The following is a 127694-nucleotide window of genomic DNA, read 5'->3' on the forward strand; positions in this document are numbered from 1 at the left end:
TTCTTCAGTTTCCCAACTGTTGCTGAAGCAGTTTTCTCATTGCCTTTCATGGAGTCACAGTTTCCCATCCTGTATGCAGAGGAAGCCGGAGTCCCTGACACCTGTGCCAGATCGCCCCTGGCTATGTTGTTTCATGTGCAGGGTCACCAACAGAGGATGAAGCTCATTTCTACTTTTAAGATGTTATAGCTAGTGGCAGAGAGATATCAGTGAGATGCTTCTGAAAGCAGAGGTACAAACACCAGGCAGTTTTTCTCACCAGTTGAGAACCAAATTGGAAAATCACAGCCACAGGAGAGACTCTGAGCTTTCCAGCAGTACTCGTTCAGCCTCCAAGCAAATCTTACTCAAGAACAGAAGCAAAATTTATACCGCATTTACAATTTTGCCTTTCGCCATTTCTCAGCTGTTGCATTTAAAACAAGCTCAGTATCTTATAAGCTCCGGGCTCAGACCTTCAGAGCCCGCAGACGACCTGAGGCTGAGAAGCTTTCTTGCCTGCACGGCATGCGAGGCTTGGGGAGCTGCTGGCAGGCAGCCCCACCTGGCATTGTGCGCGGGATTTCAAGTAGAAGAGCCCAATGTCATGCTCTGGTTAGTCCTCCCCCGAGAATGACATAAGCTAATGTGTACAGGGATGCTTATGCCAAAGGGCTTCAAGCTACTTCCCAGGAGAAAGCACCTGTTCAGGGATGCTCAGAAAAGCCAAAGGAAAAAAAAAAAAAGTATGTATATATATATATATATATATACATTTATTTATTTTTATTTTTTTTTTTTTTTTTAAACTCCAGAGAGAAACAGCAATATAGACAAGGCAAATTATGACTCCTAAAAATGTCTCTTTAGCAAACAGGAAGGAAGGACAGTTATATCAGTACTCGCATGGGAAGTTTTCATAAGCAGTGTCAGATAACTTACGGTATATCCCAATGAAGTTTAGAGTGTTATGGAAAATCTTGCAAAGTTGCAAGAAGCTGAAGTAATGAAAATTGGAAGCCATTATCTTTCCAAAACCAGAAGATGTGTCATCTGAATTAAAGGCTGATTTCAGTGATCCATGCATTAATGCAATACATCATTAATGATATGCTAAATTACTAGCAATATTCCTGTTCCTTATTAAACACTTTGGATGATTAGAATGGGAACATTTCTCAGGCAGAAGCACTGTGAGGTACTGCAGAGGGTCACAGCAGAAGAAGATGAGCAAACACCGGAGCTCAGCAGGGCTCTTCAGCTCAGCCACAAGATCACGGTGCTTCCAGAGCCCAGAAACTTGAGCTTCCTGAGCTCTCTAGTGCCTTTTTTCTACCTGTAAGTACAGAAAATAAAAGTGAAATCTCTAACTTTATGATGGTGATGAAGACCATGACAATTGTTGCTTCTGCTAGTCATGCCTGGTAGCCACCTGCATTAGATGCTGTGAAGACGCAAAGCAAAACACGCTCCGTAAATACCCTGGGGCAAACGAACTAAGCGATTGGAAAATGCAGCTATGAAATACAGGTCTTCTTCTTCCGTGCCTCATCTGCAATAATCATACAGTGTTTGTACAAGTCAAGACATGGCCTGAAGGTGGAGGCTGGGCAGGGAGAGCTGTTGTTCCCCCCAGCAGCACATCCCTGTGCAGGGCAGGGGGCTCAGAGCTGCTTGGTGCCATGGCACAGCCAGTTCCCGCAGCCACCATTGCTATTCACACCGCATCCCGATTTATTTTCCTTTCTGTAATGGACTTAATGCAGGAAACGAATGCCACAGCTAGCCCACTTGAAGGGCTCTGCTTTATACGGATCTGAATGTCACAAGTTTACTGTGAAGAATTCATACTAGCCGGCCGCCGAGGCAGTGAATGCTACTGGCAGCATCCTAGATGTGCAGTGAGACAGAGAGAGAGACAGGCAGCCCACACAGCAACCTCCTTCCTTCAGAAAGCTGGTGGGAATAATATGTTAATCAGTGCACAGAGTGAGCTTGCTTTCCCCAGCAGCACAGGCTCAGAGCACTGCTGTCTGTGGGCAGTGGTGTGCTTAGAGCTGTGGCCCTGCCGGTTCCTGCAGGTCGAGCCGTCAGAAGGTCATGCAGGACAAGGGGATCTTTCTCGGGCTGGTGGAAGTATCCTGGTAGTGATGTGAAGGACACATCCTGCTGCCCCATGCTGAGCCACCGCCACACGGATAGGCAACAGGTGCGAGCCTGTACAAGCCCTGTGTCCTTATCTGAATAACCAACTGTAATAAATTAATCCCATTAAAGACCCTATAATGTTATACATGACAAGTAGAGTGTTGATACAATTCTCCTGGCAGAGGTCCAAGCCAGGTAATTATGCTCTGCCTCACTTAATTCGCTCTCCATCAGCAGTGGCTCAAACATTTCTTCTGTGGCAATGCTTTTAGGGTCCTCGCAAATGACCCGAATGGCAACCAAGCTGCCGTTAAGGTTTGTTCTCTTTCCCTGTTTATAAAGACGTGTTCGATTTCAAATGGCATCTTTGCTTGAAGATCAGCATTCAAGGGAGACAGGCGCCGAGGCACTCATCTGTGATTGTTTACATCGAGCCCTGACCAGCAGCTGACAAGTGCGCTTTGTGCCGCCCGCCGTGGGGGACGGCAGCTGGAAAGTGATGTCTCCATTCCTGCGTAAGCACCCTACAAAACCAGGAGAGGACTAAAATAACTGCAAAGACATCCCAAAATAAAATGTGCTTTCTTTTCTGAGGTCAATTAAGAAGGTTAAACTCAGCCTAGGTATTAAATAGATCATAAACCATGCAAAAAAGATGTCCATAAAGTTCCTATCAGTAAACCATGTTATTAAATGCTCCAAATACCAGCCAAAATTTAGTTCTTATCCTGAAAATCTCTGGTGTAAATATACTGTAAGACTAAATCACATAAGCACAAGGTAAGAGTGATAATCACAAGCAGAGTGAAAAAGACACCCCAGAGGCTGACATCACCTCTGAATTTCCCATGGTGAGCTCTTCTGTAGTCCATTAATACTGCTTTACAGATTATGCTGTAGTCTCATGCTCTGAGTGTAAAAGAGACCGGGGACAAAGCAGTACATCAACAACAGGACCCGGTACTTACAGCAACATCCTTCCAAAAATAACTTTTGGAGGGCATGCTAGCTCGGAGGTAGAAAACTCTTATCTTCCATGAATTACTATTTATTGAAATTTTAATAAATGTTCATCTCACTGGATACAAGAGAATCTCACATGGCAAGAAAGTAAAGCTTATCTTGAAGGAAAAGTCTGCTTATCTTGTGCTGTTCATCCTCAACAGATTTGTTGAAAACACAGGCTAAGAACTTCTGCATGATCGACTTTAATTTCATTTTATGAGTTTAGTTTTTGAAGTTAATGCCGTTTGTGATGAGCACTATAGCACATAAAGTCATCTGTAAATAAAATCCCACCAGGATCAGAAGCACACAAACAACAAGAATTTGACCACGTGCAGGGGATCTATGTGCTAGGCTGCAAGTGTGGCATCAGCCTTGTTTTCAGACTGAAGAACTGTGAACTGGAACCAGACTACTGAAATGAGAAACAGAATCCTCTGCTATTGTATTTTTCTTTTATTTGTTCAATTTGCTCCGTGATTTATATGGAGAACACAATTTGGAAGATTGTATTGTTATGCTAGCCATAAGACCACACAATGTTCTTTGACTCTTATACCGAGACTTATTATTTTGCAACTCTGTGCTGTTAAATCATGAACTGGGGCAGTGGGTAGAAAATGGATCTGTGATGAAACTAGATTTTCTGTTTTGTGTGGGTTTTCAAAGTTTTATTATTTTTTTTTTATTACATAATAAAATGTACTTTTGGAAAAAGCAATAATTTACTACAAAAATATAATTTTTTTGGAAAAAATCTGATTTTAGGAGGCATAAATTCTCATTTGAAGTACCTCTCTCCCTCCATTCAGAGAGACAGAGATAAGAGCCGAACTTTACTGCCTCAGTTAATTACATAAACTTTGATGAGCTGAATCCAGGCTACAGACCATGAATGATAGTATTCACCTTCTCTAAATGCCATTTGTCTTGATAAAGAACAGAAATTAATTGCATAAGGAATCTGAAAATATATTTCTACTGATGAGAATTCTCTGGATACTTTACCAGAATACAGTCATGGCCCGTTTTCTAAAATAACAATTTCTAGATTACCTACATGGTGAAGCCAAGCCATACCCAAAAACTCACACTGGAGGGATCCCAAATTTAAAGCTTTACAGTGCAGATATCCACACCTGCGCTGCTTCCCCTCATCTCCTCTGCCAGGTGTCTGTGATCTATTGTTGGAACCTGCTGTAGGACAGGATTAACCCAGATGAAATTAATCTCACCCTTAGTGTGCTCCCTTGAGGATGTCTCTTCCCCTATTTAAACCTCAGCTTTCACTCCTGCTCTTTTCTTTATGCTGTCTGGCAGTAGCTGTCCATATGAAGAATTTATGCAAAGCAGTGCAACTGTTTTAGCCTTTGCTTTGATACTCATCTTGGGTGAGATATGAAGAGTAGTAGTGGAGGAGTATCTGTAAAGGTAGTTTATGAGCAATGCTGATTACGGGGAGTGAGCAAGAACCTGAGGTGAGCCTTGTGCTGTGGAGAGTTTTAGAGGACCACCAGGCTCTTGAGTTTCTACCCAACACCTTGAGTTGGGATCAGAGCACAGTGAATGAGGCAATGTCAAATTCTGGGCTGCTGCTCTTCAAATTTATTGGTAGTAAGCTTATGGCTGTCACAAAACTCTGTTGTCCCCTGTTTCTCAGAGCACCTCTGCAAAGTGTTTTCCTGCCGCCCTAAGGGAAGGGCTTCCTCTGAGCATTTGGCTGTGCTGCAGCAGGAAGAAGTTTTTTGGTGAGTCAGGGAGGCTTTAAAATCCACCTTGTTTCTGGAGTACTCAGGGCTGCTGTCTACAGCAAAGGTGCAAATGTAACACTCCTTGATCTCTGTTGATAAGCTATTTCTTAACAAAACAACCACAGGCAGACTATTCCTTGCTTGCTGTGACTCAATCATCCTCATGTATATTCCCTAAATAAGGTGTGCTGGTGGGAAGAGGGGCTATGGCGATGGACAAGCAGACAGACAGGGTAGGAGTCAGCAGCATTCCCTTCAAGCCAGCCAGACAAGCACAAACACAAGGCTCAGGCAGATTTGACAGTTTCTGAGCCACAGCACGCTGCTGAAGCTGTGCTGAGAAAGGCGGCTGTGCTGCAGAACAGAGCACAACGCATTGCAGGAGGATTTGTATGGCAGGTAAAACAGGCGAGAGCCTGGATGGGTTGAAGTCCTCCCGATGAAAAAGGCTTGTCAGCTTGGACAGCCTGGCAAGCTGCTGACACCAAACAAAGAGTCTAATGTATGCTACAAGGGGTGAGAGGCAGCCAGTAATCCCTTTCTGACTTCAAAGATATTTTTGAACCTCTGTGCCTTTCTCTGGATTTTTATCTTGAGGCTATGATAGTGATGCAAATAACTTAGTATATGTTACCATGAGTTCCAGAGAGGAAGACATGAATTACAGGTTAAATGTGCAACATATTCCCAAGGAATAAGCATGTTATATAAGTCATGTTAAAGGTGCTATAAATGAACAATTAGAAACAATTCTGCTCCCTCTGAGTACTCTGACCTTTCCTTTGCAGCAAAAAATAGGAGCTGGCGCTTAGACCAGGCTGGGTGTGTTGCTTAGCAATGGGGAAGGGTCAGCTCCTGCTCTGTCCAGAAAAACAAGGCAAAGCTCTCCTTTAATTCCTGAGGCAATGCACAGGAGCATGAGGAAGAGGTTTGGGAACCTTTATGTTTCTATCTGGAAGACACTGATAACAGCAGAAATAGAGTGACTGTCGTGGTTTAACCCGACCGGCAGCTAAACACCACGCAGCCGTTCGCTCACCCTCCCCCCTCCCTCTCTGGGACGGGGGAGAGAAATGGAAAGTGAAGCCCGTGAGTTGAGATAAAGACAGTTTAATAAGACAGGAAAAAAAAAATAACAAAATAATAATAACAATAATAATAATGATGATACAATGGTGATAATACGAAAGTAATAATAGTATGTACAAACAAGTGATGCACAATGCAATTGCTCACCACCCGCTGACCGATGCCCAGCCTAACCCCGAGCAGTCCGGCCCCCTCCCCCCGGCTAGCCACCCCTATATATTGTTTAGCATGACGTCAGATGGTATGGAATACCCCTTTGGCTAGTTTGGGTCACCTGTCCTGGGTCTGTCCCCTCCCAGCTCTTACTGCACCCCCCAGCCTGCCCGTTGGCAGGACAGAGCAAAGGCTGAGATGTCCTTGGCTTAGTATAAGCACTGCTCTGCAACAATTAAAGCATCGGGGTGTTATCAGCACTCTTCTCATTCTAAGCCAAAACACAGCATTCCACCAGCTACTAGGAAGAAAATTAATTCTGTGCTAACTGAAACCAGGACAGTGACACAGAAGCAGGAAAGAATGAGGGTGAAGTCACCATGTCACTAACACTGATGGGATTTTTTGTAGACCAAAATGGCACACAGATATGACCCTGGGAGTAGGGTTGTGAATACCTGGCATTTACCTTGTCCGTCCCTTTAATGGGGCTATCACTCAGCCATTAGTGAATCACGGCCATGAAGTCTGCAAGGGGAGTTGGGATAAGCGACTTTGGAAAGATTCTGTGAACCTATTATTCCCGCAACATCTTGTATGTACTGTAACACCATGGGTGCAACTGCAACATTTTGAAAATCTGGTAAAATTTACCAATGGCTTTTATTTTACATAGGTCCCCAGTTACACCTAAAGAGCAACTCAGAGGACCTATGTCAAGTGGTAAGTGCCCCAGAGAATGCTGGCTTAGCTGGAATTGTGGTTGTGTGAATGTGGCCCTTTGGTGTTCCTTTTTAACAAGTGGCTGCTTTCTTAACACTTTCAGCATGCACATGTACATTGAAGTATTATCCCACTAAGGAAATACCAACCAGACCTCAAGCAGATAGTCCTTCGGCTGTCATCAGAGCTGGAAGACAGTTTTGGAGTAGGATTATTTCAGAAACCATGCTTGGTCAGAGACAGAAGCTTACAAAATTAGCCCTGTGATTTCCTTTCATGACAACTTTCATAACCATTTTAGCATCTATAAAGTAAATGCTGACAACAAACTTAAGCTCATTACAAATGGCTATATTTAATGGCCTGATTATATGGACATATCTGACTCTCAGTAATACCATGAAAGAAATGCATTGCAGATATTGATTGCTGGAGTAATTATGAGTCATTTCCTCTGATGGAGTGCTTGTGCCAATGGAGGTTAGGATGCCCAAGGGGCTGTTTTAGGTTAAAAAATGGAAACAGAAAGGGAGGGTGCCTGTAGTGTGGCAATGATTTCCATTCAGAAAACATCTTCACAAGGTATCTTGTCTTTGAATAGAAAAGGAGTCGCATCCTTTTTACTGCAGAGCTTGGAGGATAAGAAATCAAGGTTAAAAATATCTAAAGAGGGCAAGATACTACACATCTGAAGGCTTCGTAACATTATATATACTTGAAAGAACAAATCCTGGATTAGATTTAACTGTTGCAAGAAATATGACATGTAATAGCCTTTAAATATGGTTTGATCTGGGACCACCAAAATGATGTGAATGTTCTGTGCTGCTTTCCTCTCAAGAAGTGATTTTCACAGGTAAATAACACATTTGGGACCTGCTTTCTCATATGGAGTTTCACAGATCTGTTCTAATTGTTGTGTCAATTAAAGCCGAACTTTTGAATTGGTGCATGAGAAAATACAGCAGGGTGGAAAACTGCCCGGCAGATGCTGTCACAGAAATCAGCTCGATTCTGGGTCTTTCAAGGATGCTGAAAACAAGTAGCGAAGCTTCAAGTGGTGATCCAATAAGCACTTGAGAACAAAGCAGCTCCTCGATCTAGACCAGAGGACAGAGATTTTGTTGTTAACCAAGCCCTGCTGCTGAAGTTGCAGGATGAGCTCGCAGCGCAAAGCGGTGCGGTGGGTAGCAGGAGGTCAGCGATGCCACGTGCCCGTAGGAGAAGGCTAAGCTGCACGAGCCCCCAGTTGTACTGCTGTCAGCCTCTTAATTACCAACATTATGGCAACAGGGCTTTCTGCGGAGTGGGCAAGGGGGAGGGGAAGTCATCTTTTGTTGTTCCTGAAAGCAGGAGGATGGAATTAAATGCAAGGCTAGCCTTTTGGTTAATGGTTTCAACTGAGGCCCAGGAGATCGGTTTTCATTTCCTATTGGCCACGGATCTCCTAGGTGGAAGCACAAGGCACATCACTAAAGCTGATTTCTGAATTTGTTCGGCCAAGTTGCCTTTCTTTGCCTCACCTATTTAGGCAGGATGCTGCCCTGAGCAGGGGCTGCCTTTCACTGTGCTTTTATCAAGCACTCAGTTTGGTTCTCCTGAGTGCTCCACTAAAACAACAACTTTAGAAAACACAAATTTTATATTGGTAATCCTCAGCAAGAGTAAAAATAGACAGAAATATGTAATAATAGAAAGGAAGATGCTGAATCACACTGTTTGGCCAATACTGCTAATGGAGTGCAGTGACATCCCCACAAAGTAACTTGCATTTAGGTGTTAGGGGATGTTTATCCTCTTCATGAGAATTAACAAAATATCTTATCCCCAAGGGACAAACTGACTGCTAAAAAATATTATATGCAAAATCAATTTCCATTCTGGGTAGAAACGTGTTCTTTTTGTCTTTAAGCACAGCGAGTGGAATATTGCAAACACAGTAACAAGGATTTCTTGCAGACGAAAGGAACAAACAGTGTATGCCATAGATCTGAACACCTTGTTATCCAGCCCAAGACAATCATCTCTTAGCAGGATGAACTGTTTTACAGAGGCACAGACTCCTAGGTTTGATGTGAAGGAGTTAAAGGAAATAACATGGAAGTAAAGTTGTCAGTGCATGCAAAGCTTTGGCACTCTGGATTGTGCACTTGCTTTCTCTAAGTTATCAAGAAGGTAAATCATCCCAGTTAAAAGGAAGTAACCTTTTCTGTTTGGCTTTTTATTTTTTAATGAAGTTGGTGAGGACACGTCCAAAGCTCTAAATAGAAGCTCTCGGATATTTGTCAGGATTTTTGAGGGCAACACATGACTAGAGAGGTACCAGGTCTCTCTCAGGTCATGTAATATGTTGAGATGGCTTGCATGCATCTTATAACCTCTGGCTTGTATCCAATTGTCTTATGCCTTTCTATTTAGAAATCCATTTATATAGGGGAAAAAGAAGCCACCCCTGCAGAGGCTAGCATAACTCTGCTAAATGCAGGCTCTTTCTCCGTTTATCCCACCTGACTAGGATCTCCAAGTTATCGGAGAAGATCCTGACTGCTAGGAAGTATTCCTTTCTTTCCCCTCTGATAATAAGCACGGCCCTTCTCCAAGAAGAGCCAGTGCCGCTGTGCAGATGGTAGACATCTGCAGAAGAAATGCATCATCCTCCATCATCTGCTATTACTCATGTTACTACTATCGGCACAGAGCCATTTATGTGTTACCTAACAACCACCTCATTAGGGATGAAACTTCCTTCTGCGAAAAGAACTAGCACCGCACATCCAAGACATGGCTCTAATCCTATTTTGGGGCCTTGATTAGCATTTATGCTAGCCTAAGCCCTTTCACTTCGAGGTATAGAGATATCAGCTGCCGCAGCTATTAATGTGAAATGCTTCATAAAACAGACAATGCCCTCCAAAGGAATGAAGTGCCTGTCGACATCCTTCCAACCAGGTGATTATTTAATATTATGTTAACTTGGATCCAAGATTTACATTACAAGAAGAGCGGTGATAAAAACTGGCTTTGAAAAGCAAGTGAAGATTCATCAGACCAACCTTTGGAAGTCATAATCTGGGTTGAATATGCAACAGCTGCAGTGGCATCACTGGTGATTCTCTAAGTGGTTTTGGCCCCTGCACATCCCACCAGGCTGATTATAGCAAGGACTGCAATACTAATGGGGTACTGAAGGGTTTCATTGTTGGACTTCGTCATTCTGCATGGGCAATTACCTAAATGTGCCTATCAAAAACAGTCAGATGTGAATCCAGGATGTCTTGATCCTGTCTTTATTACTGAAGAGGAGGATAAATTCAGTTCAAGAACAATGATCCTGCCTTGCCAGCAAGGGTTTCTTAGGATGTTTTATTTCTCACTGCATTTCAGCACCATCTTAAGACCATTATGCAAAAATAGAAACATTGCTATTGTCATTTTTAACCTCCCTACAATATTTTTAGGGCAACGTAAGGCTGCGATAATACAGCATCAGAGACTGAGATTCTATTACCAATGCTATTCTTCTGTGCCTTAAACCTAGCTGTAACTGAAGATGTTGAGGAAACAGAAGGCATAACCCTGAAAGACAGGGGGAAGATGTTGCATGGCTGCATGTTGCCTTAAGCTGTGCTCTGGGCCAATTTCTAAATGGAATTCTTCCTTTTTCTGTTTGAGTAACTGCCGACCCGTGTGTTTTGATGCTGTCAGCACAACCCTGTTCCCTTGCCTTGCAGGTAGAGGAAAGCTTCGAGCACAGGGCTGCACGAACTGATTGAGAGGTGGGCGCAGTTTTTAGCTGCTGATGCAACTTGTACGTTGTCACATTGCTTGTATCTGAATCAAAGGACAAAGCCTCCTGAATACTGTTTAACAGCAGGGTGTAAGTAAGAGAAACTTGCAGGAACAGTGAAGACTCCCCATAGGAAGCAGAAGACCTCCTTTCGCGCAGGACAGAGGGATTATGAGAACAAAACAGCTTAGCAGTCAATTTTCAAAGTGCAAAAATCCCCAATAATTGTCAGTCTTAACAGACTACAGTGCAGATGGGTCTTCTCCAAAAGGTTTAAGTATGTACCGTGTGCCAGTTATGCAAACTGTTTGCAGGGCTGGTACTGCTTCTTTAGTTTTTTCATTACAGAATCACATTTTGAAATTCCTTTTCTGTTCTTTTACTTTCTCCATCTCACAAAGGTTAATGTTTGTATTTTATTTATGACTTGCATCCCCTACCGACCATTGCATAATTTTCTTTCCTACTACATCTCCTTGCACAACTTATTCTACAGAAGTGGAAAGACTTGCATTTTTCAGTGCAGTATGGGGAAGACAAGCAACCCTTCTTTCTTGGACATAGCAGCAATTAGGGAGAGAACTTAATTGGTGGACCTCATGACCTGTGATTGTTCAGACCATCATAAATTCCAATGCTTTCTTTAAGGGTTTTATTTACTCACAGAACAACCCAGTCACCAATCCTCATTTTAACAGTAAGTCCAAGTGTAATTTCTTTGCCTTCTGTCACCGCACAAAATTATTTGCTCTCATAAAAGTCTGAGCCTTATGTCCAAGCAACACATGACCATCCAGTAATATCGCAACAGAAGGATCTGAAGGCACATGAAGGAAAAATAAAAGCTGCCTGTGATATACCAGCAACATTGCCTAAGAACAAATAAATTAATTTCCTTAGCCATAAGGTCATCTGGAGCCCTCTCTGAGCAACTTAGTTTTAGGGGGATTTAGAAAAGTCTTTTGATAATTATAGTGATAAACTTTTTTGTATTACTATTTGCTTAACAATATGTGGAAAAAAACAACAACAACAACAACAACAACAAAAACAGCTATTCGCTACATAGCTGCATAAAATTTGACCTTGTTTCATGTTGTAACTACAGAAGAGAAAAATCTCTTGAATTTCCCTTGTGTGGCAAGGGACTGGTTATAACAAGGGCCAAGCTACCATTGTTAGTGTTAGAAAAAGCAAACGAAAAAGCTCTTGAGCAAATGATTGGATTTCCTTCACACTGGGATTGTGGATAAGAGCAATGGTGTTTCTTGGTGGTGTTTGTTTTGTGTGATGTTATTTTCTTTGAGTGAAAGCTGATGGCTTTAAGTAGATTGGTAGAGGAGAACAAGCTCTGACGGGCAAGCCACCATTAGCTGCCTATCCCTCCTCCATGGCTTATCGATCACAGAATGCCTTGGAGACATGAAATCTCTGTCTCGAAAGATTTTGGAACTCCTCAGGCACTGCTGGGAGGTAGCAATCAAGGAATCGAGGGTTGATGAATGGGATCTTGGACTGCTGGGTTCTCGTCCTACCTCTGCTGAGGATTCTGGAAGTAACATGAATCAGAACATGGGTTGGGTACGCTAGGATTATATGTCCCTGAGTGTCAGCACACTCAGCATCTCTGCCCTCTTCCAAGAGGAGCAGGAACCACTGTTGCAGTAGGGGAGGAGAAGGGTGAAGGGTCATAAAGGGCCCTTTATGCTGCCTCTTGCAAAACCTTTTTTTAAAAATTATTACCATACGGGGGCGGGAGTACTGTCATTAAGTTGTTAAGTAGAGCCCACCAGTCATTTATATGTTTCAGATCCACTTGTATGAAAAAAATCTGTTTATTCTGGGTCTAAATCTGAAACGGAGCTCCGTGTTGCTAGAATGTGGTTTCTCATAACTTTCATATGTCCTTGAAAATTCCTGTCAGATGTATTTATACTTTATAAATAAAAGCAGGTTGAGGGATGCATTTTTCCAATTAAGATAACCATTTCTTACTTGCTACCAAATGTTTAGCTAGGGACACCCTAATGCTTTAGTCTCTTCTGTTCTAATTTTGCACGTACTGGTTTTACACATGTATTGCTCCATATAATATGATGATGGTGAGTCTTCTAATTAAAGTTAGTATAAATAACAGCAGAACTAGGACAGCTGTTCTTCTAAAACAGGTAGGTATTGGTGCTGGTTATACCGCTATCATTTCGAAGCACTGGGTGATGCCCTGTTAATTGCAATGCTCCAATTAAAACAGATTCTAGTGAAGGCATGGGAGGAGTGTGAAAAAACAGGCAGCTCATCCTGATGCACTCTTCACAGCCCCGTTATCTTCTGTGATTCTGATCAGCTGGGAGTCTTTCTCTTTTCTGAACTGAAACATCTGAGTGACTGTACAGATTAAAACAAATTAGGAATAATAAGATGAGAAATGTACTGCATGCTATAAGTATAATAGTTTTCTGCACAGAATTGTGCACATTACATTTCAAATTTTAACTCCAAGAGTGAAAGTTTTGGAAATAAGAAATGTGGCAGATAACTACCAGATATTTTCTAAGAATGCTGTTAGTTTCACAATGACATTTCCATTGTGAGTCAGACTGACAGGTTATTTTCATGAGGTTTCTTTCCCATGATATTTTCATGAGTAGGTTAACAGCAGGCATGCACATATTTCTTCGTTCTGTGCATGGAACGATTACCTGCTCATACAGCTGTGGCAAGCAAAATCCCAGAGCAGGACAAATGTTGAGATCAATGTCAGAGTTTGTGCCAGGTATGTAGATAAGACACAGGTTTTTAATGCCAAGATTCTGAATTTCTGATCGTAACTTTCTCTCCCAGTTCTGATGACTTCACCTTCATTCTTGTGGTTAATGACATCACCAGAAGAGCCTTAACAGTTAGGTTTGTATGTCATATTACTTGCAGGAGGAAGGGAAGATGCTGGTTTTTTCCCTTTATTAAAACTTTCTTTAAAAAAAAAAAAAATCAGTTACAAACAGAAGTGCATTTGAAGGGACGATCTCTGCTTGCTTTGTTTATCTGTGAAGAGGAGCATTGATCTGAGGTGTGTTCTGCACAGTGTTGTGTGTCACAATAAATATGTGCACAGACGGGAATAATGCTTTGACCAGAGAGACTATTACAGCGTGTCTCCTTGGTGTGCCTACAAATAAGTAATAAGTCTTTTTTGTGGTGTATATACCTGGGTCTAACATTTCACACAGAAAAACGCAAGTAATTTTTTTGTAGATTACCTCTGCTTAATGATGCTAGCATAAGGGACGGGTTGATGAAAAGGATCAGCAACATACCCACCTGCCCATAGAGCACTGCTCATTACTGTCCTATTGCATCAGGTCTGAATCTTGGGACTTGACCTCAGCAGTGATTTTAGATGGTACACTTTCCTTCACAAAGACCGACTATGAAGTATTACTGTCTCTTCTGTTATTTTTTCAGCTTGACAGCTGAAGTCCTCTCTTCACCCCACACAATGCTTTGATGGCAGAGAGAATTTCCAGTGCATCCTGTAACAACCCTGCCTCAAACGGCAACCAGTGAGCAGTCACGTCAAGAAAAGGGGAACGCTGGCTTTTGAGTCCTTTTGCAGTCTCATGACGCTGTGAAATGCCTGCATAGGTACAACTCCGCTTCACTTCTTCTCCCACTTGCAGAGCAGAGGTAGCAGTAGTTCGACAGACACAATTGCTGCTGGTTTTAACCCAGGGAGAGAACTCAATCCAAATTTTCCATTCACTTTTGTTTATACCCAGAACCCAATGAAGTCAAAAATCGAACCCTGACTGTGTAATTTGCCCCTTTTATTTTACACATTAAGGAAAAAAATGCATGGGCATGGCCCATAGGCTCCTTTAAACTGATTTAACATTCTCTACAAGATGATACTTCAACACATGCAAGTAATACTTTTTTGCAGGTATACTCTGACTTTTGTGGAGATGACTCAAATTTCATGGAAAAGACTGACATGAACAGTTGCAGCTTCCAAAGTAGCATTATAGCCTCATCATTCAATATATAATGACCTGTGCACTCCCAAGATCTCTTATGAATGCTATAAATGTAATTTTTATGAGGTTGCTACCTACATAGATGCTCTTTGTAGTGAATGGAAAGAAACAGACACTTGTGCAAGGCCTCTGGGAACTAGAACTAACTGCAAACTGGTTCTGACAGTGCTAATAAAAGTACGACAGCTCTGTCTCTTCTCTTTAGGAAATGATCGGGCTCTCGTGCTGCTGAATGGCGAGGAGTTTACCGAACTGCTCAGGGCAGAGGCAGACATCCCCCAGTGCCAGGAATCCAGCTGGTGTCCAAAGACCACCACATCTCACAAAACCACATTTTATTGCCTTCTGGAAGGACTTCTACAGGACAAGCTCATCACAAGAGTTGATGGCAGAGTTGAGGGAGCAGCAGATGGTTTGCCACTATGTTTTCCCACATTTGTCAACCAGCAGTTGAAAGGCTGGAGAAACAAGGTGGGAGTCTTGCAAGATGTTTTGGCGTGACGGATGGCAGAGATCCTGCCTCTCTGCTCTACAACCACCAGTTCATTTAATCCACTACAGGTGTGTAATAATTGATGTATGCTCTGTATGCTCTTCATTATGAGAGAAGTACTTCGTAGGTACCAACATTGGCTTACTTAGGACAGAAGGCACTATTTCTTTGGAGGGTTTTTCAACCCAGATGCTGAGATGTTGGCTCTCTGTTACCAACATATATGACCTGAAAAATGTTCAATGGCCGCTGGGACCCATCCAAATGAGTGACCTCATGTTATGAGGGGGGACGTTGAGCCCAGGACTGTGGGGTGCGAGGGGCTGGGGGGTTTGGAGGAGCAGGGGGTGGCGAGGCACCGCACGTGGCATGGCGCAGCAAGGTTGCTCTGCAGATAATCATTGCAATATGAGGCCGTGGGCTAGGCGGGCCGAGGCAGCAGAGCAGGCATGTTTTCAATCAGATCGCAATAAGTAATTTTGTTGTTTCTTCTAGGGAAGCATTTTTATAAAAGGGGAAGGGGGAAGGGATCTGTCGAGCAGAAAAGAGTTAAACCCAGAGAGCAGGCTCTGGCCTGGATTGATCCTTCAGGCCTGGGGTAGGGATGTGCTGGAATGGATTGACGGTATTAAAATAGCGTTGAAATACTGATGATGTATAACCGTGCTTAGAGGATATTGTCTTTATGTGGGGTGTCTTCGGCCTGCATGGTTTATAGCTGTCACTTTTCTGTCAAAGCCTGTGCCGGTGGGAGTCCTTCTCTATTCAGAACTGACCATTCAGGGCGCTTCAAACTTCATTTTAAGACAGAAATTACAACCCATTAAGCCTCCCCATTTATTCTACGTGTTACCACCACAGCCCCCTTTACGGGGGGGCTGTGCTCAGCCCGGGGCCGAACGCTCCAGCTCCGGGCTCCTCGCTCCGCGCCGGGTTTTGCAGGCGGCCGGCAGCGCCCACCGGTCCCCCCGCGGCGCACTATTTGAGGCGGGCGCGCGCGGAAGGACACGGCGGCGCGGTGCCACCCGCCGCGCGGGGCCGGGCGGCGGAGGGATCCGGGCGGCGGTGCTGCGGCCGCCTGTCAGTCACGGCGGCGGCGGCGCCGGGAGGCGGCCGGGGCGCAGCCGGCAGAAGGCGGTGCGGGGACGAGGCGCGGAGCGGAGCCCGTTGAGGAGCGGCTGGGGGAAGACGCGAATTGAGAAGGGAGGGCGGAAAGGAGGAAAAAATAAAATAAAAGCCGCGCTAAAAACCCGGGGGGAGAGCGGAGAGGCGAGCCGCGTTTCTCCCGACTTGCAGGAAAAGGTGCAACGGCCGCCGTCCCTCAGCCGGCTGCGATGCTGCCAGCCACCGCGCTGCCCTGGACCTTGTTTCTCCTCAGAGCCGCAGGTACGGCGGGGCGAACAATGGGGCGGCCGGGCGGTGGTCGTGGCCGTGTGGTGATGGAGCTGCTGCTGCTGCTGGTGGTCGTGCGGTGCCGGTGCCGGTGCTGAGGCAGCCCGGGAGGGGCTCCCGGTGCCCGTGAGGTGGGGGCTTTGTGGGGGGGGGCTCAGACAATGGGGGGTGTGAGGGGCCAGGGGGTGCAGCGCCGCCGGGTCCCCCCCCCCACTCTCTTGCAGAAAGGAGAAGGGATGCGGCTGCAATTAACGAGCAGCTGCGAGGAATTAATAATTAAAAAAAAAAATAAAATAGGGCGGGGGGGAGAGGGATGGGGGCGAGGGGAGCGCGCAGCGGCCGCGGAGGGAGCGGCGCCGTGCACGAGCCCCCCCCCAGCCCCCGCCCCTCTCTCCGGGGGGGCTGCACCTGCCCCAAATCCAGGCTCTGTGCCCCCAAATCTGGGCTGTGTGTCCCCAAATCCAGGCGCTGTGCCCTTCCCAGACCCAGGCTGTGCACCCCAAAATCCAGGCTCTGTGTTCCCACCCGTGCCGCCGCCCCCCGTCCTGCACCCACCGTGTGCCGCCCCCCCAGCCCCTCGATGCCTCCTTCCAAGCATCAGCGGTCGAAGCCCCCCAGAACTGCCGTCGCCTGTGGTTCTTCCAGCCCCTTCCCAGCTTGTCACCTCTTGGAGCTGTTGCCCCGGCATTGCCAGTGCCCGGTGCAGCGCTCCCCGGCTGCTCGCTCTGGGTGCCTCCAGCCCCCAGCGCCGTGTCCCTGTTCCTGGCTCGTGCCTGTCGCTGCTCTTGCACATCCCGGCTCCTTTTCACCCATCACTTCAGTGACTCCTCGCTGCCTCATCCGTGTGCGGGTGGCTCCTGATCTCCTCAAGCAATTGCCGGTGCTGTAGCTGGCCAAGAACCATTGTACATACCGACCATCGCTATCTTGTGGCTCAATTCCAACTCCCTTCGTGCCGGACCATTGCCACCAGTGTGCCTGAGCCTGTTGCCAAGTTAACCCACCTGTTTAACATCAGCGCAACGCCCAATCTTAATGATACATGGCTCTCCCGTGACATAAGCACTATTATATACTTTATTATAGTTTTAAAAATCAGGATGACTGCTGATTAGGGAGCACGTATCACCAAACAAGGGGGATTGTCTTCCCGTTTCCAGCACGGCTCCAGCTAGCTCTGCATCTGGCTCGGCCACGCCCTCCGATCACCATCTCTGCATACATTCTTCATCTCGACCCTTCCGAGATGCCAGACTGCTGTCTGTGATTCCTTAGCTGCCACCTCTCTGACACATTCACACAGGCTTTCTCAGCTGTGGGAGGAGAGAATGAAGTAGGTTTTCAGGGAAAATAGATGGGAGTAGGCAAAGAAAAACGATCTCTAGATCATCTAGTGCCCCGCTCAAATACATGCTCATGCAATAATAATAATTACGAATGCAGAGTGCCTGCAGAGCTGCACAACTGGAGCAGGACTGTTAAAGCAGCACAAAATGGAGAATGCAAAACCCAAATAAAATATTAAAAAGCCAGAACAAAGCAGTAGCACTGCTTATGGTAAAAGCAGCGTATCAGTTATGTTCTCCATGTTAAAGGATGCTTTGGTCTCCTAAAGCTTGCACCTCCTTCCTTTCTGCTGACTTGACCACGTCTTGGGGTGGAGGGCAGAGCGGGGCTGTCGCTTTGGGCTTTGGCAGCTGGGATGTTGAAGGCAGCGAAGGGGAGGGGCGCAGCTGTGATGATGCTAATAAAGAAACCCTCACCATGGTTTTGCAGTAGCTAATATGTAGGTGGGGGCAAGAGAGAGACGTTTTAGTGAAGAATACCTTATCAGAGCGTTGTCTGAGAAGTGGCTATGTGACAGATTGAGAACAAAAGCAAACATTTACATCTTTTAGAATAATTCTGTATTTTGTATGTATTCTTCTGGCTGGGACAGCGATGATTTAATTTACTGTTAAATGAAAAGTGCATTCTCCTGTAACTTAGAACTGGATTTATAGATACAGCAGATGGCTCATCTCCTTTCATTTACATCCTGAGAACTATGCTTTCTTAAATAATACAGTGTTCGACATAAACTTCATCCTCTTGGCATATGAAATTGAGAAGTCCCAATGTGAGTGTTGTTTCTTCTTCTTCTTTTTTTTTTTTTTAAAAGGACATTTAATATAATAGTAGTTGAATGAATACCCTGTTTTTAAGCGTTAAAAGATTGTGGCTGCTCTCCAGACTGAAAGTGCCTTCCCTTTTCTCGGCTCATCTCCAGAAACGTTTTACGGATAGACCTGCTTGCACTGGGAAGAAGTGATGGGTTTCTTGTTGGAACAGAGTGGCCTGGCTGTTTGTTTTTAATGTTTTTGGTGGTGGTTGTGGAAGTGTGTTTTAGGCTTTTTGGGGGTTGTTTTTTTGGTAGCCATGGGTTTGCCTTGGCTGGCTGACAGCAGAGCAGAACCAATCGATGGGGGCAGGAGGAAGGAGCAGTGCATCTGTTGCCATCAGTCTGCAAGGAACAGAGGAAAGCATTAGCAAGAGACAAAAGTACGTTTTATTTTCTCGTTTAAAAGTCTGTGCTGCGTTTTGCTCATTATTTCGCACATCTGTTGAGATCATTTCTGTAGAGAATGCTTGATTTTGGTGTTGGTTTTTTTCTTTGTGCGTTCGTGTGTAGCTTTTGAAGTACTGGATTTGCAGGGCAATGCACTTCCGAATGAATTTGATCTGTCAATCACAATTCTGTTGTACTCACAACTCGCAGATTGTGAGGTGGATGTTACAACCCAACCACGCTGGGGAGAAGCTGTGTCCTCTGGAAGTGTGTACCACAGCTTTTACCCAGGGAGCCGTCAGGTCCATTACAGCATTTTTGAGGTGAAGTGAAAAATGGTGTGTTTGTTTTCCTCATTTTATATCTTCACAAAGATCTGAAAAGTGGGATGGATTAAGTAGCAGAACTCAATTGTAAATATGAAAGTTTGAAAACGGCTGGGACAAAATTGTGTCTTCTGTCTTTCTGCACTGGCTTTCTGTAATGGGGAGGAGATCGGGGAGGCACCTGGCTGAGGGTGTGTCCGCAGCTCCCAGGCACCTTCATTGTTCTGAGCGCTGTCCTGCGCGTGTTTCCATGGGGCTGGGTGTGTTGGTTTTCATCCGTGTTCTCCAGTTCTCAAGGGGGAAAAAAGAGCCGCTGGACAGACTTTTGTTAGACATGAAAATCACAGAAGCAAATTTGAAGGTCAGACCTACGCTGGCTCTGGCTTCTTTTGTTTAGGAAAACACATCACCGAAGTTTAAAGCCCTGGCTCATGCAAAGGGATGTAAATGAGGTGGGCTGGGGCAGTGCCATTATGCCCTTTCAGTTCATGGGGTTGAAATGCAGCTTCCCAGTGCAGCTGCTCATTTGGAGCGTGTTCTTTTGAAGTTCCCCCCAGCCACACGGTGCCGTTGGGGCCTTCCCAATACCCTGGCCTCGTGTGTCTGAGCTCCTGCTAAGTGCTGGAATGAGATGTGCTTTGTGGGGTTAAGTGTACAGTACAGGCCCCAAAAGCTAGTGGAACAGATAGAAAGCTACAGGTTAGAATACTTTTCTTCACTTACAGTTCAAATCTGATGGTTTTCGTTGTATCTGTCTAAGAGAAAGATGAGACAGCAGGTAATTGCTATCCACAGTGAGTCACACCTGTGGCTTCGGGACCTTCCAAGGAGAGATGAAAGAAAAGCATGTGTCAAAACGTGTTGGGGTGCACAGGGGAGATGATGATGTGTTTGAAAATGACCCAAACTAGCCGACAGGTTTGGTTTTGGCCTTCTCATCTGAGATTGCTTTTGTTTTATCACATGATTTATCCGTATGAAAGATTCTTCTGAGAAACTATGGTTTGGACAGAGAAATCTGGTGGCCTTAGGCCTGGTAACTTCAGATCTTCAGGCAGCTGCTGATGGAAAAGCTTATTTTTTTTTTTTGAATAGCTCTTAATGGAAGGTTTTGCCCAATTAAGTATGTGCAAATTGCTTTAGAACAGCAGAGTTGTAATTTGCCAAGTTTGGTCCACAGATAGTTCGCTTTCTGCATGGTAGGGATGTTTTTATTTGCAGTGTGGAGGCAAATCTGGGGATGAAAGTGGCTTTGGATGCAGTGATGGAGCTCCTTCCTCTGCATGGCGGTGTCGGGAGATTCTGAGCTTCATTCTTGTAGTTGGTGACCGCCAACACATGTTTTGAGGAAATGCTGAGCTCTGCCAGACTGTTTTGGAAAGTGGAGTGAGTCAAATTCTAGGTTGTAGGAGCACTTTTTGGAAGCAGATAGAGTGGAACGTCTGTAGGTTGCTTTCAAGAATGACTTATGTTACGAGGTTTGAAAATACATAGTTGTTGTAGACCCTGAGATAGGAGCAAATGAAATGAACACACAGCAGGCATTGGAATGATCATCTTTGCAGTAACACGTCATTCAGCTTCCTAGGCAGCCATCCTTCTCCAACAAGAAGAGGGGTGTCATGAAACCATGCCTCAGTAGCTACTCCAAGGAAGGAACCGTGAGGAACATTCACATAGCACTGTACTTCTGAGCTGGATGAGTTGCCCAAATTCTTAAGCCATCACACTGAAAAAGTGAATAGTTGGTATGGATACTTAGGAAGCTTGCCATTGAGATTTGTAAGTCAACTGTGACTTGCATCAGAAGGAAGACGGTCCTGCTACATTTGAAGAAACAAGGTGTTTGCTCCTGAAGATGAATGTGCCTTGACTTCCTACAGGATATTCCAAATTAGACCTCGGATTTAGAAATGGGAGAGAGAAGTGTTCCACCTAAGTCCGTGATAGTTCAGTTTTTCTGCAGGACAGGTTCTGTGTTTCTTCCCTGTCCAGATTCCTGAGGTACTGAAGGTCTGTAGAGGATACATCTGCCCCCAGAAATCTGTAGCAAATGTGCCCTCATTTGGCCTGAAGTCAGGCCCCCGAGGGACCCAAAACCAGGGGATGACAGAAGCTGACCCTACGGCTATTTCCGCCAGCGATTCGTAACAGCCCGGATGGAGTCCTGTGCCGGTAAATCTGATGCAAGAAAATTAAGTTTAGTCTAGAGACAGTAACGTGATATGTGTTGTGGTTGATCCTCCAGTTATTTCCATCCCATGTCTTATGGCAAGACAGCTGTAGAGATCCGCGGGATGTGTTGTGAAAACTGGGAGTTGCTTGATTTAGTACAAACGTGGTAGAAGGATGCGAGGGAAAAATTGGAAAAGGCACTTGAATTCTGAACAGAACATATTTGAGATTTGTTTCATAGACCAAGGAATAGATGTTTCAGAAGCTGTATCGTCTGCTCCCTGCTCTGGGAACCAGGGCTCTGGGGAATATTTTGAGAGGGCAATAGGCAAAGTGCCATGTGAGGTTTCAAAATGCAGAAGTAGTAAAGCCTTGGGAGAGAGTTACTTGCAATGAGTGAATGTAGTCCTGATTACCTCCTGATAGTCCTGTAATCCTGAGTTAAATATCCATCACCTTCTCATCTTATTGTTTGCTAGGACAGAACACACATAAGGAAACTCTTCAACGTCTTAAGTGTTCCAGAGTCATCAGTCTCATAATTTCTTGAATCTAAATTATTTTGTTCTCTTTACAGTCTACTCTTGAGACCTTTAGAACAAATGGATCGTTGTCAATGGAGAGAGATAGTTCTCAGTATTCTTCATTGCTTTTAAAAGTCTGAAGGTCTGGTGATTCCTTAAAATCTGCCTATAGAGCCTAGCACTGGTGAGGACACATTTGGAGTGCTGTGCCCAGTTTGGGCTCCCCAGCAGCAAACAGATACGGGCTTCCTGGGGAGAGTCCAGTGAGGGGGCTGGAACATTGTCTGTGCGAGGAGAGGCTGAGAAGGCTGGGAGAAGAGTCTGTGGATCTGAATGGGTGTAAATACCTGATGGGAGGGAGGGAAGAAGGAAGGCAGGCTTTTCTCAGTGATGCCCAGCAGCAGAACAGGAATCATGGAGCAGAGATTGTTCTGACATGACTTCCTGCATCGCCACAACGGGACCCAGCATGGTGTCTGCACCCTGGGTGCCTCTGTCGTAGCACCAGCACCCAGCTGCACCCAGTCCTGGGCAAGCTGCTGGGGCTCCGGCTGCCTCTGCCTGCTCGGGCCTTGGCCCAGAGCCCCCCCAGCCCGGCGGCTCTGTGATTTACATGCAGGTACTGCTGTAAAAGGGCTGCAGGAGGCACTTGTTGAAAGATTTCATCTACTTTGATTTTTTGTTGTTTGTATTACTGCTACCTATCAACGTTGAAATCTTTAAGGTAAACAGGAACATTAATTATTGGTTACTTTAATAATAGTTTACAACACTCACTAACTTGAAATGCCTTTCCAAGGAGGGGGAAGGGAGTGTTTAAAGCTGGGCAAAATGATTGGGAAGTGTGTGAAGTGACGGGCAAGAATAAGAAATAGGATACTTAATGTGTTTAGACTGCCTTTTGACCTGATTTTGTATGCTGTATTGGCACTCGAGGTGCAGGGTTCTTGCCGTAGGAGATTCCAGGCTGAATTGTACAGAGGTGATGTAGTTGAGCTGCTGCTAAGTGATGACAAATTGTGATGAAAATTTTAACCAATGGAAATAGAAAATTGGTGTCTTCAACTCTGAATGGGCTTTTCAGATGGCTCCTGGAAAAATGTTTTGAAAAGTTACTGGAATTGTAACATATTGGGACAGAAATTAGTTTTGCAAAATTTTCTTGCTTTATTTTAACAAATACATGCACATTTCTTTACAAAAAAAAGGTGCAACTATTTACACTGGATTTATAAATGAGATCTTTTTAACAAGAAGACTGAGACATAGGATGCACTCAAATTTAAATCCTACTTTTTTTGATGCCTCCCTAGCTAGTACATCCAAGGCTGCATTTAAATATGATACAAAAGATGAGCAGTCAGTTCGGTATTGTTTACATAATATTGGCAAATTGGTCTTAATGTGTGGTATTATTGCATAATCTGATGTTTAAAATAAACAGAGGAAATAATTGAAGAAACCTCGGAATTTGGAAATGCTTGTTGGTGGTTCTTCACATCCCACTAAAAAGCAGGCTGTCTTTGCATATTAATCACTCTTTCAAAGGAAGTTTGCCTTATTTGCATTGTGCATGCACTGAGGAGTCCCATAGTGTGCCTGAGAAAAAAAAAGGGAGGGGGGGGAATTGGAATTGTTGTTCTGAAAAGGGTTTTTATTCCATTCAAGTGGAAAGACTGAATGCAGGAGAATTAGTGCAGTGTTTTGTGGAAGAACAGTCCCATTTGGTCATCGCGTTTCATGTGGAGCAGTCCTGGCTTGTAAGGAGGCTGAGCGCTGGGGGTAGGGTTAAGAGGGGAGTGACTCATCGTCCTATGATGTAATCTACAGGATGCAAGATCCTCTCCTTTAAATCTGTAAGTACTCCTTCCATTTTCAGACCATTAGGATTTAAATTAAAATATTAGCAAAATATTTAGTGCCTTCCTTTTATGAATACAGTGACCTAAACACCAGGCCTCTGAGACCTTTGGAAAATAAATGGGAGATGTGAGGACGGGGGTCATCTTCAGGTTGCATGTTCTGGCGTAACAAGATTTCTTAGGGCTCGTCTACTCCGTTGGTAATGTGGTTTTACACTACCGCAGCTGTTACTGTGGAGGAAAGTGGGGTGACACATTAATGAGTCTTGTTCTCTTTGCACTTTTTGTCTTCTGGCTGCAAATTTAGGGAAGGTGAGCTTTTGTTTTGCGTTAGATGTCCTCATTTAAGCAGGGAAGATGTCTGACAGTCTCAAAAAACAAACCCAAAGTGTAAGAGCAAGCCAAAACAAAAGCACACACATGCACCATTTTTACTTTGAGATTTTGAAACTTGAACTTGGGGATGGTAGAATTGTAGAATCAGAGAACATCTGGAATTGGTAGGGACCCACAAAGATCGAATCCAACTTCTGGCTCCACAGACTACATACAAATGAAACTGTGTCTGAAGAGACGTGCTGGAGATGTTTCACTGAGTGATAGTCCTCAGACTGTTTCGCTTGGTATCCTAAATGGGAAGATGTACAGATAAAACGTGCGTGTACGTAAATATACATCTTTTCCACTGCAGTGGGAACTCGATTTTGAAAGGAGCTGCTGCACAATGAGTAAGAACATTGGTGTGCCAATTGAGTCTGTGATTGTGGTGGTTATGAGTAGTATCATCAACAGCCTCTGCTTTTGAAGTACAGGTGAATTGAAATCAATTCCTGTGTTGCTGATGTTTATGCTGATGGCAATGAGGAAATACAGACATCTGTTGAAGGGACAAATTGTAGCTGGGCTAACTAATATAATTGCTCTACTTTCCAGATCCAAAGATGTTATCATGTGCTTGTGTTTAATCAATAATATTGAGCTCTACTGTTGCTGAAGTCTTTGGTGTCTCCTTTCTTTTGCTTATCCTTGAATTATGAACTACTTGGGCATATTTTCTTACACTGAAATTAATTTTGTTTAGCTAGAAAAATACCAGGTAGTTTCCTTTTAATGGCATTGACAAGGTGCTGAATGAAGTAGTGTAAACCAGGGGAGGTTTAGAAACAGTTCTCCTCCTCTGAAGTAAAGACAGGAGAAAAATCTCGTGTTGGTATTCTGGCTGGGGTCAAGTTGCTTTATCTGTAAAAATCTTTCCAGAAATTAATTGCAAGAATGGAGTTTTGGGTGGTTTTGCTGCCTTCTGTAATACAAAATGATCTTTTTAGCTGAACAGATGGTTATTTTTTGTTGTTGTTTTGCTTCTTAATTGTTTTTGTGACCATGAGGATTTAAGCGTCAATTTGCTAATGCTATTACAGCAAGAAGACAGGAAGAACACTTCTCTGATTTGCTTTCACAGCTTTTGTATTTTAGTGAGAAGGACAGATTTACAGTGTGCATGCACAAGCACAGAGATTCCAAGATAGAGATGGAAAGATTTTTGTGACGTATGTAATCAAAAGTTTTGCTTGTATTGTGTTGCTGTTACCTCAGCTATAGTTAGAAGAAAAACAAAAAACCCCAGGTGATAGCTTTCTATTGCTTTGTTCATTTATTTTCTTTGTATGTTTACATACAGCACTTAGCACTTGCAGCGTTCACGGGTTAAGTGTAGCAGCAAATAATATATACAACTAATCTTAATGCTACTTTTATCTGTGATATCTTTTAATTAGAGTGATTTTAGAGTTACTGGATGGTTGTGCAAGGTGTGGCATTGTTATGATAAAACCGCATTTATACAGTCAACCTCTGTGTACTTTGAAAGCTTTTTAAATAATCCACTTAAAATCTTTCTCTGTTGCTGGGTGTTGAAATAGCACTTATCAATGTGCTTAAAACATTCATTTTGTGCAGTTCATGATCTAGAATGCAAAATGCATGCTGACAGTATTGGCTAATTATGATTTTTCAAGAACTTGATTTTCTGTTTTTGAATATGTTAATACTGGGAGAAACAGTCATCAGACACTTGTGTATACCATTTTAGAAAATATAATCAACAGCTGCTTGTCCAAGTAACTTATTAAATTATTATAAGCCTGCAAAATTCAAAAGAACAGACTACTGTAAACATATTTCAATTGTGGTGTTTTCAAAAGATAATCTCTTAGAAGTATAACATGCTTTTAGGGATTGTGAACAGACATAAAGAATTACTGCACAATTCCCCAAATCCTTTTGGAGTTTAATCTGTTCGTGATCTGTGGGATGTGACTTGAAGGTGTTCAGCATCTATTACGTGCTCCCTGGCGGTTTGGTGTTTGTTAGAGGAAAACAGTCATCGTGGAATACTGTTACGAATGTGTATGTGTATTTCTTACTGACACTTAGTTCACGAGATCGAGTGGATACTAAGGAAGTCATTGTAAGGGGAAAATCTATAACCTTACTGAATTTTACGGAGAGATATGAATCCTGTTCAGTTTTTCTTCCTGTTGTCACTAGCAGGATTTTTCAGCCTTGGTCTGTAAGCTGAGTTGTGCTTAAGAAAACTCATTGACCTCTAAGAAGAGGTTTGGCATATGGAGTAGAGATTTAATTTAACATGGATTCACTCCCATGCTTTGCCATTGCTTTTTGCAGATTCCCTTTTGCTGGTTAGCTCTATCATTTTTCTCTTTTTCCACCAAAATGAGTATTTAATAAAATACTTAATTACTACAAGCAAATTTAGAGCAGTTTGTGCTTTATGGAAAAAGTACTGCAAAGAATGCTACAAACTTCTCTGTTTGCTTGTATTTATAGCTAGGAAAAGGCTGCCATTCTTTGCTTCAGATTATCATGAATTGCACATTAAGGATATGTGGTGACATGTTTCTGTTTAATAGAATAAAAGTCACTTTGTCTAATCCTTGAAAATAGAATAAACCAGTTCAATTGGAAGGGACCTACAAAGATCACCAAGTCCAACGGCCCAACTACTTCAGGGCTAAGCAGAAGTTACAACACTAGTAAGGGCATGTAAACCTGCAGGCTGGCCAAGGACTGCATTTCTGCTACGTGGGCATTCCTGTGAGCTGCAGTGGGTTGAGGTGATCTTTTCTACACCTGCTGAAAAAACAGATTTTTCTTCAATGGAAAGGGAGATAAAAATAGCCTAATGAAGAAGCATTTTTTCCACACCAAACTTGCCTTAACTGCTCACACTACAATTCACTGGGCCTGCTGTGTGCAATAATGATTTGCTGTGGATTCTCAGGAAGAAGTATAGGGCATTGATTTATATAATGATCTTTTCCTACTCAGAAATATTAGATGGTAGCAGTGTAAGTAATGAAAACACTTAGGCTGCCAACATTTTATGGTATTTCACACGTTCTGTTCTGCTGTAGGAATGATAATCTTTCTCTTCACTTATGATCAGCAAATCTGAACATCATCAAGTAATTCATTAACCAAACTAACACGTGTCACATCTGTCACATCCCATATTCTTTCATTTGGTCTCTCTGCCAGAAGACAATTTGCAGCATACTGAAGTGTTTTGGTTTGGTTAACTTTTTTAAAAAATACACCTTTATTCTCTGTTTTGGTTGTTGTTATCAGTGAACTTAAGATTCTGTCTTGTGTCTTTGTAGCTACAGTCACAGCATCAGGTTAAGAGAAGAACTAGGACCTTATTCCTGAGGTTTTGTGTATTCGTGGTAGTGCTTCTCAGGAAGCTCGATCAGTGCATGCAAATAAGACTTGAGATACAAGTAGCAAATTCCACACTAAATTATTTTGCATAGTTCATGTGTTTTTGTAATGCCTTGCATGTGAGTGCAGTTGGTTTATTGTTTACTGGGACATACAGAAGTACCTGCAAACATTATTTTAAAAAAAAAAAGAAAAATAAGATATTTTCTCATCAGGTGGATGGTTTTATCTTATCTCCTCCTCCTTAAAGACTGCGGTGAATTCAGTTGAAGTGGTGAGTGAAAGCAATGCTGCTTATTCCTGTGGAATTTAGCACTTTAAATGGATTAGAACTAAAAATATCTCTGCCTGACAGTGTGTCAGATCCAGAAGCATTTTAAAGTATCTGCATTTACATATTTGATGTAAACTTAACAAGATTTCCCCATTTGAGCTAACTGATGACGTAAATGCAAGCTCTTTCGGAGTCAGTAGTCTTATTAGAACATCTGAATATTGGGAAGAATTGCGACATGAACGGATACTTGGTTCAAATGCAAGCCTATACAGCAGTATCCAAAAGAAAATGTAATATTTGTTACGTATAGGAAGTACAATTCACTCCCTAATTATGTGAGATGCTGATCAAGTAAGGGCACGTGTCAGGCTTCAATTGCTGTTTCTGCAGATTCCTGGAAGTTGTGGAAGACTTAAATGCATGTTACACTGGTACATTTGGTTAGCTGTGTGTGCTGCAGGGAAGACCTGTTGTTATTTCTGCTTTTATTTTACTGTGGTATTTATAGAGGTCATAAATTACAGACAGTGCAGTAGAAGACAGGTAGGATTTGAAAGCTGGTCCAGGTTAACATTCTGAACTCCACTAGGTGGCACTAATTTATTGTTCTGTTTATCAAGTTGCTTTCTCCAGAAAAGGAGGAAATGCACTTTGTGAATTATGGGGGGAGGTTTTTGATTCGGGAATAGCACAGTACAACTAAAACATTGATCATAATGAAGAGTTATCTGTTCACCTTGTCTATACAACTAACGTATCCTTCAAGGCCCTGTGAATTGTGCATCTCTAATTGTTGATGATTTTTGTGGGCACAGCTTGCAGATGTTTTCTAGCGTGATAGGGTCATTTCTCTGAGGTAAAATAACGCATCCTCCCCAAAGTGCAACGTGAAGTTGCACTGCAGATTGTTCACAAAATATCTTTGAAATATACTTGACTACCTGAAGAGAGAGGTGTCCAAAGGAAGTTCAGTATAATCTGGTATTGTGTGAGTGTTTGGAGAAATGTTTCTCAGAAAAAGAGGGAGGGATGGGATTTCACAGTGGGATTGAATATGCATCATCAACATTCAGGTGAGAGAGAAGGGGGTGGCTCTAACAGTGATAGCAAGAACCCAGGTAGATGGATCTTTCCTCCTGAATAGATGGATAATGCGTTTGGCTGCATGTGGTTTTGACATCTTGCCTTACAGCATACCAAAAGCATTTGATGAGCAGATAAATTTTCCATGGCTGTCTCAAAACAAGTCAGTATTCAGAAGCTCAATCTGACGAGCAGAAGGCACGAGTATTCCACTGGGTTATCATCATCCAAGTTTTTATCTTTTGGTTAGTGTCAGAATGATTTAAACATGATCCTGTTTAAGGGCATTGGGTACGACATGAGCGTATTTTATTCCGACACCAGGGGTAGAAAGGGCCACGACAGCTATTTCTGTGCACTTGATACAAAGAGGGTGCTCGGCAGAGCTCCTGCCTCACACAGAGCCAGCTCTTCAGGCGCTGTGCAAAGGCGACAGCCTGCTCAGAGGAGCCAGACTGCAGTGGTCCCGTGCCACCCATGACAATGTGGTGCTGAGAAGGACGTTTGTGGCACGTAGAAAATCAGCAAGTGTGCTCAGTAGAGCTGGGGTAGGAGGAGGACATGCAGGAACTTCATTTCTCTCTCATCTTTCTCCTGCAATGTCAGTCCTACCAAGTAGTGCCTCTAATGGCGTTGTAAATACATGACCCTCATATGGGCCTTGGTTTCAAGCCAGTAGGGGAGATTTTTAGGATGCTAGTTGAGAATAAATGTTGAATAAAGCTTTGTTCTACCAAACAGTGACTTATTTTCTTCATTTAATCTAGTTTTCAGTGAAGCTGAGGAGGAGCTATGGGCAGGGTTGTAGTTTTGCCTCTGTTGGTTTAGAATCCAGAACTGGTGGGCATTTTAATCTGCTGCTACGCAAGAGAAATGAGCTTCTCATATGATTTTTATCTGAGCTGAAGAGCTCTTGTCCTTGTGTTTGCAGAGTATGTATAGTTCCATCTCCAATCTCCTTCTCGTGCTAAATAAATACGAGGTATTCCCTTTACCTTCTTGGCAAGCAGTTTTTGCAACTAAGTGCCTCTTTCACAGAAAACACTTCTCTTTTTGCTGTTGAAAATGCCTGTCTTTTGTCCAGCCTGTATTTGAAGGCATGAAGTCTTTCAGAAGAACTTGGAGACTCAGAGAAGTATAAATGTGACAGCAAATCCCCATCCATTTATTGGTATTGGAAACGTAGAACAACTTAGGCCTAAACGCCTCTGATCCTTCAGCTGTGCCTTGGTTTCACTTCTTGGAGTTGTGCAAAGCCATTTGCACAACCAACATCTGACACCAGTTTTCAAGATTTCAAATCTAACCTGTGCCAGCCAGCTCCTTGATTGAAGTTATTCATGAAACAGGGCAAGGGCAGCTAGAAACCCAAATGACAAGGCTGTAATCCTTGAAAATCTCTATCGAGGTGTTTATGCTGATAATGGCTTCATCAGACACACCACGGTGATGCGCATGAGGGAGTTAAAATACATTTTAGTTCAGTTGGCAATCTGCCTTCTGGCATTTCTGTTGCAAGTACCATGAAACAGTTTGATTTATGTGTTGACATTCTTTGTCGCTTTTAGTTGTGTGGTTCCCCACCCTCTGGAGCTGTAGATTCATTTGTTAGTCTGGCTTCTAATATGTAATTATAGTTATCCTTCACCAGGCACAGCACACTGCGATCTGCACAGACTCCTTCCAGTCAAAATGACAGTTGTTTTTTTTTAAATTATTATTATTTTTTTTTTCCATCATGATGCTATTATTTTGTACGTAAATGTATGTCCCTTCAGAATGTAACCCTTTGTGAGGAGGCACTTGGTAATATTATTCATGGCTTTTGAATTTCATGCCAAGATTCAGCTTTTTTTAATCTTAGTGTAGTTTTGTAATAGTGCTGCAAAGATTTTCCTATTAATTAGAAATGCTTGCAGGTAAATACTGTAAAAATCTTACAGTGTATATGGAGTTTTCAGACATTATATAAAATGTGTGAGCTGGTAAAATGTTTGTTATTTGAACCTTATTCAGGCATATGCTACCAAACAAAGGTTTTATGGAGTTGGTGAAAATGGATTACCCTTCCAGGTTATAATCATTATTTCCCAATGGCTTTTTCTGCTGCCATTTTCTCTGTTTTTACCTTTTTTTCTTCTAGCTTGCAGCATACTGTTTACCAGTTTGCATTTGGGATATTACTGTTCAAGACAGGAATGAATGTGTTGGTAGTGACTTTATCATGTCAGTGCGGTGTCAAGCATTTGGGAGTAGCCTCTTGCGTGAGGCTGATGGGGATCGGATGCCTGCTGTTCTTCAGACAACCACAAATCTCATTGGAAATTAACTTAAAAAGAGGAAATTTATTGAAGCGTATCTCAGCCTGTTTGGTTTGTTCTTCTGGGATAATCGGTCAGGACTGCTGGCTGATGTGGGTGGAGACATGGTGGGGGCCGAGTACAAGGTCTGCTTTCCAGAACAGAAGGTGGAATGGTAATTTATTATCTGACATTCTTTGAAAACAGATGGAAAACACTATGCTTATAAATTTGCAAGGGAAAGAATTTTGGAAGCAGGCTTTGCACATGTCCTCCCCCCACCCCCCTTGCACCCTTTTGCATGCTTAGAAAAACAGAAGAGTTGAGTCCGTCCTTGTTACGGGAAGCAAGCTTCTGTGGCGTGAAGGTGAGTCTTGCTGGTGAGATAGCATGTTTAAAAAGTCCCCAAACGATCCAACAGGAACACGTTAAATAGATGGCAAATGCATGAATAAAATAATAAGAAGACCATGGGAGGTGTGGAATCAGATGGATGCTTAACCAGAGCGGTATCTTTGAGCACACCTGCCCTGCTCCACCTTCTGGGAGGTCTGAGGAGTCTTGCTATGTGGTTGGACGTGCTGTGACTGTAGTCTTAGCTGTGCAGCTTAGCAGAGCAGGCCCTCATAACACACAGAGCGAGGAAATAACTGCTCACCAGATCAGCTGGGTTTGGAGGAGATAGTGTTGAGAATCCCATAATACCTGGACACGTTGATGTACATTACAGATGTGTTTGACTTGGAGACTGAGATTCACAACTGTGCAGGTGACTCAAGTTAATAATTTAGTTTGATTGTTGGTTTTGGATTTTTTTTCCTTCTAACACAAAAATATAGCATGAACATCAATAATAAAGTGAAGCAGGGAAGTCGTGTCTTCACGCATCTCCAGTGAATTTTCATTTTAATGGAAGGCTTGGATATCAGCCACTTGTACTCTGTCGTTCTTGTTTACAGTGTATTTTCATAATTTGATGAAATGATTAATTGTAACCTCTGACGCTTTGACTTGCTTTTTCCATTTTCTGTCACGAGGTTATTCTTTTCCCCTTTAACTTGGAATAAATAAGAAAGGAGAAAATTATAATGCAGTTATTTCTGGTTTAAAGCTAAGCAGGTCCCACATGAGCCTTGTCTAATTTGTTATAGATTACTGCTTTAGCATTAGAAAATTGTGTTATAAATCATGATGTCATTTCCAACTAATCAAATTCATGCACAAGCTCTTGTGTTCCCTTGAGTGCTTGCCCATTATGAGCAGCTGCATCATGTGCTTTGATGTCTTGGAGAGACAGGTGGATCGCTGCTCCAACTTCGAACTGCTTTTCGTTGCTCTTTTCTTTGTTCAGTGTTGAGTTCATAATGCTGAGTAAGACGCCAGGGAGAACACTTGATACAAGTCTTTGGCTGTAAATTGCTTAGAAATTTTAACTCCAGTACTATGTCAGAATTTTGGTTGAGTTGCATTTTACAAGCAGCAGGCTTTTCATGCTAAGATGAGAAGAGAAAAAATGTCCTTCTTGAAGGGGAAGAAATCCAAGTTAATTCAGAGGGAATTGCACTTTAAAGGGGAAATATTTCTAGTACAGCTGGGGAGAGCTGAGAGAGAAGCTTCAGGAAAAAAAAGCTGTGATTGAAGTGACCTTGCTTGTGCATTGCCAAAATCTTGCTGTTTCTGTTTGGAATTTCAGAGCTTATGAACACACTTTCCTGTGGCGTTTGGTGAAGTGGACAGGCCATGTGAGAGAGCTGGGGAATTCGTTCCGATCTGTTCAAGTGATCAGGATCTCAGACTGGAAGGGGTTGGTGAGAGAAGTACCATCACAAGAGTGGCTTGGGTTAAGATTTAGAGCTGGTGTAAAACAGCAATAAAATAAGACTTCCTTCTCTAACTAAGTGGTCTCCTTCCTCATCTTAACATCTCCAAAAGTTGTGTCAGATGTTGTTTCAAGCTGGACTCAGCAGCTCCAGAGCCTAAAAGAGGAGGTATCGTGTTGGGGTGTTCAGCTAGGCAGCCTGTTGTGGTGTAACAGCAGCTCTCAACTTAAGAAATGGTGACTTGAAGCAGCATCCTGTAAATGTTTGCGAAGATTAATCCTCTATTTAAAAAACATAGTGGAATGCCTAGATACTAGGTGGGGATTGCTTCTGTATTGTGTACCAATGTACAGGGAAGTGATTGTGGTGGTGGTGTTCAGGTACTGCAGTCAGCCGGAGACTGCCTGAATCCCATAAAGAATTAAATAAAAATGGGTGTGAACATGGAATGTAAAACAAGCAAGGAGGAGCTTCACACATAGTGATCACCCTGTGGTTATCTTCTTACCTAGGGATCAGAAGTGCTGTTACTTTATAACCCACAGAACATACTTGGATTTATACTCAGAGATTTCTGTATGGGATTGAGCAGTTGATTCTGACTTTTTATCAGGTTTCAGGGAAGCTTAGTAATGTAGTCACATTGATATTTTTCAATTGCAATAATTTTTGTTTCAGAACCACAATGAGTCATGTTCTCACAGGTTTTTTGTTGTTGTTGTTTAACAAAATGACAGAACTGACTAAATTCATGCTTTATTCATATATCAGATACCACATTCTCATACCATCTGTTAACAAACTTTGAGATTTTGTTTGTTACCAGTTTGCAGCAATTTTAGGAAAAATAGGGAAAATAGAGAAGGTCATTAAGAGTAAAACTCTGGTGTGGTTTCAGTGATGGCAAAGCATGGTATGTATTGCACTGTTAGTGTAATGGTAGGAAAAGTATCTGTGTTGGGTTTTTCGTCTGATCGTTTGCCTTTCACAGAAGAATTTTCCTTTAAAATAAATAAATAAATAATCTGGCAAACTGCAGATCACTTACTGTGCATGCCCTGTTATTAACTAGTAACTGTTTTTTCTTTAAAAGTGTTTATTGTTGTAACTGCAGCTCATTATCTCTGACAAAGTAAAGGCTGTCCCAGGAGGAAATGGCTGATAACAAAATCACCTTGCCTGTTTGTTCCAATTCCAAAAGCATCCCCCTGAGTGCAGCATTTAATGAGCACCCCACCAGCATGAGACTCTACAAACAAGTCATGGTTTGGCCTGGTTTGGAGCTCCCTGGCTGGACGGTGGTTTTTGCTTGCTATGGTAGTTGTCATTTGCTTGTTGGCTTTCCTTGCAGCAGTAGCTGCAAAAGGGAGACTGAAATACACATTTTAATTATTTGTGTGTTGGTGGTGTAAAGCTTCCAGTTTACTGTTTGCTACAGATACTCTTTGAAACAGATGTTTGAGGAAATGGAATCAGCGCAAGAGTCAACGAGGCTTAGTGTTTTACCATCAAGAGAAGAAATGCTTCTCAACAAAACCCAAAGAACCCTGTCATCTACGAGTCGGTAGTGATTTTAGGAATGTTTGATATAGACATAAGTACATAGATACTGCCACAGAGTTTAAATTATCGTTGGTTACCACGGATATTTATAGCTGTGCAGCTGCATTGTGTGTTACAGTGCATGATTGCAAGCAGAAGTGTTGAAAACTCAACATTTACTATATGTCCAGTTTCTCTTGCAACTATCTATAGTTCTTACGTTTTCTGTAATCACAGAGAAACAATTTCTGGCATTGCTTTCAATGAAAGTATGCAATCCCTTGAAAAAGGAGGCCTATTTACTGAAGGAATGCGGTCAGGAGATGAGTGCCCTGTTCGTACAGATGTCAGTGCTTTGATGTTGCCTGGTGTCTCACCAAGGGGTTTCGGAGGCAGGGCTTTACTTGGAGGACAGCTGCTGGCCTGCTTGCCCTCACCTGTGCCTTGCCTTCACTGGCATAAGGAGTCTTCTGAGGAGAAACAGACCTGGAAGGTACCGTGAGTAAGGGGTGACGTAGGAGTTTGTGTCGCTGTGTCAAGCATGGTGCTGTCAGCTGAGAATTGCGCCTAAGGTTCGTACATCTGAAGAGCCAATTTTGTCTTCAGTTATAATGGAAGACTGAATTACAGGAGTTGAGAATGCCAGTATTCTTTTCCCCATTTAGAGAGCTTCCTTTTTATATATATATATATATTATTTTTTTTTCCTGTTATGATGTCCTGTGATGTTTGTCTTCAGCAGATGTGGTTCCTTACAGGAGGTTCTCTGATGCTACTGACATAGCCTGTGAATTGTTTGTAACCCTTTTTGGCAACTTAAGCACTTCTGCATTAAACAGAGAACTCATCCCTAGAAGTTAAGGTTGGGTGTTAAGTAGATTTATTTGTGCTTCCATGGTACAGGTTCGTGTTTCTGTCTGTATTGGCATTTGTCCCTGTTCTTGGATGGCTCCAGATGGAGCAGGGTGCAGGTGGTAAGCAGTAGATGGAGCTGAGCTGAGTAACGCTGCTCGTGTGGGTTGATCAGCCTCAGCTTCCCATGTGTGTTTCTCACATACTGTTGGATAAAACAATGGCATGGTAGAGCAAAACCCAATTATTTTATTTTCTTTTTGTCCTGCTTGGGTATAAAAAGGGGAGGGGAGAGGCCAAGGAGCCTTGTGTGGTGTGTGTGTTCCCCTTGCAGCCGTGCTTTAACTGCTTCCAGGTTTGTAATGCTAACGAAGGATTTATGTACGTTTTATGTGCGTTAGTTGTATTCCTTCAGTGTCTTTGATATTCTTAATGAGTTGGGTTGTTTGTCATGGTGCTGGTGCCGTGGGAGGTATTTTGTGACGAGGAGTGCCACAGATGGGCTGCAGTCTGCCGTTGGACTTAACCTCCCTCTCGTCACGTGCTGGAACCGATGTGTGCGTGGTGCCAGCCCACTGCAAGTCTTCAGGAGGTTCCAGCGGTACTCAGGAGTGGTGTCTCAGCAGCAGCCAGCAGAAAGTGTGGGTGGAAGCTGAACAGTTAGGAGGCCAGCTGGCTTTACTGCAGGAAGTGACAGCTACGCCCCGAGTAGAGGTAACGTGGAAAGCAAGGCAGAACTTCGCTTCCCTCATCGTACTGCGACAGCTTGATGCTTGTCTCAGTGTGATGACCATCGCTTCTGCTGACAAATTGCTGCTCTGTGCAAAGAGAGACAGAAACGTGGGCATCTCGGCAAGAGGTTGGCGCTTAGTCCTAGCCCACCGACTGATCTACAAACGTCCATGGCTGAGGTGCAGTTTTGCTTTGTGCCCTCACACCCATGGCTGTTGAGCTGGGGGTGTGAGCAGCGCTGACATGCACCTTGCAATACCAGGTAGTTGTGTCCCAGACCCGCTGTTGAGGTTTCTGTCAGGACTTAAGTGCCTGTTGTCCTTAGAGGTGAAGTCCTGGTCCCCACTAGTACTGCACTACTGTATCCAGCACATGAACTGAAGACTGAAAAAGCTTTTGTACGCACCCAGCTGAACACAGAGCACAGAACATTTCCAGTGCTGAATTTTCCTGCTCCTGAGATAGTGCCTTTTATCTACTTTAGTTCTTGTTTTTGCTATTTTTACAGCTACTGTTTACTCTCTTTAGCACAGTGCAAAACACATAGCTACAAATTAGCCCTGTGTGAGTGGTTATGGCTGCTGGCGAATGTGGAGGTCAGAAAGTTGGCTCAGAATCTCCTGAGGTATCTTCTTACCACTTGCGTTTGTAAGTTCTGGAAAACTTAGAAAGTTTCTACTGCAGTCTGGTGAAAATAGCCCTGGCTGGTAGCAATATGTTCAAGGCTAAGTAACTGAGCATTATTAAAGAGCAGGAGATGATGTGTAAGGCATTGGTCAAAAGAAAGTAATGAACTTTGTGTGTTGTGTTTTTTAATTAGAGTTTGTCACTAGGTGATCTCAGAACTGAATTATTATAATGTGGAATTTTATTATCTGCTGACAATGGAAAGACAAATAAAAGCTGTTGAGTTGGATCGTTCCCTTGCGGTTTCTGTAGGAGATGCCTTTGTGTACTTTGCTGATACGCTCATAAGAAAAATTCTTCATCAAACAGCTGTGAAATACTTGATTCTCTGTTAGCTTTCCTGGGTGCCTGCAGTGGCAGCGTAGTGAGGATCTGATCCTGGAAGGCGTGCGGCTTCCTGGGCTCCTGCTGGCCTCCTGGTGCGTTAGTGGTCTAAGTGTGTCACAGTGGCTGTACATGAAAGAGTTCTTCAAGGTAACCCTTTTTAAAGGTGTGAAAATACACCATTGCCTCAGCCTGTGCTGATTTATGCAGTAGGTAGTAGTAGCTTTTTTGGCACCTACGAATCACTGTGCCTAACTAGATCTGTTGACCACCTAGCCCAGCTTCCTGCCTCTGGCAGCAGCTGATTGCAGGTGTCTTGCCCTGGATGCTAAAAACATGATTGCCCAGGAGGGGCGGTTTCCACCTGTTCTTTTTCTTGATAAATTTTCTCCTCCGGAAAATAACATATGACATCTGGAAGAATCTCACGGAGGATGTCTTTAGTATCACGGTGAAGGCAGAACTCTGTTCCACAGCTACTAAGCATTCTGGGCCACCATTAGGTTTTCTGCAAAGGCTGATATTGAAACGCTAACAGTGCTTATGAGATGTCTTTCTCTGTCCTTTGAAATTTTTATTGATCATTAGACACAGCTTTAAACCTGCTTTTATAACATTTTCCTTATACTGTATGTTATTCAGTATTGTTCTGCTTATCTTCACCATAAAACAAATAATTGTAGTCTTGTCAGACAACATCTTTGTCAGCCTCTAGCCATTTCTATTTCTAAACCCTGTTATTTCTTATCTGTTTATTTGACAGAAGAAGATTTATTTAATTTGTTCTATACCTAAATGTCTAAAACCAGAAGTCTTGCTATTGCTTCAGAAAGCTATAGCAGGAACTATCATGGGTTTTATTGCATACTCATTTCACTAGAGAAAGAAGCTAGGGGAAAAGCTCAACTACTCACAGAAACAAAATAAAAGCTGTGTCAGATGATGCAAAATTTGGTGCAGGTATAGTAGAAACAAGTAACTCCCAGTACGGATAAAGGAGATAAAATATTGGCAGGATTTTAACAGCAGCCTTCTAACCAGCGGTATGCTTGTAAGAGGAGTACTGTGTTTGATTCTTATCAGTCTCCTCTATGCCGTGGAGTTTTTGCAATTTTTTAAAACTTCCTACTGAAAAGTCTTAATTTCACATTGTTTTGTATTGACTGTTCATAATTTAGCAGAAAGCTCTAGATAACTGGCATTCAGACAATTGATTGCATATCTTTGAGCTCGAGCATTTCTCTCCATATAAAATGAACATTAAAACACTGCTTAGTACAGATGCCCTTTTACAGAGCTGACACTTCTTGTACAAGCAAAACTATCATACGCAGCCAAAGAACAGAAAAACGGAAATAATTAGATGCCAGCAGCACAAGTTGTATAGCGATCCATTCAGCTGTCTACCCACAAAGCACTTCCAGAGAAAAAGTTAGAGCCAAGACTTAACTTGGCAGCAGTTGCTTGATTTTTAATTCATTTAAATGATCACCCTCCCCTAGAAAACACTCGACTAAATTTATGTTTAAAGGCCTGTCAAAATTATGCACGTAAGTTGTATTCCATTCGATAGGAACAGCTTAAAACCCCACTAAGTCTCAATTGCAGGTAGGATTTTGTCAGTGCTGTAATTTACCCAGCAGGGTGATGATGCTGGGTTTCGCCACGAGTGGGGAAGCCGGTCCTCGTGTCTCCTTATGAAGTGAAGGGACCGGGAAAATACGGCACTGTCAAAATAACTGGCAAATGCTGATGGTTTCGCTGTGATGAATACAAAGGGGAGGCAAGTGCTGGGGTGGGGATAGCCCTCCCAGCTGCCCTGGGGTGCTGGAAAGGACCACGGCAGCAGAGTGGGTTCATAGCTTGCTCCCAAGGAGCTTGCGGAGGCCTCTGTTGTGGCCATGCGGAGACTTGGATTGACAATTGGAGGAGCAGCTGATTTTATCCAGGTTGCTTTGCCGAAAGGCACGTTCCTGAGTGATTGCAGCCGTGCAAAGTAGCGTTACTGGATGCAGCATCTTCTGTGCTGGGCGCAGCCTCCCGGCAGCGAGGGGCAGCACACGGCCTCCTGGCTGCCTGCCATGGCCACGTGTGTAACGGGCGTGCAAAAGGATGGGCACAGGAACAGGAGAACGATTGACCTCTGCAAGAAGGAAGGATTCTGCGTAAGGAACATCGCGAGCCTCTTCTGAGCAGGATAATGGGTGTGTTGGGAGGTCTGTTTGATTTCTGCCTGCTCTAGCTGGTGCCCTGTATACCTGTATGAAGAACCTTAGGGATTTTATTGTATTTCAAGTAACCTTACCACGTTTTTTCGTGTCCAGTTGATTTCTTTGCTCTTATTTAAATTAGTGTCATGAAACAGAAAATTTCCTTTCTTTTATAAGGAATATAGTACCGTTAGTGCAGCATTTCATTGGGATGGGTACTGAAGGGAGTTCTTGTCATTGACAGAAGTGTCAATGAGATCTCTCGTTATCTCTGTCTCATACTTTAGGAAGCACAGACTGTTTTATTTATGTATGAAATATAATCTGCAAGGCATTCAAACTAATCTGGATGTGGTTTCTTTTTGATAATTGTTGCTGTACAGAATGTTCTTGTGAACTCTTTGCACATCTGCTCTGAAGGAAACTCCTTTGGGTTTCTTCTTTTTTTCACTGAGGAGTTAATAGACTTGCAATTAGTGGCAGTATTGTGGCTGTGACTCTAATGAAGGGGGCAGTGTGATGCAGAGAAAAACCCCGTTTCTGTGTTGTTCATCCTCAATTGAAGCTAACATAGCTCGGTGAAGGATTTGGCTAGACACTTGCGCTTCGTGGTGCCACAGGGCAAACAAGAGAGCTATTCATCATGAAAACGTCTTTGCAGAAACAAATATGGAAGGTTACAGTATCACTTCTTGTTTGAAAATGTATTTGATGGGCTTGACTTTTTCTTAATTGATAATCCAGGAAGGAGGGAAGGACTCTTTGCTGGTCACTCCCGAGATACGCATAACATAAATTTAAAGAATGTAATGTTTGTGTTTTGAAGACTTTGGGGTTGCAAAAAGCTCAGAACGGTGCTAGTGCCGTCAGCCTGCACTGACCCCAGCTCTCTACGGAAGCAGAGGGGTGAGGAGCTGGAGCTGGTTGTTTCTGGGACGTGTCACAGGTTCTCTTGCTGTGGCTCTCGGGAACCAGTCTCTGTTTTTTGGAAGGAGTGTAGCTCTCAGGACTGATCAATAAAAGGGCCGTGCCCTAGCAATGCTGTGCATGGTACCTTGTGGTGTTCTCTGTGCGCATGGAGGCAGCTGGGTGTCGGGCTGGCTTTCCTGCGTGGAAAGCAGCCTGGGAAGCATATGTTCCCGGGAGCTCGTGCAGAGCTGTGCTTGCAGCCATCAGGAGCAGTTCTGCCTGGGAGCTCCTTCAGTGATGAGTGGGAGACGCGTGCTGTTGGCCAAACAAGGCTTTGTTTTCTGCTGTTGTCATCGTTCAGCTGCGTGTGTTTAGCATGGAGTCGGTAAGGCAGGTGACACTCCTGTGGCACTCGGAGGCACCTTGTCTGCTGCCTGGGGAGGGATGGAAGTTACACAGAGATTCACAAACGCAGCCGGGGAAGATGCACTTGGCCAGTCTTCGAGCCATACGAGGAAGGAAGCCGAAAGTTTTGCAACATATGCATGGCTTTTCCAAATTAGCTGCCTTTTGCTAACCGTGTTTCTATCGAGATATTAAAAAAGAAAAGTAATTTTAGGTCCTGATTTGATTACTGAGACAGTCCTGCCGGTTAGATGCCTAAAGGTATAACCAGCTGAACTGTAATATTACTGCTTCCCTGAAAAAGCTGCTTTCTGGAATGAGTTTTTAATGGGACTCATTAGAAAACAAACAACTGCATGCTATTATTTACTCTAAAATGTAAATAAGCAAAACTAAAAGCAATTCAAAGCAAACAACAGAGCTTTTCCTGGAAAAAAAATAGGAAATGTCTTAAGATTCTCGCCCAGTGTTCAAGACTGATGGTTTTAGGTATTAACAGCCCCAAATCCAGATAGAAAACTTCCTTTTAGCATGAGCTTGAGGAATATGCATTGATTTTTACTTATTTTTTCCTACAAAGTAGCCACGAGATGTGCTTTGCCACACTGCATAGCTGCCTGGTTGGGATAGATGCCGGTGAAGATCTCTGCCATAGTTGGCTGTTGGGTGAATACACCGAGTGTGTCCTACCGAGAAGTAAGCACTGTAGATGGTCTTTTCCCGTGGAACTTGAAAGCAATTTAATGTAGTTAGTCTCTGTCTTCCTATGTTTGTTTTCCTTTTTTTCCCTTTTGCTTTTTTGCTGTGTGTGTGGGGTGGTTTATTTTATTTGTTTTGGTGTTTTTCTTTTTTGTTTGTTTTGGAAGACATAGCAAGATGCAGATGTTAGTTAGAAGTTCTGAATTGGGAACACACTTGTAGGATCTGAAAGAATCAGATTTTATCAGCAACTGAAAGCAGAAGCCCATGTGATATCCTTGCCTATGCAGAGCGTGGTTATTTCTGCTTTTCATTTTATTACAGCCCATTTTTTTCCTTAGTATTTCATTCTTTGTTATTGCTTCCTATTCAAAACAAATAAAGAATGAAGCATATGATTTACTGCAATTATTTTACCCAATAGAGGAAAAAAAATATTATTTGTCTAGTTTCTATGTTGTTTGTTGCTGAATTGATAAACAGTACCAGTTTCTAGATACAGTCATCTTTTAATTTTTTTCAAGAGCATCTGATGAGATGGTGAACAAAAGACTAATGGAATTTATCGCCGCATTTTTTCCCTCTCTTCCATTGATGACCTGTCAGAAATGCATAAAGGTGGTTTAGTTCTTGTGGTTCCATTTCCATGATCACGGCCATGTACAGAGATGCAGCTGTAAGCAGGACAATGTAGGATTCTTCATGGCACTGGGGGATCTCTCCTGTTTTTGGAATCACTACAATTAGTTGTATCGTAGTGATCGTCAATATCCTGGCCAGACTGGAGCGTTATTGAACCTGTCACAAAATTAGAGGCTATCCATCATACAACAGTTACTTGAGTGACAGACTTCTGCAGACTCCTGGTGCTTCCCTGGGTATGCAGGACGAGCAAAGGGATCACTGGAGTCTGAGACAGTAAGCGGTGGAATCGTGACGTTTGCTATTCTTACTTTTGGATTTGTGTCCTTGAGTCACTTCTTACCAGTTAGGTGAACTAGTTCAAAACTGGTTCGTGTCATACGAGAGAATTTGGGAAACTATGTCAGGGCTCGGAGGAGGTGTAGTAGAACTCTGACTTGCCTTGAAATCCGCGCTGGCGTGATGGCATGTTGGATCTGTCAGTCATCTTTTGTTTCCTTTGGAACTGTGTAGCTAACATTATTTCCTCTTGCAGTGGGAAGTGCAGGTCTCCCTTACTCGTCTTTTTCTCTTGGCAGGCAACTAGTAATGTGAGTACTACAAATTCAGTGCAAAATCACTGCCGAAGTCTGTGTGTGAATGGCTGTTTGTATGGAAATTGCCATCTCTGCTCACGTTCATTAGCTAAGCTTATTTCATGACTTGTATTTCAAACACCCTTTCTGGCTTTGTGAAATTTGCCACTTCTGAAGTGATTCCATTTAGAAGATTAGTTTATGTAACTGCATATTGCTTTTCATTAAAATTTCATGGGGCTTTTATTTAACACGCATTCTAGCCTTGTTTATGTGGGACCTGCTGAAATAAAGTGGATTAGACTGTTTAAGCCATGTATAATCCATTCCCTGTGGACTTCAGAAAGACCGTTCCCTGCAGTATGTCTAGTCTTATTTATTTTTTTCAGACTGTCTGTCCCGCTATCCGTTCATTGCTCCTCTGGGTTAGCAGGAAGAGGATCTTTGCATTTTCTTTAAAGCAAATGAGCTGTTCCCTGATAACCAACTTGCTCCAGATCTCTCTCCAGCATAGTCGATAGCTGAGTTCCAGTTTTGCTCCTTACTGAAAGCACGGTTTTATAAATGGAAGTATCACTGTTCTAGCTCTCTTGCTTCCAAGGGTTGGTTGCCATTAACACACAGATTTCTTTTTCACTGCTTTTATGTGACTGAGGTTACGTCTTAAGTTTTGAGATGCATTTAATGGTTTGCCCACTGCGTGACAGCCAGGAACGGTGGGTCTGTACAGCAGTATCTGTGTTGTGCAGGTTGGTTTCTGACTTCTCATTGATAATGCTGTTTGTTCAGTGGTTATTGTTCATGTAGTCCAGGCTTTCATTTCCCATTCTCTCCTACTTCTGCCACATTGCTGTGTTCACATTCAGGTAATGTCTGGGTTTTAGTTCTAGCTCTTCCTAAGGGTCTATAGTGCTTACTAAACGATGGTTCATAGGCCAAGACTTCACGTCACCGAATTTGCTTTTAGAGGGATTTTGACCATTTATGGGTTCCGCAAGTTTGCGAGGCCTTATTAAGAGGACAGCCAACTGTTGCTTCACGTGACAGCTAAAAATGATTCTGGATCCACTGAACTGTTTTGTAATACAGCAGTCTTCATCTGTCTGTACTAAAAACCATTAACATTCTTTGCAGCCTCAAATAGGGACTGTAGTCAGTTGCGTCATATCCCATAAACTGCGAGCTGTTTATAATACATACATTTAATGTGCATTGTTGAGACATCAGAATTAAGCTTTTCATTATGCTTGATTCTGAGTTAACATCTTCAAAGGCTAGTTTGAGCATGAAAATCAAGTTATTAGGCTATTACGAAATGCAGTTGTTGATAATTCAGCACTAATGTCACGATTCACTCTTTATTATGTCTTATGCTCTAGCTTTGATTAACTTTGACAGAGCTAATCACGAATGGGGTAAGAACGATGAGTATGGAACAGCCGCTCCTTGGGGCTGGAAGGGACACGGCACAGTGGTTTTGATTCAAGCTGGGGAAGTGTATGCAACTCTGTGCTCCACACTTGCAGATAGGAGGCCACTGCCCCGTCCTGCTTTATTGGCTAAATGGATGAATGAAGCTCATTGTGACAGCAGGAGGTCTTACATCCTCTTCCATACTAAGGGCACCACTCTGTAAGTGTTTGGATAGATGTATGCAGTTGAGGCACTCGGGCAATGACTTGCTCTTGGTCTGAAGTCTGTTCCACTAGGGTAATGTAACTGGCAGAAGGAAAAAGAAACGTAAGGCAGTTGAAGGAAGGACTACCACCAATTGATTTGATTGATGCTCTTTTTTTAATATCAGCCATACACTCGTAGACTTAGCATACAATTACCATACTGATTTACACATGCTGTCTGATAAAACGTTGGTAAGTAAACAGAAACTGTCTGAACTTTAATGGGCAACTGATGAAATGCTTACTTTAAAGCCAGTGAGTGCAATATCGATATTGCTGTTCTGTGTGCTGCGTGTAAGCGTTTCTTTTGATCAGATAAAGAAAGCATTCACTTAGAGGAGCCCTATAAAGAACGACTGATTTCTCCAGGCAAAAAGTTTTTATAAGGATTAGCTGAGTTTACATTCATTGGGACCTCGTTTTCCTGTGGTTATGGTGTTTCTGGTTTGGTGTTGTAGAAGGGGCTGGTAAGGCATGGAGAGGCCTTGGGCAGGAGATGCGAACAGCTGACTCGCAGCTGTGAGTGAAGTCTGCAAGTTCAGGTATCTTGGGCTTCTCTTTTCAGAAACTAAACTGCAAAAGAAGTGAAAGTGTTATTCTTTAGAAAATTCGTGTCAATTTTACTGTTATTTGTGGAAAATCAGGTTCTCTGCGAGACTTGGCAAGCCTGGAAAGGTTCTGACCGGACAGAGTTTTTTTCCTTAGCTTGCTGGCCAGGTGTAGCAATGTAAGTTAGGCCTCTGGAGTTGATTTCAGATTGGTTGATACCAACCCCACGTTGGCAAGAAACTCGGACTTGGGACCCTTACTGGCATCTGTCTGCTGTGAGGAGTTCACCCTGGGTTGGAGGTGGCTTTGTAGGACTGCAGTCTTTGTAGGACTGAAGCAGAAGGTGCTCCTTGATTCCTTGGAGATAACTACTGTGCTGTAGTATTTCCTATATGAAAACTTAGTAGTGGTGTTTTTGTTAAGGGGAGGTATAAGAAAAGGGCCCGTGTACATCTGAGGTTATTAAAACAAAACAGACATGAAAACCTTAGATGCCGTTTTACTCAATGCTTTTGTTTCTGGTCTTTAAGCAAATAGAGAAATGGTGGAAATTCGTGAGGCTGCCCTTTTAATGGAGCAAACATTTGTTGAATTTTACGGTACAAGTCTGAAGGCCTGACAGTGTAACTGGTTCCTGAAGCTGCAGGTGGTTACGCTGGCTGAAGGCTTCCGAGGGACAACCAGGTCACAGCTGGAAAGGGGCTGCTCTATCCGACTGCTACCGGTAGCATTGGGCAACGGATCTGCTGAAGGGTGGCTGAGCATGTCCTCAGTGCCTGACTTGTGCTCCGGTACATGTGCTGGCAAGCAAGCTATGCCTGCAGTGAGGTGATGTTGGACTGCTGGCTACCAGCTGAGCGCTCTCTATTCCTTTGAGAAGAAGCAGAGAGGACGTGCCTATGCAAACCAAGTTCAGCTACTTTATTCCTGCACAATTTAATGACCAGTCACATCATGTGCTGGTAACTGTTCCATTTATAACGCCTAACAATGCCAGATCATCTCGGGAGGGTATAATTAATGTGGGATTCGGCTTTAGAAAATGGCTGCATCCATTTTGAAGATCTTTAATTATAGACACCAGCATGTTGTGTCAGAGAATAGGCTAATTCATTGCGTGTTACAAATGTTCCCATTCCCACACAAATCCTCATTTTTAGGGAAAAAGAAAGAAAAAAAAATGGTCAGATGTGAAATCTGCTTTGGAAGAGCGCGGTGGAGATGGCGCGCGTTGCTCTGTCGGTTGTTAGTGCAAGTGGAGCACGTGCCGGTTGTGCGTGTGCATGGTCACTGCGCAGGGAATTGCTTTCCTCTCTCAACTGCGTATGTTAATCAGCTGTAAAAATACATTGCGCCCTTTAATGGTCCATCCACTAATTGCTGATGTGGCGTTTTGCTGCGGGGTTTTAAATCATGTCTTTCAGCTCCATTCTGATGCCCTTGGCTTTTTGGCTGTTTTTATCTGAAAGCTTTCTTCTAGCTTATTTCAGTGCCCGTGGAGAACACAGGGCTAGTCTTGGGGGAAATCCAGCTGCGGTGCTTGGGTTACCCTTTGGCCAAGCATGACCTTTGGGACCTTCTCAGTTAAGTGATGGAAGCCCATGATCAAGTGTCAAGGGAGACGTCCCTTTCCACGCACAGTGCTGGCTGAACATCCCTGGTAGCATTCCCCAATTTGCCACAGCCATGGAAATTTCAGACCTGGTCTTACTAAGAGGAGTAGGCAATACAAGGTCTGTACTGCTAAAAAAAATACAATAAGACACCAGAAGAGAGGTAGGGGAGCGGGAGGAGGGCGTGAGTTCACAACCTAAGCTAACACAGAGGTGTGGGATACAACAGTTGTCCCCGATTACGAATTCGGCTGGTGGAACAGCATGGCAGGGATTTGTAGCTGTACCCACCGTATCACTGGTGATGGTATAATCTGCTGTGGTAATGAAGGCAATGCCATCGTTTTTCTGCTTTTATTCTGCTGCTTCTGTGCTCTGGGGACATTAAAGATGCAGTAGGGCTGTTTGGAGGAGCTCTTTGCTGCTGAAACAGGGCAAGTGGTTACACATGTGTGCTAGGTGAAGGTCAATTGTCGGGTTTATCTCTGCTTGATTATTTTCAGCTGCTTTACTCTCTGAAAGGTGATAAAATAAAGTGTAAAAAAATCTAGAGGCATTTTCTTTTCTAAACCTCCTTTCTCCAGGCTTCTGAAACCTATTTATGTGCAAGCCTCCACCCTAACAAAGGGCTCTTTGAGGGCCCCGTGTTAGTGTAACGCTCCCTTCTTTCACATGAAATTAAGGGCTGTGATTTACTGCAGTGACCTGCGTGCTCCCGTTTACAAATCCGTAAATTAATAAATTAAAGGACCTTGCACAACAAAAAGAATTCTGCCTGGAAGAAAAAGCCCAAAGCCGAGAGGGAGTGGAAGCAATTTATTCATTTTTTTCTCTCCTTTACCCGTGATCAAGTTTATATTCAGTCTAGCTCCAAACCTTGGCCGTTACATTATTTTTCTGAAATTTTACCCAACCTTCAGCTAGATTAATTTCAAAATAAACCATGAAAAAACAGGATACTTTTTTTTTTGGCGTATTGTTGTAAAATGGTGTGCTTGTGCAGCACAGACAGCAGGGAAGGTCTGACTGAAAATGTCTTTTTCTGGCTTGCCTGCTCTTATTTATTATGCTTGGCATATAGTAAAACTTGACTGCACTGAGAAGTAGTGGAATTGCCCTTGGCAATGTAATCCTTTTGTGTGGTGCTCCGTTGTTTTAAGCGTTTCCACTCCAACCTTCAGCGTGATGCTCCCTTCAGTGCAACGTTGCAGGCGCATTGCTTTGTCATCTTTTTTTCCCCTCTTATTTTTCTCTGTCCTTGTCAGTCTGTCCTGTCCTTCGGTTTTACCAGAAACAAAACATCCCTTTGTGTTGTAAACGCGGTATGCCAAATACTTTGAATAACTGTAGCACCCAGAGCGAATGTAAAACATAAAAGCGACAGTAAATTCCTATTCGTGTCATCCTGTAACAACAAGAATTCCCCCTTTAATAATTGGGGCAGTTGAATGATTGACCTTGTTTGATGCAAGCATTAGCTTGCTTGGCTTGGTTCAAAGTCTGCTTACATTCGGTGCTTAACTTTGCAGCCAGTCATTTGGTGTTAATGATGCTGCATTCATTAACATCCCAATGAGACCTTGCTTTTTCATGCTTTTCTTCATAGGGCAGCTCATTCAGTTACCTGCTCTCTGCCTTAATACACGCCCGCATGGAGCACAGATTATTTTACTGCCTTTGTTGTGCGCTCGGAAGGGAAGGGCCCCAAAACCACACCAGTTTGTCCTTTTTGTGGGTGCACTTTGCATTAACACTCAATGCACACTCAGGTCACGAAATAACTGGATGCTACAATATCAATGAGAAAGCGAGTTAGGGCTGTCCTTAAGATGATGCTGTAACGGTTCGATTTTGTTCTCCTCAGACACGTTTCCCCTAAGCTCCTAATTGGTGGCTCTTTGCAGATTTCCTCTTCTCCCTTCACTTGTTGGCAGGCTGGTTTGTTATTTTGAGGTGATCTAGTCGTCTTGTGAGCACTGGCTGATTAACAACTCGCTTTGCACTACCCCTTGTCATTAGAGATGGAAGAGCATAGGAAGATAGGCAAGAACAGAAAAGGAGGGAAAAAAAAAAGAAGATTCTGTTGGTATTTCCAAAATCTGCTGGAGTGCAGTGAGGTTGAATCTGGTGTCTCGCAGCATTTCTGGATCCTAGGGGAGAGCTGCAGTGAGTATGAGACAGCCCAGCTTTCACAGCACATGGATAATTTACACCGTCTGTAGCGTTCGGAGCATAATTGCGTTGTCAGCTGCATGTCGGAGTCCTGCAGGATGCCAGGTAATTGCCAGGGGCTCCGGCAAAGCATTGTTTTATATCTCAGTTCCTATTGGGGCAAGGAGGGAGACGGCGTGAGCAAGCTCCAGGGCCTTAGGTTAATAATTTATGTGTATGGAAACATGCTGCACACCAACATAGGCGAGCACGGTTAGTCCTGGAGATCAAAATGTGCTCTCCTGCCAGGGAAGCAGGGGCCCTGCAGGCACCGGGCACCCTGCTGGTGGAGACCCACTGGGCCCCTGGCTGCGCTCAGCACCAGCTGGGGGAGCTGCCCGCAGAGCCTGCTGCTGTGGGTGAGTCCCATCCGTGTGCTGGAGGTGAACCAGGGGCAGAGGGGAAGACATTTGTTTCCTTGTGATTTTTTTTTCTTCCCATATCACAGGACAGAAGCCTTAGTGAAGTGTGCTGGGACGTGCCACTAGGAGACGCACCCAGGCGTCTGTGTCATTAAAAATAAAAACCAAAAGATTGGAGAGATTGATTAAGAGCAGCCTGGTTAAGAGCAGAGCCACATAAGTTGAATGCGTGGGAACGTGGTACCCACTGAACCTGGCTGTAACACCCCTTGTGGCACAGTAGCCAAGCAGAAGCAACAATCGAAGAGTTAAGATATGAATCACTGTGATTAAGGAAAATCTTTTAAGGAACCTTACTGGCATGGATAAAATCCAAGTATTTCTCCATTGTAACACAAGGAATTGTTTTTCTTTTGCTCCTTGAAGTGTCAGAGAAAATGGAGCAATGATGTGCTGGATTATCAGCGGCTCAGTTTGACCTCTGTTCTTGATTGCTCTCTATGCTAATTCCTGTGCCACAGCTCTTTGTATGTTCTCTGAGAAGGCAGCATTTCGGCTGCAAATGGCATCGTGGAAATTAATTTGAAGAGGGAAAGGCGATGATTAAAATCTTGAACATCAGTCTGAGAGAGCTGAGTTGGGAACATCCCAGTTATTTGGCTAAGCCTTAATGCAATACGTGCAGCATGTGGTTTATGCAGGACAAAGGAGAATTGGCTTTAATTCTTTCAGTGAGACGTTCATTTAAAAATAAAGGACTCACCTGTGCCAAAGGGAAATGCTAATGTCCTAGATCAGCTTAGGACTGACTGGGGAGTGAGTAGAACTGCATTTCTGGACAATTTCACCGACAGCAGTCAAGATTCTTGCTGCCATTGCTGTTCACCTCCCGGTTAGTCAGGAAAACTCGACATTGTTCTGGTTCAGAGTCACCCATGTAAAATTTGTATAGAATTTACCATTTATGTATAATTCTTTTTCACTCCTTTGGTCTTTCTAGCCTTGTTTCCTACAGAAGCAATGCACTTTGATGCATATACCTCTTTCCTTCTAGCACTTTTTAACACGCTAAACTATTTTAACCAGTTCTGGTAAAGGCGTAAATATCTTAAGCTTTGGGAAGGGAAAAGCTTTCATTTCTCATTGAGAGAAAGCCTGCAGCTCATTGCTTGTTTCAGGCATCAGAGAATCCATATAGGATTGAAATTGCTTGATCTGCTGACAACCAGGCTTTTTTGTTTTGCTCCTCACAAAACTGCTTGTTTTGTCCTATATTTTCACATTCCTGCGCCAAATTTCAGCGTCAGCTTCAGTTTGGTTTGGTTCTTGTGTTGCAAATGCAAATCTTTGTTTCCAGGCTTTGGCAAAGATCTGCTCTGGCTTTATGGGGATTGCTGAGCCCAAGGTTCAGCCCCTGTGCTTGCTGCTTAGCTTTGAATGCCCACTGCTGTTGTTTCACTGCAGCTTCACTCCTGCTCTGGAAACTTCTGGTTTGGGTGTAGGCTTCTTTCGGGATTGATCCAAGCAGAGCAGAAGCAATTTAGGATTAGTTGACGTGTCTTTCTCTTCTGTCAAGTGACAGTGGGTAAGAAATGCTTATTATTTGACTTCTATGGTCTGTTGTGGGCCCATGGGCTTCATACTTCTTCCAGACCGTACTAGCTGCTTTTGGGGGCTGGGAGGGGTGGGAGGAGGAGGATTTTTGGCATATGTTCTTAGAATTCAATTGTGGAATACAGAAATGCGTTGTGGCTCAAAATAAACCCATCCGTGGCTCCTGACACTGGAGGAACGCTTTCCAGACCCACTATGGTCGGCATCGCAGCAAAGAAGCAGTTGTTAGGAGCAGGAGAGATGTATTCAGGAGATTGCTATTCCTGCAATTTCGGAGTCGCGCAGCTGTGTAGGGAGACTTGATAATATAATAGCCAGGAGCCCCATCTGTTCCTAATAAAACATGCAGGAAAAAAATGCCGAAGTGGCAGGCAGGAGCAGTTGTATCGTGCGCGCTGGGAGGCGAGTCCCAGCAGTTGCCTGCCGCCAGCTTCCCCTCCCTCGCTTTCTGCCTTCTCATCACGAGAGGGGAGCATCGAGGAGGGATGAGAGATGCAGCAGTTTTCCCTCTCCTTTTCTTATTTCTGCTAGGAATGCTCATTGTTATTTATGCCCTGAGTGCTGCTGGCAGAGGAGCTGTAGGATGTACGGTGCATGGCTGCAGTCCGGGGAAACCAAGCGGCAAGGGATCTCTGGAAGCCCACGCAGCACTGAGCACAGGAACCCCCAGCACACGCTGGATCCTGTTTCTGCAGATAAACAGTATGGGTCAGGTCTCTGCTGCTGAACTTTTCGCAATGCCTGGTGATTGTTGTTATTAGAGACAAGCAGATCAGGTGGGAATTCTAATGGAACTCTTTTCACCTCTGCAGCAGTTAAAAATAAAGCAGTATAATTTAAGGACAATGAGATTAATTTAGTAAGGAGGTGTTCAGAACTCATTTGCCTCGCTTTCATGTGAAAGTCACAGACTGGAGGCAGTGGTATACTAGCTATAAATTATTATTATCTGTTAATTCTTCCAGATTGGTAGCAATCTATAATACAACTGTGACAAATTGTAGGCAAACAAGTCACAGGAAGGATGAGAAGGGACGGGTGGCTAGGAAGCCTATGCTTGGTTCATCATTAGAAAGGTTAGAGGAATCCTAAATATAACTTACTTTCTAAATGAGAGCTGGTGACACAGAGGAGAAGGTTTTGTAACGCATGCATCTTGATAGCCCCATGAGCTCCAAAATTCATTAGCTGGATCCCAAATGTCCCAAGCCAATTAGTTTGCAACAGATTCAATATTAACATGAATCCTGCATTCCTGTGTTCTCTTTATTCTTCCATCATTGTTGTAGAATAAAATCGGTTCATGTTGTTAAGTTTATTCCAAATCATGAAGGACAAAAATGTGTGTAGGGGAGCAGGGGTGGCTTTGTTTATTTGTTTGTTTTCCGTGGTGTTTTTGTTCTTGTTTGTTTGTTTTTAACTTCATCACTGTATTCCAGAGGTAAGCGCAGCCATCCAGGACTCGCCGGTTCAACACTTACTCTGAGGAGTAGAGGGAGGAGGGGTATTAATGGATCTCATAGAAGAACAGTTTTCAAACTGAAGTCCACGAATGATCTGCCATCTTCTTGTTGGAATCATAATAAACACTCGAATTCGCAGCAAAGATTGAAAAATAACTTTTGGCACTTCGCACTATATTTGAGGTTTGGCAGAGGCAGCTGAGTGAGCAAGTTTGGGGATGCAAATATCCTCCGGTCTGAATTAATTGGTAAGGCATTCTGATGGAACCAGACATCTCAAACCTGCTGCTTCTGCTGGGAGTAGCTCGATATTACTTCTCCATTATACTGAGTTAGCTTTGATGTCAGGTCTTCCTTCCACATGACGGCATCTTGAGACAGTGGAAAATGGGAACATAAGGTCAGTGTTTGCCTTTCGTGGCTGTTGATCTCCTGTTGTCTCCCTGAGCCAAACCGCTGTCTGAATTACAGTGGAATGTACGCTTGTCCTTGACCGCGGTGATAATGCCTTGATGTCCTGGTAATGGATGGTATGCATTGTGCTTGGGCTCCCAGGAGATGGATACTTTCAAGTCTGTTTTCATCCCGAGCTTTGATTCTGCTTTAAGATGTCGTGCAAGGTTTAGGGTCTGAATTTACTAAGTGTTGTGTGAATATGATAGGAATAACAGGTGATACTTTTGGATAACTTAATCCATCTTGAAGGATAAATTGGCAGGAGTGGAATGGACTGAGAAGTGAAAAGAGAATGAGGAATGGAGTGGTGCAGAAAAAGCCTGGAAGGTGAAGACTTTGCATTTCCTTATTCTGGAGGAGCGTGCAGAAAGGCAATCCAGCCATGTGCCCTTCCTGAAGGGGCAGGTAGTCCAAATGACAGATTGGTGCCAATATTGCTGTTGGGGAACACCACAGCAGGCTCGTACTCATCACACATGAACTTGTGATGCAAGGTTTCATTACAGAAATGAAGTGTACCAGGCAGAACCTACCTTAGCTACTGCAGCAGGTCACCTCAGGAGCAGTAAGTACCAGAAGTGCTCACGAGTCCTTTCAGCAGAAGGAGCCGTGCAGGCTTTGCTCTCGGTGAAGGTTACCGGTGTGGCTGGATGAAGCCCTGAGGGACAGAGCTGAAAGCTGCTGCTGCTGGTTGTGTGGCACTGACGGTGAGGAATGGTACCTGGGAGACTGCCCTGGTGCTCACGGTGTGCTGTGAGCACCGTGCAGCTTCCCACCATGCAGATATTTAAGGAAATGCCTTATTGTTTTTGCTTTTACAGTCTGTGTTGCGTCAACTCTGATCCTAGCTCCAAGGACATGGAAATGCGATGGCAGAATTGTGAATGAGATCCCTTTGTAACGTGGACAGCAAGCTGGTCCATCTGCAGTGGCTGCGTGTCACAAATTGGTGGCTGGCAGAACAGCAGAGCTCACTGGAGGCACAAGAAAATTAGGTTAGAATTCATTGAAATTAGGGCACTTTCTTAATCTGTCAGGCAATATCTGAATGGCCCGATCTGTGAGCAGGTGGCTTCTGTGCAAAATTGAAATGGAGGGAAGGCTGCTATTGTTTGCACGATTTATGGGATGTTCCCCAGGTGTCTGTGTCTGAAGAAATCAGGGATGTGCTGGAGAAGCAGCTGGCGGAGGCACCGCTCGTGCTCGCTCTCTCCCTGCTGGAAAGCAGAAGCAGCCATTTGGGGAACTGACAGTCAGTGTGCTCCTCTCCAATGAAGTGTTTGTGCCTTCTAATAACCAAGGGGATGTGCTGATTTATTGATTCGGTCATTTCCCCTGTTTGACTTAGAAGTACCAAGTACTTGGACTAGTAGGACCCAAACTGCTTTACCTTTATACGTTAGGGCCCAAACTAACCACAATTAATGATGTTTCGACTCGGCTAAACCACTGCTGACAGATTTCACCTTTCCCCCTCAGATCCTTCAAAGCAGGAGATAAGCTCAGTGATTCTTTCTGGCCTTAAAATCTATGGGCTTAAGAGGAAAAAAAATGTGTATTTACAATTTGTCTTGGTGCCATCTGGGACGTTTTTATGGGCAGTGACAAAGGATTATTTTGTGTGCTTGCTTGGCAAGGGATGAGGGGAGGAGGCATAAATACACTTTTTCCTTTCCTGGAAGATCCTTTGCAGGATTTCTTTTCTTGTTAACAGTTACTGGCACTGATGTTTTTGGTTGCTTTTTTTTTGTTTTTTTTTTGCCAAGTCCCTGAAAAGCTATTCTTTATGACTGACGTTAATTACAAATACTTCACGGGAAGCATGAAATACAGAAGTGCGTTGCCATGCTGAATGAGTTGAATCCCAGTCCTAGACTGGGATCGGCGCACGTTTCATGCTCTTGATCCAAATGTAACAAGGACTTTTTTTCAGTATGGTCTGTGGAGCTTGCTCCACCTCCGCTGTGACAGGCCGTGCGTTGCAGTGCTGGTGCCTCGCTGTGAACCAGAAGTCCAGGCACGAGGCATTGGAGTTACCTGAGAGCTGGAGGGGATGCATCAGGTGGACGGGACTGTGGCTGTCAGGGCTGAGAGACGTTCACTGTGGCTGAAGCCCTCTGTTCAAGGAACAGGCCGCCTGCACAGGGGTGGATTGCAATTGATTTTGGGGTACTGCCCAAGCAGCAGGATGAATGGGGCCTTGCTGTGCTGAACGTTGTTTCTGCCCATTTGCTGCTGCTAAAAAAACTGCTGGGGCATAGCTCATCCCGTCACAACCTGGGATTCTCCTGCCCCCTTTTCTCCTCTCTAGCTCCTTTCTTGCCTTGCCCCAAGTTTCCCCAGCCTTGAGCTGTACGAGGCCACCCCTGGCTGTCAGAGCAGCGCACGCAGCAGCTGTCCTGTGCCGTGGGTTATACGCTCCCTCTCGTGGCTTGCTCAGGATGGTGCCGCAGAGCACAGGTACGTGGCAGAATACCAGCCCTTGCACCAACATCTCCTTCGGAGCTCCCAGCATTTCGGTGACAGATACAAACATGGAAGCAATTACTCTGTCCTCACAGCTCCCTCCATAAACTAGGTCCCTTTTCTCTCCGGATCAGTGGAGGTGTCTGTGGAGGAGTGTGGGTTGGATGAAATAGTTTCTGTGTGGGAAGCGGAAGCTGCCTGGACCCAAAGACCTGGCTTTATTGCAGGAGGGCTCAGTTTGCTGCCCGGAGCTGTTAACTGCTGCTGCTGGGGCTTTCAAAGTAGATTGGTAATGGAAATTATTGATCACCCTTGACAACTTTATTGTATCCACTTAGTTTTTATGTAATGCATCATCCTCAGTGCTTTCTGAGAGCTGGCTGATAGCCTTCATCCCTGTAGTGCCTGGCTTTGTGCACGTTACAGCTCTGCTGTTTCTCAGTCTGAAGTGAACGCACGAGGCAGATCGGTAGAGACTGACCTGTGTTCGTCTGTGACTCACGTTGCTGGTGATTATTTGCATAGCTCTGGTTCTGGGTAAGCTTAGGAAATGAAATACTGAAACTCTGTCTATGAAAACAAACATTGGCTTTTGATGATGGAGATAAAAGGCAGGATATTGGATCTGGGAGAGTCAGACCTTTGCGCATCTCACTAGTCCCTGGGGACTTTTATAGTAAAGAGCAATTAATAATGGTAACAATTATTATAAAAGCCTTTTTTAGTGGTACATTATCTTCTGCTACTTGAATCACGGAAGCGCAATGATGCTTAGGTTTATTCCTTCAGCAAGACCTTATGTTGATTACTCTTTCTTTTCAGCGTGCATGATTTTCCTCTGTTTGAAGGCAGCTGCATTCTTCTTGTACTCCCAGAGGACATTTGTCTTATTTCTTCAGAGCTTTCTGTTCTGCTGTTAGATATCAAGTAACATTGGTGTTTTTCTTAGGCTTTTATTTCATGCCCTGGAAAGCAGTGGCGGGGGGGGAAAGCTCTTCAGGGGGCAACCCTCAAGTGGCCCCAAAGGTCTTTGCCCTGACAGATCACTGCATAAGCTTGGACAGAGCACTTCAGCCCAGCTTTTTCCTTCAGCCCTCCCTCCCCTGCTTGCCTTCACTGCAGTTCCTACACTACAGCTGCAGTACAAACATCGTTAAGTAGTAGCAAAACATGGTGGACTGAAATCTAACTGCAGTAGGTGCTGTGTGCAAAGTGCTTTTCTGTGTATGGGCAGACCGGCTCCAGTTTACATTCTAGATGAGTGAGACAAGATAAGAAGACAGCACAGTCCCCATTTTACAGTCAGAGAATTGAAACAGTTCGGAAGTGAGCTGAGTCTGTACAGCGCTGGTGTCTGACTTCAGTGAGGTGTGATGAAGAGTTAATTTGGGGGTGAGTGAGTAGCTCAGAGATGCACATGTGGAGGTAGGAAGGAGTTAGAGGAGAGCTGGGGATGGGGTCAGTGTGCCAGGTAGGAGCACATCCTAGGGCAGCACGATGAGTAGTCAGGTACTGTCCATGCACCGGGGGCACACATCTCTGCTCTGTACTAGTCAGAAAGAGATTTCCTTCCCCTCTTAAATTTCTGGTTATGAAACACAAGGTGAATACTGAATTGATGCCGTTCCCTCCAAAAGTGTTAGCTCTGCCTCCGATGGTATCTGGCCAGTCGCATGCCGGGACAAAAAGTCAGTGAGCAGCTCGTCGGTGTGGTTGCTGGTTGTGCCGGGTTTTAAAGGAAAAGAGAAAGCTGGGACACTTTGCTCTATTAAGACTAATACGAGAGTTAAGCCTGGTAGCAAAGTAATAGTTTATATCGTACAGATTGAAATTAATTCTTCACTTGGGATTCATTTAGTTGACATTTTCTTTCCTGAGCTGGCTAAGCAGACAGGAAATCTGTTCTCTTAAAAAATTCTTCTAGGCAAATGTTAGCGGGTCCAAAGAGTTGTTTCAGCCTGCCCCCCTCAAAACTCCCTATAAAGCACTGTTTTAATGCGTTAGCCATAAACAGTATTTTATTAATGTCAGCATTGAGATTTACAATCTAACAATATGTTTGTTGTGCTCTGTACTCCAGGACTGGTTGTGCTAGTATTCCTTCACGTCTTTGATGATGAAAAGCCTGATTATGACAGAGGGTGGCAGGAAGGACAGCTGAATTATGGAGCTGTTACATTTAGGAAGCATTTTAATTTGCTCTGCTGGATTTGAGGATTCCTTAGACCGTATTGTGTCACAAATGATTGGAAATGTCCAGTTGCCTGAAGTTGTCGTGCATTGTTTTTCCAAGTCCAAACCCTGCTGTGTGGTTGTTGTTTTGAACGAGATACATCTGTGTTCACCAGTGATACTCTTTTGCTAAGTGCTCTTTAAATCATGAGCAAAACAACAGGCCCTGCCCTAAAGAGCTTAGCTGCAGTTCTGGTCTGTATAATCCCTTGTGCCAGTCCCTATTTCCCATTTAAGGAACACATCTCCCTAAAAAGATGAGGTTTTTCTGAAAGTGCAGAGCAGGCACCAAACACCTGTTGGCATCAGGAGTTCTGTGCAGAACGTTGGGCTGCTTGGTGAACCCAAAACGGTTCCGGGTCTGAGATGGTTCATGGAACCTGCAGGAGAAAAGCTTCTTGAACTCAGGACCAACTTCTGTGACCCTTACATTAAGACCTGCTGTTCTGAAAACCTTGGTTACCACTCCAGTATGTTAGTTGTTTGCATTTTATTATATTACCTCTAATTTAAGCTTTTGCCATCAGGCTGATGAGCAGCTGTTACCGAGAGCCAACTGGATGTTCACCAGTTCTCAGAGGGTATTTGAGGAGCATTCTTGCCTTTCCTGCAAGTAAGAAACCGCTTTGAAAAAGCAAATGCTGTGTTTTATAAAAGCTTGAAGCTGGATTCTTGCTGCCTTTATTCAGATGCAGTAATTTAGTCTAGCCACTAAATAAATCTACGAGCCAGTTTCATTAAGAACGCTGCAGGCCCCTCGCATTATTGCAGTAATCAAGACACTTGCAGCCTCGCTTCTCGTGCTGATTTTATTATACTGAGGAGATGAAGTTCAGCCAAGACAGAGCCATTCCTTGGTCAAAATCAATGAAGGAGGGTAAGCAAGTGACATTGCTATGGAAACAAATGCTGCATCCTAGAACAGACTGGGAGCGGTGCAGGGAATACCAACAGCCTGCTTCAGAGAGAACAGGCCGGGAAGTCTGCTGGCGTGCTGTGAGGTTTTGCAGAATGCAGAAGACGTGGCTGCTTCTGGCAGGCAGCGAGCTGCACAGGCCGAGGTGATGGGATGTTACCCTCCTGTGGAGAGAGGTTCTTGGGGGTTCAGGGTGAGCTGGAACAAAAAATGTGAGCGTAGCCAAGTGCTACGCTAGAAGAAATAAGAGGTTGGTGCGTGCAGCCTGGCTGCGCTGATTTTGCTTCTCTAGGATTAAAGATTTGTGCTTCAATTTTGATCAGCAGTTTCAGTACAGTTGCAGTGGTTTTAGGACAGATTAGATATGTCCTGGTTTTGTTCTGCCTTTACGGCTTTAATACAAGGCTGCCTCTCTGTAATCTTGGTGATTAGCTATGGCTTAGGCTGAGTTCTCGTAATTTACAACCTTCACCTGTTATTTTCCATTCCATCAAAAGTGCTGTAGCAGAGCGATCATCTTTATGGGCCATTTTGTGCGCAGAATAAATTACACACGCCGAATGCTCGATGCCTGAGGCCACTGCACTGACTTATGTTGCTCTAACTCTGCGCAGAGACTAACGTACTGGTTACTTGGATCCCCTCAGCTGCAGCTGATGCTATAGAAAGTTTGGGTAGACCTGGGGGAAGGAGACAAGTTTGGTTCTTTTTGGCAGTTTCCTGGGACTGCTCCTTTTTGAGCTTCATAGCTGTAAACAACTTCTAATTTTGAGTTCGTGTAGACTATTCCTCTTCTGAATGTTGTAGTGCTTGAATGAGGACAACCACTCATTTTTTGCCTGTAACTTGAGCGAGATGGTTCTGATAACAGCGTAGTTGAACAAGCAGCACAGCAGCAGAGAGAAGAGGCAGTAAACAAGCTCGTTTCACTCTTGCCTAAAGGCATTTTAAGTTCCTGTGCTTGTTAAGCAAATAGGCCAGTGTATTAGCATATTATTGTCTAATCTTCTGACTTGTGTTTTCATTATATTAATGCTTTAGGTTTTATTCAACGCAAAGATGCCTTGATAATGCTAATAGCCCTAATGGTTTGCTAAAATCCTGGAGATTATATAAATGTGGTAGTCGCAAAAGGTCTCTCAGTTAACACACGCTGCTTTAAATGTTACTGCAGCATACCCACAAATTACAGTGGTATTTCAAGAGACAGTGGTGTGTTTAGCAAGCCATCAGATTTCCAGCAACATTGACTTTTCCACCCCATGGCAGTGCTTTGTCTCTGGGCTGTAGGTGACTGGGCTGGCTTTGCTCATCATCATTGAAGGCTTGTCCAGGTTGTTGAACCTGAGTCTTTGGGCCAGCCATGTCCAGGCTCAGTTGGTTGAAGGAAGGGATTGTCCCACGCTGCCCCCCACTGCTGCAGCCTCACCTCGAGCTCTGGGTGCAGGCTGGGGCTCTGTGGTGTAAGAAGGACGTAAAATAGTAGTTAGCACCCAAAGGGGGGCTGCGAGGATGGTGAAGGGTCTGGAGGGGAAGATGTCAGAGGAACAGCTGAGTGGTCTGCTTCTGAAAAATAGTCCTTCTTTGTCTTCTCCCTTTAATGATCAGATTTTCTTTGTCTTCCCCTGAGCTGCCAAAGGACAGGTTCATAGATAATAAATTCGTGACCTGTGGGTTAGGAGTGGCTGCGCGTGCAGCTGGTCTTCGATGCTGCTGTCAGCAAATCAGCGCTGCTGCATTACGGCCTCGCTGGATTTATGGCCAGGTAGCAATGCTGCCCAAGTGACAGGATTGATTTTTGACGTGGTCTTTTGCGTACCGTTACAGCCACTGCTCTCATTAATTTTGAACGGGAGCAGGGAGCCGGATGAAAAACAGATATTGTCTGTGGCAGAAAGGATGCCCGCCGTGGCAGGTGTATCGATGAGGACTGATTCCTGTTGCCTAGGTATAAGCGCTTTAGGAAAAGTATAGTGCTAGGCAGAAGGTGAGAAACTTGGGAGCAAGCAGGAAAAGACGTTGCCTGTTTTCTTTGCTCTTCCTTTTAACCAAAGTGACCAAAAAGAGATGTTTGTTTTCCTCTCAAGGAATTCCAGCACCAACCTGTGATAGGTCAGGCAAACAGAGGAATTGCTACACAGAGTGGGAGCTGCTGCCTGTCCACAGAAAGAATGAGCCAGACCTAGAATGCAGCTTCCTCGAGTCAATTGGATGACTGCAGTGACAGGAAGGTCATGGTGAAATTAATCATTTCTGTGCAATTAAGACAAGACTTAATTTCAAACTTCACAGCTCAGCTAGTCCAGTGTTAATCGTTGCTAAAAATGTGCTCCAAAACTAGATTGCCATTTAAAAAAGGTGGTAAAAGGGTTTTTTTTAAGACTTGAAAATCGTATCTCATGCTCTAATGCTACTACAGTTGGAGGAAGGTGAACTTGGAGTAGGCTGTAGTGGAAGCGGATGCACATCACAGGGACTGGTTCTTTTTCAGAATGACACTGCCAGCCCAGGGGTTCTTCCAGGGTCGTTCGCTCCTTCTGCATTGGAAGCAAAGCAGTAATTCTGCTCCGGAGAGGACTGCAGCTTCCTGATGAGTAATGAATGTGTACGTGGTGCTCAGCAGAGCTGCTAAGACAAACTAGCTGCAAGAAGATGAGAATCCTGAGCTTTTTTTTTTTTTTTTTTTTTTTTTTTTATGAGAATCCTGTTTTCATTTTCTTCCTTAACATACCCATAATGCAATGGCACTCATCCATCCTGCTTCCGTTCAGCAGAAGATTGTAACTTCCTTACTTTACAATTACTTTTGTCCATTCGATGATTTAATGGATCCATAAAACATCCTGGCTTACTTTGGTAAATGAAAATATTTACTGTGGCAAATAGGGCTATTTAGCAATAAAACGTTTTTATCAGGAACATCAACAGAAGAGGCATAAAACCATCCCTCATAAAGGTACTGATATGTTTGAGAAGCTTTATTTTGCTTTTGCAGGAGAAGGTATTAACGATACCAGTTTTTGTGTATCTTGTATCAGAAATTAAAAGCACTCCTGGGCAATATTTGAAAACATCCCTTTACTTATGAAGGATCGGGTCCCAGCCTGGACAAGGGATGGGCAGAATCTGCATTGTTCCTTTTCTCTGCCCCACGTTGCCTGTATCACCTTAAGTATATCACTTTGTCCAGAATCAAAACAATTTTGACCTAAATTAAGCTTTGAAGCAATCTTCCTGAATTCCCTGGCAGTGTTTTCATGGCTACACGGGCTGCCTGGCTCGCTGGTAGCAGCTGCTTCGGCAACACATCGTCCTTTGGCAGGGTGCAGTTGAACTAATGGGGCTGCTTGCAGGGTGGCAGATGGGCTGGGCTGCTGCGTGAGGCTTTCAGCTCGGGCTTTGTCCCTCCTGGGGTGCATCATGGGCCTGTGCCCAGCCCCACAGGCAGCTAGGTTTTTGCTCGGATGGGTTACACTGTGTTAGGAGGCATATTAAGACGTTTTTGCCTTGGGAAAGCAGACGGGTTTCTTAAAGCAACAAGTGAGTGAGTTTTCTCCCACTGCCAGCAGCCAAAAGGCATTTTGGAAGGGGGATTTTGCTCCTATCAAATCACCGTGGACCTACTTCAGGTGCAGTATTATCCTGCGGAGGCTGGAGGAAAGTCAAGAGAAGATCCTGGTGGCTTTGTTTTCTTCCATTTCTGGGTGTTGCTGTGGCCACGTCCTTCTCTTTGTGTTTTGTCACGGCGCAGTGGTAAGCTGCTGTTCGCTTCCCCTGTGAATCTTTGTTTTGCTATTCCCCAAAGGTATCGACAGTCCCCTCCTCCGATTCGTGTCAGAATTACTGAGCAGTTACCATGGTGACTGGGGAAGAAGGAATTGGATCAGCAGACCAGCTGAGATCAATCCCGGCTGCCCGCCTCCTATTCCTGAGCAGCCAGTGCATTTTTAATAACACGGCACTGTACAGCAGGCACGGCTTTGTCTTGCGAAGCCTTTGTTGTATCTTAAATCTTGAATGCTTTCACCATCATCTGCCAAACTCGCAAGCTTTACAAATTCTGCCCTTACTCACAAAGCTGTATACATTAGGCTGGGTACATACTACTTTATTTTCTAGTCAATTTTGTTTATTTCTAGAATTCTGGATGCGCTTCACAGTTCAATGGAGGAAATGTAGCTAGAAATGAGCCAAATTAAAGGTACAGTCTTTAAGTGAACCTAGGGTTCTGCCACTAAAACTCACTCAAACCTTCCTGCTTCTCATTTGGCAAACACTAACACATTTTCTCTTAGTTTCACTTGCGTGTTGCAGAGAAATGTAATGCAAAGGAAAAGCAACGGGGACGCAACTGGAAGTTGGTGCTGTGAGCTGGTTGGCTTCCAGACTTCAACTTTCAGCCTGCATTTCTTTCCAGCAATTTCCATAAAACCCATTTGTTTCCAGGTGTCAAAGATGGTGTCAGCAGGCAGGGTGAGCTCTTTGAAAAGCCAGAGCCTACACATGGATGCCGAGTCCCTCCCCAGCTGGTTCTGGCTGCCCGTATTTAGAGCTGCCTTAGAGCAACAGAAGCGAGGTGCATAATTCAGACTCCACAAGCCTGCTGACAGAAGGTAGTGCAGTCTGGCCCCAGGCCCCTAAATTCGTTTTGTTCTTCTGTGCTGAGGCCATAAACCAAGGCTCCCTGCAGGTGCTGTTCCAGTCAGGCTTTTGTGAGCACTTCTGTTACAGGGTGGATGCGGAGCTGGATCAGTGAAATCAGAAAGCTGGGAATAATCTTGGGCTGGCTGTTATTTATTGCTCTGCACTTCATTTTCTTTGCCCATAGTTCCTTCTCAAAAGAATAATTTGTTTTGTTTTGTTTTAAGACTGTTTGGAAAACCTAAGAGACAGTAAGGACAGTGTTGTGGGAAATATTTTGGTATTCTTTCTACATGAAGTTATTTTCTTCAAAGCAGTGAGAGCAGTCAACTCACCTGCTTAGCGAAGCCCGCTAGGGACTGGAGGACCTGAAGAAACGTCTGACCTCCTGTGAGAGAGCACCACTGGTGGGTTCCTGCAAATGGCACTGCTGTTTGTGTCACAGCTGCACAGTTCCAGGCTTGTTCTTTGCAGTCCTGCCTGCTGTGTTGGTATAAACAGATGAGTGCAGCTTTCTTTATCTCCTTTTCTCTACCTGCTTGGGGCATTGTGCTTGCTGAGGCCACAGCAGCTCTTTTCTTCTGAACACAAAGTGCTCAGTCAGTTCGCTTACCAGGCTATTATTAGAACCACTGCAGCAAGGCAGATGAGCATCCCGAGCTTTTTGCAAATGGTTCCATCAAACTGGAAGGTGCTGAAAGCTGCTTAGATCCAGTCGATCCCAACAACTCTTCATATGGCAGAATAAAAGCAGGATGTAGACGAGGAGCTGCTGGTGTACCAGGGCTCCTGTAAACATGCTGAACAGAAGAGGAGCTGGAGTGTGGTAGCCCAGGAGTTGGAATAATCTGAATTTGTTCCTGAATATATTACCTGTATGCTTAGGGGAACAACCCTGCCTTGTTTTTCTCTTTTTTTTTTTTTTAAGACTGTAGGCTGTCGCAGACAGGGTAGTGAGGTACCAACCTCACAAGGATTCTCCGAAGGCTACTTAGTTTTTTCTTCACTGATATGTTTGCCATTTTGGTATTAGTCGAAGCTTGTTCATACTGTGAATTCATAGCATGCTAACTGCTGTCTGTAGAGAGCCTGCACTTGCAGAGGGTCGCTTCAGTAATACTCAGTGACAGGAACAGCACAGAAGAGCTTGAGGAAGCGACACACATGCATAGGTCATAAATCTGTTGGCGGGAGCTAGAAAATGTGAGCTGAGCTGGCTGTAGGCACAAGTAGAGTTTTATTGTTCAAGATTTATTTTTATTTATGTATTTATTTATTTTTCAGCTTGCACAGTATTTTTCTCAGTGGTTGAGAGACTGAAAATCCGACCTTATTTAGGGTGAGCTTTTGGATGAGTGGGAGTGTGTCTCTGCACCATCACTGAGACTTGGAGCGTTAATAAGAGACGTTTCAGATGAGGTTAAAAAGAAGCGTGGGTCAGTAAAAGTTTCAGTTTGTAATATTATTATACTGAGAGAAAGTTAAGAGTTCATACGGAGAGGGACGCTGATCCCTTCCCTCATTTTTTCCACCACCCTGAAGGTGATTTATGTGGCAGCTGTTGATGTAGGGTAATTAGAGGAAAGGCAGAAAATCCATGGAGAATCTGCCAGCATTTGTTCCAAAGATTAGTTGTCTACAGTACCCGTAGAAGAATGAACATCCAGTTGGTTCTTCCCAAACGGATTGACAAATTCTTGTGTAGCAAAGGCAACAGGTGGGTAAAGCAGCGTGGCAACATCTTCTTTGGTCTTCAACCCGGAGCCGTGCCTAGAGGACACGCAAACAAATGGGCAGAGAAGGGAGAAAAGGTCTGCTCATGCTGGCTTAGCCAGGTCCCAGGTTAGCACTGGTGCCTCCTGCCTCTGGAAGCGGAGGGCCTTGCATCCATCCCAGGAGTTACTCAGGGTCCTGGGACACTCATGGGGTCTCTGAGGGCAGTGTGTGCATTAAGGTATGCGTTAAGGTGTGCTTCTGGCCTGGGGCTGGGACCACAGATCTCTGCACTCCTCTACTCTGCTGCTCTGAGTCCTTGTGGGTTGAGCCATGCAGAACCACGACCCAGCAATTAGCAGGCTCACCTCTGCTCCACCTGGCACGTTATTTGCTTCACAGGTACAGCCTGCTGTGCGAGCCTTAGTCTTAGCCCAGCGGGAGGATGTCCTCCCTGCCTCTTACCGAAATCACATCTTAATTTGAGCTCATTTCTTTTGTTGAAATGCAAAGCTAATTATATTTAACTCCAGACGAACACGAAGCTGCATTAACGGAGTTTTTTGAATCAAAGCGGAGTTATTCAGCGTTTCTGGGGGGCTAGGGAACTTTGTAACCAGATAAAAGATGTGGGGGAGGGCAGACCTATAAAAAGTGTTATTGTGTGATTATGAAGAGGCCTTTTAATGCAGTTTTTATGTGTTGCTAAAAAGGCCTTTATTGCTTGAAGTTGGAAGCAGAATACAAATGGGCTTACAGTGTCAATTAAATGAAGAGTGGAGAAAAAAATAGTCTCTGTTTCTCTTAACTGCAAAGTAAAAATAATAATTAGTGATTACAATCCATGTCAGTGCTGGATTCGTGAGCCTGATCATGTACTAAGCAGTAAAGTAGCAGGTAGGGAACAATTGTTTGTGTCATTTAAGACATGGTTCGTTGTTATGATGAACCCGTTCATCCAGGTTATGATGTCAGCAAATTGTTTCGGCCTGCCTTTATCAGTAGAACAATTAGGTTTGAATTCTCCCTGGAGTAAAATGAAGAGTATGGATGAGCTTGACATGAATAATTCAGGGGAACGTTGCTTCTCAGATAATACCTCATTTCCAGATCTGGTTTTCAGTTTCCTTGACTGAAAGCTTCTGGACACGCAGCCGTCCCCTTCCTTAATCACTTCCTTAATCAACAAAGTTGGTTTTGCAAAACTGCTTCAACAAAAAAGCATGCTCCACCCAGTGCAAGCAAGGAGGCCAGATGTATGCTTCACCATTCAAAAAAAGTGATAAAAACCCAAAATATCTTACTGTATTTGAAATCAAGGGGTCTGATTAGTTTGGCTGGGATGTAACAAACCCCATTCTGGCTGTCACTGATTTTACTAGGTATCCACAATCCTACTGAAAACCTAAGCTTTACATTACTGGCTTCAGCCGGGGCTCCAAGGCAGGGGTGCAGGACGAGGTGGTGAGGCCAGCACCAGAGCCCGCCGCAACAGAAAGCTCTTCCCTTGAGAGGTGTCCCAATGTCATAGCTGTTCCTTGGCAGCACAGATGGATTTATGGTGCTTGTCTCTGCCTCGTCCTTGCTGTTCCCATCACCAAAGCTGCAAGCTGGCACTTCATTTGAGTCATGTGGGGAGGTTCTCAGAATGTCCTTGTGCCGACAGGGCCGTGTGTGTGTGCACGCGGAACCTGCTTCTGTTCAGTGCTGACATCTTACAAGAACGGGTGCTGACGTTTGGGAAACCGAAACCCATTGACAGCGATGAAGGTCTTTTCAGAAGTGTCTGTGGTGTGTTTTGTTTAGTCAGTGCAGGAATACCGACATTGCTGTGTGTTACTGCAGAGCATAGCTACCTTTGCCAAGCACAGTAGCCACAACATCTCTTTTGAGTTGTGTTCTCTGAGAGTTTAAAGCTCCAGTTCTGCAAGAAGTTAAATCGCTTATTCCAGTGCGACAGGTGGGAAAGCACTTGAACACCTCAACTCCTCGAAGCTGGGACTGCACTAGTCAGAAGGTAAAGAGACCTGGATTCCTAGTGCCAGCAATGCTCGTCTATCAGATTTCTTTAGCATGTTAGTTGCTTACAGAAATGATTCTGCAGCAGAAGCTGGGTAGGTATTTGGCAAATAGGAGTAGGAGCTTTGCTAACACCAATGCATTAGTGGTTTCCTTAAAGCTCGTGCAAAAGAGCAGCAGACAGTGGGCCAAGAGCTGTATTAGGAACTACAATGTTGTAAGTAATGTTGGCATTTGTTAGTTTTGTCTTTTGAAGTTCCAGGGAACTCGAGCCCTGGTGTCTAGTTCTGTATCTGCAGACGAGAGAAAAGACCAGAATAACAGACGGGTTTAGTTCCCTTACTGTGCTGCAGGGTGTCACTGAAACACAGGGGCAGTCTGGATGTCTGGCACAAAAATACACCTGGGCAATGAGGTACGTGGTAGTGGCCACTGATCCAGGTGTCTGGCTTGGTAATGAAACAGGGAAGGGCAGGAAGCTGATGGGTTTCCTTTGGTCGCGTTTTGCAGCAGTTTAGAGCAGCTGGTGGTGGCTGAGAAGAGAAAGGTAGGTAGGAAATTGCAGGCTCTGGATGTTATGGGGTTATTTGTAAGGCTGAAGTGTGCCAGAACAAGGACAAGTAGCACAGAACCAGGCCGGACGAGTGCTACAGCTCTTCTGCACCATGTCTCCAGCCAGCTTACTACTACAGCACTGTCTGCCACTGATTTTGTAGTCACATTGTCACTGTTTAATGGCAACATTCAACAAGACACTGACAATTTGAGAAGATAAATCAGTGCTTCTGACAGCGGCAGTTTGTTGAATGACACTGGTGTTACTCAGTTTTTCTGGGGTAAGGTAAATCAAGTGTAAAGGGCATGGATTCAAGTGTGTCAGCACTTCCTTACAATAAGCATTTGAGGGGGGGCCTTTTCTGCGTGTTTTTTTTTTCTTGTTCTTTTTTTCTTTTTACACAGCTTGTCCTTTGAGGGAAGTCAGTGTATGCTAGAGGAGAGATGAAAGCAGGGAGAGCATCTTAGAATAGAAGCACCCGGGTTGTCCCAGCAGTGTGACCCAGAACCACGGCCACGTGAGCTAACTGCCACTGGGATAGGAGCCTGCAGAGCGTCATCTGTCACACAGCCACCTTCTAAACCCATCCCTTCTCCTACTGTGCGGCAGAGCCCTGAGTTCAGACACCTTATCAGAAAATCTTATTACTTGTGTCCTTTTTTTAATGGTAGCAGACAGAGGTCCTTAATTCTGCATAAGGCTGTATACGTGCTGTCTAAAGCCCACAGTTTGTGGGCCAAATTATTTCCCAAGTCCTATAAGGAATGTTACTACTGGTTCATAATCTGAAAACACTGGGAAGAGGTCCCAACGGGGGTTTGTATTTATTAAAACGTGTCTGTCTTCTGCTCATGCCTCTGGCTGCTACAGTGTTTGAACTGCAAACTTTTGTAATGTCATTCTGGGTGTCTGCATCGCTGCGCACTGCTGCAGCTGCTGTCCCAAGCCATTTGTTGAGTTTGTAATGATGCCTTTGCTCAAATCTAGTAGTAGTGCCATAGTAGTGCAGAAGGTCAAGCCCAAATCTATAATAGTGCAGCAGAGTAAGTCTTTCTAGATGGTCTTTTTAGCAGTGCAAAGCAGAAATCTGCTCTGGAGGAATTCAGCTGTCTGGATGTGATGCTAAGATCTTTGCGGTACCTTTGCAGTTATTCCACATGGCAGAGATCTTCCTAGGAAGAGCACCTGAGAACGTGATTCCAGATGTAATATTCAGATGTCAAAAGGATTTATAGAACAACAAGAACAAAAAAATAAGCCTACAGAAGGAGGCTATTTAGTTCTTGTTGCAGTGAATCTAATAAACCTTTAGCCTTTTATTATATTTGGTTCTTTGTATTTGCAGTTCTGTCTGGGAGTGAATTATATTGAAGTAGTATAGTTGAGAGGAATTAGATTACCCAGAAATAAAACAGGCTGAATGCAAGAGCTAAAAGGGCAATGTGTACTTCATTGAAAACAGGAAAGAGAGAGAGTACCCACAGACAAGACATGTGAATTAAATAAAGATGTCCAAAGGGAGACCTAAAAGGTCTAGGAATAATTTTGATTTCTTTCAGCAACAGTATCCTCAAATATTTTGTCTGGATTGTTATCTAACTTAGATTATTTTAAATGATTCTTTTGAGATTGGTCTGCGTTGAGCTGCAGGGATCTCAGGAGGTGCATCATCTTTCACCGACTCCAGGCTCCCTCGGTTCCAGACAGGCGTGTAATGGATACTTCACCCACAGGGGTCAACAGAACACCTCCTGTGTCTCTGCTGTGAAAACACCTTCCATCTCTTATTTAAAACAAATAAACAAAAGCCCGCTTCTAACATAAAAGCCAAAGGATCGATGATATTCTGTGAGAAGACAGCAGAATACACCCAAGTATACTGCTGGTGCTTTTCAGTGCTAGGGACCTGGGTGAAATTTGCCTGGATGAACTTGGAAGCAAGTCTCAGTCACTACCATGAAGGCAGAAATCACAAACTACCAGCAGTCCTCATCAATATGGCCTGGAGAAGGTTGCCTTCCTCTCCCAGGTATGCTCTGGCTGCTGTGGGCATCCTGGATTCACTGGCTGCGTGGGCTTAGACTGGAAGATACTGCCAAGGAACCACGGGCTCCCATCTGTGGTGGTTGGTGACTGGGACTGGCACGAGTATCTTACAGAGCAGGAAGCCATCTCCAAAGTGAAGATAACCTGTATGCAGTGCTGCCTGAATAGGTCGTGGAGCTAGTTCCAGCTACCACTCAGAGGTGCCCCAAAAAGCCACTTGATGTTCTGGTGTGCACCCCATTCCCACAGCCTGGTTTTACAGCGTGGTGCTGATTTGAAGGTCAATCACTCTGTGTTATTCTGTGCAGTTTTATGATGGACTGGAAGTGACTGAATGTTAGCAAGTTCTCTTGGATTCTCGGGGACCCCTGGCGCTGTAAGCTCAGACAAATACTGATAAAGAGCAATGATGATGAAGCCAAGCACCATCCACCCTATGCTCCTTCATTGGATATGTAGAGCTGGCACAAGGGTCAGAAGTCTGGCCAAGCTTTTCTGCTGTAGACAACTCAGATTGTCTAACCCTATCCTGCATGCTCCTTTCTTTTCCAGCATCACTACAAGTGGATATTGTTCCAAGCCAGGGGGAGATCAGCGTTGGAGAATCCAAATTCTTCTTATGTCAAGGTGAGTGATGGCTTATGGTGTCGGGTGTCTGCATCTGGGTTTGCTGGGAAGGTTGATCAAGGTATTAAGTCAGGTAAAGCTCTGTTGTTGGGTCTAGCTGCAAGATTGTTTGCTCTTGCTTTCTTATATGCCCTTATATTTTTATGAGACTGAGTAGCAGAGGCAAGACATGCTGTTTACCAGGAACAATAAATGCACTCTCCCTTGAGAGCTGGCAACAGAAAGCAGCTCCAGCAAACAGCTTTAAAAATGGAAAAACAAAAGAAGCAGCAACTGAAATGTTGTCTCTAAGCTTGAGCAATAGCCACAATGATGGCATCTTGCATCTTTCCGCAGCCATTTGATCTTTTGAAATTAGAATTAAGCTTGGTTTTGTTGGGTACCTCTTCTTCCCAAATTTTTATTCTAACGAATTGCTAAGAGCACTAGTAGGAGTGCTGGGTCACTTCAGAATCGTCACCTCTGCAACTAAGGATTTTAATGCTGCTGAAAATCTGTAGTTTTGTTTTTCATCTTCTTTCTGACAAAACCCAGTTTTTGTTTAGCTTCCTGACTGCCCCGGGCTGTTCTCCTGCACCGTGAGATGCAGTGCTGACATGTTCCATGTCTCCCAGAGTGGGTTCTACAATTTTATGGTGTTACCTGAATTAGTATCTACGTGTCCTCTTCAAAGCAGCTAGTCTGGTTTCTAGTGGGAGGAATTGGTACACTGGCACACCAATCGTCACATCATGGAGCTTGGCATAGATCAGATGGGTGATGTTGTGAGCTCCGGGTGCAGAATGCTGTCAGAAGCCCACACCTCCTTAGGAGCATACCAGCTGGGACAAGTAACAACGTTGTCTGATCCAGGGATGCTCTAATTTGTTAATGTTGCAGTTTTGAAACTGGGAGTGTTCTCTAAGTGCTGTTTTGATGACACTTGCATGCAGAAAACGTGGGGATCAGTTAAAGCCTCCCCAATAGTAGGAGCTTGTCCCAAAGAACAAAGCAGCACAAGAATGCAGAGGTGGGAGCTGCAGGAGAGACGCAGCCTGGAACCCGTTAGTAGCAATATTTATTTGCATTCAATGCGGCAGGAGGTTTAAGCTGATCAATGCCAGAGCTGTGGCTACAGCAGTGTCACCATTTTGGTACACAAAGTAGCCCAGCCAGCAAATACAAGCATTTATTGATAACATGGTGGAGCTGAAGCAGGAAGTTGTATTTATTTTTCCCCTCAAACTGCATATGTGGTGGAGGGGCCAGGACAGGGGACCCCAGGATGCATGGAAGGCCATTCTGAGCTGAAATGAAATTGTTCCCCTTTAATTTTATGAAAAACAAGCAAACAACTAATACCGTTTTTGCAGGACAGCAGCTGACCATTCACAGCGGTGTAAGATAATTTTCTTTGCTTGCTTCTCAGGTACGATAAGCCCTTCCCTTGGTTCAGTCTTCCACATAGTGCTCCTGGTTGTCTTTAATGCCCTGTATATTTGCTGGGAACTCATTCCAATTTGCTTTTTTTTTGTTATTGTCCCTAGTGGCAGGGGAAGCCAAATACAAAGACATTTCCTGGTTTTCTCCTAATGGTGAGAAGCTGACGCCCAACCAACAGCGCATCTCGGTGGTGCGAAATGACGACTTCTCCTCCACCCTCACCATCTACAATGCCAACATTGATGATGCTGGCATCTATAAATGTGTTGTCAGCAGCGTGGAGGAGGGAGACTCCGAGGCCACAGTCAATGTCAAAATTTTCCGTAAGAGAGCAATTCTGAGGCTATTTTCTGGTCTGTTTTGCACGTGTGAGGTGTGATTGGGGAGGGGGAAACACCTTACCTTCCTAAAAAAGGCTATTGCTAAAGGGGAGAAAGGAGAGTGTTAAGAAGATTCTTCTCCTTGGTTTTGAGGGGAAAATGGATATGGAGACCTTTGCTTGTCAAGTGTTTAACAGCTTGTCTGCTGCTTAAATTACTCCGAAAGACAAGAGAGCAGAAGGAAAAGATTCTGGTGCAGCATAAATGTCCAGGAGGAACAAGCAGACAGAGCAGCTTCTGTGGATGACAAACATGCTGTGAGATAAGACTAATGTTAGTAAAGTGCTTCACACGTTTAGAAGGCTTATAATTAGCTATTGGCATGTTGTCCAACAGAGCCAAGATAGCAGCTCCTCCACTTCCTGCTGGGGAGCTGGGCAGCGGCTTCTAAGCTGACGTTTTCTTTTCACCTTGTGGGCAAATCTGTGAGCTAAGCAGAGCGTTGATTTGGCCCTCTGATAAGCATGGGATGCAGGGCTGGAAAACGGAGTTCCTGGGTCGCAGTGCAGTGTATTGGGTCAGGTTATCCTGCGTATCCTTCCCTCTGGGGCAAGTAGATTTCTAGAAAATATGCCCTTCTGGTTTTCTTTTTCCTTTTTTTCCCCCCAAGCTTGAGCTGAAACCACAGCTTGAGGTGTGTTGAAAAAGCTGCAGTGACTTTCTCCTTCCATTGCTTTCAGAAAAGCTGATGTTCAAGAACGCTCCCACTCCTCAGGAATTCAAGGAAGGGGATGATGCTGTGATTGTGTGTGATGTGGTCAGCTCGCTGCCTCCTACCATCATTTGGAAACACAAAGGAAGGGATGTTATCCTAAAAAAAGATGGTAAGGCGCAAGGTGTATTGGTGCTTGTCTGTTTAGGGGTCAAATCTCCATGTCCCATCAGGGCTCAAGATGATTTCTGGAAAACAAAATGGTTGCAGTCACAAGGGAGAAAGAATTCATTTGCATGTAACACTAGGTTTTAGGATGTGAATATGGCTTTTCAAGGTGCTGTGATTTGGCAGAGGCAGGACTGTAATGTTCCCACAGAGATCGACGGTCATCAGGCTTTGACACTGGCTTAGGCTAGGGAATGCTGGAAGCATTTTTCAGATTAACAGAAAATGTCATCAGACAGAAAAGCTGCGTGTTGTGACGCTTTATAGTAGTAGTCCTGAGGAAAAATGGCTAAATGCTCCTGGTGAGAGCTTTTCCTTTTAGTTCAAGGTGCTACAGACTGTCTTGCCCAGAGTGGCATCTCACTGGCAGGGAGGATTCCAGAGCCCAACCTCCAGCCGAGCATTAGTGCCTCGACTGTTTCTGACATCTTGTTGCAGGCACAAGGGAACTGTAGTAAGACTTGAATTCGGCCATCCTTGGGCAAGAGGGTCAAGTTTGAAATTTGTTTCCTCTCTGATACTACTGAAATGTAAATGTGTTTGTGTATTTATCTTCTCATAGCTGCGTGCATGCTAGAATATAAAGCACCAGAGCGATTTGTCTGCTATCCCTGTCTGGTTTTCTTTTTTGACAATGTCAGATCTGATTACTGCAGTATCTCCATTTTAATGTGATGTGAAGGGAAGTTTCATTACATTAAGCCTCATCTCCAACTCAGAAAGGGCAAGGAGAGGTGAAGAACCTGTTAACTGCGCTGAGCTTTCCTGAGGATCCTTGGATGAACTTTGCTTTTTTCTCTTCTAGTTCGATTTATAGTCCTGTCCAACAACTACCTGCAGATCCGGGGAATTAAGAAAACAGATGAAGGGACGTACCGCTGTGAGGGCCGGATATTGGCTCGTGGGGAGATCAACTTCAAAGATATTCAGGTCATTGTAAATGGTGAGTAGCGCAGAGTTAGGACTAGTAAGTGGTAAAGGCCTCTAGTACCTGCACTCCAAGCTGCTGATGGAAATGTTACCTTAGGTTCACACTCAGGAGTTACCAACAGCTTACTAATCTTTCTCTGCTGTGTCAAGTAAAAACATCCATGAGTGTTTACCAGCTGCTTATAGGATATCGTCATATTAAGAGAAAGCTTAAGCTTAATGACTGAGTGAGGTATTGATCTGTTTGAGACTCACAAGTGTTTTTGTCCATGGTACCAAGTTTCCGTGCATCTCTCCATCCCTGCTTTTCCTTCCCTAAGCTGATTGGAGAGCTCACGCATCAAACCTGCTGGTAGAAACATGCAAGTGACAGTTCAAGGGTTTATGTCACTCGTGGCATCTGTCTGTATTGTAGAAATTTACAGTGAGCCTTCCAGGGCTTTTTCTTGCTCACATCTTCTGCCTCCCCTTGCTAACTTCAGCGTGATTTCCTTCTCTTCCAGTACCTCCTTCTGTGCGTGCCAGGCAGAGCACTATGAACGCCACTGCCAACCTCAGCCAGTCTGTCACCTTAGCGTGTGATGCTGACGGCTTTCCTGAGCCAACCATGACGTGGACAAAGTAAGATACTGAATACAGTTTGCTGATTCTGTGTGATTGTGGATGTTTTCACTAAGGTGGTGTTTATAAACTCAGTGGTGTATATAGCTCTTCTGTGTAGACTATGATGTGTGTTTCAGTGTAATAATACAGTTCTCATTAACATAAAACCTCAAACAAATAGCTTTTGACTGCTTCTCCCCAACACAGCCAGTGTGCTTTGTGCTCTGCAGGGATGGAGAGCCAATAGAGCCAGAGGATGACGAAGAGAAATACAGTTTTAACTATGATGGGTCCGAGCTAATCATCAAGAAGGTGGATAAGAGTGATGAAGCAGAGTACATCTGCATCGCTGAGAACAAGGCTGGCGAGCAGGATGCCACCATTCATCTCAAAGTCTTTGGTAAGCATGGTCTTATCCTCCCTTACCAAGCCCATTGCCTATTGGTAGCTTACTAGTAGAAGCTGGAAGTAGCCTCCTTGTCCCAAATACTGCCTGATGTGGCTTATCCAACACTGCTTCTTTCCCCTAGCATTGCTGTGCACCTCTGTTCCATCATGATAGGCAAAACAATTTCTGAGCTTGTGTCTGAAACATATGCCCACTCCATTCTGCTTCTTCATAGATAAAAATAAATAAAGTCCTGTGCATGGGGATGGTGTGAGGTTCATAGGCTTCTTGAAATATCTTCCAGGCCCAGAAGGCTGAATCCAAATCCAAAAAAGCTGTAAGCTGAGATAGAAAAGGTCTTCTAGTTTTGCAAGAAGACATTGCCATCCTGGGCCTCACTCACACATCACTCTTTGTCCTTCTCCATATGGCAGTAAACTTTTGCCAGTTTAAAAGCGTTTTTCCCCCATGTTACTTGTTTCAGACATTGCTGTTTACAGTCAAGCTTTGTTCTAAGCAGCCACTGAATGAGTGTTGTTTTTCCTTCTTTTCAGCAAAACCCAAAATCACATATGTGGAGAATAAAACAGCTATGGAGCTGGAGGATCAGATCACGCTGACCTGTGAGGCATCTGGGGACCCAATCCCTTCCATCACTTGGAGAACCTCAACCCGGAATATCAGCAATGAAGAGAAGGTATCACCACTCCCCAAAACATGGTCTCACTGGCAGGGATCAGTGCTGCTCTTACCTTCCTGCCTTTGCTGATATACACTGCATGATGGTAACAGCCAGATGCACGTGGAAATCATGGTGATTCCCTGCCTCCATAGAGAGAACACTTGTAGTCCTGTACAGACTGTCTACTGAAGGGCCAGCTCCACAGCAGAAGTAATGCAATAGGTGTCCTTTTGTGCAAAGAGCTGTCTCAGCTGACAACATGCTTTTTAATTCTTGCTTGTATTGGTCCAAGCTGAAATCATTTACAAAGCACTAGGCCCTGGCCCCTTTTCAGAGGAGTTTGCCAAGGGACGTGCAGTCGCAGGAGACTTGTGAATGGGGTTTCTGTCTTCTGTTTCCAAGCTGAGAGGTGGGAATGAGTACCCTGATTCCAGCGTTGCCCATGCTGTCATCATGATAATGATATCATCTGGGAGTATGGCAGTTGAAGAGGCGTGGGGTATTCTCTCCAAGATGCAGTGGACCAAAATGAACCTGTTAATTCATTCTTGCCCTTCTGTATGCTAACTCTGCATGTACTAGAAGCACAAAAACCTCACTGCCTTTGTGTTCACCTGTTCTGTGGATCACATCACTTTGTTCTTACAAGGCAAAAATAATTAGCAGTTTTTTTATTTTGAAAAAGGTGCTGGGTTTTTTACTGGACAGAATTCCCCTTTACCAGACAAGATGAGGATGGGCTTTATTACTCTGAATATTGCGTAATGGTTGTGTAGTACGTTGACTAGGAGGCATAGTTTAGAGCTGAAGAAAACTTAGACCAAAGTTGGAATAAGGAATTACTGTTCATTAATAATCTTCTAGTGAAAGGATCCTTCAAGGCAGAGCTACCTTGTGAATATGAGGGGTTCTGACTCACTCATGAAGGTAGCATCTGAAAGACATGTCAGGTCTTAGAGGTAACCACTGTCAGCCATCCACGTAGCTACCATTCTGCACTACAGCCTCCTAAATGAGCTTTTTATATTCCCTCCATGGTGTCAGCTCTTCACCATGTCAGTAATGTGTAACTTTTTTTATCAGGGTTGCCAAAGATTTTTAGCTTTAATTTCCCCTCACCAGATAAATCTTCATGTCTTCTGGATTCAAAGGTTTGTGTCAATCTCTGCAAAGTTTAGGGAGAAATTCCCATTGCCTTTGAAAGCTGTGTGCTTGGGCTTTGACTACAGTATGATTGGCGGACCTGTTTTTCTATGGTAAGGATATTCATGGTCTAGTCTCAGTCTAGGAGTGTGATGGGAGGAGTTAAATGCTCCAGCACTTCTAGCATTAGAATTTGGAATCCAGCCAGGGAACAGAGCTTTGACAGAGAAGAATATTAGAACCGAAATAAGACTAAATCAAGCAGAAGTCTGTAGGAGAGCCTGTTTACAGAGAGTCCTGTCTGTCCAGCCCAATTAAACTAATGAGATCTCAGTGGCAAAACTGCTAAGCATTTTTGAGACTCTCACATGTCCTCTTTAATGCAGTGATGGATATTAAGGAATGATGTTACATATTCTGGTAGTTTCTTAGTAGAGGAGGAGAAAATCAGAGGTTTGAGGTACCATCATGTTCATTGTGTACTGGTTCAAACCTTTGCAACAAAGGTGTGCTATCATATGCCATTCACTTTGGAGGCAGGATTTTCTTCTCTCTCTCTTTGCTTTTTCTCATTCTCAATCTCGTGTTGCAAGTTCAGGTGAATGGTACAGACCTCCAGAAAATCCCCAGGTCAGAATAGCTCTGATGACATGCTATGATGTGTACCTTCAGTTTACCATCCACTTACTGTCTCTGGGACAGCACAGGTAAATGGATGGTGTGGGAGAGACAGAACAGTTTCTAAAAATACTGAGCCCTAATTCTGAACATGCGTTAGAAACTCGGATGCATCTGTCTTGCTACAGGTTGTTTACTCCTGTAACCATACGCCAGTCCTTATTTTTCAAGGTGTACAGGTGCCTTAACTCCCATGAGTTAGGTACTTCTTGGTACTTTAAGAGGAGGGAAAAAAAAGTGGTTTACTTTGGTTGCTAATGTAGAAACATGTTATTAAGGAAAAACTTGGAGAATTTTTTTTTTGTTGTTACCTCTTGTAATGCTGATTTAGGCCAGTATGCTGTATTCCTCATCGCCTTTGCTAGACATTATTCCCTTTAATAGAGACACATTTCTTCTACCTCTCTTGCAGAATATCAACTCCACTTCAGTGTCTATGTAGTTTTAATCTATTGTATATTGGTGTGTGCGGGTTTTATGATTTCATTGCAGACACAGTTATACTTCCTGACAGATTTTTGGATGAAGCAATAACTGGCTACTCTCACATGAACTTCCTTGAAACAGTTGCTGAGACAGTCTTGCGTTTCTTGCCCAGCAGTGTAGCTCAGTGTGTGAGGAAAGGGCTGGGGAACAGGTAATGCTTTTCTGCAGGTCTTCTAACATCTTGCTATTGCAGGCAGCAGGTATATGTTCAGTGATGCAGAGACAATGTCAGATCCCCGGAACTCCCTTGTAATCGAAGATGCTCCTATTTAACTCCTTGCTCCCTAGTTGAAGGGAAGGTGCTGGCGTGCATATGAGAGGGAATGTGCCTCCTACAGACGTGAGGTTGTGTATCTGTTGCTCTCAGTGAGGAAGAGCTAAGCTGAAGCTCTCCAGGATGGAGGTGGTGGTTCTGCTGTTCCCCCACGCCCGCCAGCCCCAGTACAAAGAAGCAGCAAGCTCAAGGAATGTGGGAACAGGCTTTTTCCCTCCCTCTTCCTCTAGGTTGGCAGGTGGTGAACACCACTGGATAAAGGCACATCTGATTTTCCATCCCTCTGTGCTGATGCTATAGAAACTCATTGGAGAGGATTGAAATGGGTGATACAAATGAGGCAGTCCCCTGGCTAGCTCAGGTAGAGAGAACTTGTACATGGAAAAGGGATTATGCTGAATTCTGATGACGCTTGCCTGCTCGGTTTTCAGGAACTTGTGCACAAGAGATCTAGATCTATAGACATGATGAGGTTATGGGAGTGCAGGGCAGCCCATGCGTGTGCTGGTGAGCTTTTTCTTTAGGTGGGTCCACCTGAGGCCTCAAGTTAGAAGTAAATAGCCAGCTTTTATCTAAGATGGTATAAAATGAGGCTGTCTGTACCATTTGTTAATACTTCAGTCTCGTATTTTTCACTGGAAGCACTGTGGAAACAATACTGTGCTTTTTATTCTCATTTCTTTAACTTTCATCTCCATTTCTGTAATGTCACTTTTCTGTATGCTGTTGTATCCACGTGCAAGCAATGCTTGTGCCCCACGTTCAAAAATGCTATCATAGCTGTGATATTAGCAGGTGATTTTTGCCTACTAAATTTGAAATGGATCAAATTGAGATGGAAATAGACATCAGAAGAAAAACACGTGAAATTCATAGCGGGAAAAGGGGAACTCAGCGACTTTGGTCTTTGCAAACCAGAGTGAATATGGTCCACGCTGTTGCTGTCTCTCTCTGAATGGGAAATGTATGTTTATCAGTACGGTTTGTGCATGTTCCACTGATGCCTGTAGTTTGGTTGTCCCGAGCCCAGTAAGGATTGGGTGTGCACATCCCTAACCCTAATGACTGGATGTGGTCAGCTGGAGGTCCGTGGTTCTGCCCTGGTGCGTCCTGTGCAGGGGTCAGAGTGTTTCAGTGCTCTGCAGCTTGAGGACCTCCTACTCCTGGCACAGTTTGCATGTAAAAACCTGTGCAAATGCATGATCAGTTCAATGCTGTAAGCATTAATAGTAATTAGCATGCCTGGGTGGCCAACAAACTGGTGGAGAACTTTGCAATTAAGTGACTTAGGTCATCAGAATCATTTACCTTGGGTGCTGGGGGCCTGTTTGTAGAACTGGTGAGATCTGACAGAGGAAATAGTCATCCAATTTAAGAACAGAAGTCTTTAGGTATGATTAGCCCTTGTTTAGTCACTTGAAGATCAGTTTTTAGGATATTGTATTCTGAATGCAAATGGAAATTGAGGTTGGGAAATGGAAATTGCGATCACCCCCAGCACAAGATACACAACTTGGAGCCTGCATGTACAAAGAAAGTAGTGTGGTACATACACTATGATACCTAAAAGCAACCTTTGATAAACTTTTATTGCCTTTTTTTTTTCCTGTTGTTGTTGTGTTCTATATCTGTTCTCTCCAGGCTTCATGGACCCGGCCCGAGAAGCAAGAGGTATAAGATCACCAGAGCTTTAGCAAACTTCTTAGGTTTTCTGTTGTTCTTTTTAAGTATTACAGATTAACAAATCTCTAGTCCAGCAACCACGCCAACTAAACCAGCATTAATATTATGAATAAATTAAATATTAATACATAAAAGAAACAGCTAATAGTTAGACATTGCTTGGCATGTAGTGATGTGCTTCTGAATGAGCAAACTAGCTGTGTTGGAAGTGAGTAATCCTGGTTGACACTTCAAAAAAAAATGGGGGGGGGGAAGGTAGGGAAGACCAATGCGATACCTGACAAATACTGCTTTCATGATTTCCTTGTATGCTACAAGCGTGGATCATGTTTTCTTTCTAGAGTTTCAAGAATTAGCCCCAATATGCATTCTGGGATGTTTTTTTTTTTTTTTTTTTTTTCCTAAGCATAGCCTGTTGCTCCAGCCAACTCATCTGTTTGCTCATGGCACTTCTTGAGTTTTGACCTTCTTTTAAAGGACAACTGCATCATGTTCCATTTCAAAATCAATGCAGTTAAATCTTTCACAAGTTATATTTAAAAAAAAAAAAAAATGTTCCCAATTCCCAAATTATTGTTATTTGACTTGAATTTGCAAGGGTCAGTGAAAGGGTGCAGGATAACACAGTGAGTGTTTGATGCAAGTTTGGTTTGTTTTCTTTCACACTCAGTGCTATATTTTAAACATAATAATGATCGTTATACATCTATATGTGTACTCTATACACATTAATACACCATTACGTTCCCCTGATCTGTAGAAATGCTTGCTTCAAAATGGACCAGAAACTGTTTCCAAGCAAATAAATAGAGGTCAGGTGGAGAACCAAATGAGCTACCAGGACCAGATAACTCCAATCTGTATGTTTAGAATCAGCTTTGTGGAGGCTCTGACTATCTTGAATTCTTTTTTGTTTGTTTGTTTTTTGTCTGTCTCAAGGGTGATGTGGCCTAAACAAAGTGAAATGGAAGCTCTAACTTAAGCCCCACCAATCTTTCTCTTACCTGGGGCTGAGAACATGCTGTCCATTCTTACTTTGAAATAATCTCTTGAAACAGATGAATTGTACACAGTGAAAGCATCAGAGATTCCGATTAGATTGTGTTCGAGAATTTGGAATTCGAGTAGTTGCATCTCAAGTTAATTCCTTCTTCCTGTTAATTCCTGTTACAATTGTCTATCCCTTCCCCCCTTGGTGTATTCAGCGTACTCTCTGTCTCAAGCTTTTTATTAATGTGAACACTAAGATTATTAAGCTTGCTGTCTCTGAATTCCTTATTTTCTCTGTCTTAAAGTATCTGACTTGTCAGCGAGAACTTCTTGAAGCGTATTGCAGCTTGTGTAGACTTATCTTGACAATAAGTGGCTAATGCAAAAACTCAATGGCTAATACAAAAACTCAGTTACAAGCAAAATTGCGCCTCTGTTGCATCACAGGCTGGTAACTAGGAGTTAGCCCAACTTTACAGATGGGAGGAGGATCAAGCACGGAGCTAGGAGCACTCATCTTCCTTCACTGGAGTTAGTGCTGTGGTCAGGATTTTCAGGTGCTGCTTTATAATGATATCTCCTGGGTGGAAAATGGGTGAGGAGCCTGTGTGAAGCTGTCATGGACACTTGACGAAAGGACTAAAAAATCCTTCAGTTGAAGGGAAAGGTGGTAAATGGATTTCCCTCCTGTCTTAACGCTAGGGTGTTAAAATCTTTACCAGCTGTTTACGGGGTGACTGTATGCCACAGGGTTGTCAGAGTTTGGAGAAAAACACCTGTGTGCACCTCAGGATAAGCTGTAGCAGTCAGCAGCGTGGAGCACCATCGTGCCCTTTTCTGTAGAGCTGGCTGTTGGTATGGCGTGAGTTCTTCCTTGTCTCTCTTAGGGGGGTTCACCACTGCTAAGACGCTGTGGGGTGCAAAATAACTGAGCCAGGGAGGCTAGGTAAAGGGCTTACAGCTGTCCACATCTCTGCCTCACAAGTTTCAACCTATCCTGTGCCTCTTCATAGCCAGGAATTGTTAGCACCTGCTGGGCTGAAATATCAATTAAGAAAACTGATGGTGTGCTTTTTTTTTTTGGTGTGGATATTGTTCTCTTGAATGTTTTTCCTGATCTTTCTTTCTCTTTACGTGTGCCTTTTATAAGAAATATAGCTTCATCTTCAGGATTAGGTTGTATTATTGCTAAAGGTTTTGTTTTATCTGAACTGCCTGGCACTGTTTTGTTCGTATGGCATCTTGGCACTGGGGAGAAAGGAGGTGACACGATATACACTTCAGTTGTGTAAGATACCACAGTGGAGCAATGTCACGTTAAGGGACCCTTAGCCATTTCCAGGAAACAGTGCACACCAAATCGTGTGTTCATGGAATATGTAACGGGTTCCAGCAACACCAGGGACCAAGTGCAGGAGAGGCAGGAGAGTTTGTGGCATTGGTCTGCAGCAGCAGGCACAGCAGTGAGAGCATCTAATTTGTTCACATATACTGATGTCATGTTGGAAACAAGATGAGAAAGTTTGTCCTTTAAAGCTTCCAAGCTGATCACAAGCACCAGTGTGGAGAAAGGAGTCCAGAGCCACTTGTGCTTGTGCATTAAGAGAGCACTTGGGCTTGGTCCCAGGCCAAAGAGGCTGCAATCCGATTTCAAGGAGGGGGGGGGGGGGAATGATATATGGGTTGGGACCCCTGGGTGGTTGCAGTCCCTTGGAACGGATGGTAGCCTGGATTTTACATTCCTTGTTTTTCTGTCATTGATGGCCCTACACTGCTTGTGGGAGCAGTTTCTGAACTGGCATGTAACCAGTGGAGTTTGCTTTAGAGTTTTCTTGAAGCATCAGAACACCTTGAAGCAGGTTGTGTTTAGAGGGGTCGTGTAGTTTTCTTGCCCTGCTCACTGTTCAGTGCCACATTCGCGTGAAAACTGAGCTTTTATCCTGCCTGATTTAGCTCTGAGGGCTGGGTCTGCGTTCTCAGCAGTGCCATTTCAAGGATGTTGAAACAAAGCAAGTAGCAGTGAGAGAAGAGTAAGTCTTGAGTTCTCTCAGAGTGAAAACACAGAACCAGTTGGGGAGGGTTTCTGCAAGAGCATGCTAGCAAAAATGTTTTAACCAGAGCTGGATCTCTACAGTTGTTATTCTGAGAAGCAGATTGATGTTATCCAGCTGTCCTAAGACACATGGTAGCATCTGGTACTTTGGTCTTTCATTTGAATTTTTTTTCCCATTACCTGAGTCCTTCTAAGCACTCACTGCACTTGGTCCTGTGCAACAAGGCTGAGTGGCTTTTGGAAATGCTGCTCCATGCTCGTGATTTCACCTGCCAGGTGATCACTTCTGAAATACTGAGCACTGGAGGGCTGGCGCAAGGTAGACTTTCATTTCTGCTTTTCCCTGTAGTCTGCGCTGTAGGCTCAGAGCTGAGCCTCTGACTCTTTCTTCCTTTTCTGCCAGACCCTGGATGGGCGCATCGTAGTGCGGAGCCACGCTCGGGTGTCATCCCTGACTCTGAAAGAAATTCAGTACACAGATGCCGGAGAGTATGTATGCACAGCCAGCAACACCATCGGGCAGGACTCCCAAGCCATGTACCTCGAAGTGCAGTGTAAGAAGGGAGAGGGGTGGTTCATATATTTAGATGGTGGGGAGGGAGCTGCCTCTGATTTCCTCGTCTTCTGACGAGACAAAGGCACGTACAACTAGGGAAATGGATATTATCTAGGTAGAGGGCATGAGAAGCAGCTCAGTCTGAAATAATGTTCCTGTTGGAGTCACATTTTGCAGTGTGCTCACACACAAATGGTTGCACTGGTTAACTCCGGCTGAAATGCTGGTTGCACCCCAGGAAGACTATGGGCCATGAATCTGCCACAGCCTCGTTCATGGGATATGTCAGTATTGCACTTCCTCAGATGCATAGCATGCTCTCCGTTTATCCTCCCACACTGCGTTAGGAACAGCCTTTGGGACTGAGTGGATTTCTTCCTTATGTCCTTCAGCAAAAGACCAGCACCACCACCAACCATGGGATGAGAAGGCTGTCCTCTTCCTACATTAGTTTCCCTTTCCCACATCAGACTGGGCCCCAGACAAGGAATATTTACAGTCAATTTGACTGGGCTACTTCCAGAGTTTTTCTGGCTCATATTGCCTTCACGAATATGTTTCTTTCAGATGCCCCAAAGCTTCAGGGCCCTGTGGCTGTCTACACCTGGGAAGGGAATCAAGTGAATATCACTTGCGAGGTATTTGCTTACCCCAGTGCTGTCATCTCCTGGTTCCGGGATGGACAGCTGCTTCCCAGCTCCAACTACAGCAACATCAAGATCTACAACACTCCATCAGCAAGCTACCTGGAGGTGAGGATAAGCATGGAGGGGAGAAGGGATGTGCAGCCAGGAAGGCTCGGTGCTATCAAGCAATTTGTTTCTGATGTTGATGAAGTTCAGTCTTTCATCAGGACACGCTGTTAGTGGGCAGGAAGTTGTGTGGTGTTTCTGACAAAGAAATGCAAAGGGCATCATGTAATGGGAAACACCACTCCCTCCTTGCTTTCAGTTTTCTGCCCACTGTAGTTCAACCCTTTGTGGACAGCCCTCAGTGTGTCAGCACATGTACTATATTGTTGCTTCTTCCCCCGGCAAAATGCAAATGTAAATAGCAGAGTGAAACGTGTTTTCTGATCCGAGCATGCACCTTCATTCCTTCTACAGGTGACACCAGACTCTGAGAATGACTTTGGAAACTACAACTGCACTGCTGTGAACCGCATTGGCCAGGAGTCCTCAGAATTCATTCTTGTGCAGGCGGGTGAGCATCCCAGACAGGAAGATACGGAAAGGCAAAGGCAGCCTTTGAGCTGGGGTGACAGAGTGACAATTTTTTTTTCTAGTTTGGATTAACAGGACAGCCAGCTTCCACTTCGAAAGAGATTGCTCATAGGTTTTTGAGTTGGGATGGGTTACAGATGACAAGATCTTTGCCATCTGTTGCCTTGTTTTTGAAGGGTCTCATTCTTTTCAGAGTTTTCAGTACGTTTTGACAGAACTATGATCTTTGATTTCTGATAGACATTGTCGAAGTGCACGTGCATGTGGGTGTGCATCTCAAATGTGCCTAGTAATATAGGTAATGCAAGACAGAAACCACTAAGTACCAAATGAAAAGGCCCACTGTCTGACTGCACAGCAGACCTGAAGGGCCTCTGGTGTCCCTAAATCATCAACTCTGTGGGGTGCCTTAGAGACAGGTGCAGGAGTGGTCACACTGTGTATTGGAATGCTCTGTGGAAGAGACTGTGTAGGGATAGAACCGCATCCAGGATGCTCTTGTTGCTCCGTTCAGGCCATCCTTTTTTCTTAGAGAAAATATGTGATTTTGGAGAACGTATTTTGAGGCTCTGACATCTTAGAGGAGGCACAAGAATAAAGGTCTCTACACTAATTAGCATTCTTAAAAGCGCTTTGAGGGGACCCTCAGGCCTGCCCTTCTCTCCTTTATGAAGCCATGACAAGGGTGTTTTTGGTATTTCGAGTTTTCTGCTTACTCTGCCACTGGAGCTGGGGACCCTTTCTTCCCACTGTCTTACGTATCACTGGTTGTTTCCCCTTCCTCCCCCAGATACTCCGTCCTCTCCTTCTATTGACAGAGTGGAGCCGTACTCTAGTACTGCCCGGGTGGAGTTTGATGAACCTGAAGCTACTGGTGGGGTGCCCATCCTCAAGTACAAGGCAGAGTGGAGAGCACTGGGCGAGGGAGAATGGCATTCGAGGCTGTATGATGCAAAAGAAGGTAGGATGATAAAAGTTACCTCCTCCATCTGCGTCTCATGACTGTGAGCTTGGACCCAGAAGGAGGCTTTGTTACGTGGCGTAAACATAGCATGAGTACAGTAGGAACATGGCATTTATTGTTGTCTCAGGCCTGAGCCTTTCTTTGCTTATCCTCTTTTGTTTCTGTAACAGCAAATATGGAGGGCACGATCACTATCAGTGGCCTGAAGCCTGAGACAACCTACTCTGTGAGACTGTCTGCAGTGAACGGCAAGGGAGTGGGTGAGATCAGCCTGCCATCCGACTTCAAGACGCAGCCAGTTCGTAAGTAAAACTGAGACCTCCCTCTGCTTCTCTGGTTCTCTTTCCTTGCATCTTTCCAGGGAATCTCTGTCATGCATGGACAACACCCTCTTCTCTTGCAGACCTTGCTGCACCCGTTGTTTTTGTGGTACTTTTTGATCGTAATGAGTTCTTTCACTAATTAAAAATCTTCATTGAAGGTGGGAGGCAAAGAAGCTATTCACACTAGTCTGTGCCTTGGGTTACTAGTATAAACTGCATACTGTCAGAGAAAAGGGGTTATGCAATGGAGAGTTCAACGATGTTTTAAGAAGAACAAGCAGTGGGTTGAGAAGCGCATGCTCTTAAGGAATGTAATGTTTCTTCGTTGTAGCAAGACAAGGGTTTTTTTTGCAAATTAGAAATTAATAAGTTCAGCAAAGGATTAGCCATGAACTGTGGCGGGAGGAAGGAGGATTTCTCTCTTCTGCAAATTACTGCTTTAAGACCTCCATGCAGCATGTGAGCAATTACCACAGCCTCTCTTCTGCTTTACTTGGGCAATCTTCCACTCTGATGGCAGGATGCTCTTCTGTGGCAGAGTGTAGAGTGGGTAGGGAACATGTGACAAAAGCAGGAAGGGAAGAGGTCATCTTTTATCCTTGTCCACAGCCTTACCCAAATATTAGGATCTGCAATCAATCCCTTGCACCTCCTGGGATTTTCTTCCCTGCTCTCCTTGCATTTAGATCTAGAGCCTGTTCTTCTTCCCGCCATCACACACATACCTGTGTACCTATTTCATAGCTCTTCTGAAACCACTGTCCAGGACTGTCTTCTGAACTCAGAGCTAGCATTATTCCTATCCCATGTATGTGCATGCTGGGAGGTCCCAAGATCTGTGCATGGTCTTGATTTGCTCTGCCAACTTCAGCCTCACCAGAGCTGCTGAGCATAACGGAACAGTGCGCGTCTTGCTGCTTAGAAATCCAGGCCCTGTGCAGTCAGCCAGCCCTCCCAATAAATATCCAGTTGGTTGCAATAACTCCTGTTGCCTACCCCACTCCCTAGGGTTGGATTTGGGACAGCTGATGGTGTTTTGAATTTCCAGCTCCATTTTCATTGTCTCCTTTTCTCACTTCTTCTACATTTTTTTTTCTATCTGTCTTCTTTTTGTTTGTGTTCCATCCATGGAAAAACTGCAGGTATCCCTCACTCACGTAAGTGCCTCTCTGCATTTGTTTCACTTTTTCTGTTCCTAACATACATAGCACTAGCTTTTAATCTAGTGCCTTTTTCCTTCTAGGGTCGTTAGAAATGAAGTATCTGGTACTGTCTGTTTCCTAACAAAACTGACACTAGAGTAGTCGTCCTGTTCTGGTTGATACTTGTCGTTTATAGAACAGAACTATGGGCTTAACATCTTAGTCTTTATTGTACAGCATGTGATTCAAATATTTAACTTAAAGTGCTTGCCTAATAATAAAGATTAGCTCATTGATGAGAGTGGAGTAGTAGAAGGCTTCATGCTTAGGACTTGATCAAAATTTTTCAAAAATTAAGGCAAAAGCTTTGGCTGGATTTCATGTGTTTTTTACTAATTAAGAGCCAATTGAAAACTTCAGAATTGTGAATATTTACAGAATTTTGAAAGAAGCAAAAAAATTCAAGAAAAAAAACACATCACTTTTTTCCCTTCTTCTCCCTAGTATTCTTCACATGTAGTACTCTTTGAACAGTCTTCCTGTAATTGTGTAGATCGTATACTAAACTAATTGAATAAATGAATTGAACCCCACTTGCACTGTTTTTCCTTGAAGATTGTGTTATAAAAAGCTTACTTAGCAGACTACTAACAAGACAGACAGGTAGTCAAGGTGGGGAACTGAATGGACAGATGGACAGGCAAAACTGCAAATTTTAATAGCTGCAAAGAGTCAGCTGGGAGGCGTGGTTCTGAACTGCATGCACAAAATGCTGCCTAAAATTGTTCAGAGCCTGTTAATTTCAGCAGAAGTAACTCAGCCCTTAAATGAAGTTATTCATGGTTGGTATTATAGCCACGGGGCAAACCGTTTGGTGTAGGCCCTTCTGAATTTGAACATCGTCAACGATACACAAGGGAGATAAGACCATAGGCATTTAGCCTCTGTGCAGATCAGTACCATGGGAAAAGATCCAACAGCAGAGAGGAAAAAGAGTATTTTAAAGCCTTGTTTCAGGCACATCCACAGACCTGTCTGCCAAAGCTCGTGTTCACCACTTGGGGACAGGTAGGTGCCTTTGAAGGAGAATATTAAATCACACTTCTTGTACAGTGGTTTGTTTTTTTTCAATTGTTTTTTGCTATTGTTTTTTAATGTGGCAATCAGCCATCAATTAGTCTGTAATCCCTGACTCTACACCCTTTTATGGGAAGTTCTAATTCCTTTTCCCTTCCTTATGAAGTATAGCATTTTTTTATTTCCAAATTCAATTCTGTTGTTGCTCTTTCAAGCACCCTTCTGCCCTGCAGCTGTGTTCCACCTGAGCATTTGGTTCTCTAATTCTTCTGTGCTCTGTGAGGCTCTCAAATCCCAAACTGAGTTGCAGCAGTGGTGAAAAGATCACTGGCATAGCAAAAATTCATTTTTTCATCTGTGTTTGAATTATGGCCACACGATATTACCGGTTTATGGGTCAAGTCGAAACCAGAGAAAATATCCAATTTTTTCTACTTCAAATAGTCTAAAAACTGAGGGCATTTTGTAAAACCTGCTGAGATGTCTCTGTAGTTACCCTTTCCATCTCCCCCAAGCACATTCCAGAAGCACAAAGTAGTTTCTCCCTATCTTAGAGGCACATGAAGGCCCCGTGGTATGTGTTCAGTGATCCTATGGTACGAGAAAATTGCTTTAAAGCAAGAATTCAGTGTCCAAAATACAGGTTTGGCAAAGTGCCGAGTCTGGAGTTGGAGACAGCACTTGCTTTGCTTGTGCTTTGTGTCCAGAGACGTTCGATCTGACAAAAGTTTAACACTTTACTCTTCAGTTGTCCTTCTTTTGGCAGCATTGAACAGGAGTCAACTCCCCTCCTCACTTTCCTTTCTCTTCCTTTAGCAAGCACTGCTGCCCCCACCTCGCGCTTAGCAGAGAGTGAGTATGATGGAAGAGGCTGTCTTGTTGCGCCTTGCTCTGCATGCAGCTCCTCACTGAGTGTGGTGTGGTCTGCCTAACAACCTTGGGTGTTTTCTTTCTTTTCCCTTTCTATATATATTTCCCCCCTGAGTAAAAACTGAGTCTCTTGGTAGAGGAGCTTCCAGAACAGAGAAAAGCCGCAGACAGCTCCCAGGTGTGCTGGTGGAGGGAAAAGGATCGAGAGAAGGTTGCAGAGTGAAAGCCTGCCCACATGAAAGCTGGTACAAGTGTTGTCACTGACCTTTGATTTTAAGATTTCTGATCAGTTTGTGTTCCGTTTTGTGAAACATTTTATGAGATGTGCTCAGCTTTTGTGATGTGAGGTTAAATTGCTTGAAACCATCTTAGCCCAGCAAACAAGAGTCTAGTTTTAGAGCCAAAGAGAGAACTGTGTAAGGAAACTCATTTCTTTATATTCTGCTTTTTTTTTTTTTTAAATCTGCATAATCAGATTTAGGCTGCAAACCACACAAAGGTCCATCCTGTTCACCCCTCATGCCAGTAGGGCTGGTGCCGTGATGGGTAAGGAAAAGAAATGAACCCCAGAGATCAGAATTTACCTCATTCTGTAGCTATAGTTGTAATCTGCTCTGTCACAAAGACATGCCAATGACGATTTTTTTGTTTTTCAAGATATTCTATAGTAGAGAAATCATCACATCTCGTGTCTCTCGTGCTCCATTCTCTCGAGGGCTTTTGGAATTAGAGACATCCTTTTTTGTCCTTTCCCTCTAATCCTTGTATTTGGTGCTTGTACAGCCTGCCTTAGCTCCTGGAAGTGGAGTGCTTACCAACAATCCTAGGGGGCTTTTGGTCTGCCATCTTCTCTCAATAAATGCCTGATTTCTCTTCATTTCAGTATTTCCCCCCTTTTTTTTTTTTTTTTTTTGTTTGAGAAAGCAGTGGAGCAGTCATCTATCATTCTATCGTATCCTGCTTTATTTTTCCTTCTTTGCAAGAGCACTAGCTAACAAGTGAGGAAGAGAAGTTACCAATGCACAGTGCAGAGAAGATAAGCAGAATGTAGTGGCTGTGTACGAGCAGCAAAGCGGAGGGTGTTCTCCCTTAAAGCTAGCTGGGTGGATGTAGTGCTGATCTTTGGAGAACTGAGCTCTCAGTGGCCATCCTGTGAATAGAAAGAGAAGCTCAGGGCAGTTCTTCTGAGGCTGTTAGACATGGTGTTTCCTCCTTTTTTCTGCCTGTACCCTGGCCACAGCACATGAAGGTCAGAAAGGTCTCTCTATCACGAGGGTAACTTCTCGGGAATCTTGGCTCCTTTGTCTTTTATAGCTGGGCCTGGAGAAAGCTAGCAATGAGGTGCTGTTCTGGAGGGCCTCTGGAAATCAGTAGTTAGCAGATGATGGGATGTGAACCTAGATTGCTATTTGGGTCAGAATTAGTCAGAAACACCGTAGCTACCTCTGAAATCAGATTCAGAGGGGTTGGAAAACAGCAGCGGTACGGCCCAATTTTGCAGGCTCTTCAGGTAACAAACATCTGCCGCAAGGATTCAGTCTCATTCTCTCTTCATTAGGCCTTCTCTCTTTGCTCTCTCTCACCCCTGCTCCCTGCCTTTCATAGTTTCCTTTCATGCTATGCTTCACCTTTACATGTCCTATCTATCCTTCATGTTTCCATAGCAACTCGGCCTCTTACTGAATCTGAGAGCACAGAGCTGCCAAGTGAGTAGATGGGAACTGCTCCCCTTTGGTCCGGAGTGCTGTTTGTTATGCTGCAACCCTTCCATCGAGGGAATTAAAGTGCTGTGCTTTGTTGTTTTGATGTCTGCTAACCAACAATCTGGCATTAAAGTGTTATGCGAGCATGTAGTTGTTAAGAGCCCAGCACGGTACCGCTCTGACTCCTCTTCGTGCTGTCATCCTACCAAGCATGTGGTAAAAAATTGAAATAGAGGATTTAGAAGACACACAGAGGAAAAGAAAAGACAGAAATTTAGATGGTTATTTCAAAAAGGAATGTTTTCTTTTCATGCTTCCCTTTAGTGAATTTTAGAGTTAAAGCTGCCCTCAGAAAAGGGACATGGACTGGGTAATCTTCCTCATATCCTGCATTGCCTATTTTCTGTCAATTCAGAGACAGAGAGGTAATATTGCAACTTCTGATACTGGCTGTTGAAAGAAGATGCATATGAGGAGATAGAGTATCTTACAGGAGAGGGCACTGCAGGGAGAGGGAGCATTGCTCCCATCTTGCCAGTGATCCCCTGCCAGCATTAAGAGGTCCAAGACTTCACAAGAAGTCTTCATCTCAACTTGGGATGGACTTCGGATTCCCTCAGTTCTTGCTCAGTACCTGGTTAGTACCAAGCCGTTCCTTGGGAGATTGAGTCAGGTAAGCAGACACTTCCATTTCACTTCTGTAGAACATTCCTTGTTTGTTTGTTTTTGTTTTATTTTGTTTAAAAAAAAAAAAGGCAGGTCTTTTTATCCAGAAAAGATACCAGGATCTAGTTCATGATAGACATTTTCCATGTGATTTGTTCGGTTTTGCTTGTTTGCTGTCATAGGGTTTTTTGGGGGTCTTTTTTTGTTTGTTTTTCTGAGTTTTTTTTTGTGGGTTTGGTGGTCGTCTTTTTTTTTTATTTTTATTTTTTTTCCTTTTAAGGGTAAAAGTTTGCATTTACACCTACACTGAAGTTCATGCTCTTACATTGAGCAGAAGCAGATGCGGCCTCTCACTGTGTCATTGTCATTTGTGTACATCGTTGATTTATGCAAATAGGCACATTTGTTTTCCACGCTAAGCTGTTCTGCAGTACATGAATATGCTATACACAACAGCATAAAGGGGCATTTGCACAAGGCAGATGCTCCTAGAACTTCGGTTCATTTAATTATTGATGACACTGCTGAATGAGCTTGTGTCTTGCTCTGAGATAACCTCAGTGGGTAAATGAATCAAAGTGAGAGCAATTAGAAATGGAAGCTCCTGAACAGCATCGTGAAGTCAGTAAAATGAACAATGGGTATAACTGAAACCTAATGGAGCTGAAGAGAGCTTCTTAGCTGACTTCAGTGAGTTTTTTACTTCAATGTGTGATCAGTAATGTATGGGAAGAGATGTCTAGAGCCTAGTAAGGGATTTAGGAACATGTACCTCATTTAAACAGTTTTGTATCACAGACAGTGATGAAGATGGCTTTCTTGCAGCTGTTTCCACTGTAGAATCTGTTTTGCATAGCAAAATGTTTGAGGTCACATTAGAAGGTTGTTGTTTTTTTCCTCTTTTCTTCCAATAGAGGTGGTGAATTGGGTCTTTCCTCTGTCTAGTCTCCTGTTTTTCCAGAAGCTATGGGAACTTCTGTCATATCTTCTAGATACTGGTGAATGGATTCCAAAGTTGCAGGATAAGGGAGGTGGGGAGGTTCAGGACACTGAGCAAGTGACATGCAGGTAGCAAGCCAAGTGCAGTTTTCTATAAAATCTTTGTTATCATGCACAGTGCGTCCAGTCAGTTCAAAATAGGTTGCAGTCTTGGGGAAAAAGGTTGCGTTGGCATCCCATAGAGCTGGTGACTCTTTTTTGCTTTGGAATTTCTTTCCTCAAGAAATGGGGCTGGCCACTAGGTATCATAAGATAAAAATGGCAGGGAAGGGAGCGTAGTTATATATGAAATGGAAGTTCAATAGCATTTGTGCGTTAAGCAATTTGTCTTTCATATTACTTTTTTTTTTTCCTTTCACTCATTTCAGATTTGCCAGGCAGTAAGTACAGAGGTATATTCTCTGCTAGAATACTACCAGAAAGAGCTACCCTGGGTCGCTGCACCAAAGGAATGTAATGTTCACAGACAACTGCAATCTAAGGTCTAGTTGGCTAGCAAAGCTAGGGAGTGAGGGAAAAGCATTCTCACAGGGCAGACACAACGGCATCTCCCCTTTTTATGCTTCATTTAAATATGGTCTGCAAGTAAGCTGGTCAATGGTCCATATCTCTCAACAAGCCACGATAATAACAGTAGCTGTAAATGACATTTTTATCATGTTCCTTGGACTGGTAATCCTGAGAGACAGGTCTGATTATGAAGGCCCTTGTATTTCCAAACTCACACGGTAAGTACTGTCTGGGAGTAGCAGCCTGTGCGTACCAGGGCCTCGTTTCTCTTGAATGCTCCGAGGGAATCGGTGCTCTGACTTTCTGGCTTCAGCCTATGACAATAGGATGAATTTCAAGGTGTTAAGCTAACTAATATTTTCAGAAGTCTTGTGTGTCTTAGAAGCCTCATCCAAATTAGCTTTCAGTCATATTTATACTGCTAATTTGCCCTTGATTTTTAACTAAATCTCTCCCTCGAGAGGAAGTGATTTTTAAAGGCAACCTCTCTCGTCTATTTTTAAACCTACTCATGTAGTTGTAGAATGTGAAGATTGATAGTGCACTTAGTGGGGATTTGGCAGTATGTTTCCTCGTGAGCAGAAGACGCTGAATGCCCTTCCAGGCACTCTAACTTGTAAACCTCCCTCCATCATTGTGCTCCTGCCTGGAGTTCCATGAGTCTACCTTTATAATCAGAAACAATGGCTTGAAAGCTCAGATAAACTGATTTTACATTTTATATTATCAGTTTTTTCCCCAGTAATGCCAGGCCCTTAATCTTGTCAGACAGGAGCAGGTGAAAGATTAAGGATTTCATTCTCGTTTGCACGAAATTACGGGGGAAGTGCCGGAGCACTGTGAAGTAGCCTCATTTTAATTAGGCGAGTTAAAAATCAGATCATGATTTAGGAAGAGAAACTGGGTATGGAGGTAGTAACGTGCTCCTGTCTAACACTTGATTGTTTTTACCCTTGCCGTACAGTCTGTTGGCTTCTTCGTCTCTGCCAGCAGTAGCTGTCTTCCTCGTGTCACCTCTGTCATTAACTTCCAGTGCAGAGCGCTTCATTCCTCCTTGTCAGAGAACGCCCTCACAGACATGAAATCATCAGTGTAAAGCATTGCACGGGACTCGTTCAGTGTTGTTGAATCATCAGGCTCAGGTTTTGGGTTGAACTGGGGCACTCAGTGGTAATTGGCAGTCTGACCAAACCCGGGTTGCAGCTGAGACTAAAAGCCCTTTCCTTGGAAATGTATGCACATAGTAGGGTTGTAAGTATTGTTGTTAATATTTAGGAAGGCATTTCTTTCAGCAGAAGGGAGAACACCTCAATGTGCAGTGCTGAGGTTTGTCTTCACTGAACTGCGAGCTACGATTTTGACTATTTCACCTCTGATGCGTGGAGTGTTTCTGAATAATGATGTGTTCCCTTTTTCTTTCCAACAGTCGTGTGGAGTCCTTCAGCTGCCCAAGCTGTGGGGTGCAGTCCTCCTCTTGCAGTTTTTGTTTCTTCCTTGACTTGGTATTTGTCACTGAGCAGTGTGCCCAGCATACCCTAACTCCGCGCTTCCCTTGGGTTAATGTTCTCTATTTGCAGGCGTTGTTACTGTCTCCCCAGTGTTTGAGATATACTGGCTAATTTAATTTGGTTCCTGTTTTATTTAGTCTGTAATTCTGTTGTTGATTTTTTTCCCTTGCCCATTGTTTACATCAGTTTTTTAATTTTTTTGTATTTTCCATGTGACCTACTCCACTTTCCTTTCAACCCATCATGTGCGTGCGTATCATGTGACTTTGTCATGTGCCTTGCATGGTGCTGCTGATGTCGTCCTCGCTGGTGAACAGAAGGTAAAACGCTTTGTTCTGACGGGTTGCCTAGCTCTGGGGGAGGAGTCCCTCGGTCAGCAGCCAGGGCCCTCCAACTTGCATCGCTCCAAAATCCTCCCGCAGGCCTTTTGGAGAAGCTGCCCAGCACTGTCCGCATGCGAAGAACTAAATTTCGGTCTTCTGTGCTGAGCTTGAAGCTAGCTGGGGGACAGGACGACAAAACTCATGCGGCTCAGTCATTTGCTTCTTTCCCTGGCAGAATCCCCCAGTCAGCATCCAAGCCTGTGTCTGCCATTAATACCGATGGCAAAAATCCTTTTGTATTTTAAATGATCAGTGTGCCAACTACAGGCTCTTGGAGAAACTGGAGGGTGAGATGCTCAGGTGATGCAAACCACTGTATTTGTGGTTGTTTCAGCAACACTTAGACCCTGTGCTATATGTTTATGTACATATCTTCATGCTATACATATTTAGTCGCTTATCAAAAGGATTAGAAATTCCTCATCTCTCAAAGTCAGTTACTGGTAAGCATGTCACATTATGATTTAAGAAAGAAATCTTTCAAGTGTAGAACTTAACATAGCTAGAGCAGGAAATAAGCTTTTATAACGAAGGGTATGTATAGGCACACCCAGAGTAGATGATGGGAACTGCTATATGCATGAGAAGTACTATTGCACTGCTCTTGCCAGAGCACCTCATTCCTCCCACACAGTGTCTCAGTGCCAGGCAAGGGAGTTAATCCAGGTCTGAACTCATTTAACAGGAACACTTAGAGTGGCTGGTGATTTCCATGAAATGAAGAAGCAAATGATTGACCCTTGCAGCTTGTGGAGATGAAATTAGTCTCCAAGTAAGACATATGGTAGCACAAACATTTTCTGTAACCTTTTGCTTTTTGCAAGTTCACTTGATACTATGTGCATAATTTAAAGAGAGGTGGGAAAACAGTGCTTCTCTGCTTCCCCAAGTAAATAAACCATTTTGAAACCCAGGAAGCAATTTTTTTTCCATCCATGAATTTTGAAATGATCTTATTGTTTTGGACCACCACCAGGAAAGGATTTGAGCTGGGGTTTGCCAGGAAAACAGAACTAACACCAGTAACCTTCCCACATGACTGCATGAGTGGAAGCAGCCCCTCTTCCCCTGCTCTGTTCCCTCTCTGGGTGAAATCCAGGAGGGTGAAAGGCTTGGTTGTCTCGTTTTTGCATGTTCTGTTTTTGTTCCTTATCTCTTACTGTTGGTGTTCGTTTCTCTCATGTACACTGTGAAGACTCCCTACCTACTCTTCTTCACCCTTGTGTATTTACCACTTGTGGAGACTTTGCATAACTGTGGCTGATGTTAGTTTCAAATGGTGAAACTGTAGATCACAGTCTAATCCCATTTACATGGCGGTCAAAAATGCAGGAATCAGCTGCTTCCTCATTCATGCAGTGCAGAAATTACCATAGACAGATTGCAGTTGTATTCTCTGCACAAGGCAAGGATGCAGGATTGTTCCCGGGTGCCAGCTGGACGAGGATTTAGGCTCATAGACTCGGTGGTGCATTTGTCTAGTGCTACATTTGACCCACTTTTCAATGAATGGGCAAAAGGAAAATGTGGTGGGAGAAGAGAGGTGACAGTCTGTCATTGCACCACTGCCACTTCTGGGGTCCAGAACAAATTTAGTGCCCTGTGACCAGGGAATAGTTTGTACTGCACTTTCATGGCTCTCTACTCCCTGCATCAAAAGCTGAGCTGTCTTGAATTCAGCTTCATAGAGGGTTTGATCAAATAAAGTTTCAGCTGGGAGAGAAGCAGACTATGAAACATGGTTTGGTTTACTCTTTTCTGAAAAATGTTCTGTGGGTGAAGTTGAATCAGTGGAAGTTGTCAAGCTCTACCAAAGTCTACAGGGTTGCTGAAACCTGTAAGCTTTACATCTCTGAACAAAACCACGCCACTTCCCAAGCAAAGTATGGGAAGATTTTAGTTACTTGCCTTATCCTGCCCTCCAGTGGGCTCTGCTTGTACGATTTGGTGCTGTGACTGTGGGGCTGAGCGTGGGGCAGTGCAGTCACAGAGGCGAGCAGGGTGCTCTATGGCTCAGACGTAACTGCTCAGCGTCAGCACCCCACACAGTGAAAGCATGAGATCCTGCATCCCTTGCTCTGCAGCAGAGCAAATTCGAAGTGGAGCAAGTGTGGCGTGTTTGGAGCCATGCTCTCAGTACGCTAAGCAGTGTCATAACAAGGAGGATTCTGTAAGGATCCCACCAAGTGCAGCTGGAACAGGCTGTTTTCTGCAGTGTGTCCAGTGGGCCCAGTGTAAATGGGAGACCCCAGGCATGTAGCACACCCTCATGATGCACTTTTGTTTTTCAGCCCCTCTTCCCATAGGGAGGATGCATGTTCCATGTGCATGAGTTTTTTTCTCTAACCTTCTTACGACAACCTTTTCTCTTCAGCTACTGACACTGACTTATTATAGAGATGCTGATTCTGCTGGACTAAACTTCTCCCACTAAACCTCTTCCTCTTTTGTTTGGAACTACACACTAACCCATTTTTAATTTTTCAGCTCTGTATCTGAATTGTATCTGCCTGATTAAGATCAATTAAATTCTATGTATTCGTGGGGAAAGAAATGCCAAATATTCTTTATGTGGTGTTGCACCTCTACATCTGTTGGGTTTCAGCCCTAGGACTGGTCCGTGTTCTCTTATCCAAAGGGAATGTTTCTTGGAGCAGGAACATATCTAAACAACTGGGAAAAGAAAGAACTGTGATGTGGAAACTAGGCAATTTAAAATGAAGAAAGGTTTCAGCAGGGAGGGTAATTAGTCACTGGAATGGCTGCATATAAAGTACAGCTGCAAATCTAGCTTTTAAAATCTTCGTATCAGAAATGAGCATCTTTACAAGGGATGGTCATTCACATTTTAGTCTTGGTACTCAATCACGGGAAAAAAAATCTAGGCTATATTAGATAAGAGGTCTGATTCTTTATTTACAGTATTCCCTTATCACTTAAGCATCTGTTTGCCTGGTAATAATTCTATTTCTGAGATGAGGATGGGAAAGAGTACCAAGGAGATGTTGATCTTGTACTGTCTAGTTATCGGTGAAGCCATTCATCAAGTCTGTTACAAACAAGGCAAGCATGGCTGCTCACGAATGTTTCAGCTGTGTGAGGTGTCTCAGTATCTAGCAGAGCACGTGGCCATGAACAGCCCAGTTGGTACTGGGAGTTAGTTTGCTTGTGTGGGGAAAAAAACATAGAACGGGACATTTGTTCCTGCTTTCATGTAACTGTTGGCTAGTAGGCTTGACAGTTATTTCAGGAATAGCTTCTTCAACTCAGTATTCAAAATCAAAACCTTTGCAGTGATGTTTTCTTTCAGGATTGGGGAAAGATAACAGTTTGGTTAACCTGGTATTTGCAGTACGCCTGGGTGAGGTACCTCTGCTCACCAAGAACTCACCTATCCACATTTAACTTTCACTGTTACACATTCCCTGATTTCAGCATTCATAACTCCAGGAAAAACATGGGCTGGGAAGGGATTCTCAAATATACAGCTTCAGTAAGCTGGCAGCAGAGACAAAAATCCATCCCTTTGTCTATACAGTAGACGGCAAATGTGCTCATTGGTTAATCACGAAATTCTCATGTCCTTCCTGAGGACGTGACTGAGTTGGCCCTGTACTGTGTGAACCCAGACGGCTCCAGAGGAGCACGTAGCACCTCCCGTAAGATAAATAGGGCACACAGGAAGAGAACTTGATCTGCTTCAAACTGCACTAGAGGTCCATGCAGCGGCAGCTCCACACTTACCTTGAGAGCACTGCGTTTGTGCTTTCAACGTACAGTCGCAGAGAGACCTGCTACGTGTTGGGATGCGGAGCTTTTGTGTCCCCTCCTCCTGCTGTGGAAGCCTTGTCATGGGGATGTAGGCAGAAGAGAGGATTTTGAAAAGAGAAATAGAGCATGGAAAACAGGAGCATTCCATCTTTGCATCTTGAAGAAAAGCTACGACTGTGAAACACAAATGTATGCATTTTGCATGAAAGAACTGTGGATTGTAATTACCTTCTTGGAACAGTTGGTGTGTTATCCTGCAAGGAAATGGAATTAATATAAAATTACTGTTTCAGTCTAGGTCTTGGGTTTTTTTCATTGATATTTCACCCAAAAAAAAAAAATCCCCTTGATTTCTTGCTTTGGAGGTGGAAGGCTTCAAGTTACTTCTGAAGATGAACTTTGAAAGTTATTGGAACATTAGCCTTGCTCTTGCCAGTCAAAACTGCATGTGCTTTCCATTAAGAGCTGAATACAAATCCAGACAAAAGAGATTTAGAGTTGAGAATGGTTTTTGGGCTGAAATACAGAAGCTCCTGTAAGTTTGCGTAGCTGTTGTTGCCTGCCAAAGTTAATACAACTGCTGACTTACTATTTATTTCCACTTTTAGTATAATACAGCAGAACTAAATTTTAAAAGTTTTGTTTCAGGCAATGGGCTGAACTCAAAGGTCACAAATGTTATTTCAGAGTCCTGGTTTTGTTCCCATTTGTTCAGGCTCCTAAGTCGCAAACGTTACAAAGTATTTGGTCTTGTTCTCCTTGGGGGATACATTCAGAATTGGGCGTGTTTTAGTTGTGCATTTCACCACGCTTTGGGGCACATGTCAGCGTGTCTTTAAGAAAGCCTCCTGTCCAAATCCCAAGCAGCACTACGAGTAAAACAAGAGTGCTTTAGCAGAACCATAGCCACTTGAAGCTAGAATGGTGAAGTCTGTGCTCAGCATTAGCAGATCTGTACGGACTGTGGCTGAATGGAGGTGTAGGAGGTTTTTTGCTCTTTAACGCCCAGCCACTTTAATAGATGTATAAAATACTGGTAAGAATTAGGAGCCTGTAATGAGACCAGCCAATGTAGCACAATTAATTTCAGGAGTTTGTTGGAAGTGCCAACTGCAGCTGATTTGTAAGCTTTAATTTGCAAATAATTGCAGTGTTGCTTTTGCTCAAATTACCCATAAAGAAATTGGGTAGATTAGCCTTTAGGGAATAACAGCTGAAATGGTCAGAAGTTCCTAAACAGCTTTTAAGCCCAGAATTCATGAGTGAAACACTGAGACTACAGCACAGAGCCGATAGTAAAGAAGGCAGTAAGTACTATAAAACAACCTGGCAAGCTTCAGCAAGATTTATGATAATTTTTCTCAAATCTTACAGACTTCCAGTAGCGTTTAAGCTCCTGGGACATTTCAGAGCTGTAGAAATAATAGCTCCAAGTCCATTCTGAGATGAGCACTGGTGTAGAGGAGCCTTTGACTCTATCTTGCATAAAATGGAGCAAAGCCAGCATCCAGGCAATGACAAAGTTAGCAGGAGCTGAGCTCTCCAGTGGTCCCTGTCATTTTTAAAAGGAGACCAAGGCTCTTAGGCTCTTTTATCATTTAAGTACTTCTGCTAATTTGATGCTTATGTCGTTGGGTTGTTTGGTTGCTTGGTTTCTTTTTCCATAAAAACAAATAAGCAGGTAGTAATGTCTCTGGCACAGTGAGTTCACGGGCTATCAGAGCGCTTGAGAAACAATTGATCCCTGGGGTAGTAAGAAAACGGAAGGAGGAAGAATGCCTCTTTATCAGTCTGCTGCGGTATTTCTGAAGTGGGATGTTGTGAATATACAATCAACCTGTGGATTTTACTTTTGATAGAGGTGATACAGGATGATTGCATGCGGGAGAGAGAAACCATCCTCTGCAGGTTGCTTGTGACAGTTAGGGAGAAACTGGCTAGGAAAGGGCACTTATTAGAGACATGGGTGTGAAAGGGTGTTGTAAATCACCATGCCCTGAAGAGGAGAATGAAATCTCACTTTTTTCTGCTGATGTCAGGGATACAGATTGGGAAGCGATGGCTTTTTTCTTTTTTAAAAACATACAGAAGAAGAGCGAAAGGATTCTAGTTCTCTCCAGCCTGTGTTCATTATTGCAATTAGATGCACCAGTGCAAACAGACTGAAAACAGAAACTGTTGCAATGCAGTACCACTTTTTCACACCCGCTTAAGCGGCCACAAACAGTGAGTCTCTGGTCCAGGGACTGTAAAATGTCAACAGTATTCTAAGTACAAACACAGGTCTGTATGACAGCTGCGGTGCTTCCTTTTTCCATGCTGCCTGTTTGCCACATTCTCTAACTTGATTTTTCCAGGTTGTTTCACACAAGCATTTTTGAACAGAAAAAGTGAAAAACTGGGGTTTGTTCCAGGGTATCCTTGCAGAACGATCCTGCCTTTTTCACTTCGCCTCTGACTCGATTTAGGCACACACAGAAATGGTAAAGTGCATCAGTGGAAACAAACTACCAAATTCAAGAAGTACTTGAGTCTGAATATTTGTGTCTCTAGACAAGCAGCATCCTATGTGGCTGAGCCAGGGTAAGGCCAACACCCTGGCAGCTTAGTGTAGTGAAGTGTTTTTCTGATTTTTGAGTGCTCTTTTCCTAATGAATTTTTCACAAATGTAAATCCACCATTGTTTCAGGGGAACCCAGTGCACCCAAACTGGAAGGTCAGATGGGAGAAGACGGAAACTCCATTAAAGTGAATGTTATCAAGCAGGATGATGGTGGCTCCCCGATTAGACATTACCTGATCAAATATAGAGCCGTAAGTATGACTGATACTCAAGCCTGATTTATATGTAGCCTGTTCAGTGCTCAGGCTTTACAATGCAAGCAGATACCTTGGCAGACAACCCTGAAGCTAAGATCTTGCAGGTAGTCCAATACAGAAGTACGTGCTGAGCAGGTGTAGTGGAAGTGGGCAGGATACGAGACATGATATGCACAGGAGCAACTTAAAATATTTTGTCTCATTTTCTTTCCTTTCACTTCAATTATAAAAGATTATTTCTCCATTCTATCTTCTATAGAATTGTCAGCATATGATAATTACATACACTTAGGGTTTTTTTCCATTACATATATTTCTGAGACAGGATTGCCAGCAGCAACTGGAATGAGACCAGAGGCTCATAGTGTAGAGCATTGCCCACATTCAGATGTGTATCTAACCACAGCTTTCAATTGGTCATTAAAACTGCCACGTATTATTGAGTAACAGGTGCTTCAATAACAAATTTTTCTCCAGATCATGGAATAAAACATTCAGCATCATCAGTTTAGACCCAAATAGTAAAGTAAGAGAAGCTATAGGAAGCAACTTCCCTTTAGGGCTAACGAAATCAGATCTCATTCGTAATTGACCCACAATGTGGTTCTTTACAACCATCATTTTGTGCTTTTTGGGTTACCAAGAGCTTCTTAGAATGGAGAGTATCACAAGGATTACTTAATGTCACAGAACCGTAAATTCCAGCAGAGGTGAAGCAGCTTGTTAGTCCCCTCCACTTGCCCCAAAACTACCTATGACTACCATGGAAATAGCTTTTTCAAATAAGCGCAAGCAAAGTGGACATCTGGATTCCCTGAAAATTTGGAGTACAAATCAACAAAGTTGATAGTTTCATATGCTCCTTTTAAAATTTTTCTTAAACAGTGCAGAGTAGAAGGGTCATGATAAGCTGGGCCAGCCCCTGGTAAGAGGTCAGTCTTTCCTGCAGATGATAAAAATTTGATACTCAAAGACGTGTAAGAACATGCTTGAAGCGCTTTGCGGAGCAGAGGTGTACAGAAGTTGCAGCTTTTCTCCTCTGAAATGGAAGTCTTACGATGTGACAAAGACGAGAGGGAGAACTGACAGATTCAGCCATGGTGATACTGCAGAAAGCAGGTTTCTGAGCAGGAAAGAGACTGCTTCAGTATCTCTTGTCCTGTCCACTTGGAGCCATCAGCAAATGTCGTTTTGCACCTCTGAATTACCTGAGAAGCATGTGCCTTCTGTAGAAGCCTCCCCACTTTTCCATTTGTTTGTTAGCTGTTACCTTGTTCACAAAGCTGGCTACTAACATTGTGCTGTATGTTTTGCATCTCTGCCTGCCTTGTTGCTGTTCTGCAGAAGCACTCCTCAGAATGGAAACCAGAGATCAGACTTCCTTCTGGCAGCGACCACGTCATGCTGAAGTCTCTGGACTGGAATGCAGAGTACGAGGTTTATGTGATAGCTGAAAACCAGCAAGGGAAGTCCAAACCAGCTCACTACGCCTTCCGAACGTCTGCTCAGCCCACTGTCATCCCAGGTACGGCGGTCATAAGCTTTACCATTGTTTTCTGCTTCCAATTAATGCAACAGTGCTGCATCTTTTAATGTGCCTGAGTAACCCTGACAACTTGCTTGCTTAAAGCCATTATCATAATTGGTTACCCATCCAAAGCTTAGTTTTTGCCGCGTACATACCTGTACTGTAGTCCCTGTTACAGTATGTACAGCCCTAGCAGTACACGGGCAGGACTGCTGCACAACCACCCTGTCCAACTGTTCACAGGGGACGCTGGCTTTTTGTATCAGGGTAACGGGATTACCAGATGAGAAAAGCAGTGGACAGAAAATGCTTTCTGAAAACAGGATCCCCAGCTCAAGCTGAAGCAGAAGAGCTCTCTGACGCAATGCTTTTCACAATACAGATTTCCCTTCCAAACCTGCTTTGTGCTTGCTTACTGCCCGTTTGTGCATCCAGTTCATCCTTCTTTTATTTATTTCTGCGCAGGTGTAGTAATGTACAATTTAAAAATACAAAACAAAACAAAAAAACACCTTCAAGGATGAAATTACTGGACCACCTGTAAATTGAAGTTCTGATTGCTTTAAGGCAGATGGATGAACTTCAGCTGGACTGAAGCTGATGCATCAGTCACCTGCCTGCGCAGCCCAATTTAAGCACATTCGTGCCAAGATTGGTGCTGACAGTCTGTGCTGAAGGGAGTGATTTGATTTCACTCTGTCCTCTAGAGTCTTAACTCAGTCTCATGTTTTTCGTAGAACAATCAAAAAGTTTTAATCAGTGTTCACCTTGCACTGAGACTTTAGTCCTAAATATGCCCCTATTCCTGTCCTGTCAGAAGTAAACAGCTGAGAGCTCGTGCAGTTGCATGCCGAAACTCCACTGGATTAAGTCAGATAGTGTTGTTGGACATAAAAAGGAGTGAGCTGGGTGGTTGGGGCTCGAAAATGTTTGTGGCAGGGAAGATAAGGGTAGGGAGAGAGAGGGAAACGGGGCAAAAGGGACTGAGACGTGTGTTGGAAGAATACTCAGTAACTCATTAAGCAACTTACCCTCTGATTCTCATTTTCAGCAGCACTACTACTTACTACTCACATATTTGAAGGACAACTGTGACTAATGTGGCAGGGGAAGGTGGGGAATATTTGGCAAAGTGTGCTTCAGTGGTTTTTCAGACCAGAACAGTCACATGCAGTAGGCTGGAACAGCGAATAGATGGTTCCTTTACACTCTTGTGTATCTCCTCAGGGAAAAGTTACAAGCACTGATAAACATTTTTGTTCTTCCACACTCCTTGGGTGCAGCCAGTGATGCTTTCTGGTGCTGGTATTTTCTCTTAGACTTTGTTATATGCTCCAGTGGGATGCCAAGAGGTACCTGGGACAGCTGGGATGATTTGCACAGGTGTAATAGCAATCTGGGAGAACTCTGTTTCCTTTGCAATATACAGTTCGTGCTGTAGTCTGTGCAATGTGAGGAACAATGAGCACAGTTGTCACTGAGCCCTTTAAATGCAGCAGAAACATGGGCAAGGACTCCTTAAAAGGATGGGAATTTTTTTAGTATCCATTTTGTTTTCATGGGTGTAATTTCTTTGGCCTCTCTGGAATTACGATGTGAAGCACAGGAGGAATCAGGATTTGAGTTTGCTGTTTCCAGTGTCGCGCTTGGAAATGTTGGAAGCACGTTGACAAGCAGTTGTTCTCAGACTGCATCTTGCTGCAGGGTTGACCCAGCAGATGGACGCAGTTGATACGTAGGAAGAATGTGCCTCGGTTCAGGATCAAGTAGAGCACTGTGCAGTGATGTGGGTACTGCTGCCTGTGCTGGAGTGCTGACTGGGTTTCTCTAGCTTTTTTGTCTTCATTCTGTACAGAACTTTGGCTTACATTAGGCCTTTCAAGGTATTTCCAGATCCTTTCGTTCCGAGCTGTTCTCCAAACTAGTCATGTTTGGCACAATACTTGGGGAGGGCAGGGTGGCTTTTTCTGACATGGTCTCTCCGCAAATGAAGGCAGCTGTGCCCAGTTGCACTAGGGAAGAAGCTCTACCTACTACTGTGCTTTAGCATCTCTTATTTTCATAGAGTTTAGCTTGTGTTTTGATTTCCAAAAGAGCTAGATAAGCAAAGCCAGGGCCAAGACCTTTAAAATAGCATTGCTGTGCTTGACAGTAAGAGGCAGATATTTCATGCAGACTAAATGTATGTTTATTGAGTAGAGTCCTTTGTAGGACCATCATCTGTAGAATTTTCACAGCGTTCCTAAAGCGGCTGGAAAGATAAGAGTATTGCTGAAAGGAATAATAATTGCATTACAGTAGTTTGCAGGCAACTAGAAGGCTGAATGGAAGTCAGCCCTGTATTCTTGAGTCCATCTTGCCTCTGAGGCTGTGCTCACCTGGATCTGTTATCCAAATTCTTGGTACAGCGGGCTTTGGGGGAAGAACTTGGACAGGCAGGTGGATGGTCTGCTCCACAAAAGCTTTTGTTTTCTTTATTTGTAAAAGGCAGTGTTGTCCTTTCAAATACCAGCCAGCCATTTTCTTGTGTTGATCACTGAGCCTTCTGTTCCATCATTTTTAATCTCATTTGCTTGCTAACCCCATAAGCCCTGACCCGGACGCTGCTCTGCGGCTTTGGACATTGCTGAGCTTCTGAACCTGACCCTTTTGTCGGTGTGAATGTGCTAATGCTATCCTCTAACCTTTAGCCATTTTAATTTACTAAATTAAATAAACCTTTGATTCTTATGTTTTCTATATTTATGACCTAATTTTTTTTATCTATTTTTCTCTTTCTTTCTTTCTTTCTTTCTTTCTTTCTTCCTCGTCCTTTCTTCCCTCCCCCCTTTCCCCCTTATTCCTTTCCTATGTCTGTCGTCATACATGTCACCTTGGATCTCACGGGACACATCCACGCTTGCCACATGCACCAAATTTGCTTTTTAAACAACCATATTTTCCCCTCCTGGGAACCATTGTCTGGCACCTGCAGCGACCTTGGGAAGTCCATCAACGTCGTCTTCCTTTGTTTCATTGCTTCTTTCTGCAGTGACTCTGCTTTTGCTCTGTTAGAAACTTAAAATAAAGCAATATTTGCTTGAAAAGGCCTGGGTCCTGCCAAGGTGTGAAAGCAGATAACTTTGTTTCAGAGGATCCTGTCAGTTCAGGAGGAAACAAGAATCTTTAATTTGAAAGAGTTAATAATTTTGTAATGAGGAAAAATGGTCTAAGCCAAGTGTTTTAACAATCTTTTGTTACTTGTAATGAATTTGTCCTTTTTAATGGATGTAAAGGAAGATATTTTTGTTTGCTTGCTTTTTTTTCTCATAAGAAGGTACAATATTGAAAGCCTTTTAAAAACAAACAAAAAACCCCCATGCAAACTGATCTTTACTGATCTGTCCACACATCTGGTGCTGATCACCACTGTGTTGTGCAAAACTTCTTTAAAGCCTCACCCACAAATGTAACCTGGCAGACAGAAAAAGGGAAGAAAACTTGCCAGAGGGAATCCTATTGCTGGCCCGTATTTCTCTGCGGGCTTCTGCATGTGGATTCAAATTGATGGCTGTCGGAAAGTTTTCCTGACGCGGTGGCCTGAATATAAACATCTCGTGGGAATTGCACTGAAGACATTTCTTTCTTTCCTTTTTTGTGTGGTTCAGTCCTTGGGACTTCACTGGCCCCTTGTGAGCAGTGAAATATCTCCTGACCCATAGCGGATCTCTGGGGCATAATACAGCCCAAAAACATACAAGTTTGCAATGGATGCTTGTCTAATGTCTTCTGGTCCTCCACTTACTGTATTACCAACTTCACAGAGAGATCCTTTTTTTTTTTTTTTCTTCACCATTTTAACAGGAAGGATTAGCTTGGATCAAGTGACCTGATGATCTAAATGATTATTATTACTGATCCTTAATCATATTCACAGTTAACTGTGCATGTGACGCTATCAGACAGGATTAATCCATGGTGTAAATATGCAGCTTTGTTACCGAGTTCTGTGTATTGCATTTTGTTGAACAAATTTCAGGTGACTTTTTCTTTTTTGCTGTTTTTATTCAAAAAGAACAACACCAACAAAACATCAAAACCCTGTGCCCCTCATGAATTGTCTTTTGTGATGGGAAATCCATTTGGATGTGTTGCTCTTTTAAAAGGGCTTTCTCTCCATCTAGGTCTCTTTCTCTGTACGTGGGCCTGGGGTTGAAAAGAATGAATTGTTGATGGAGGTATTGAGCTGTCTGTATAGAACGTCTCAAATTCTATCAGTTGTCCAGACTGGCATTAATCTTTCTAACAAAGTGCTAAGAGGGACAGAGAACAAACCCCGCCATCAGTCTTGTCTAACTATGCATTTTATGCTCTGCACATAAGACTCCGCTGTGTTTATTCAGACCTTGTTCATGACAATTTGTGAACTTCTTGTCTGTCTAAATTATAAATGAAAACTTTTTTGCAGGCATTGCTCACAAAAGCATGTGGAGTTCTTATTTAAAACAAAACAAAACAAACAAAAAAACCCATACACACAAAAATGCAACGCATTCTTGCCTTCGGTATTCTAGAGTGTAGCAGACTTGTTTGATCTCTTGAGTTTACACCTTAGTGTTACTGAAGTACAGCTCAAGTAATCGTAATTCTAACGACTCATGTGAACTTCCACCTAGCTGAACTTATTAAGCTCATCTGTAGATCTGATGCCAGCCTGTCCTGTGGATTTCTCTATCCACAGACAGGTTACTAGGTGAGGGTAAGCATCCAACTCAGAGTATTAAAACGATCTTGCCCAAACTTGTACTGTTCATAACCGTTGGGCGAAGAGAGAGCAGCACCTCCAGAAGCCATTCTTCCTATTCAAGACTTAGGAGATGCGTTACCTTCCCATGGGCTGCTCCCTGTAGTTACTAAGCAAAGCCCAGATCATTAACATGGCTCAAATTATTGGAAATGAATCCCCTACTCAGCTGAAAATACAATTTATACAGAAAAAATACAGAAAGAGCTCCCATCCCTGTGTTTGCAAGAATAAGGAGCATAAGAGGTATTTTCACCACTTGTTTATGTGGGTTGTAACGTGTTAGATCCTTGAGAAGTCTGACAGTCAGAACTGGACGAGATTCCAGGTCTTGTTCTTGATGTGAACAAAGTATTAAAAAGCTTGCGGAAAAGCCTATGCTATTTTTGTGGACTTGGAGATGAGACAGAGATTCAGATCTGGACCCAGAAGAGGTTTAAGCATTTGGATTTTCTGCACACATACAGTTTTGCAAGTAAATGTTCTGTGGAATAACTCAAACCTACAGGAAGGCTTTAGAAGAGTGCTTCCGTGTGTGTGATGAACTGCAGAGCTTTGCAGGATCTTATTTGGCCCATGGGACTCCAGCACCTGTACTCCCACTTAGTTAAGTTTCTACATTTTTACAGAGGTGCATTTTTGTACAGAGATGCTTTTTTATTGTATACTTCATTGTTCTGGGCTCCTGCAAACTATTTAGAGATATCAAGAGTCTAAATGTTAATTTGATTAAATACTAAATCATTTTAGCTGTAGGGTGGAATGAATGGTTCTTAAAATATTTGTAGATCAGTGGAATTTAATCAAATGTGCCGATCCCTGAAGCTGAGTAATATGCTCCGTGCTTCCTGCATTTTATAGCAACAGCAAAATTCCTTTACAAAATGCACACAGACAAAGTAGGTTAGCACCAACAACATGAGGTCTGTAAGGATTCTTACATTACTCTTACTGCTAGTCTGTGAAAGATTTGAAATGTCAATTTGTGTCGTGCATTAGAATTTATGAGACCAGAACTAGCGGAGGAGATTTGAAAGTTAATGAAAATCACAAGGTTTTCTTCGCAGCCGAGAAAAGAAACAGTTCTGGGCCCAAGTCAATTGCAGGAAATTAACTTGGCCCAGTTTCATTGTCTGAAATACAAAACCTGAGAATAGAGCAAAAACAAGGCCATTCCTCTGCAGATCTGCCCTTATTCTCCCAATCCCTGTACGCAGCCTGACTGCCTTTCCTCTTGCAGCTATTCTTGATCCCTTGGGCCAGAGGGTCAGAGCAGGATAGATACGATTTGGAGAAGAAAGGAGGGAGATGTCTCCTGATTCAGGGCTCTCCTCTGGGTGTTTAGAGACAAAAGGGTTATTTGTTGCTATGATAGAAGGAATCAAATCTTGGAAAACAGAAGTGCTCGGTGTTTTTTATGACCTTATGCAGTGGGTTCCAAACTTGTGGAGCTAGCCAGTCCCCCAGCGGGAAAGACAGTCCCCCAGAAGGAAAGACAGCAGGACTTGTCTTCGATACAAACTGTTGGTTATATTGTTTTCAGCAGACCTCTGGCAGTTGTATCTAGTACGCAGTGTCCGAAGCTTTGCTTTTTCATGGATGCTTAGAGTCACAAAGAAAATCAGTGGCATAACACAGAACTGATGCTAGGCTTGAACATCTGTATCTGTTGTTCTTCACAGCAGCATGTTTTCTCAATTACATGTAACCTTTGGTGTGGGAAAAGCCTTGCAGGTTATCTAGTTCCATAAAAGCTCCGATACCTGCAGCAGTTTCCAGGCTTTCAGTTTGTAAACCTGGTGGTTTTTGTTCACCTTCCCTTTGCAAGTGTTTTCAATGCCTCTCGAGGAAGCTAATGGAAGCTAGAGAAAAGCAAAATTAAGGCTGCAGATCAAATCATGGAGCCATCACTGGGCCTTGGAGTACAAGTCTGGCAACTTCTCCATTGCACACGTTGCAATTAGCAAGATTAGTCATTATGTGGGGCCTGATGCTTGCAGGGGGGTTGGTTTTGGTTTTGTTGCAGGTTTTTTTTTGCTTGCCTTTTTGTAAAGTAGAGAGTCTGCTGCTGCTACGGATCTTCATGCTTGCCAAGGGCTATCAGAGACGCCATACTCTGCTTCCCAAACATGATTCACAGAAATGCACAAGTATTTCTGTGCACAAACACGCAGACACAAATGGGAGAACCTGCTATTGTCATTGTGCATGGAGCAGCAAGTGTTACTTGGAACAGGAACCATTTTTCATCCATTTTTGCTTTCTCTTACTAATCCTAAATAGCAAGGTGAGTATTCAGACAGCCTGTTCTGCAGTAGTGCTTAATAATCTCCATAACATCTCCGTTTAGTAAGTAAAGCAGATATGTGCAACCGTATTGGTAGAGGAAGACATGGCGTTCTGCTCTCGTGGGGATTTCTGTAAAAATTTCATACATTATTTCTAGCCTGAGCTCATCCACCTTCTGTTGCCAGCTTTTGAAATTTGTTGTATCTTTTCTCAAATAAAGTGCCTTAATGTATGTGCCGTTCTGCTGCATGTAGGTATTTTTAGGGCTACTCTCACCTAGTTCATTCCTGCACATTTCTTTTGTTAAGTTACATTGGCTGAGTTTCTTAAGTCACTCATGTATTTATTTATTTTTTTTTTTAATTTCCCTGACTAGCCTTATTCCTCAGCATTGGTAGTGAACAGCAACTATTGATACTCCTGAGTTTTTCCCCATTACTCATACTGATGCCCCAGAGAGTTGTACTTCCATCTCTAGCTCTTTGTGTCCCTGCTTACATATGTGCTGGGTATTGCCAGAAATGAACTGGTAAGAGGCCAGGCCGCCTTTCCTTGGGAATGCCTCAACCTTTTGATCTCCCATGGCACAGCAAACTCTGACTCCTGTCTGAGGCAGAAGTCAGTTCCATCCTGTTAACATAAAGCAGTTTGCCCAACTCCCATATGATGTGTAAAACCTAAATCACTTGAAAAAAAAAAAAATACTGCACTGCCTGCTGAGGAAGCAGACGTGGTGGCTGTGATCCAGAGACTAAGGCTGGTTGCCCTGGCTTGGGTTTTCAGTCCTCACCGGTCCAGTGGGTCATGTGCAGTGAGCAATACCGTCTGGGCAGAGTAGCAATAAGGCTGTCGATGTGATTTATGCCACAGAAAGTTCCTGACCTAAGAAACTTGTAGTTGATACTGATAGGCCTTAAAAAGCAGGTGCAGAATGGAAGCCAAGAGTAGGAATCTTGTTTGAATGGAATTCCCCAGAAGAGGGTTTCTGTCCCGTGAGAAGATTCGCTCCGTGTCCCTCCAGCAGTGATGGCCTGGGATGAGGTATACCTAGGAGGTGCAGTGAGAAAGTATGACTGTGTAGCCCAGGGGTGATGCTTTCCCTTATGCATCTTTAGTAGCATGACACAGAACTCATTCCCGGAAAGATGTTATAGATGAGAAGTTTGACACATCCTTAGTTTTTCCTCCAGGAGCTGCTGAGAACAGGATTGTGTTAACTATTGAATAATCCATGAAAGAATACTGAATACATTAGAAGACCAAATGTATGTCCCCCTCACTTCCTGCATGTATCACAGGTTCATTCATTCATTTAGTTATGCAGCTCCCTGCAAGGTGCTGGCAGGGGCTGCTCAGTGGCACAGACATTTTGCCAAGCATTGAAAGGACTTGTGATGGAAGTGTCAGCGCTGGGTGCCTCAGAGGGACTTCTAGATATAATTAAATAAATAAATAAATAAATAAATAAATAAAACAACTTTCCTCTTGGAGTCTGGTTTTCTCAGTGTTACAAAGTGAAACAACACTTACCTACCTCATGCTAAGGACATCCCACCTCCTGATTTTAAGGAATAAAAGAGCAGCAAAAGGAATGACCCTCTTTCTGAGAGCCCTGGAAATAATCTCTCCACGTACCAAAGTCAACATCACTTAGCCTCACAGGTCAAGGGATGCTTTGCAGGGCTCTTCAGCAAAGAAGAGATTCCAAGTGGTTGGGGATTGTGGCATCCAGTGGTAAAAATGCATGGGAAATGAAGAGAATCACGTCTTAATTGAAAGAAAAATAACAGGTTCCAAGGACAGTGATGAATGTGCTGATCCTGGTCAGCTGTCTCCACAAACATCAGGGATAAGCTCTGTGACATGCACAGGCCTTTGCTCACTGCAGGAAGTCAAAAACACTTGTCTGAAGGTTAGTACTACATGGGCAGCCCTGTGTGTTATCCAGGCATCCTTCAGCACCTCTCAGCTGCTGACATTTTGTCTACTGGAAAAGGCAGAGGAGTTTTTTCAGTCCCACAGCTGAGGAAATGTGGTGGAGGTTGGGTTTTGGCACAGGCAGCTGCTGTGACCAGGACAGTGTCAACAGAGTGACAACTTGCCTGCCTTTGCCATTTGCTTCCCTAGAAGGTTGCTTGGGCTGCTGGTTGTACCTAAGCCAAAATACTGGTGGAGCATTCCCTGGTCGGCTCAGCAGTCTGTGGACTAGACACAGCAGCTTGTGACTTCTCTCTCTCATTTCTGATTCACTTCTGGAAAGCTGGGTCTTACTGGAGGAAGGGGTGTGCCTCCTCCTTTAGCCTGTTGCCGATACCCTGATCCATATCCAGTCATTTATGCTGTCACGTCCTATCAGGAGTGGAGGTAATACAGTAGGACTACACAAAAAACAAGTCAAATGCACAGTAGAAGTCACCTCCCTCTCCTGTAGAGACCAACAGAACCTGAGGCCATGCCTCGTGCAGAGCCTGACCGCAGGTAACATCACCCAGCTATTTGAAGCTGCCTGTGATACGGCAGATAACAGTGTCTGTAAGTCCTGAGGCAGGTTGGGGGGTGAGATTTGATGCGGGGTTTTAGATTTTTGGCTCAGGAACAGCTCCTCCTTTAGGTACACGTTGGAATATCACTGAGCAAAGGAGGGTATTGGCAGACTGTGAACCACAACCAATTCATAGAGTATGGAGAGTTTCCTTCAGGAAGGGCTCAGTTCTTGCTAGGATAGCAGCCCTGTGGGCCAGGTATGCTCCGGCCTCTGTTAACCTTCTTCAGGTCATGTTTTAGCTGGTTAGAGAGAACTGAATAACCAAACAGCTCCTCGAGTGTCCTTTCTTTAATGCTGGTCGGGGGAGCTGCAACCAGGCCGCACCACCGGCAGTGTTAGCGCTGCTTGGCCTGCACAGCACCGTGCCCGGGTGGTGCTTCCTGGCCTGACTCTAGAGGGCTCGCTCCTGCAGCCTTGCAGAATTGCCTTGGCTGTAGTAAATGTGGAGGTTTGCCTTGTACAAGTGTCTCACCTTTGTATTCAAATACCGAAATCGTCGATGATTGTAAGTTTCGGCTAGCGGCATGAGTTTGGGCCAAATTCTCTACTGCAGCGCATGTGAACATGCACATCTTGCATGTGGCTTTTGCTGCTTACTGCCTGGCTGCTGCCTTAAAGAATTGCTTCAGGTTTCAGTGGTACAAATCGTACTCTCACGACCGACCTGCTGAGGAGCCTGCTGGCACCGGGCCCTCTGTGCTCGGAGGCAAGCATGTGCCTCTCACGGGGGCAGGGGAAGTGGATGATGGATCCGGGGTTTAACCTGGAGCTTTCCTCAGGGAGCCACTAGTTCTTCTTGTCAGGGTGATCTACCACCACCAGGTTGTTTCAAGCACCCCATTGAATAAGATAGCAGACTTTCCCAGCCTGTAATTGTTAGAGCAAGGCGAGCAGAAGGGAGAATCTTGGCGAGCCTGGTTCCTCCAGCAATGTCATTTATTTCCTGGAGTGAGTCCCAGCTTTGCTGCATGCCTTGTTCCCATCCCTGAACCCTGAGGGATGCTGATCTGTCCCTGCCAGGGGCCACTCTTTGCCTCCTTCATGCTGGTGAAAGTTGATCTCAGGCGGCAGAGCTCACGAGTCCCTGTTCACACAGGTGCTTGCTTGGGAACAAAAACACGTGGGGAGACAGGCAGCAGCTTTGCACGACCCCTGTGAAAACGAAGCTTGTGCGCTGCATAGCTGGTTGCACCGGGTTCATTTATGCCATGAAAGGGGCTAGTTGACCTTCAGGCCTCACTGGTGTTTCACAACTTTCTGTGTCCCACCAGTGCACATCATGCTCCAGAGCCCAGGCTTCGCTTCCAGCTATGACACTGTTCCTTGTTCTGCCTGACTTCCCATGCTTGCAACCTAAGTATTGCCAAATCTGAGCCATAGCTAGCCCCAAGTCACCTTTTTCTAACTACGATGCCTTCTTTTTTTCTCTTTTGGTCTCTAAAGCCAGCACTAGCCCTACATCAGGCCTCGGCACTGCTGCCATTGTAGGCATCCTCATTGTTATCTTTGTGCTGCTCCTGGTGGCTGTGGATGTCACCTGCTACTTCCTGAACAAATGTGGCCTGCTGATGTGCATTGCTGTCAACTTATGTGGCAAATCTGGACCAGGAGCCAAGGGCAAAGACATGGAGGAGGGCAAAGCCGCCTTTTCGTGAGTACTGTTATCACTTCTCTCACTCCTTCTGTTGAGCAATGTGTCCCAGCAGCAACTCTAGAAAAAAACTCCCGTGTTTCAGGGAGTTCTGGCTTTCCCATGTCTTTTGGGAGGGTACTGAAAATAATTGGGGCTGTGCTGTTTCTGCTTTTTATGTTCAGGAAAGGATTCTTTCTCAGTTTTTCTCCCATTCCTTTGAGTAGCTATCAAGTGGCTGACCCATATGCTGGACATCATAGTGGTCTTCTGTACTGTAGCTAATAATTGGAAGGAGGGGTGACAAAAAGAAATGATCTGCTGACCAAGCCAGCCTGTTTCTGTCAGTCACCATTGGTATTTCAAGTATGTCGTTGCAGGAGGATCCCTAATGTGGATGGGAAACATTTTTATGTAATTCCCTCGTTACAGGAAAGATGAGTCCAAGGAGCCTATCGTGGAAGTGCGGACTGAAGAGGAGCGGACCCCCAACCATGACGGGGGAAAACACACAGAGCCCAACGAGACCACCCCACTGACAGAGCCAGAGTATGTTGATAACAGTCCATCTTAGCACAGTGTCAGTCCAGTGCCCTTAGTTGCCTTAATCCCTGATCTCTAATGCACACGATTCAGGGCAGGAAGAGAGGAAGACAGGTAAAATCTTCATACTTGATTCCCAACATATTGGTGAGAAAACACTTCCTCTTTTTCCCGATCGACTCCTAGTTCCAGCACTGGAAGGGGAATAAAGCAGCGCTGCTCGAAAGGCTTGTCTCTGCTGGTCCAGTCCAGTGTGTAGATCCAGCACCTGTCGTGGTTTGTTGTAAGGGATCCAGAGCAAAAATTAGACCTGAGATGGCACTGAATGCTGCCTGAGCTCAGCCCTAGCAATGTCCAATGAGTGTGTGAACACCCCGTGGTGAAAGCAGCCCGCTGTACTGACAGCAGCAGAGTAGCTGTGCTCTGCATGTTGGGGGAGGCATGGTAAGTCTGACTATTCCTTGGGAGGGCTGAAAACTACCTACAAATTTTGGTCATATCAGATTTTGTTCAGGACCTGAATCTGTGAATCCCTGCTAAGAGTTTCGATAAGGTTTAAGTGTTGCCTACTGCCTGCATTAAACTGTTTCCTAAATTGGTGAGGTTCTAGTGCCCTCCAAGTACATGTCCACAACTTCTGGAGTAATAAAAGCATCAGTTCACTGTAGGAAGCTGCTGAAATGCTTGGTAATGTTTGGGTCAGGTTTGGGATTGATGGAGCAAGTTGGGTTTCTTCAGCAGAGTCATCACAGTGGCGGTGTGGTCAGATTCTTCCACCTTCGTTGTCTCACCAACTTGGATTAGGTTAGCAGTGGGGCCCACTGTTCTTACGGCTCTGCTGGAAGTCTGTGTGAGGTGAGAGGAGAAAGGAGGCCATGTCCACAAGAAGTACGGAAATGCAGAAGTGATGCACTGTAGAATAGCTGGGATTTATCTTGTCATGATTTTCTTGCCTTGTCTTACCAGGGTTTTAGCTCAGTTTGCTTCCTCTGCAAAGGTTTTCTCTTAGTTAGTAAGCCTGTGGTGGAGGCACACTGCCTTCTCATGCAGTAAGAGTTCTTGTTTGTGTTTTCCAGCCTCATCTGTGTACTTCTCACACCAATCAGTGCTATAGCACGGCTGCTACAGTGTAGTTAGTCAGACGTTGTCCTGAAGCAGACTTTATTCCATCTAGAACAATAGGCAGACACAAATCTGCTCTGAAGGGCAGAAAACATGGTCCCAAAGTTACGTGTGTGTATATATTAGGTGTGTGTATGAGAAAATATTCCATGCTGTGTGATGGAGATCTGAAACTTCTTGGCAAATGGATATGGCCAAGACAAGGGAGAGAATTCAGGGGTCCTATGCCAGGACATTGTTGCGTGGTTACAGCTGGCACCGGGCTGCAAGCTTGGGGAATTTGTAGAAAGCTTCCTTGTAAGGTTAGGTGTAAGAGGATGAGAGGGAAGTTAAGCTAAAAGAGAAGATTCTCTGCAAGTCGATGGGGTTACATTGACTAAGACTTGAACCAAAATCTGCGTGAACAAGCCATTCCTGAAGGTTGTGTCCTCTCTGCTCTTCCTTCTCTTCCTAGTTGTCCTTCAGTCATCCCTGCCAGCCCTTGCTACCCTTTGCACATTTGACCTCTGACAAGTTTCTCCTTCTCGGCCTCCATGTTGTGTTTGTGTCGTAACCACATGCCATGCTGCTGCTGCTGCCGTGCCACCCACCTGCCTCCTCATGCTTACGCTCTGCTTCCCTTCCCCTTGCTGTCGTTTATGGGCTTCATTGTCTCTATTTCTCTTCTACTCCTGTCCTCTTCACAGGCACACCGCCGATACCGCAGCTACCGTTGAGGACATGCTGCCTTCTGTAACTACGGGCACCACTAACTCTGACACTATCACTGAAACTTTTGCCACAGCCCAGAACAGCCCCACCAGTGAGACCACCACACTGACCTCCAGTATTGCCATGCCAGCCGCGGCCATTCCCGACTCCAACTCCATGTCGCCTGGCCAGGCTACTCCAGCCAAAGGGGGAGCCGCCTCAGTCTCTTCACCACCGCCCTCCTCTACCCCCAAAGTGGCCCCCCTTGTCGATCTCAGCGACACCCCGAGCTCTACTCCGGCTGCTAATAATTTGTCTTCAAGTGTCCTGTCCAACCAAGGCGCGGTGCTCAGCCCCAGCACTGTCGCTAACGTGGCCGAGACCTCCAAAGCGGCAGCTGGTAACAAGGCAGCTGCCCCAAGCCCTGCAAACCTCACTAGCCCTTCAGCTCCGTCAGAGCCCAAGCAGGAGGTCTCAAGCACCAAGAGCCCCGAGAAGGAAACTGTGCAGCCCAGCACAGTGAAGAGCCCAACAGAGACAACCAAGAACCCAAGCAATGTGAAGAGCGAGGCTGCTTCAGGCAGCACCACAAACCCTTCCCAGAATGAGGACTTTAAAATGGACGAAGGGACCTTCAAGACACCAGACATTGATCTTGCAAAGGATGTTTTTGCAGCTCTTGGCACTTCTACTCCTGCCAGTGTGACTAGCGGGCAAGCTCGCGAGCTCGCTTCTTCCACTGCAGACAGCTCTGTACCTGCTGCACCTGCAAAGACCGAGTATGGCTGCCTTTAATCTTCTGTTGGTTGTGTGCTGTCTCTCTTGTACACTGGTGCTTGTGCTGTGTTCTTGTTGGGTGTTCTCTGAACTAATCTCATTCTTTCCATAGCAAACTAACTCACCAGTGCACCAACTAAGCAGGGCTTGGCTTTAAAGGTCCAGGAGGAAAGCACGAATAGGCTGTGCCAGGGCAGCAGAGAAAAGACAAACCCAGGAATTTATCATAAACGTGTGATTCTTTATACTTTTCTGCAGTTTTATCTATCATAGATTATTCTTTTGTGAAAGAGATTGGAAACAGTTTGGTTTGGTGCAAAGGAAGCACTGTCCTCAGAGGCTGTGAGTTCCTGCAGCCACCCAAATTCCATTTCCTAACAGATCAGCAGAACCATTCAGAATTGACATCAGTGGAAGGCAGGGCAGAAGGTGGTGCTGTGTGAAACTTAATTGTGATACCTCTGGGTTGGTGCTTGAAGGGACAGGGTAAGGCAGAGGGGTAAGGCAAAGTGATCCTGTCTGAGAGAAGGGGAGCACTCACAGCTGGGTCAGGAGAACTGGGTGGTGTCTTTGTTGTCCTGGTTCATCAGAAATGAGTCTCCATCCACCATTCTTGGTCACCTTTTTACCCAGCTGGCTCATTCAGAGAGCACCAGCATGCCCCAAGGCAGGACAGCCATACAAGTCCTTCGGAGCCTTATTCCCTCTGGCCAGCATGCACTTTTCTCAGCTGAGATGAGTCTGCACCTGGTGTTTGGCAGGAAACACCGTAACTGGAGAGTGAAAGCCTGAAGTCCTCAGCATGAACTGGGGCCAGGGTCCTCAGCTGTTAGGCAGATGGTGGACAAGAGCGCTCTTGGTGTGCCAGTTTGGGCATTGGTACTGACAGAGCCGTTAGAGCAGAAGCTTGGAAAATGCTGATTGAATGAGCCTCTCTGTAGGACACGAGTACTGAAGTTCCTTGTTCCTTTGGGCTTCCTGTATGGACTCCACATGCTGACAAAGGCAGAATCAAATAGAAGGAGCACCTCCTCTTTCCGGCCTGAGCAGGGGCAGTGCTTTGTAGCTAGAAAGTCCTGAACAGGCAGCTGAGGTTTGGTCTGGGAGAAGCTCCCAGAAGGCAGAGTCCACACCACATCTTGGGCTTTTGGAAGGGAAGGCGTGTTGGTGACACGGGGCCCTACACTGTCTCAGCCAGATTGCTGCCAGGATTTAAGCAGCTGCTCTTGAGCCGGGTTTGCAGCTCGCACGGATACCTCTAAGCTCTGCTGCAGCAACCACAGGGACCACATGTCCTAAGTGACAGGTTTGATTAGAACTTCTTCCACCCTCATCTCTCCAGGAAAATTGCCTCATTCTGAAAGCTTTGCATTTCATCCAAAATAAGGTATGGGCCTGGGTTATCTTGCTTTGACACTGTGGTTACCATGGTGCTCACACTTCCAGAAGAGAAGTCAGGCAGCCATCGTAGAGCCAAGAGTTAGGCTTTTTTGCAGAGCAGAGTGAAAACCCCTGCTGTTTTACTCTTACTCATCCTAAGGCCCTGGTCTCCGTATCTCCCGTGCTGTGCTCCTGTCCTCTCCTAAATCAGAGAGATGTCTGGTGCCTCCCCAGATGCCCTTGGGCTGGAGGGAGCCAGGCAGCTTGATGGGCACAGAGAGACCTCTTCAGTTCCCTGCGGGTAAAAGCTACTGCCCTGTCCTGCTGGGTGCCACAGAGACGTGGCGCTTCGGACTCTGAAGGGAGTGTTGGACAAGCAGGTGTCTCTCATTGTTCAGTCAAGAGCCAAGGGCAGGGTGATGAATCTGAACTGCAGCCTGTGAAGCTCTTGACCTTCCGTATGCTTGCAAAAAGGCATCTGACAGAATCCACTTGTGTTTCCTTTCCTTCTGCATCCTGTGAAATTCTGAGAATGAGCTCCTGCAGAAAGAGATTTGCTGCTCGAGGGGCAGTCTGTTCCAACAGGACATTTGGGTGACGTAATTAGCGATGGTAAAAATCCAATTATTTTGCAATTGTGTGAAGGTTTCCTGTTCATTCCTGCAGCATTTCACACTGCAGCACGCCTTGTGCTTGTGCTGCAGCCTAAGGCCAGATCCTGCTTGTGTGTTAACTCAGGAGGGAAATCCTAGAGCTAAATGCTGGTGGGGAGTGGGGGGGGGCTGGGAGGTGAGTTTGGTTTTATTTATCTTTGCATCTGTCAAGGTGCTATGTTTGAATGTTTCCAGAAACATATTCTTATTGCTAATTCACCATAGATGGTCAATATTTTTCTGTCTCTAAACTGCCATTTTGGTGATTTCTTCCTCAGGAAAACCCCAGTAGAAGACAAATCTGAAGTGCAAGCAACGGAAACTAAGACACCTCCAGCAGAAGTCAAGACGGTCCCAAATGAAGCCACACAAACAAATGAAAATGAGAGCAAAGCATGATCAGCGACAGATGAAAAAATGACAGAACAACTTCACCCAAGCATTTAAAACACGAAACACAACACACATCTCATTCCTCTAGTGTCTGTTGCCTTTTTTTAAAAAAAATACAAAACAAAACAGAAAATGCATAAACGGGGGGGGGGGGTTCTCTCTTTTTCTTTTTTTTTTCTTTTTTTCTTTTTTTTAAAAAGATTTTTAGAAAGGTTCTATTTGTTGTGCACTTGCTTTTAAAAAGTAAAACATTTTAAAAACAGGGTTAAACCCACAACCAAACCAGGGCTTAGCTGACCCTGCTTATTCAAATAAGCAAAACTGCAAATACCAGTTAAAACATCGTTGAGGAGCTCAAAATCAACTAGTCTTAGGCAAAGGAAAAAAAAAAAAAAAAAAAAAAAGAAAGAAAAAAAGACCCTGTTCTTTCCTTGGTTAGTATACTAGATATAACCACTGTACTGCTTGACTACTTGGTACAGATGGTCCTTAATGAACAAAGTCCACAATTTATTTTTATACTTTTCAGTCGAGTTTGAAATATGTAAAGCCTCATAAATAAGTTATAATTTCTGTTCACCTTGTATTTGTTCAGTATGCAAAGTGTCTTGAGCTCTTTGTGGCTGAATTCTGTTCTCCACATTAGACATTTATTTGGGGGGTTATTTTTTTTTAGGAAGAATGCCAAAATTGCAGCTTCGGGGGATATATTTCAATTTGCAGTATTCAGACTCTACATTTCTTTAAATTTTATGTTAATTTTTGCCAACTTTTGTTCTTTCCAGTGTTTACAATTGACAAATATTTTTTTAACTTTTGTTGTGTTTAAATGTATGTGTAAAATAGCTGCCTTTTTTTTTTTTTTTAAGTGAATCCAGTCTATAGATACTAGGTTAGCAGCATGCTTGCTTTGCAAAGGGAGACATTTTTAAATATCGATGTTTACAGTAGTTTCCCCTTTATCTTTTTTAATTATTATAATAATTATAATTATTATTATTATTTCTTACTGGAGTAAGAAAAAGAGTAATGCTGGTCTTTGGTTTGTTTTTTTGGGGGGTGGGGGGTGGGGATATTCCAACCACTTGTCACCAACCGAGGTCTGTACCCAGCAATCCACATAAACACACGCTTAGCTTGGAATGAGAGAGTTGCTGGCGAGAGTCCTTATATGCTTAAATTTATTAAGAGTGTAAGTCCCTTGCTGGACCTGGGCCTGACTGCATAAGAAAAATATCATCTCTGCTTTTTTAGGACATTCTCCCTTTTCCTTCATGGAACCCTCCCAGAGCTTTGAGAGGCAGAAGAGAGATTGTACAGTTAGGGCTGGGCTGGTCTTATCTCAGATGTTCGATGACGTCAATTTCTCCTTTATACGGCAGTAAACGCCATTTCCTTTGACCCCAGAAAGCTGATTTAAAAGCAATGACTTTCTGCACTTAGAGAAAAATGAAGTTTGCTTTTGAGGAGTGGTAACACTAAAAAAAAAAGGAACGTCCTTCTCTCGTGGATGAAGTTCCTGAGCACAGGGATGCTTGGCAGCGTGCAAGCCCCCTCCTGCACGGCACGTCTGTCCGTGGGTGCTCTGCAGAAACAAAATCAGCGCTTGGAAAGCGGTGCCAAGGCTCCCCTTGATTCCCTGGTCTTTGGATCATGTCTTTAAGTCAAAAAAGGGGCTGATGCAGCATCACTGTGCAGGGGGGAGCAGTGGGAGTTAGCATTGGGAGTCACGGAGTAATACCAAGATTTGGGGGTGAGAAGACGCTTGAGCAGAAGGAAAGAAGAGCAGAGGTGTACAGGGGTAGACCAGCCCGTTGTATAGAGCTGTTCCTTCTCTGGGGGTTTTGTTGTTTATTTTTTCCTTTATTTTTTTTTCTTTTTTTTTTTTCTTTTCCTTTTTGTTTTTTTTAATTCTACTTTAGATCTGCAAGCTTGTGCACTGTGGGTGCGTGACTATTTTAGTGTGAAACGTGTTTTTTGTCATAGTATTGAAAATTTAAAAAAAAAAAAAAAGCTTCAACATAGTTTGAATGTGGAAGGTGTAGCAGATAGATCAGATTTGAAGAATTTATTCAGGAAAAAAAAAAAAAAGAGAACAACTCTAACAAGGAACAGAAGCCTTTCAATGAAAAGCAAAACCGAGCAGGCTATGGCATCCATTCTGATGTGCGAAGGTGACAAACAGAAGGATGATGGGGGGCAGAGGGACTGCTGTTTGGCTCAGCTACATTGAGCCACTCTCGTTGATGTTATCTTCTACGTACGCAGTCTTCTCCAGTGGCATCGCAGATTTTCAAACTGAAAATGATGGTTTTGTCATTTGCTAAGTGTGGGGTTTTTTGCGTTTTTTCCTCAGCTCCTGGGGATGGAAATGGAGGATGACTGGATACGCAGGCACAGACACGCATGCAATACCCATCCCGAGCAGGACATCAGGGCAGGATAGGTCCTCACTTCAAAGCCTTGTGGCAGATTTGGCCCTTGCTTGACCCAGGACAGCAGTGGCAGTGTAAGTAAGGCAAAATTTTGTCCGTGGACCCTGGGGCTTTTTCTTTTCTAAGAAGTCACTCCGTGAAATACACAATGAAAACTCACCGTGGTCTACAGCTGGGGAGAGTCCTTGGGGCAGCGGAGGACTGAGTGGTGGCAGGCAATACAATACGTACCTCTGTTCCTTGGGATGGCCACAACAGCTTGTTCCTCATTTCCGTGACGTTTTTGACTGCTGTTGTCCTCTTTACGTTATACCTCATAAGTTATGTCCCGTTGAGAGCTGAGCAGCCCATAGGGAACAAATGCTAATGACCAGAAATGTGTCCGGGGACACTGGTCAGCGCCTGCCGGGTGAAATTTGTGACTCTCACCTTGGGCTGGCGTTTCTCTCGTAGCAGGTAACCAGCTGAGGGCCCGATCCACCACCCAGCCACGTCTTTAGAAATGACCCCACTGGCTGCGGTGGGTTTGTATGGCCCGATGGAGTGAGCATCATCCCAAGGCAGGAGTCACCCTGTGGTGCCTGAGCCCTGGCTCTGTCCTCTTGCTGTTAATGCTCTCGTGACACCACCCGACACCCAGTGCTTGTAGGTTCATTCTGAGGACTGTTTTTATACTTGCCCTTAATGCAGAATTTGTTTTAATTTAGAAGTATCCCGCTCCGGAGATAGCTTAGGCTTCATTGGTTTTATTTCACCTTTTGAAGAGGGACCAACCTGATGCCGTTTGCGCTGTATATGTTTATATATGTATCCATGCCATACATATATATATCTATATGGCACCTCAGACTGATCAGCTTCTAGTTGTGGAGTGATTGCATTTCATGCTGCACCATACGTAAAGATGATGAGATAATAGTGCATCCAGTTGTTCAGCTTTTAGAGTGGAGTTTTATTTTCACACTTTTCTATGGAGCCTTCAAACCCCAGATTTTCACACTAGGCTGTTTTGATAGTTGTTCTCAGACCCTCCATTGACATCCTTACCCAGCATTCCCTACTTTTGGGGGCCTTCTATCTTGTTAAAAAAACGAAAAAACAAAAAATCTTTTTACCGAGTGAAACATCGATTCCACCTTTATTCCCATTCTCACTGGTGTAAATACTGATACTAACTGAGGATTTTGACTTTGCATTCTGTCAGAATACTGTGTTCAAATAAAAGTTACAAAAAAAAAAAAAAAAAAAAAAAAAAAGCTCACGCCTACAGTCTGCACTTCTTCAGATGCTCTCTGCTAGGTCCTGCGTACAAACATGGATTCCCTGGGCTGTATTTGCATGTGATTTTATCTCCTGGTGTATTTCTGAAGTTTGAGCCTCTGTCACACCTCGAGTTCTGGCCTCGAGATCACTGACACACAAATGCTGTTTGATGCCTGCTGTGGAGCTGAGTCAGGCGGGTTTCCCATAAAAACATTGCTCTGTTCACTGGCTGCGGGTGGTGTGTGTGTGTGTTCACAAGTGTTTGCTCTAAAAGTGGCATTAACACATCCCAAATCATGGCCCTGGCCTGGGCTAATGTTGGACTGACATAACCAAACTCAATTCTGTCCTAAGCACCCAGCTCCCAGGAGACGTGGACTGGGAAATGAGAACTCTGGAACCTGGCAGTACCTGGCTGCCAGAATTGCTCACACACACACAAAAAAAAAAAAAATAAAAAAAAAAAAATGTGGGAAGTGTGTTGAGATAAAGCATCATTATCCCAGGAGAACGGCTTTGTCTTTTCTGCTTGTACGCCAGCACTCCTCTCTCTTCCTGAACGCAGCTTGCGATGTGTTTTACAGTCAGTGTTCGAGCAAAGCTGCTGTGACTGGCCCCGTATGTGCCTGGTGCTGCTGCTTCAGAAAAGGCTGTCCTGGTCTCCTCTTGGAAAATGACAGCAGGCTGAAACAGTCAAAATCGATTTTAACTTGTAACATGGCTTCTATAGGAAAACCACATCTTCGGGCTCTGAATGCATCCGAGTCTGGGGGCTGAATCCTAGCCCGAGGCCACACAGATCCAATCCCTTTATTGCCTTCATTTCCAAATGAATGCAGCTGAACAAAAGATTCGTGCATACGCAGTGCTTCAGGGTGCATCGCTGGCATCATTTTCTTCTAAAACATTTTCTCGGTTCCTCCTTGCAAGGCAAATGTCAGAGCAGGTCTGCTAATGAGGGATCACAGTTTCCCACCCCTGCCCCACCATTGGTCTGGAAGCCCCTCTGGAAGCTTTAATCCACCAGGAACTGGGAAATGTTTTTGTTGCTGATGTAACTGATAAAGCCCAGAGCAAACACCATCTCCATTCAAAAGCCTGAAACCTGCAGAGTCCAAACTCCTGGATAAAGAAATTTGCTGGGAAAGATGTTCAAGTAGATTCAGGTCTTTCACTGTGCAGGGTCCACGTCCCCTAAATAACAGTACCAACAAGTACAATTACTGTTATCAGCACCGTGAGATCCTGCAGGAACACAGCCACGTCTCTCGTTTCTGTATAATGGTTACCAAAAAGCAATTGGAGTGGACCAGAACACTGCATGAGACGAAATCTGGACAGAAGTAAACAAATCAAAGCTCATTGAGAATTACAGGGAGTAATTACATAGAAAGTCCAAGAGGTACTACCAGTGGCAGTAATTCTCTCCAATGGTTAAAGGCAGGGAGGCTGGGCTGAGAGCAGGGCAGGACAACAGCCGGGCTGAAAGCGAGCAGCAGCTCGGCCCCTTCAATATTATTGTCATGGGGCAACATTCACATCCTCGTGGTACTCAGAAAATTCAGCCAGGAACAAACACGGTGCTGGACTCCAACCAAAGCACAAAGGAGGACACGGGTGGCAGAAAGTGCATCAGTGTGGGCAAAGAATAAAAAGTACAAGCACAATCATCCTAACGGAAATATTAATCGGTGTGAAAATGGCTCTTTTCCAGCAAAGTGGAAATTTCCACCTGAAAATTAAGTCCACGCTGCCTGATACAGATACAGATACAGATACAGATTTATGAGTAGATTTGCAAATGCTTCCAGGACGTCATTTTAAATGCTTCTGCACAGAGCTGTATGGCAACTTGACCGCCCTGGCACCATTTCCATGAAGGCAGCTCTGTGCCCTGCATGTCACCAGGTAAATTCTCCCTGTTAGCTGCAAAGTGGCAGGAAAATCCTGCACCTGGTACAGCTGCACCGAGCTGAGACAGGGAGCATGCGCCACAGCCACACTCACCAGGAGGGATTAAGCAGATCTGCTTACAGCAGAGGTGTTGCCTTCTTCATAAGCTGAACGGCACAGCTGACCCAAGATTTTCATTTCATTTGCTGTAATGAACTCTCTGCCTGGCTGATAAATGAATCCCAACTCTACCTTCCGCAGCCGTGTTATTAGCTTTGTTCTGCCCACAAGAGGCTCACGTCCTCCAGCTCTCTCCTCGGGGTTCCCTGGCTGTTGGGTGCAGCTGGTGGGCACGGCGCTGTGCAGGGGCACTGGCACGGCAGGGACCCCGCAGCAGAACAGCACCACGGCTGCCCTGGGAGTTACTCTACAGGAGCATTTGAAGGGCATGGGGAGCGAGCAGCAGCTCTCTGTGCAGCACTAGCAAATTGCTCTCTTCTGTAGCCCTCCCGCTGAGTCTGATGAGCAGGAGGAATAAACAATGGATGTGACAGCAGAATGAACGGCAGCTTCTTGCATGGGAAGAGAATGGGAAGCTGAATGGGAGGGGCAGAAGTAAAGGTTATTTTCATGCAGGTGATGTGAGATGTCACAGCTTTAATCCGAAAGGCTTTGGATCAGGGCCGCTGGCCCGGGGGGTCAGGAGAGGAGAGCAGAGGAGAGTGCAAAGCTGGCAGCAGAGCGCAGGGGTGACTGGACTGCAGAAGCCAGTGACAGCCTGCAGGAACAGCGCCTGCCCATCTCCCACCCGTCTGCAGGGGTGCATCCGCAAATTCTCAGTGCTCAGAAACCCTCCGAAGGGCCCCCCTTCCCTCCCTCTGTCTTGTGGTGCTGTTGCAGGAGAGGCAGAACCCAACGCCTCCCTCTCCATCAGCACACAGGCTCACTGCTGCTGCTTGCATGCAGCACCCAGGGGACAGGAGAGAGAGGCAAGCAGGGAAGCCTGCCTCACATCTGCCTGCTGCAACCCAGCACTTCCAAAACAGACTTAATGAACCAACAAGCCCAGCTCTTTGTTTTGCCTGTGGCTTATTTATAACATTTTTTATTCTCTTAGACCTTAGGGGTGGCTTTATTCCCCTGATTTCCTAGGATAACGAATACAAGCTAGACTGCTGAGCATCTCAGCAATATAGCTATTGCCTCCTGGGTATTTTTAATTGGACACCAAAGACACTGGATTTGAAACAGCTTCATTAGTGAACCAAGCCCCGCCTCTGGGATGGAGGTTTGCATGAGCAGAGCTGCCTTGCAGCAAGAGGAGAGAAGGAAGCATATTTATTAAATGTGCATGAAAGGCAACTCCTGGCAGCCCCTGGGGCCAGGGGCTTGCAGGGATGGTGCAGCTCAGCGCCCTGTGGGCACGGACAGCCCAGGAGCGCATTTCTCCTCCCAGCGGTGTGGTGGGGCACTGACCAGGAGGGTGAACGTGCCCGAGATTTGTAACCCCACGGAGAGATTTCTAATTTCACGCCCAGCAGACACTGCAGTGGCCTGTCCTTGGTATTCCATGTCTTAGGCAACGCTGCCGCTTTCAGGAGACTCGCCAGAGCACCTCCCTCTTCTTTTCTCACTTTCCTCTCCTGAGATGGCTGCGTTACCACGTCTGGGATTAAAACACCCTAGGGCAGCAGGGACTCAGTGATGCTCTAAGACTGATGTCTTCCAGTAACTGCAACCTTCAATCTTCTGGCTTTAATAATGTGTCTCCAGAGCGTGGTGACAGGGCCCTGTCAGGCTGTTGGAGCCACACAAGCTCCTGTGTGTGACCTGATGGGGACGTGCTTTGGGTGAAGTGCCATGCAGGAGGACCTGGATGCAGTGAGTGCTCTGAACGTCTCATCTGACGTGTCCCAGCAGGGCCACATGGTGTAAAGGAGGGCTGGGCAGCTCTTGAGAGCTGCTCCTCGCCGTGTGTGCTGCCAGAGATCAGCCAGTCCCCGCATCACCTTTTCTGTATCTTCATCACCCAGAGGGCTCCAGCATCCTCAGCACAGCTGGAGGAGCAGCTGGGGTCTGGCTGCACACGCACTGGTGGGTGCATGGAGGCTGATTCGGGGACTCGGGAGACAAAGCAGAGGAAGGTCTGAAATGACAGCTCCGGGAGAGCTGCCCAGATGTGTTTGTGCTGGAGGATGGTGCCATCCTCTGGCTGTCTCGCTGCTGGCAGGCTGTGTCCTGCCCGAGAATGGAGCCCCCAGGCCCTGCAAACCCGGGGCCTGACCCTCCCAGGGACAGAAAGCAGTCGCTCTACCCCTGTCTTTGCAGGGTATCTTTAAAAAAAACACCAAAGCATAAAGGGCTCAAGGATATTGCTGTGGATGAGCACGCACATTTCCTAAACCGGGCCCCCTCTCCCTGTGGCTGGTTCTCCTAATCCATGCTTCAGATCACTTTTATTTTGACCCAAGAAACCCCTTTTCACTATTTATTTATTTATTTGTTGTTTTCTTTTTGGGCAGGCTACACGACCTGAAATGCTCCTTGGAGAAAAGAAGGGCTTGTACTGCTGCTGCTGCTCTCCCTCTCAGCAGGATGGACAGCCTGCCAGCAGGATGGACAGATTGCTAGCAGGACAGACAGCCTGCCAGCAGGACTGACAGACTGCTAGTAGGACAAACAGACTGCTAGCAGGACAGCCTGTCTGTGGGAC

General features: G+C 44.2%; 1 protein-coding gene across 5 annotated transcripts; it reads left to right on the forward strand.

Moving 5' to 3' along the window:
- The first annotated feature begins 16287 nt into the window (after positions 1–16287).
- Positions 16288–120442, forward strand: NCAM1 (neural cell adhesion molecule 1). 5 transcript variants are annotated; one of them, XM_082778028.1, is made up of 22 exons: positions 16288–16548; positions 69876–69950; positions 71477–71695; positions 72433–72576; positions 73438–73575; positions 74066–74183; positions 74396–74565; positions 75108–75250; positions 79458–79487; positions 82946–83096; positions 83666–83850; positions 84205–84301; positions 85112–85282; positions 85456–85587; positions 86751–86765; positions 88644–88679; positions 90362–90403; positions 100927–101051; positions 102402–102582; positions 113646–113853; positions 114265–114381; positions 119276–120442. In XM_082778028.1, the coding sequence occupies exons 1-22, from the start codon at positions 16497–16499 to the stop codon at positions 119394–119396; spliced, it is 2670 nt and encodes an 889-aa protein (XP_082634154.1). In that variant the 5' UTR covers positions 16288–16496; the 3' UTR covers positions 119397–120442. The 5 variants fall into 5 exon arrangements, with proteins under 5 accessions (XP_082634154.1, XP_082634155.1, XP_082634156.1 ...); XM_082778029.1 differs by lacking the exons at positions 86751–86765; positions 88644–88679; positions 90362–90403 and having other exon boundaries at positions 119276–120441; XM_082778030.1 differs by lacking the exons at positions 79458–79487; positions 86751–86765; positions 88644–88679; positions 90362–90403 and having other exon boundaries at positions 119276–120441.
- The last annotated feature ends 7252 nt before the right edge of the window (positions 120443–127694 follow it).

Source organism: Aythya marila (assembly GCF_965140915.1).
Source record: "Aythya marila genome assembly, chromosome: 23".
In the NCBI taxonomy this organism is placed as follows: domain Eukaryota; kingdom Metazoa; phylum Chordata; class Aves; order Anseriformes; family Anatidae; genus Aythya; species Aythya marila.

What these genes read in the sequence shown, in the direction of transcription:
- NCAM1 (XM_082778028.1), top strand. Translation starts at nt 16,497, where the DNA reads ATGCTGCCAGCCACCGCGCTGCCCTGGACCTTGTTTCTCCTCAGAGCC. An exon ending in CAAATTCTTCTTATGTCAAG is followed by an intron (nt 69,951 to 71,476) that starts GTGAGTGATGGC and finishes TATTGTCCCTAG; the next exon opens with TGGCAGGGGAAGCCAAATAC. An exon ending in TGAGAGCACAGAGCTGCCAA is followed by an intron (nt 90,404 to 100,926) that starts GTGAGTAGATGG and finishes CCATTGTTTCAG; the next exon opens with GGGAACCCAGTGCACCCAAA.